This window comes from Schistocerca serialis, chromosome 1, assembly GCF_023864345.2.
Source record: "Schistocerca serialis cubense isolate TAMUIC-IGC-003099 chromosome 1, iqSchSeri2.2, whole genome shotgun sequence".
In the NCBI taxonomy this organism is placed as follows: Eukaryota; Metazoa; Arthropoda; class Insecta; order Orthoptera; family Acrididae; genus Schistocerca; species Schistocerca serialis.
Window position 1 is genome coordinate 731,546,939 of NC_064638.1, and position 144,179 is coordinate 731,691,117.

General features: G+C 40.4%; 1 protein-coding gene and 1 non-coding gene across 2 annotated transcripts; one reads left to right on the forward strand and one right to left on the reverse strand.

Annotated features, from left to right (window-relative positions):
- Nucleotides 1–40,169: 40,169 nt before the first annotated feature.
- LOC126481641 (probable peptidyl-tRNA hydrolase 2) lies at nucleotides 40,170–94,393 on the forward strand. Its single transcript, XM_050105546.1, has 4 exons — nucleotides 40,170–40,430; nucleotides 49,190–49,363; nucleotides 82,953–83,038; nucleotides 93,002–94,393. The coding sequence occupies exons 1-4, from the start codon at nucleotides 40,350–40,352 to the stop codon at nucleotides 93,204–93,206; spliced, it is 546 nt and encodes a 181-aa protein (XP_049961503.1). The 5' UTR covers nucleotides 40,170–40,349; the 3' UTR covers nucleotides 93,207–94,393.
- On the reverse strand, nucleotides 73,411–73,485 carry Trnaw-cca (transfer RNA tryptophan (anticodon CCA)). The gene has a single exon. It is a non-coding gene; the product is annotated as a tRNA-Trp (tRNA).
- Nucleotides 94,394–144,179: the final 49,786 nt, after the last annotated feature.

The window sequence follows — 144,179 nt, forward strand, 5'->3', positions numbered from 1 at the left end:
TAGCTCAACAATACATACATATACATCCTCCTTCTTTCACGGCTAATCGGCAAGATCTCCTTCATTCTTTTTATAAGAGAAAACATAGATAGCAGAGAAGCTATTCCATGGAGCAAATGGACGCTCCAAGGAATAATAGGGCTTGAAATTACTTTGCATTGATTATCATGGTATATTAGAGTTTAGGAATCAGTAAGGTAAGAAGAGATATTTCGAGATATGTACTGAGTTATATAATTTATAAAATTTCTGAAAATATCGCGGAGAGACCGCTGCAAGAGATATTACATCGCCCCTCGTAGCGAGCAAAGTTGATATGTATCCACTTTGCGAGCTAACTATTGGCTTAGTTAACTCATTAGAATTTGTGGAACATACGTTCCTATAAATTTTAAGAAGTTAGTCAGATTTTTTTGATTACAAGAACTGAAAGAGATTTGGTATAGGTAACACCGATCTTCGTTACCTAGATACCTAGTTGTTGCTTTCACATCTACTGGGGCATACCCGCATCCCACGTACACAACCAGGGAAGATGTACTTATGTAGTTGTTAATCAGGTCTACCTATTCAGGAACTGTCCTTCACAGGGAAACCCTGGAAAACCTGGAGGCTTAGACCCCAACTAGGTATCACAGATGATAGGAAAGACGGAATAATTTAGAAATTTGAGAGATATTCTAGAATTCATAGGAAAGATAAAATCTGCCTCATAGCCAAAAAAAAAAAAAAAAAATCTTTACACATGCAAATTTTTGCAATCTTCTGAAAAATTTTCTTCATTGATGTCTTGCTGAACTGTGGTGTAACTGATCGAATAGGAACATGGGACATGGCATGGAGGACAGGCGTCATATTGGCGTACGAGACAGGAGATGTAACGGATTTGAGAGACCAGAAGGAACCACAGGAACAGGTACTCAGGATTGTGGCATGAAACAATCGAAATTCGTCTAAGGAATGGTCAACTACTAAAGATTCCTGGAAGAGAAGGGTTAGTCGAATTTCTCCAGATTCATTTTGAACTCAAATATGGACCTGATCCATCCAATCTTCCATCTGAAGAATGGGAAAATCCATTCGTCTTATACTTTTCACACCTAGGTGTCTTAATTGATACTGTAGTTGCACAATATCACAACTCCAGATCCGAAAACAATTTTGAAAACATGGATAATTTCATCCATCTTCTTGAGTAAGTAGAAAGGTTCTAATCCTGGTTTTAAATTTTTTTGTGTGTGTGTTTCGTTGGCTTTTCCAGGTGGAAGTAGATCTGAATCTTTCCTAATTTGGTCTCAAGTATGAATGTGGATAGCATGTCAGAATATTAAAAACTTTATTATTTGAGAAAATTTCAAAAAAAAAATTATATCTTATTCATACATGATTACAATGAAATTTTGCTGAAAGAGAAAGTTTAATTAAGTCTTGCAGCATGACCTCTCCAGCTGAAATTAATCTTTGTTAGTAGTGACTGACAATCAAATTTTTCTCTTTTATACTCCGATTGCCGCATTTTCTCATTAACATATATGAATGCAATATAACAATAAACAAATCCAATTGGAAAATGACACATTATTATAATTTCAATAAAGAACTTTCTCATTAACTCTAATTTTATAAATGCACACTAAGCTAGTTAATTAAATTCTCTTGAATAGAATTTAGCTCGCGCCAAAAAAAACCAGTGAGTCTTTATGTCTGTGGACAGTTGCAATCGATTCTAATTTTCTAACATGGTTCATTTGTTCTCCTGTGAACTGTCAGTTTACAAACACTAATTTCACACGCAAGCGCCGTATTCGATCATACAGTTTCAGTAAACGTATTATCACTGGAGATTAACACTCCCTGAATGCGTATTATTTCACATGCTCATGCTTCTTTGGTGATCATCACATAGACAGATGACCCGTAAGACTTCACAGCAGCAATAGCTAGAGTTCCACTTACTTTTCTAAATATTCCTATACTATCACAGAAGCAATCGCTTACTGTTCATTAAACTTTCACAGATGCTTGGCATGCTGTCATTTAACCTATCACAGTAGCTGAGGCATACTGTCCTTCACACTTCAATTTTTTTCTTTCAACACCCAAATACTTCATACAGACTTTTCATTTAATTTGAAACACTTTCCTTAAAAGTACCTCTTTAGGTCTACATGGGGAAATAATCCTTTTATTCTTCCAGAATCCGAATATGCTAATAAATACGCACCAGGATTCTGTATATCAACTATTATATATGGACCTGTATAAAATAGATTCCATTTTCTGATGGTCTTCTTCAACCTTGATGACTTGATGTGTCTTCTTAAAAGAATTTTCTGTCCAATACTGAAAGTCTGAATCCGTTTGATGTTTCTATCATGGATTTCCTTTCGCTGTCTTGCTTTCTCCGTAATATTAATGAGAGCATTCCGAATTTTTTCTTCCCATGAGATTTTGGTGTCCTCGAGTTTAGGCAAGTTATCTACCCAAAAGTTTCTTTCGTTATCTCTGAACATCAGTTCAATCGGGGTAAAGTTTGTAGAACTATGTGGTAAATTATTATAAATCTGCTCAAACTAGGTCAAATAGTTTATCCAGGTAGTTTGTTTATCATGACAGTACAGTCTCATGAATCTGTTTAGTTCTCGAAAAACCCGTTCAATTAAATTCCCTTGTGGATGATAGCAAGATGTAAAAATCTGTTTTATTCCTAGTTGTGATACTAATTTTCTCCATAAATATCCAGTAAATATCTTCGCATTGTCAGAGATTATAGATTTTTGAATCCCTGCATGAGGAATGTAGTCACTTACAAAACTTTACTGCGGCAGCTCTTGCAGTTGCTGATTTTATAGGATATAGTTTAACATATTTTGTAAACACATCACAGAATCCAATAATGTACTTAACACCACCTCTGGCTCTAGGAAGTGGTCCACAAATATCACATGATGTAAGTGATCTTGGTGCTTCAGGTATTATTGCGTGAAGCGCAATTTTATTTCCCTTGTTGTCCGGCTTAGCCTTTTGACAGAGAACACATTTCTGTATGACTTTGTGCACTTTTCGCCTTATATTTGGTAAGTAACAATAATATCTAATCTTATTAGCACACTTTACAACACCATGACCCCAGGTCAAATTTGTAAACCAAATTAATCGTTCTTCATATTCTTCAGGTATGCAGACACACCACTTTGGATTCTCAGCCTACCCAGATTTAAAAAATAAAATATTATTCACAAGCTGGTAGTATTCCAAATTGACCGTAGGATTTTGTTGATTGAATTGTCTTATTATAGCATTCCATCGGCGATCCTTCTTCTGAAGCTGAGCCATTGTCTTACATAAATGAATATAATATAACTTGTAATTATTTTCTTGAAGAAGAAGCACTGGAAATTCTGCCTTATTATTTACATCCATTTCAGGTGTTATTCCTTCTGGAGATCTTGACAACGCATCAGCTATAATAATTTCTTTTCCAGCTACATGAATAATTTGAAACTGATATTCTTGCAGCGCCAGCGTCCACCTTGACAAGCGAGGATGCAGCAACTTACAAGTTTGTAAAAAGGCTAGTGATTGGTGGTCACAATAAACGGTTATCCTTGAGCCATATACATAATAATTAAACCTTTTCAAAGACCAAATAACTGCTAAAGCTTCCAATTCCGTAGTGGTATATGCTCTTTCACAGGTGGATAAAACTCTGCTAGCAAATGCAATTGGACAAAAGGTTTTTACACCATCGATGTACCTAATTTGAAATAAACAAGATCCTAATCCCACATCTGATGAATCAGTGGCTAAACAGAATTCGACATTCATATCAGGGTGGTATAATAATGGAGCTTTTATCAGTTGATCCTTAATTTCACGCACTAATCTTCGCTTCTGTGGGAAGAATGCCTTTTGCATTAATCATATGTCCTAAGAATTTAATTCTCTGTAGAGAAAATTGGGATTCTTTTAGATTTGCAGTTATACCTGTTTCTTTGAACACAGCAAAAATCCTCATAATAAGTTGTAGATGTTCCTCCCAAGTTTTAGAGGCAATTAATAGATTGTCCACAAAAATTGTTATTCGACTACGTAGTTCTGGTCAAAGGGCATAGTCCAACGCAGAAATAAAAACTCCAGAGCTGATATTGAGACGAAACGGAACGACCTTGAACTGATAGCTTCTCCCTCCATATATAAAAGCAGTATATTTTCTTGAGTCCTTGACTAACTGGACTTGCCAGAACGAACTTCTCAAATCAATACTGGTTAAATAGGATACATCTTGAAATTTCTGTATTAACTCATAGATCTTGCGTTGATTAAAATGGACATAGCAGATCTAGTACGTTCTAGGGGAGCTAAGAAGTTCACAGGAGAGGATAGTCCAGCAGATACAGCAGATTTCGGTGCAGAATATTCCGAGGGCGAACCAGCAGTAACTGCTACTTTGTCTGGGACCCAGGAATACACATAAATAGCTGTGCAGAGTGGTAATAGAACTGCTTGCGAAACAGAACTGCACGAAATGCAGAACAGCTAAAGTGTAGGAATTATAAGGGACTTTCCTCTCTGGGTAAAACAAATATTAATACAACACAAACAAATTGGCGAAAAGGTGAGGAAAGAGACAGGAAAACTGAACAAGATAGGAAAGAATTGGAGAAAAGAGACAGAGAAGCTGAAGAGGATAGGAAAGAAGCGAGGAAGGAAAGAAAGAGATTCTGATAAAAATGGCGGATTTACAAAGATAGATTGAAAATTCAAATCGATTGACGAGAAGTTAGGTGAAGTTTTGGAAATGATGAAGGATGGCATAGGACGAAGCTAATCTGGAGAAGGTAGAAAAAGGAATACCTCTCTTTCAAAAGGGCGCAGAAGACTGAAGGCTTTAACAAATCTCTTTCGCTATGAGTACGGAATCTGGAGGAACGACCAGTATCAGACAGCACTCAAGCTGTGCAATTTTCAGTGACAGAAGAGTATGTCTCGCTCAAAAGCGAAGTAGACGGATCAAGGAAAGAATTGGAGCAACTGCATATATCGGAGCCACTATTGTTAGTATCCGATAATAGGATGAGAAACGAAAATTAAAGTAATGTAGGCGAAATTCTGTGGTCTAATGGCACGTCCACTTCCATATCAGAAACATTTGTGGTTAGAGAAGTGGGTGCAACGTCGGAATCCATGAGTAGGACAACAAGGAGAGTTGAAGTGCAGTGTGTGTCACCACTGACGTCATCGATGACTAATGGGATTTTTTCACACATCCCTACCACCCATTCTCAATCACCAACCCCACCATGTCTGACAAAGGTCAATTGCCCTATGTACAAAATAGCGAGAAATTAAAAATTTTCGGAGTGGCTGTGCGGTTTTAGGCGCTAGTCTGTAACCGAGCGCCCGCTACAGTCGCAGGTTCGAATCCTGCCTCGGGCATGGATGTGTGTGATGTCCTTAGGTTAGTTAGGTTTAATTAGTTCTAAGTTCTAGGCGACTGATGACCTCGGAAGTTAAGTCGCATAGTGTTCAGAGCCATTTGAACCATTTTTACAAAAAAATTTAGTGTGAAATTAAAAAACAGCACAATTGTGCTAATGTGTTCCCTGTGATACGAGAGGTGTTCTCCTAAGTTTAAATCGATGGGAAGTCCAAGATGATGCATTGCCTTGTTGGCTGACTTGGAACACTGGAATAGGCTCTATGACATAAGAATCCAATACATGAAATACATGCACTGTCCTAGCTGATGTTAGAATTTAATATGGCTGACCTCGAATACAAGATGGCGACTGGGGCATACTGGTACAGCTCTATGGCATCACAGACCAGCTATTTTTAACAATATGTTGTTGTGACATATTGGCCCACAGCTGGAAAACTTGAGAGATTGCAGGTCACTGTCACTTTTGATACTGTGTCATGCTGCATAATGTTCATAGGGAAGGTGATCTTTATTACTCGGTTTCTACTTTTGATATGATCTGATTTCATTCATATGATGAAATGGCTGGCAGTAGTTGACACTCTTGCTTGTGTGCTCTAGAGAAGCCATAGTGGTAAGCTTTACCTGTGTTTGAAGGAAGAGGGTGCCAAGTTAATTCACAGCAGTAAATGTACACAGTGGATGAGAGCTGAGGAGAGCTTTTTTTCTGTGGAATGGACGGGCATACCAGGGTGAAAACGTTTGCCAACAGCCAAGTCCCTCGGTCTCATTGCGCAGACACAGGGAGTGACGCTGGTCGGTCGGCGGCCGCATCCATGTAGGCTGACTAGGGCCGAGGAGTCGCTGCAGCTTTGACCTGCACATTGTATGATCCAATGGCAGGCAATAAAGCAGAGTATGGGCCCTTGTTAGGTAGAAAGCAGATGAGACGGCTGAGAGTTTTGCGAATTCCGTGGGAGAGGGCAGTGCTGTCCAGGCATCCAGACTCTGCTTCAAAATATAATTGTGAATGCACGAGGCTTTTAGTGGGTTTATGGTCGTTCTTTAGAAAGTTCGAAATGGATGCAACAGCGGAGATAGCGATCTTTTTATAGTGGGCTGTGGTTCCACGCAAGGGATGCTTTTAGCAGAGACATGGCATAAATGCGTGAGAAAGAGGGCACAAAGCTGAGTCTTTTTTCCTTTTTTCCCCAATTAATTTTTAAAGTTGCTGGTTGGTCAAATCGGTGTATGCAGAGCAGGGAGGTGGTCTCCCAGCTTCGAATGCCGAGCTCTAGCTCATGATTGGCTTGTGCTAAAGTGGGTGTGGTCCAAGCATGCAAATGTGCTATGCTACCGAGCCACAGCGGAAAGCTCTAGAGAATACAGAAGATCTGTCTTGTACCAGCGCTTTGCTTGTAAAGAATGGCAGGTCTTTACATACACGGTGAAACTTGGGTCTTTTGCGAGTGTACCATTTAGAACCTGTGCCACTCGCCATCCAAACCATCATGAGCACAACGAGTTGTGCATGCTTGTACTTATTTGTTTTGAGTCAGCTGTCTAAGCATTTGACATATTCCGTCACACATATTGTAACCTCCCCACAAAAAATATTATAATAAATATTATGGATAATGATACTAATTAGTGTAACCTCCCCACAAAATAAATAATAAATAATAATAATATGAATATGATTCTGATTTTAGTGTAACCTCTGAACAAAACTGGTTCCCATTTAATGTACCCACAAAATTCTTTTCTCGTTTAATATAAGCTCGAAACAGAAAAATTCCTAAACCTCGTAATAAAAAATAAATTCAGTAACCTGGTAAAATTTGGACGACAGCAGTGCTGCGTCATGGCCCTGTAAGATCATTCTGAATAAAAAGCAAAACTTCTCACCTTGATAAAGTCGGCAACTATCTGCTCTTACAATAGCTCTTTTCCGGCACAGCTCTGTGCAATGCTGGCCTATACATTTGTTATTTATGAAAGGAAGCAAATGATTTTTTCTTTTGCAACAAACGGAATGATCATGCATTTAAAAAAATTAAATTCTTTAAATTGAAATGAATGCTTGTTAGAAATTAGACAAAGATTATTATTAGGACATTTTTAAAAGATTTACCTGTGAGTTTACATAATATTACTAGATATGCGCGAGGCTGCTTTTTACCTTATACAATAATACTCAGGCTCCGGCATCCCTGCACCGTGACCGGCCCAGCCAACATGATACACCAGACAGGACTGACAAGCACAGACAGGCGACTGCTCGCTAGCAACAACTTACTGCTACTGCTACACAGTTTGTACTGCAGTCAACACTGCTCTTTGGTCTCAGATTCTCTTATAGCTTACATATCGCAGGCAGCACATACCTCTTACAATATTCGTGCCACAGAGTCAAATTCATTTGGCACACAAGCAAATGAGTCCCCCTGCACACTAGAATCCAGCGAGGTTTCAGAGGCTCTTAGGAAATTATCTGCATTCTGAATCAGCTGAACTCTAGACTGTGCACTTGTGTATTTCTGGGCACGCACCATCAATAACAGATTGCTATTGTCCATGACTGGACTCAGCGAGCGCGTCGTGCTGTGCTGCCCTCACCTGCAGAATGGTAAAGTATTTGCTGCTGTGGCATAGGGCTCCCTGCCCCCGTTGGATAAGCAGCTGAGCAGCAAGTCGTATACTCCTAGCTCACTCGTTTGTTACATAGTTTAATTCTTAATTTCTTTGTGTGTTTTTGGTACTTGCATTGTTTAATTCATAAATTTCGGGCGTATTATAGTATTTGAGAGTTGTAACATCGCGTTTTAGTACCTGAATAGTGTAAATTCGCGTAGTCGTTTGTCTACTGTTTTTGTTTTGAACGGCCAGTGTCGGTTGGTCACAGTCAGTGTGCTCCCTGCCGCCGTTGGATAAGCAGCTGAGCAGCAAGTCGTATACTCCTAGCTCACTCATTTGTTACATAGTTTAATTCTTAATTTCTTTGCGTGTTTTTGGTACTTGCATTGTTTAATTCATAAATTTCGGGCGTATTATAGTATTTGAGAGTGTAGCATCGCGTTTTAGTACCTGAATAGTGTAATTTCGCTTAGTCTCCTTCCGCCGCCGAGCAGTGTCAGCAGTGCGCAAGTAGCAGCATTACTGCATTTACTAGGCAATCTTGTATTTTAATAACCGTTTAAATTTTGTCGATTTGTTTGCGCTCTCTGTAGATTAGTTCAGACGTTCTTTGTAAAACAGTTTTTAGCATGGATAGGGACTGCAACTGCTGTGTTCGGATGCAGGCTGAGTTGGCATCCCTTCGCTCCCAGCTTCAGGCAGTGTTGGCTTCGGTCACACAGCTTGAGGCTGTTGCCAATGGGCATCACTGTGGGGGTCCGGATGGGGGTTTGTTGGGGACGGCCAGCTCGTCCCACGCATCCCCTGATCGGACTACGACTGTGGTTGCCCGGGATACTGCCCGCATTGAGGCTGATCCCTCACCTGTGGTAGAGTGGGAGGTCGTTTCAAGGTGTGGCAGGGGGCGAAAGACATTCCGGAGGGCTGAACGGAAAGCCTCTCCAGTTTGTCTGACGAACCGGTTTCAGGCTCTGTCTCAGGCTGATACTGATCTTCGGCCTGACATGGCTGCTTGTCCTGTTCCAGAGGTTGCCCCTCAGTCTGCAAGATCCGGGCAGTTGCAGAGGGTGGGCTTACTGGTAGTTGGGGGCTCCAACGTCAGGCGCGTAATGGGGCCCCTTAGGGAAATGGCAGCAAGAGAGGGGAAGAAAACCAATGTGCACTCCGTGTGCATACCGGGGGGAGTAATTCCAGATGTGGAAAGGGTCCTTCCGGATGCCATGAAGGGTACAGGGTGCACCCATCTGCAGGTGGTCGCTCATGTCGGCACCAATGATGTGTGTCGCTATGGATCGGAGGAAATCCTCTCTGGCTTCCGGCGGCTATCTGATTTAGTGAAGACTGCCAGTCTCGCTAGCGGGATGAAAGCAGAGCTCACCATCTGCAGCATCGTCGACAGGACTGACTGCGGACCTTTGGTACAGAGCCGAGTGGAGGGTCTGAATCAGAGGCTGAGACGGTTCTGCGACCATGTTGGCTGCAGATTCCTCGACTTGCGCCATAGGGTGGTGGGGTTTCGGGTTCCGCTGGATAGGTCAGGAGTCCACTACACGCAACAAGCGGCTACACGGGTAGCAGGGGTTGTGTGGCGTGGGCTGGGCGGTTTTTTAGGTTAGATGGCTTTGGGCAAGTACAGAAAGGGCAACAGCCTCAACGGGTGCGGGGCAAAGTCAGGACATGCGGGGACCAAGCAGCAATCGGTATTGTAATTGTCAACTGTCGAAGCTGCGTTGGTAAAGTACCGGAACTTCAAGCGCTGATAGAAAGCACTGAAGCTGAAATCGTTATAGGTACAGAAAGCTGGCTTAAGCCAGAGATAAATTCTGCCGAAATTTTTACAAAGGTACAGACGGTGTTTAGAAAGGATAGATTGCATGCAACTGGTGGTGGAGTGTTCGTCGCTGTTAGTAGTAGTTTATCCTGTAGTGAAGTAGAAGTGGATAGTTCCTGTGAATTATTATGGGTGGAGGTTACACTAAACAACCGAACTAGGTTAATAATTGGCTCCTTTTACCGACCTCCCGACTCAGCAGCATTAGTGGCAGAGCAACTGAGAGAAAATTTGGAATACATTTCACATAAATTTTCTCAGCATGTTATAGTCTTAGGTGGAGATTTCAATTTACCAGATATAGACTGGGACACTCAGATGTTTAGGACGGGTGGTAGGGACAGAGCATCGAGTGACATTATACTGAGTGCACTATCCGAAAATTACCTCGAGCAATTAAACAGAGAACCGACTCGTGGAGATAACACCTTGGACCTACTGATAACAAACAGACCCGAACTTTTCGACTCTGTATGTACAGAACAGGGAATCAGTGATCATAAGGCCGTTGCAGCATCCCTGAATATGGAAGTTAATAGGAATATAAAAAAAGGGAGGAAGGTTTATCTGTTTAGCAAGAGTAATAGAAGGCAGATTTCAGACTACCTAACAGATCAAAACGAAAATTTGTGTTCCGACACTGACAATGTTGAGTGTTTATGGAAAAAGTTCAAGGCAATCGTAAAATGCGTTTTAGACAGGTACGTGCCGAGTAAAACTGTGAGGGACGGGAAAAACCCACCGTGGTACAACAACAAAGTTAGGAAACTACTGCGAAAGCAAAGAGAGCTCCACTCCAAGTTTAAACGCAGCCAAAACCTCTCAGACAAACAGAAGCTAAACGATGTCAAAGTTAGCGTAAGGAGGGCTATGCGTGAAGCGTTCATTGAATTCGAAAGTAAAATTCTATGTACCGACTTGACAGAAAATCCTAGGAAGTTCTGGTCTTACGTTAAATCAGTAAGTGGCTCGAAACAGCATATGCAGACACTACGGGATGATGATGGCATTGAAACAGAGGATGACACGCGTAAAGCTGAAATACTAAACACCTTTTTCCAAAGCTGTTTCACAGAGGAAGACCGCACTGCAGTTCCTTATCTACATCCTCGCACAAACGAAAAAATGGCTGACATCGAAATAAGTGTCCAAGGAATAGAAAAGCAACTGGAATCACTCAATAGAGGAAAGTCCACTGGACCTGACGGGATTCCAATTCGATTCTACACAGAGTACGCGAAAGAACTTGCCCCCCTTCTAACAGCCGTGTACCGCAAGTCTCTAGAGGAACGGAGGGTTCCAAATGATTGGAAAAGAGCACAGATAGTCCCAGTCTTCAAGAAGGGTCGTCGAGCAGATGCGCAAAACTATAGACCTATATCTCTTACGTCGATCTCTTGTAGAATTTTAGAACATGTTTTTTGCTCGCGTATCATGTCATTTCTGGAAACCCAGAATCTACTATGTAGGAATCAACATGGATTCCGGAAACAGCGATCGTGAGAGACCCAACTCGCCTTATTTGTTCATGAGACCCAGAAAATATTAGATACAGGCTCCCAGGTAGATGCTATTTTTCTTGACTTCCGGAAGGCGTTCGATACAGTTCCGCACTGTCGCCTGATAAACAAAGTAAGAGCCTACGGAATATCAGACCAGCTGTGTGGCTGGATTGAAGAGTTTTTAGCAAACAGAACACAGCATGTTGTTATCAATGGAGAGACGTCTACAGACGTTAAAGTAACCTCTGGCGTGCCACAGGGGAGTGTTATGGGACCATTGCTTTTCACAATATATATAAATGACTTAGTAGATAGTGTCGGAAGTTCCATGCGGCTTTTCGCAGATGATGCTGTAGTATACAGAGAAGTTGCAGCATTAGAAAATTGTAGCGAAATGCAGGAAGATCTGCAGCGGATAGGCACTTGGTGCAGGGAGTGGCAACTGACCCTTAACATAGACAAATGTAATGTATTGCGAATACATAGAAAGAAGGATCCTTTATTGTATGATTATATGATAGCGGAACAAACACTGGTAGCAGTTACGTCTGTAAAATACACTCCTGGAAATGGAAAAAAGAACACATTGACACCGGTGTGTCAGACCCACCATACTTGCTCCGGACACTGCGAGAGGGCTGTACAAGCAATGATCACACGCACGGCACAGCGGACACACCAGGAACCGCGGTGTTGGCCGTCGAATGGCGCTAGCTGCGCAGCATTTGTGCACCGCCGCCGTCAGTGTCAGCCAGTTTGCCGTGGAATACGGAGCTCCATCGCAGTCTTTAACACTGGTAGAGTGCCGCGACAGCGTGGACGTGAACCGTATGTGCAGTTGACGGACTTTGAGCGAGGGCGTATAGTGGGCATGCGGGAGGCCGGGTGGACGTACTGCCGAATTGCTCAACACGTGGGGCGTGAGGTCTCCACAGTACATCGATGTTGTCGCCAGTGGTCGGCGGAAGGTGCACGTGCCCGTCGACCTGGGACCGGACCGCAGCGACGCACGGATGCACGCCAAGACCGTAGGATCCTACGCAGTGCCGTAGGGGACCGCACCGCCACTTCCCAGCAAATTAGGGACACTGTTGCTCCTGGGGTATCGGCGAGGACCATTCGCAACCGTCTACATGAAGCTGGGCTACGGTCCCGCACACCGTTAGGCCGTCTTCCGCTCACACCCCAACATCGTGCAGCCCGCCTCCAGTGGTGTCGCGACAGGCGTGAATGGAGGGACGAATGGAGACGTGTCGTCTTCAGCGATGAGAGTCGCTTCTGCCTTGGTGCCAATGATGGTCGTATGCGTGTTTGGCGCCGTGCAGGTGAGCGCCACAATCAGGACTGCATACGACCGAGGCACACAGGGCCAACACCTGGCATCATGGTGTGGGGAGCGATCTCCTACACTGGCCGTACACCACTGGTGATCGTCGAGGGGACACTGAATAGTGCACGGTACATCCAAACCGTCATCGAACCCACCGTTCTACCATTCCTAGACCGGCAAGGGAACTTACTGTTCCAACAGGACAATGCACGTCCGCATGTATCCCGTGCCACCCAACGTGCTCTAGAAGGTGTAAGTCAACTACCCTGGCCAGCAAGATCTCCGGATCTGTCCCCCATTGAGCATGTTTGCGACTGGATGAAGCGTCGTCTCACGCGGTCTGCACGTCCAGCACGAACGCTGGTCCAACTGATGCGCCAGGTGGAAATGGCATGGCAAGCCGTTCCACAGGACTACATCCAGCATCTCAACGATCGTCTCCATGGGAGAATAGCAGTCTGCATTGCTGCGAAAGGTGGATATACACTGTACTAGTGCTGACATTGTGCATGCTCTGTTGCCTGTGTCTATGTGCCTGTGGTTCTGTCAGTGTGATCATATGATGTATCTGACCCCAGGAATGTGTCAATAAAGTTTCCCCTTCCTGGGACAATGAATTCACGGTGTTCTTATTTCAATTTCCAGGAGTGTATCTGGGAGTATGCTTGCGGAATGATTTAAAGTGGAATGATCATATAAAATTAATTGTTGGTAAGGCGGGTACCAGGTTGAGATTCATTGGGAGAGTGCTTAGAAAATGTAGTCCATCAACAAAGGAGGTGGCTTACAAAACACTCGTTCGACCTATACTTGAGTATTGCTCATCAGTGTGGGATCCGTACCAGGTCGGGTTGACGGAAGAGATAGAGAAGATCCAAAGAAGAGCGGCGCGTTTCGTTACCGGGTTATTTGGTAACCGTGATAGCGTTACGGAGATGTTTAATAAACTCAAGTGGCAGACTCTGCAAGAGAGGCGCTCTGCATTGCGGTGTAACTTGCTCGCCAGGTTTCGAGAGGGTGCGTTTCTGGATGAGGTATCGAATATATTGCTTCCCCCTACTTATACCTCCCGAGGAGATCACGAATGTAAAATTAGAGAGATTAGAGCGCGCACGGAGGCTTTCAGACAGTCGTTCTTCTCGCGAACCATACGCGACTGGAACAGGAAAGGGAGGTAATGACAGTGGCACGTAAAGTGCCCTCCGCCACACACCATTGGGTGGCTTGCGGAGTATCAATGTAGATGTAGATGTAGATGTACATGCTTCTCAGCACCCTGTTATTTGGAATCATGTTTTTGTTTGTGCGATAGTTGAGTACAGATGCTTGATAGTAGTGTAGTTTTCGGCCATACCACAGATTCACATTTATGAAGTCAGATAAAGCGATTAGTTTTAGTTAGTGTGAGTGCATTGATCCCCATATGATCACTTTGTTAACCATAGACTGCATATTATTGAAAGCAATTATCAGATCAAATGTTTGTGTGCCATTTCGTTAGCCCTCATTTGTCAATTGATATTAAGAAAGAAAAAATCAGTTGTTTAAATAACTCCTCCCAGTGTTCTAATTTACATTACCTTTTCTATTTTATTAAAGTCAAGGGTTGTCAAAAATCAAGGTTCAATCGTAATGAACTTGAATATACTCATTAACATTTTTGATATTTTGAGTAATATGCAAGAATATTATTTTTACTCAAGGTATTAATTTTCAATGACACCCTGTCAGTCAGATCCCTTTCCTTTACACACCGAGCAAAAGCTTGCAATTGTTGATGAAAACAACCATCATCTTACAATTGGCAACTACTGTCAGAATCTTACAATTAGCAACCACTGCCAGAATCTTCCATTTGGTAAACCTTGGAACCTTGCAAACTGACTTTGGCTCTTGACGCCATAATCTAACTAAGGCCTGCTGAAGTCATTTTGTTAGTGTGGATTTCTGACTCATACTTAAGATACTAGCTCAGGGCCAATTTAAGCTACTGTTCACTCAAATGTATGGTCACTGCTTACTCTGTTGTGTCTAGGAATCCTACACACTCGGTTCACTAGACAAACAATCAAACAACTCATATTAATGAGTATTATTAGAACAAGACAATACAATACTTAATTTTGATAGATGTGCCACAAGCAAAAGGCAACATACAAAATAAGCAGTCTTCTTCAGAATGGACAAACACAAGTCTGTGCTATATAGAGAGTACCAATGATAGAGGCTCTGATGCATCGGCTAATAAAATGGCTAACGTTGAAGCTGCTATCGAAGTGGGCTGCCATCAGTCAGGTGCCGTGCTTACGTACTCTTCAACTAGGGGCCGCTGCTTTCATATTGACATCCTGGAAGATACTCGGTCAGCATGCAATGGCTGACTTCTTCTCACAGCCGTCTCTTCTTTGTCGTTCCCGACTGGCATTCCAGTGCTGACTTTAGGCTGTAACATACTCTAAGTTTGTATGCATGCTCTGTCCATGAAAGCTGCTTCCCCCCCCCCCCCTCTGTCGAGCCAACCTCGCTGTCCCCAAGCTTCGGCACTGTCCTGTTGTCCACGCTGCTCTGTAAAATGTGGAAAGCATGGCAGCTGCCCAGCCCAGACCACCACCATTGAAAGACGGCAGTCTTGACGTATTTGCCTAAGTTAAAGTCCAAATTGTATACTGTGAAGTAGGAACATTCGCATCATTATTTAAATAAATACCTTGCTAGGGGTAGCTCCCTATTCTGCCATTGCAAAGTTCACAGTCATCAAACCAGTCGAGAAGCATGCCACCACCCCATCCATGGTACCCTCACTAAGAGCCAAGTTAGGATAACAACAACTGCATCTTTGTTTAAACAAACACCACAGAGGCACAGGTCTCATCTGGTAATTTCACCACCTGGGAACCGTCCAAAATACTCAGGACTGCACGGTCGCACACAGACAGACAGCAAGCAGGGCCAGGCACACTGTTGCCACAGCCGATTCCCCAGTGCTGTACCACTCTTTTTGCTGCCGAAAGATGGAGTTCACTATAATAGATTGTAATGTCTCTTGCAGCGGTCTATCCGCGATATTTTCAGAAATTTTATAAATTATATAACTCAGTACATATCTCGAAATATCTCTTCTTACCTTACCGATTCCTAAACTTTAATATACTATGATAATCAATGCAAAGTAGTTTCAAGCCCTATTATACCTTGGAGCGTCCATTTGCTACTTGGAATAGCTTCTCTGCTATCTACGTTTTCTCTTATAAAAAGAATGAAGGAGATCTTGCCGGTTAGCCGTGAAAGAAGGAGGATGTATATGTATGTATTGTTGAGCTAGTCGCCATCTTGATGAGATTCTGTGTGAGAAGGAATTTAATACATGAACTAAACTAAAGTAAGTGTGTTCGCGTATTATTTAACTGATTATTATTGACACTGTCTGCTTACTATGCTGTGTTGCACGGGATCAGTGGGGAACGTCTGATTTACACTGGACGAACCTCCCGTTTTGTATGCTCAAGATATCCAGTTTATTACTTCAAATAAATAGGCTAACACGGTCTTACCAGCAGATCTCCGGTCTTCCCCATGTAATCACCGAAAGTTAATAATTATTACAAATGTTTTCAGGAGATCAACTGACAATTTTCGTCGCACCGAGACTTCGAAATTGCTTCACTGCCTTATGGAATTTAAGTTAAGCTCAATTTAATCAGGATAGAACAGTATTGAACTGTGTGAATGTGATAAGCCTGTTTCGTGAATGAAAATTCCCTTAATATACGCATGTTTTTATTATCCCGATCAGTAAAGCTAAATCATGCCGGTGTGAGAGAGGCTTTTGAAATTTTTAGATCCCACAAAAAAAAAATATTAAATTTGGCTTCACTGTGACGACCCATTTTTGAGCATTACTTAAACATTGTGTGAATTTACGCAAATAAAAGCCCTAAACTCAGAAGAAATATCACATCCACAATAAATACAACTACATACGCAACGCATCATATACAAAAACGTCCAAAAATGCAATAGACATACAACAATTCGCGCAAGCAAGGCTGTTGCTGTTGAGCAGTTCAGACCCAAAGTAGACTGGGACCTCAAACGGTCGCTACAACAAATTTTTGCACTCAAATCTGTATCTCACAGTGCCGCTCTCATTGCGAAATATCAGACAGTTCCAGTCGTAAGTATCCGGGATCCGGGTCGAGATGAAATTTTTCATCTCTTGTTGTGCTTGTTATCATCCTCCTGCTGAGATGTTAAGGTTAAATAGTACTGGGGTTCGGTAGTTATTTGTGCTATCTGCCTACCACACTTACGACTTCAATAACAAAATGCTATAGGAGTAAGTGTAATACTCGTTATATGTCATTTAAACAAATTAACAATAATATCTGAAGTGTGGGCACCTCTTTTGCATTGTGAACACTGTCACAGTGACACAACAAATTAGAACTGCAAATAACTGATTATATTTATTATTTGAGGGTCGCCTAGGCAGAATTTCTTATAACTGCAAAGCAAGAGAGCATTGGACAATACCGATTTATTTTAATCAATGTTCTATATTAATCAATGGACATGACTGTTAAGTAGTTACTATCGTATGAGCCTCAATTCTCTGACTACACAATTCTACAAAAAAAAAAAAAAAAAAATCTTGTTGCCAGGAATATTTGAACGTATGCTGAATCTGAATCTGAAAACGGATTTCCCCAACTGGCTCTTGTTTCTTAGATACAGGCAGCGTTTAATCGTCAAATTATCAGTAAATCGGTTGTGAATTCCATAATTCTGCATGCCTATTCATTTTATGTTTTGTGATTGCATATGTACAAATGTAGTGTTATATGTTGCACGTTATAGAGGAAAAGGTGAGATAGTGGGATGGGGTAGTAATTTGATATGCTCTCCTGTGTCTCACAATTTCAAGGAGAGTCAGTCAGTCACACGGCTGCATTGAAGGTCAGGGCATGTCAACTCCTTGTTTGTGCTCAGAACAGCAGTCGAGCGAGTGTGTGAAAGGATGCTATTTGTGTAATAGCTGTTAAAAGTTTTTGCTAGTGAAAATAGTATCAAGCAAAAGTAGTTATTACATTAATGTAGTTAAATTAAGTTATAGATCATATTGTAATATACATTGTCTTATTAGTTCCATCTTATCATACACTCCTGGAAATGGAAAAAAGAACACATTGACACCGGTGTGTCAGACCCACCATACTTGCTCCGGACACTGCGAGAGGGCTGTACAAGCAATGATCAAACGCACGGCACAGCGGACACACCAGGAACCGCGGTGTTGGCCGTCGAATGGCGCTAGCTGCGCAGCATTTGTGCGCCGCCGCCGTCAGTGTCAGCCAGTCTGCCGTGGCGTACGGAGCTCCATCGCAGTCTTTAACACTGGTAGCATGCCGCGACAGCGTGGACGTGAACCGTATGTGCAGTTGACGGACTTTGAGCGAGGGCGTATAGTGGGCATGCGGGAGGCCGGGTGGACGTACCGCCAAATTGCTCAACACGTGGGGCGTGAGGTCTCCACAGTACATCGATGTTGTCGCCAGTGGTCGGCGGAAGGTGCACGTGCCCGTCGACCTGGGACCGGACCGCAGCGACGCACGGATGCACGCCAAGACCGTAGGATCCTACGCAGTGCCGTAGGGGACCGCACCGCCACTTCCCAGCAAATTAGGGACACTGTTGCTCCTGGGGTATCGGCGAGGACCATTCGCAACCGTCTCCATGAAGCTGGGCTACGGTCCCACACACCGTTAGGCCGTCTTCCGCTCACGCCCATACATCGTGCAGCCCGCCTCCAGTGGTGTCGCGACAGGCGTGAATGGAGGGACGAATGGAGATGTGTCGTCTTCAGCGATGAGAGTCGCTTCTGCCTTGGTGGCAATGATGGTCGTATGCGTGTTTGGCGCCGTGCAGGTGAGCGCCACAATCAGGACTGCATACGACCGAGGCACACAGGGCCAACACCCGGCATCATGGTGTGGGGAGCGATCTCCTACACTGGCCGTACACCACTGGTGATCGTCGAGGGGACACTGAATAGTGCACAGTACATCCAAACCGTCATCGAACCCACCGTTCTACCATTCCTAGACCGCCAAGGGAACTTGCTGTTCCAACAGGACAATGCACGTCCGCATGTATCCCATGCCACCCAACGTGCTCTAGAAGGTGTAAGTCAACTACCCTGGCCAGCAAGATCTCCGGATCTGTCCCCCATTGAGCATGTTTGCGATTGGATGAAGCGTCGTCTCACGCGGTCTGCACGTCCAGCACGAACGCTGGTCCAACTGAGGCGCCAGGTGGAAATGGCATGGCAAGCCGTTCCACAGGACTACATCCAGCATCTCTACGATCGTCTCCATGGGAGAATAGCAGCCTGCATTGCTGCGAAAGGTGGATATACACTGTACTAGTGCCGACATTGTGCATGCTCTGTTGCCTGTGTCTATGTGCCTGTGGCTCTGTCAGTGTGATCATGTGATGTATCTGACCCCAGGAATGTGTCAATAAAGTTTCCCCTTCCTGGGACAATGAATTCACGGTGTTCTTATTTCAATTTCCAGGAGTGTATTTATAACAATATATTTCTGCAAATCTAATTTTTATTTTACATTATTCTTTTCATAGATAAACATAAGTGCTTTACGTAGTGATTGTTTCAATTCTTCTGATGTGTTCTGCTATATATATGGAGAACACACTCTGCAAGAACAACGGAAGAGCATCACTGACTTTATGAAACAGGCCTATCTTGGGTATTTTGGGATTAAACTGGGAGAAAGATAAACATTGTGCTACTCATAAAGTTTGCAAAAACTGTGTCAAGTCTTTATGACTGTGGACTAATGGTAAACGAAGGGGTGCCAATGGTGTGACGAGAGCCAAAAAACCACCATAATGAGTGGTATTTTTGCATTGTCAAAGTAACCAGTTTCAATCACTATAAGAAGCATAAGTGGGAATATCCCCATTTTGAATCAGCAAGGTGACCTGTGTCACATGGCGATGTCAGTCCTGTACCAGTGATCACTACTCTGCCAAAACTACTTCCTTCAACTGGAATCACTCAACAGAGGAAAGTCCACTGGCCCTGATGGGATACCAATTCGATTCTACACAGAGTACGCAAACGAACTTGCCCCCCTTCTAACAGCTGTGTACCGCAAGTCTCTAGAGGAATGGGAGGTTCCAAATGATTGGAAAAGAGCACAGGTAGTCCCAGTCTTCAAGAAGGGTCGTCGAGCAGATGCGCAAAACTATAGACCTATATCTCTGACGTCGATCTGTTGTAGAATTTTAGAACATGTTTTTTGCTCGCGTATCATGTCGTTTTTGGAAACCCAGAATCTACTCTGTAGGAATCAACATGGATTCCGGTTAACAGCGATCGTGTGAGACCCAGCTCGCTTTATTTGTTCATGAGACCCAGAAAATATTAGATACAGGCTCCCAGGTAGATGCTATTTTCCTTGACTTCCAGACGGCGTTCGATACAGTTCCGCACTGTCACCTGATAAACAAAGTAAGAGATTACGGAATACCAGACCAGCTGTGTGGCTGAATTGAAGAGTTTATAGCAAACAGAACACAGCATGTTGTTATCAATGGAGAGACGTCTACAGACATTAAGATAACCTCTGGCGAGCCACAGGGGAGTGTTATGGGACCATTGCTTTTCACAATATATATATAAATGACCTAGTACATAGTGTCGGAAGTTCCATGCGGCTTTTCGCGGATGATGCTGTAGTATACAGAGAAGATGCAGCATTAGAAAATTGTAGCGAAATGCAGGAAGATCTGCAGCGGATAGGCACTTGGTGCTGGGAGTGGCAACTGACCCTTAACATAGATAAATGTAATGTATTGCGAATACATAGAAAGAAGGATCCTTTATTGTATGATTATATGATAGCGGAACAAACACTGGTAGCAGCTACTTCTGTAAAATATCTGGGAGTATGTGTGCGGATGATTTGAAGTGGAATGATCACATAAAATTAATTATTGGTAAGGCGGGTACCAGGTTGAGATTCATTGGGAGAGTCCTTAGAAAATGTAGTCCATCAACAAAGGAGGTGGCTTACAAAACACTTGTTCGACCTGTTCTTGAGTATTGCTCATCAGTGTGGGATCCATACCAGATCGGGTTGACGGAGGAGATAGAGAGGATGCAAAGAAGAGCGGCACGTTTCGTCACAGGGTTATTTGGGAACCGTGGTAGCGTTACGGAGATGTTTAGCAAACTCAAGTGGCAGACTCTACAACAGAGGCGCTCTGCATCGCAGTGTAGCTTGCTCGCCAGGTTTCGAGAGGGTGCGTTTCTGGATGAGGTATCGAATATATTGCTTCCCCCTACTTATACCTCCCGAGGAGATCATGAATGTAAAATTAGAGAGATTCGAGCGCGCACAGAGGCTTTCGGACAGTCGTTCTTCCCGCGAACCATACGCGACTGGAACAGGAAAGGGAGGTAATGACAGTGGCACGTAAAGAGCCTTCCGCCACACACCGTTGGGTGGCTTGCAGAGTATAAATGTAGATGTAGATGATGATTTACAGGACTTTAACACTAGTAGCAGTGAATCTGAATACGATGGAAGTTCCACAAGACATCAGCTCTGCAGTCAGGAAGAGCTCAACGATTTGATAAGAGACCTCGGTATTTCTAAACAGTCTTCTGAACTCTTGGCATCTAGACTAAATGAAAAGAACTGTCTACAACCAGGAACTAAAATCACAGCTTACTGGACAAGTGAAGAAGATGTACTTCCATGCTTCAGTCAAGATGATGCACTTGTTTACTGCAGTGACATCCCTGGTTTACTACTAAAAGTGGGACTACCAAAATATCAACCTCAGGACTGGGGGTTTTTTATCGATTGCTCAACCAGAAGTCTAAAATGTGTGTTACAGCATGATGGTAACTGCTATGTGTCCATTCCAATTGGCCACTCGACGAAACTTTATGAGAAATACGAAAATAATCAGATGATTCTCCAAAAACTTCATTATAGTCAACACTGCGTTGATTTGAAAATGGTTAACTTTTTGCTTGGACAGCAAAGTGGATAAAAATTTCCTTGGTTTATTCGCATGTGGGACAGCAGAACAAAGCATGATCACTGGGAAAAGTTTCATGGCCATCAACAGATAGCTTTACTGTAGGAGCAGCTAATATCCTAAAAAACCATTAGTTGACAGGGACAAAATCATTCTTCCACCATTTCATATCAAGCTTGGTCTAATGAAGCAATTTTTGTAAGCATTGGGCAAAAATAGTGACTGTTTTAAATATACGTGCAAATCATTCCCTGAACTCAGCAATGAAAAGTTAAAAGCTGGTATATTTGATGGTTCCCAAATTCAGAAGCTTATACATGATTTGGAATTCATTAAACTTATGAATCGCATTGAAGCATCTGCCTGGAGATGTTTCATCTCTGTTGTCAAGAATGTGTTGGGTAATAACAAGGCACATAATGATGAGGAACTGGAGCAAAACACGCTCAAAAACTTCAAAAGCTTGGGGGCTAATATGGGCATTAAGATTCACTACCTCCACAGCAATCTTGATAACTTCTGGACAATCTTGGTGACTACAGTGAGGAACAAAGTGAAAGATTCCACCAAGATTTTCAGGTGATGGAAGAACGATATCAAGGTAGATGGGACAAGCAAATGATGACACACTACTGTTGAACTCTTCAGCGTGACTGTCCTGACGATCAACACAAGAGAAAATCATACGGGCAGAGTTTTTCCATCTGTTAATAGTAATGTTTTTAAAAGACTGTGTGTTTTTTCCTTTCTTCTTCTGTTACATGCTGAATCAACAATGAAACTGTATTTTTGTGATCAGTTTCATCTGTTTTTCTCATTTTCATTTGACTGTGTAGACAATGTATTTCAATTAATATATTGAATTTTTTGTTTGTTTATCTACATATAGTATGTTACCACAATAAATAGAACCAATCTAGCAAAACGAGTGACATATTCGAATTTAGGGCCATAAAGTTACCCTAAATTCACTGTCAATTAATTGGCAACAAAATCACTGTTGACCACTGCTATTAATAATGGCTCACTACAAGGTTAATTTCATCAGAATGTACCGCTGATAAATTAAAGGATACCTCAAATCTAACTGGAAGACTGCTTAGGAAGCGTTACAGGCTTTTGTTATTTGCACAGACTCCAAATGCAAAGCAAACAAGTGCGAGGCATATGAATTAACACAATTAATCAAGCAGCCCAAATCTGGCAGCAAATCCTGCAAACTGTGTTCTGGTAACAGGTGGAGCTAACTGCGAAATTAATACACCAATCAGCACTGAATGAAACTGCATATGTGGTGGCACAGGAAGGCTGCCACTGTTGTATCTTGATCAGGACGGACCCACAGCAAGTTCCTAAATACTCCACTTTGAACCTAACTCTCTACTTTCTGAAAAATTCAGCGTGGTGACAAGGACCTCCAGCCATTGCCAGAGTGACAGTGAGAATTCGTTTTCTAGAATACAGGGGTACCCTTCACGAATTTCCCATTCTTGGCACATTGAATGCATTTTAACATGCAGAGGTTGGTGTTGGCTCCAGACGAGGGTCCATTCATTGGTCGAGCACTTCACACAAAATCATGGTGTCAGTAAAGATTCATATGCTACAATAATAAGTTTATCTCATAGTACACCATTATTCCCTCGTGAAGGTTGCTCAGGTATGGCATCTACCAGTTCCTCTATTCTTGACGTCTATAACAATTTTCAGCTTTGTGGGCCTTTTTTTATATTTGGGACAGCATGAGTTAAGGTTTTCTACTAATTGTACTAAAAATTGCTGTGTTGATTCGTTGGAAGACAAGTCATTAATGAGTAATGTATCCCAGTTTATCTGATTAAAATTGGGTTTTAATTGATTCAGTTTGTGTTCATTGATTAGTCTGATTACACTTCCTAGTTCAGTTCAAGAACTGTCTATTTTGTTAGTTTGGAGGGTTCTTAAGACACAACTCTGCATCATCTGATATCCAAGAATGCATTAAGTTTATGGGTTTGTGGTTTAGACAGTAGAAGTTTAGTGATTTGAATATGTCTAATAGATGTTTCACCTGATTGGTCTTATACTTAATGTCTATGTTAATATTGTCAAATAACAGAACTCTGCAGTTTTTATATTTTAAGAGTGCTATTATCAATTTTTCAAGATTTTCTATAAATAAGCCTTTGTTATTACAAAGACAGTTGTATACTGATAGATATTAGTTGCTCACTCTGTATCAATGTTGCTGAAGCTTTGAAAACCGCTTCTATACATAAAAAACTAATATCTGTCGCTTCATGTTATAAATTACTTCTTTCTTTGATGAAGATTGAAACACCATCATGTCCCAGATTTGTTCTACAATAACATGTTACTAACTGGTATCGACAAGGTTCACTTAATTCAGGTTCATTATGAATTAGCCAGATTTCATTTACAAGAAACATCACAATTTAATTCTTCCAACCAGTATCTCATTTCTGTAGGTTTATTTTTTAGCGACTGTACATTAATATGCAATAAAAATACATGATGTTGTTGTTGTTTTAAACAGTTATTGATTTTACAGTGCTGGAGGAGAATAATAATATGGATGTAATTCAACATTAAATTGCAAATTTTGCTGCGAAAATAAGAAGAGGACAAGCATTTGGGTAAGTTCATCTTCATTGAAATTTATAAGGCTTCACAGTGCCTTAAAATTACATTTGAATTAAGCTTGTGATTGTAAATGCATTATATCATGAGTTTTTTCTTTCTTTAGCGGTTACAGATCTCACAGAGGAATAGGGTGGTGGTGAAGATGATTTTACTGAAAAAATTACATGACAAGTAAATGAATATTGGAAGGAATAAAAAATCCATTCACAGTCTCAGAAATTATATACAGTAGTTCAATGAAAGATTTCACACAATTACTAACTCTGTACAATTTTAATTCTAAATATCTTCCATCATAGCTGCAGTGTATTTAATATACTATAATGAATTATACATGAATATCTACTTGATTGCAATGTGAACTACATTTACTGCTATGAGTGCAAGTAACAATTGGTTCTAGCATACATTCTGCATCAGCATAGATTATAAAGGATAGCTCCACCTTAATGCTAAACTTGGTAAATTGTATTTTCTTATTCCTGCAGTTATGCATGATACTGTTGATTGGCTTAAACTGTGTGCAATCAACCACAAATGCGTCTGACGTTTCTTTGGAATAAAATATAACACAGACTTTGGTTCACGATGTTCAAAACATAATCTATTTTATAATTAAATATATATCTAGTGAATTTTTGTTTGTTTTTTTTCCATTCCCTCTTAAATATATTGCACAGAAAATACTTTATTGATAATGTGTCATCTTGCTCTTGTTGCTGACTTCACAGTAATCAACATGTAAGTTGAAATAGCTGAAGAACAGAGAGAGATGAAATTTCCTTTTGAGGCAGCACAATATTTGACATAAATAGTTTTTTGGTGAAGTGAAAAGTGGAGATAGATGAAATTTAGTGAATGAGACATTAACGTTTTTTTTAATGAGGTATAAATCTGAGAAGGATGAAATTCAGTGGTGTGGCAGTGCAGACTAGCAAAAAGAATTTTAATTATAATGCATGTTATTCCCTAGATGAGTTCTTTATTTTTATGAAAAGTGCTTTGTATGTATATGGAACTCAGTTTTAAGTAATTCACAGAAAATCTAATGATAACAAAAAATGTTTGTAACATATAAAATCTCTTGTTGCTCACAAGTCTTTAGTTTGTAAGTCATAAATTGATGTATTCAGAAGAATAGTATTTTATTGTCTGGAATCTGTATTATTTCTAAGGATTATCTGATTATTCGATATTGAATAATAATAATAATAATAATATCATTAGTTGCTCATAGATAACTAGTTTCAGTATATTAAACTGCCATCTTCAGATCACTTAGAATGAAGTAATAGAGTCTACATTGACCTTTGAGGTTAGACACATTGTCATAACCATCTTTTACCATTTTATTTGCGGTAAAGATGTTATTAAAATTATAAAACACAGTTATGACAAAGTGTCTAATCTCAAAGACCAATGCAGACACTACTACTTTGTACTAAGTGATCTGATGATGGCAGCTTATTTTACTGAAACTAGCTATTAATACACAGATATTTGCAGTCTTGGCTAACAGAGTTTTCCCACAAAAGACTGCAGCATTAACAATTATAGATAGTTACCAACAGAACTGACAATCTTGGGTAATTGTTACACGCTGGCTGATCATCTTCTTTAATGACCAGTAAAATATTCCACTTTGCACTGTGAGTGCCTGTTTCATAGGCATTTTGAAATATTCTCCAACCTGACCCCATGATTATTATGCTATAGAAATAAAGGGGGGATAGCTTGTCACATCATGATAAGGATATTGTAGATTAGGAGGGGAGGGGTATCGCTTGTGAAATCATGGATAGGTCACTGACCTGTGTACATGATATCATGAGACTTCAAATCAATCAAAGTCCCCTAGAGGCCCCAGACCCATTCTGCTACGAATGTTGTAAACATTCTGAGAGCTATTTCTTGTAAGCTATAAGACAGAATAGTAGATTTTCAAATAATTCCTTACAATTAAAAATGCAAGCTATGTATAGGCTCTTGAACCAGAGGAACATGATTTAAACATATTTTGTCATGTTTGTAAATTTACTGTTCACATGACAGTGTCAGTTCAGAATCAAACTGTGGAAAGTCATTGAGCTGCACTACAGAATGAGTACAGTACACAACTTAAAATGTGTAGCATGTTGTGTACCATAAATTAAATTTTACAACCTTGGCTCTTCCTTTCTATAACGCCCACTGTATGCTAACGATACTGATGGAACTGAAGTTTGACTGCAAATTTTCCTCCCCAATATTTCAAAACTTAATGTTATTATCTAAACAAACAACAGTCATGTCCATATTTATTCAAGAGTTCACTATGGGCTTTATTCATCATAGTTAACACAAAATGAGAGTTTCTTAGGCTTGGATGTAGTCTCTAACTATACCTTGGGGGTTACAAAATAGTAGACAATGAATTCAGACAATGATTTCATGCACCCAGGCCTGTACACCTACTGCATTGTTCTGTTGCCTTACTGATGAGCACAACTTGTATCGAAGTTTAGTATTTGCTAGATCCTGTCACACCAGGAGATGAATCCTTTTTTGTTCAAAACCAGAATTGAATTTCAGATTTTGTCCAGTACAGCCTGAAAATAAATTTTATTCTCTAAATCTGCAGCTATGTTGGGTCTCTCTCTTTCAGTTAATTCAGTGTGAAGTAAGTTGTTGGCCTGACCAACATACATTGAAACAAATATCGCCTGGCATGAGTCACATGCAGTCTGAGAATCTAATACCTAATCTACACAGGGCACACTCCACCTTTTTTCTTTTTCTTTCTTTCTTTCTTTTTTTTTTTTTTTTTTTTTTTTTTTTTTTTTTTTTTTTTTTTTGCAATTTCAATGGTCTAATAGTCTGACTTTTCGAAACAGAATGATCTGAGCAATGCTAACTATAATATATCACAGTACCATCAGCAGCTTCATTTAAGACCCTTTTTTTAACAAAGACTGCCCATTTTGTCTTCTCTGTATTTCCTTTCCACTGTTCAAAATAAGATAAGATGAGAACAGCAAATTTTCTATGTTATTCTGAAGATGATGCATGATGCCTAGATGGTGTAAATAGCACTTTCCTGACGATGCTTCTAACTTACATGCACAGCTCTTCATTGTCTTCCTCCAAATTGAGTTAGCTGCAGTTCTACCATGAAAATCTTGCAAGTCCTTTCGATGTAGATTTTTCTGACCAATGGCAAATTTAATAACATCTCACAGTACCATCAGCAGCCACTCTGGAGGCACTTTTTGTCTTCTCAGTATTTTATTTCCATTGCTCAAAATAACATAAAACGAGAACTGCAAATTTTCAGTATTAATCTGAAGATCATGCATAATGCTTGAATAGTGTAAATAGTACTTTCCTGACGATGATTCAACATCACTCAGACAACACTTTATTCTTCTAAATTGAGGTACTTTAGGTTTGACCTCGAAAATCTCGCTGGTGATGCTTGGAGTTGAATTGATAACACATTTTTATCATAGTTCTTATTTTGATGAATGTGAGACCGGTGACATTCCTGGATAGGTGCAATTAGATTCAGTTTCTCATGGTGAATTTTCGACGTATCGTCTCTCAGACGTTTGTTAAATTTATACTGCTTCCCATATTCTGAACTGCTTTCACCTGTTCACATCAACAGAGAAACAAAAGTTTGTTATACTGATGCCAAACATCCAAAGAATAGCTTATGTGCCTCGAGTTGTCGAGGTTTCATGACCAAGACCGTATTGGTGAGAGAGACATCTATTGGCATCACTTGGTACTTGATGCCTGATGTTACAAGCCGCAACCCCAGAAGCCTCAGAGTGTAACATGAGTAGTTAAAGTCACATACAAATACTAAACTCATAATACGCAATAGTATGTGCTATTAGATGCAGATCCAGTTTCACTTACAGTCTGTTTCTCATTTACAAGACAGGAAGGACTTTGGCAACCAAATTCCGACTATAAATTCTGATTCAATCCATTCTTCATAATAACTGCACCAACGTTTCACTTTATTATCCTTTTTCATTCTGACAAATAATACTGTAAGAAAAATCTCATTATTAACATCGAATTCTATAGTCATTTCTGACTTCGCCTCAATCTTATTCAACAGATGACCTCGTTAATCTAACTAGAACTCGTCAGATAACTTGAATTTATTCTTAAGTTGGACGCTGTACAGAGCGTTTCGCGCGGTTTCTGAGAACAGAGGTTAAATGACAGCTAACCAGAGATTGTACAATAGCCCATAGTGTGCCTAGGTCTCATGATCTCTCACTTGTCCCCTTAATGATTAATTCTTTCATTAGAAACAATAAATGATGACTGCATTTGTGACTGGGCAAAGCAGTTTCTTGCAGTTACAATGTTTTTACTTAGTTATAATTTCACAGTCTTAACAAGTTAAGTAATAACATAATGCTGTAGAACATTCACAGTTTTGTGCATTTCATGCATGATTTGGAACTTGTTCTGCCAAGGAGCACAGGACATAGCCAGGATTTTGCCAAAGGGGAGATCCAATTCGTTAAGAAAACCTCAAAAAGTCTCGTGTTTTTCATTTATTCCAAAAACATGTTTATTTATTTTAATTGCATGTGCATACTTTGCTTTGGATGGCCTTTGTAGAAATAGAATCTGGGCTAAAAAATTAAGTGAGATAAGATTTCTTAAAGATATATAACATGTATTCTCAACAGTATCTATAACTTCGCTTTATTGACACATGAATTAAAATTCTAAAATAATGAATTTCCTCTGTGAGAAAAAACACAGCTGAGTATTCTAATGTGAGATTCACTAGCCCAAAACAGAAGAATATTAACGTTGGGTTGAATAACTTATTAAGGTAAATGGGCTCTTTTGACAACAGCTATCTTTCTCCTCCTACAGTCTGGTGTTTAAATTTATGACTTACCTGAAACCAAGTCAAATTCATTCAGCATATCAAAGCATCCCAGGTTTCTCAAATCAATCTCGAATTTTTATTAAGATATCTCTCATTTGATTCAAATTCTTCAGTTTCCTTAAGTAATCAAGAACTTATTTTTGAGTGATCATTTCAACTGTCAACTTGAAACTATGGAAATGAAATTTATTTATAAAGTAAAAGGAAACCCATGATCAAGTCCTGAAGACTATGTGATAGTCAACCCACTGCCATGAAATCCTCAGTCATTCATCATAAAAAGCACAATGGATGGGCATAGCGTCAGCACACTGCGATACTGGCCATTGTTAATGTCCCAACTTTGGAACCACTACCACTCAGAATGAGATTTTCACTCTGCAGTGGAGTGTGCGCTAATATGAAACTTCCTGGCAGATTAAAACTGTGTGACGGACCCAGACTCGAACTCGGGACCTCTGCCTTTGGCGGGCAAGTGCTGACCATCGGAGCTACCCAAGCACGACTCACGCCCCGTCGTCACAGCTTCACTTCTGCCAGTACCTCGTCTCCTACCTTCCAAACTTTACAGAAGCTCCCCTGTGAACCTTGCAGAACTAGCACTCCTGAAAGAAAGGATATTGTAGAGACATGGCTTAGCCACAGCCTGGGGGATGTTTCCAGAATGAGATTTTCACTCTGCAGCGGAGTGTGCACTGAAATGAAACTTCCTGGCAGATTAAAACTGTGTGCCGGAGCGAAACTCGAACTCGGGACCTTTGTCTTTCGAGGGCAAGTGTTCACCATCTGAGCTGCATGACAAAATATGTTTAAATCATGTTCCTCAGGTTCAAGAGCCTATACATAGCTTGCATTTTTAATTGTAAGGAATTATTCGAAAATCTACTATTCTGTCTTATAGCTTACAAGAAATAGCACTCAGAATGTTTACAACATTCGGGACCTTTGTCTTTCGAGGGCAAGTGCTCACCATCTGAGCTACCCAAGCACGACTCACGCCCCGTCGTCACAGCTTCACTTCTGCCAGTACCTCGTCTCCTATCTCCCAAATTTTACAGAAGCTCTCCTGCGAACCTTGCAGAACTATCACTCCTGAAAGAAAGGCTATCGCGGAGACATGGCTGATTCTGGAAACATCTCCCAGGCTGTGGCTAAGCCATGTCTCCGCAATATCCTTTCTTTCAGGAGTGCTAGTTCTGCAAGGTTCGCAGGGGGGCTTCTGTAAAGTTTGGAAGGTAGGAGACACGGTACTGGCAGAAGTGAAGCTGTGAGGACAGGGAATGAGTCATGCTTGGGTAGCTCTGTTGGTGAGCACTTGCCAGTGAAAGGCAAAGATCCCGAGTTCGAGTCTTCGTCCGGCACAAAGTTTTAATCTGCCAGGAAGTTTCATATCAGCGCACACTCCACTGCAGAGTGAAATTCTCATTCTGGAAACATCCCGTGGCTGTGGCTAAACCATGTCTCCACAATATCCTTTCTTTCAGGAGTGCTATTTCTGCAAGGTTCGCAGGAGAGCTTCTGTAAAGTTTGGAAGGTAGGAGACGAGGTACTGGCATAAGTGAAGCTGTGAGGACAGGGCGTGTGTTGTGCTTGGGTAGCTCCGTTGATGAGCACTTGCCCGCGAAAGGCAAAGGTCCCGAGTTCGAGTCTCGGTCCGGCACACAGTTTTAATCTGCCAGGAAGTTTTCTTCCACTCAATCAGGTGGCTCCTCAACTGAAATCACAAGACTGAGTGCAACCTGGTTCAGTCCTCAAACCAAGAAAAATCTCTGGCAGTACCAGAAATCGGAGCTGGTTTCTTCACAAGAGGTTCTGTCACACTTATCATATGGCTGCGGAGGCACAAAACAAAGGGGAATACACAAATACTATGAGCTACAGTTTTGGAACCTCGGTGCTGAGTCAAGCATTGATAACAACTAGACTTCTAGTCTATGTGACATCATAAATGATTTAGTATTTATACATGGTAATACACAGTAATTGATGCTAATAAACTCCTCTATGATGTACAACATGCTTTGTCATCTGTATGAAGTTTATTTACAAGTACGTTGCAGTTGTAGCGGTCAGACCTATTGTTCCAAGGATATTACGAATAAGACATTCAGCAGTAGAGCATCGTTGTTGTAGTGAAACTTGAAAATATGATATATTGCTGTTACACAAGTGAGTCATGTTTATGCACAGATACATAGTAAAAAGTAAAGATCGCTAGCCACCTTCCAATGCAAATATTGCTGAACTACGCATATTGTCGAAATCCTAGGCAAACCAACATTAAAATTAAATACTGTCTGCACAAGAAAGAAATGACTGATCCCCAAATCAAAATAAATGTTGTTACAAAAGGGGCAAACAGTTATTTTTGTGTCATTGTTTTACAACTTAAATAACATTACAGTTCGAAGGTATTCATAGAACGTTTAAAAAACTGCAATTGTCATAGTAACAACAACAGAAATAGATTCTGGATGGAAACGACTGTGGGTGGGTAGGATGTAGAGTGCAGTAGGCTCACACGAATTCAAGCAACCCCCAGAAGAAATATTTTAGAACCTAAAGAACTATACACCTTTCCACTCTCCACAACGCTTCCTCCTCTTCTCTCCCCATCTATCCACATCAGAACTGGTTTCCATACCACCTGGATGACCAATTTGGGCGATATTTTCTCATCTGAGGTTCTAATGAGAAAATTTTAAGCAAATTGCTTAAGGAAATGCAACTGTCGCCGTTTAGGTGGTATTTTTATTGATCAATGCGATTTTTGCATGACATAAAAGGAATCAAGTGTATTTTTATGCGCTGGTTTTAATATTTTGATAATGATGTATACCATTCACCTGATAAACAAAGTAAGAGCCTACAGACTATATGACGAGCTGTGTGGCTGGATTGAAGAATTTTTAGCAAACAGAGCACAGCACGTTGTTCTCAATGGAGAGACGGCTACAGACGTTAAGGTAACCTCTGGCGTGCCACAGGGGAGTGTTATGGGACCATTGCTTTTCACAATATATATAAATGACCTTGTAGATGGTGTCGGATGTTCCATGCGGCTTTTCACAGGTGATGCTGTAGTACACAGAGAAGTTGAAGCATTAGAAAATTATAGCGGAATGCAGGAAGATCAGCAGCGGATAGGCACTTTGTGCTGGGAGTGGCAACTGACCCTTAACATAGACAAATGTAATGCATTGCGAATATATAGAAAGAAGGATCCTTTATTGTATGATTATATGATAGCGGAACAAACTCTGGTAGCGGTTACTTCTGTAAAATATCTAGGAGTATTCGTACAGAACGATTTGAAGTGGAATGATAATAAAAAATTAATTGTTGGTAAGGCGGGTGCCAGGTTGGGATTAATTGGGAGAGTCCTTAGAAAATGTAGTCCATCAACAAAGGAGGTGGCTTACAAAACACTCGTTCGACCTATACTTGAGTATTGCTCATCAGTGTGCGATCCATATGAGGTCGGGTTGACAGAGGAGATAGAGAAGATCCAAAGAAGAGCGGCGCGTTTCATTACAGTGTTATTTGGTAAGCATGATAGCGTTACGGAGATGTTTAGCAAACTCAAGTGGCAGACTCTGCAAGAGAGGCGCTCTGCATCGCGGTGTAGCTTGCTGTCCAGGTTTCGAGAGGGTACGTTTCTGGATGAGGTATCTAATATATTGCTTCCCCCTACTTACACTTCCTGAGGAGATCACGAATGTAAAATTAGAGAGATTCGAGCGCGCACGGAGGCATTCTGGCAGTCGTTCATCCCGCGAACCATACGCGACTCGAGCAGGAAAGGGTGATAATGACTGGCACATAAAGTGCCCTCCGCCACACACCGTTGGGTGGCTTGCGGAATGTAAGTGTAGATGTAGATGTAGATTCCGCTGCCTTGTGAAATACTGAAATATTGCAACCCTAAAATTCTACCAGTCTCCAAATAACGACTCCAGTACTAAAATTAAAATGCTTAGATAGGTAATTAGGCTGTTTAGTAGTGGATACAGATTTCTAACATTCCATAACGCTAGTAGACGAATCAAAATAGGTTTTCCTCTTAGCTTCTTGTTACAAATTTATCCATAATTAAAAACTATCACAACAGTGCATGGTACCAAACAATAAACGATGGCACTTACACTACATTCAACTGCAAGGAAAAACTGGCCTGCTTACCAAAACAACACCTGAGCACAAGTAAGGTCAACAACAATGCACAGCAGTTGCTCTTGGCTTAAATACAGATGGGCGATAGGTGATAGTGTTATTGGAATATCGGTAGCTTAAATCTCTCTATGGCATGGTTGACTTGATAGCACATATCCCTTTTTCGTCTTATGACTAAAAATCAAACTACCTTTCAGTTTCACTTTATAGCAATTAGATCATGTGTAATTTCATTTAGATGATATGAGAGTTCCAGACCCCCTTCACCCTTCCCCCCTTTGGCTAAGCCTTTGCAGGAGTGATAGGGTACTCAATTAACATTTTTGAGAACCATCTTATCGAAATATACCGACGATGAGATTAATTGTACTATTCTTTCCACAGAACCAATAGTGAGGGTATAATCAATGCTGTGGAGTGTCTCATGTCAGTAAAACAATTGGCTGCACTGACGTTTCAGACCGGAATTTGGCCTCAAATGACTAGCTGCTGAACCCGCCTGGCTGCAACGTCAGATGAACAGCTGATGCGTAATTCTGTGTTCAAGTGAATAAGATTTATATTCGAAGCTATAAAATTCTTGTACTTTTCCTCATTTTGATCGCTCATTTCTCCATAAACAAGTTAGCGAGTATACTCAAATGACTGACTGTTAATAATGGGAAGGATATGGCGCTCTAATTACATTTCAGTTGTGGTTAAGAACTTTCACATGACAGAAAGAGTGTGCTTGCTTTTTTCGTAACAAATTGTACTCCTTTGTAGACGTAGACACAAACAGTAGTCAACATTTGTTGTAACATATGTGGTCAAATTAATCATCATTGTTCATTAATTACTGAGAAATGTGTTACTGTATTGAAGCTATCCTTCAGGCCGGCCGGAGTGACCGTGCGGCTCTAGGCGCTACAGTCTGGAGCTGAGCGACCGCTATGGTTGCAGGTTCGAATCCTGCCTCGGGCATGAATGTGTGTGATGTCCTTAGGTTAGTTAGGTTTAAGTAGTTCTAAGTTCTAGGGGACTGATGACCTCAGAAGTTAAGTCCCATAGTGCTCAGAGCCATTTGAACCATTTTTTCCTAGCAGAATTAATACAAAAGGACCATACAATACACTAATGGCACTATGCAGATTATTTTAAATACCTTTATACAGGTATTTAAAATGTAACTACTATTATATGCCCACAAATTTCTTTAATGTTGTACAACTTTCTCTAAACCAAATAAAAAACCTTCAACTTTCTTAATCACTTCTCTGTCTGTGTGGCGTGTGACACAAAACTCCCATATTTTTCTAGGTGTCTGTATCACTGGTAAGGGTAGTATACTGACATCTTCATGCTGACAAAGTTAAAACTATTAAGATTCATTCTGTCTAAAAGCGAAATCTAAATTACTATCATATTTAGGGTAATGTGTGCGTATATCAAGTCTTTGTGATGATACTCACGCAACTTTTGTTTGCGTTTAGAATAAGGTATTCTTTTAGTGAACAATTGTAATACAGCTAATATAAATCACTGAGAAGGGTGGCCTATATGACTCAGTCACATATTCGGTATTCCTTCGATAGTCGTGATTTCTTTTGCCTCAGGAATACTACTAGTGTGTGGTATGCTTTACACAGAGACTAATACAAAAAAGAAAATTTTAATAGAAAGAAGTGTAGCAAGTAAGCAACTGTTTTTCACTTACAGTGATCCTTATTTAGTGAAGGATGAAAGCACTTTTAAGAGCTTGCTGTATATCTTTTGTGTGTGTGCGTACCCTGTCAATCTGAGATACAGTTGTATGACTAGTGGTCTGACTGAGCATACTTATTAACTCCATCCATTGTGATACAAAATGTAAACAGCATCTGCTTCAGTGTTATTTAAAATATGGACTCCCTACGAAAACACAATTAAGATTATTTACTTTTCCACTTCAAATATGGAGTCAGATTATGGTTTGAAATGAAATGAGAGTATGGCATTATCGTCCGGAGGGCCACAGCTGGAGAGTTTCGGGCGCAAGTGCAAATCTTATTTCAGTCGACGCCACATTGGGCGACTTGCGCGTCGGTGATGAGGATGAAATGATGATGACAATACAACGCCCAGTCCACGAGCGGAGAAAATCTCCAACCCAGCTGGGAAGCGAACCTGGGCCCACTGCAAGCACGTTACCGCCTAGCTAAACAGGCGGACATATTATGGGATAATTTGGCAGCAACTAAGCAAGTTTTCAGAATACGAAAAGGACGATTAAAATCACAAAGGATGTAAACCTAGAAAGTCCTGCAAGCACCTGTTTAAGAGTTTAAGTATTCTACCTTTAACGTTTATTTACATTATGGAGGCTTTCATTTTTTTAAACTAATGCAATGGAATAGCAGACTACTTAAATAGTGACAATCATCACAATAACAATGTTGTTGTTATTGTCGTTATCTTCAGCTCGTGACTGGTTTGATGCCGTTCCCCATACTACTCTATTCCATGCAAGCCTCTTCATCTCCAAAGAAATACAGCGACCAACATCATCTTGAACCTGCTTGCTGTATTCATCTCTCTAGTAGCATAAAGTATATAAATGTCAGTGCAGCCACGGGGTTTACTGCCACCAGACACTCCCATCAAAGATCTGTTAGGCCACATGTCACATAACAAGAATATAACAACCAATTTATGAACCAGTTGACAGATCCTCTCTTATGTTACTGGAATTATTTCACCAGCAATGCTTTCCATAATGAACTATGCATTTAGCTTTTTATGTTCTAAATTGATTAAGTAATCAAAATGTGTTGATTGACTTCTTTGTGGTATTGCACCAATAGCATCAACAGTATGTGGGACCATCGATTCTCATTAGTGATATACTGGCTGTTCTGTGAGTCGTTCGACTGCGTGTTTCATTCAGAAGTATTCAGAATGTCAAAAGTTCGTGAATATCAGCAATTTATCACGATACTATACAGTACAAGGTGCATTCAAGTTATAAGGCCTCCGATTTTTTTTCTAATTAACTACTCACCCGAAATCGATGAAACTGGCGTTACTTCTCGACGTAATCGCCCTGCAGACGTACACATTTTTCACAACGCTGACGCCATGGTTCCATGGCAGCGGCGAAGGCTTCTTTAGGAGTCTGTTTTGACCACTGGAAAATCGCTGAGGCAATAGCAGCACAGCTGGTGAATGTGCGGCCACGGAGAGTGTCTTTCATTGTTGGAAAAAGCCAAAAGTCACTAGGAGCCCGGTCAGGTGAGTAGGGAGCATGAGGAATCATTTCAAAGTTGTTATTACGAAGAATCTGTTGCGTAACGTTAGCTCGATGTGCGGGTGTGTTGTCTTGGTGAAACAGCACACGCGCAGCCCTTCCCGCACGTTTTTGTTGCAGTGCAGGAAGGAATTTGTTCTTCAAAACATTTTCGTAGGATGCACCTGTTACCGTAGTGCCCTTTGGAACGCAATGGGTAAGGATTACGCCCTCGCTGTCCCAGAACATGGACACCATCATTTTTTCAGCACTGGCGGTTACCCGAAATTTTCTTGGTGGCGGTGAGTCTGTGTGCTTCCATTGAGCTGACTGGCGCTTTGTTTCTGGATTGAAAAATGGCATCCACGTCTCATCCATTGTCACAACCGACGAAAAGAAAGTCCCATTCATGCTGTCGTTGCACGTCAACATTGCTTGGCAACATGCCACACGGGCAGCCATGTGGTCGTCTGTCAGCATTCGTGGCACCCACCTGGATGACACTTTTCGCATTTTCAGGTCATCATGCAGGATTGTATGCACATAACCCACAGAAATGCCAACTCTGGAGGCGATCTGTTCAATAGTCATTCGGCGATCCCCCAAAACAATTCTCTCCACTTTCTCGATCATGTCGTCAGACCGGCTTGTGCAAGCCCGAGGTTGTTTCGGTTTGTTGTCACACGATGTTCTGCCTTCATTAAACTGTCACACCCATGAACGCACTTTCGACACATCCATAACTCCATCACCACATGTCTCCTTCAACTGTCAATGAATTTCAATTGGTTTCACACTACGCAAACTCAGAAAACGAATGATTGCACGCTGTTCAAGTAAGGAAAACGTCGCCATTTTAAGTATTTGAAACAGTTCTCATTATCGCCGCTGGCGGTAAAATTCCTTCTGCCGTACGGTGCTGGCATCCCTGGGACGTATTGACAATGAACGGGGCCTCATTTTAAAACAATGCACATGTTTCTATCTCTTTCCAGTCCGGAGAAAAAAAATTGGAGGCCTTAGAACTTGAATGCACCTCGTAATGTTAACAGTGATCCACTATTTTCCTCGATTACATCACTAACTTTTAAGGAACAACTGCAATACAAATAAATTATTGAGCAGTGAGTAGCGTACTTTGAAGGATGAAAAAAGTTTGGCTTTAATTCAGAACAATCCCATATTGTGCCAACCATTTTGAAAAACAAATGCACATTATCGCTTTGAAATTATTCATTAAGCCCCATCCATACATAACGATCTGTCTAAGCAAATGTCTGTACTTGCAAAAAGTCACTGCAAATGTACCATGTTCAAAGGCACAAGCTCCAGTCTTTGTTCTCACATCATCTGTCGGTATAGAAAATTAATTTCAGTGGCATGTGAATAGCCTCTCGTAACAACTACGTTTATTTCATTTATTTAGGAATTTCTATCATGGTCTGTGTTCACAAATATGTAGCAAGAAAAATGCGAGAAACTGCAAGAAACAGAAAGAGCGATCAAAATGGACTAGGTATTGGCAGTTTAAGCAAAGGCAGTTTTCGCACTTAAATTTACTTCTCGAGTTGTATGGTGAGCCTGTCAGTTGGTGTAATTATTGGCAGAAGGATTTGGAAACATATAGTTATATTTTGACGCCTAAAACCTCTTGTATAATACGCAAGAGGAGATCAGTTTCTCTGCATGAGCCGGTGATGCTGACGTTAAAATTCCTGAAGAAGCTAGAAGAAGTAGAATTCTCTACCGCAATTTCGAAATAAGCGTAAGTGAAATCATATATGATACAAGTGATGCTAATTATGCTGTCCTGAAGAAGGATTCCACGAAGGCAAATAAAATATCTCTATTCTGTATTACATCAATTCTGAGAAGTTACAGGTAATGTTTTGGTAGTCAGACGTGTTCGAATCTTAGTATATTCTTAGAAATTACAGATGTGGCTACTGAGCTATAATTTAGTTTGTTTCTGAGTCACGATTTTCAATTCAGTTTTTTGAACTCTAGCAACAAACGGGTATAGACTTTTGTGCCAGCGTATAAAACTCTATTCTGAACTCCAGACAGGGATTCATAATTTATCTGGAAAGTTTTACTTCTAATTTTGTGATAGCGGATTCTACACTTCACCTCCCATTCACTTTTGTTTTGAAAAACGTATTATGTTAGAAAGAAAAACAAGTGTATGAATCCCTATGACCCTGAAGGCACTGCTGCAGGATCTGTCATTATCAGCTGAACATAATATCCCGCCTACACCTCCTTTGGAATAAATAGGGCCTAACACTAAAAGCTTCACTGTCATGTAAGATTATGTCATAAGGCAGTACTGATTAAACGTATGCTAACAATCCCTTTGTCGGCAATGTAATGTGAGAGATTTCTAAGTTCAAAGCAAGCAGAACCGCAAATTTTGGTTAAGTTATCCACTTGCTACTGTCACCTCAGTTTTACGAAATGGTTTCCACCTGCAGCGTCTTGGAACTGGGTACAGCTTTTTGTTAGTATCTGCAGTCATGTCCGTCAGTTGTAACTTCTCTGTTTTTTATCGCATAGGTAATTAAATGACGTTGTGAAAGACGTGTAATATTTATTGTTATCCATAACATAAACCTTAAAATGTATTTCATGCGATTCAGCTTCATTGGAATCACTTATAAAGCAGAGTGGCTTAAAATACCACAAACTTGGCTTACATATTCATTCATTCCCAGCGTCTGATAGAATAGATTTCGTTACTTTGCTTAGCTATTTGCGGTAAACAATTCGTAACTTTTTTGCCATTTCTCTGTTTGCAGAATGGTCAACTGCTCGTAATTTCTGTATTAAAGAGTTTTAAAATTCACTGTGCACATACAGTAGAGACACACTCGACTGAACCAACAAGCTGACTCAAACACGTTTCGCGCTCCGGTTTTGAGGCTATCTACTGTTTATAAGCTACGATTTGTGTGTACAGATGTGGTTGGTGGCCACAGAGTTGAGCAGTTTTATTCAAACCTCCATTTCCAGGTTCTGCGCACGTCTGGTATCTGTGCGAACCTTCAGTCCACTTGCGACGATCTGTCCTGCAGATGTTTCGTGCAGAGACATTTGCATACATAGATCGTTGCATTTGGACAGGCTTAAACTACGTTTTTTTTCAGTACGCACTCTTTAATCGCTATGGAACTATTACATCAATACAGTTAAAGTACAGTGTGCAGATTCTCAAGTAACGTGAACACTCAAAGGGACGTTAGTTTTCATGCGGTCTGTGCGCAGTCTGAGAAGGGATTTTGTTTGCAGTTTGTTAATGGCTGAAACAGAAATTCGTTCTCAAACTCATAATGATGTTAAATAAAAACTAAGTTTAAAAACGACTGTAGTTTTGTTTTTACTAATCGCGTCTACGAAAGTATCTCTGAGTGTTTCATTTACAATAATGTCTTTGGAAGAACTAGCAGTGGGGAAATTGGCAGAGTTTTGAATCTGTTGTTTGTGGTTTCTAACTTCCTGGTAATTTGAAGAATAGCGTAATATTGAATAATCTGCAGTAAGTGAAATTTGTACGCGTTTTTGTGTCGTATAACACCTGGTATCAATGGATGGTGAGTGGAAACCAAATGAAGAGAGCTTGCAACAACTGTTGGAAATGGGAATATCGAAGGAAGATGCAGAAGAAGTATGTGCAGCAGTATTTTTTTGTTGAATGTTTTCTATAAAGTTTCATTTCTCTTAGTGACACTTTCAGTTAGCATTATTCTCGATTTATTTTAATGCTGCGCTGGAAAAAAAAACCAATAAACCATTGTTGGCATTCCCAGGCTGCGCATTTAGCTACGCCTCATTTTATGACAATTTATTCCTGTCGAATTTAATGAACGACGAATTGATATTTAGCTCTACATATTTATCAACAGTAAGAGTATTCAGAATAATTTAATTGTATGTATATGCCGTACTATGCACCGTTCAGTATTTTCATTGCAGTTGTCAAATTTGTATATATTATTCATAGAATTCATGTGCGTAGTGTTAGAAAAACGGCATTGTTGGCTATAATCATGGACATGACCTGAGCTCTAAAGTATCGAAACGAAAGATTATGTGGAGCCAGATTCGTGACTTAAAATATTGTTCCACTGTGTACTGTTTTCCCACATTTTGCGTTTTAATCATTTTCATGTACTCATTGAGTCTTGTTTTCAATCAGTATGGTGCTAGCTTACATTTTGTACTTTTGTTTACATATCGTAAGAATACGAGTAAAATATTTTTTGTGCTTGGGTTACGCTAAACCTCAACCTTTTGCTAATACCAGATTTAAAGTGATAGAAACTTTTAGTGGTTGTAGGAGCATAAGATGTAGTGGTGGTTGTGGTCTTATTCATTAGAGGATCACTTTTACCAGGGTATGGTAACAACATATTTCATTTTATACAGACATTTACATACAGTTCTACTTTACCATGAAGGAGACTTATCAACCATAAGCTTATAGAAAAGCCATCCAGAATTTGCTTGATTCAGTTTAGGGAAACTAAGTGAACACCACTCAGGACGGCTGCATGAGGATTATAGCTTCAAACCTTTTTGTTATAAGACCATTATATTAGGTGGCATGCAGACCATGCTGATTGTAGGCTTCAATTTTGTTTACAACAGATTGCCATTAGTTTCCTGGAAACTTTTGAGAACGTCGATGTAAAATTTTGCTACACAGGAAAAATTATAGGTTGGCACCTACTGTGGATGTTTTGTGAAATAATAGGTGTGTTTTATTGTTATTTACTTGTGTTACAATTTTTTCCACAGACACATACTCACTGTTGTCTCAGTAATTCTTCACTGCACAAAAAATGTTACTCATAACATATTTTTAACTGCTTATAAATAAGTGTATTTAGAAATTTTTTATTGCCCTTTGGTAATTTATAGTGCAGTTTTACTCCTTGGCAAAGAATGACACATGTGGTTTTCTTGGTACACACCATTCAGTCTAGATTTAGGTGAGTGTTTATGGGCAGAGCTGTTGATGTAGTAGATTCCAAGGCTTTTTATATGTGTAATTAGTTGGTTGGTGTAGGTCTGCTGGTATGTTTTAGTTGAAATCACATATAAAAAGGTTTTGAACAGATCTTTAAACTGAGCTTGACTACAATTTTTGATTATTGTTCTTGTAGCCCTTTTACAAGATTGAAATGTCTGTTCATAATTGTACTACTGCTCCTTTTACTGTCTTGTAGACAGCAGTGGGAACAACCCAAGACATTATCTGTGAGTGATGTTTACGTTTTACCAGAAATAATTCCACAGTTAATAATTGAGTATGCTTGCGAATAGAATGTAACTTACAGGTGTTGGCCGTTAGGCACTGAAGATAGGGCTATGGAACGTAACATAGTGCTGACATTCTGTTTGGAAAAAAGATAGAAGCTCCAGTCCTTTATAGTGCTCGATTCATTGACAATTACCTCACTTTTGTTAAACAATAATAAAGCTCTTCTCTTTGCTGTGTATAAGGGAAATTTTATGTCTCACGTTATGGTAACATCGCAGGTTAAGCAATCCAAACACCAAGTTGTTTTGGAGGGAAAATAAATCGTGAGGTGATTGATGATGATCTGACAGCTATTTTTACTGGTTTTTACAAGGTCAGCCTTATTCAGTGTATAATTTGTAACACTTACAAGTTAAATTTACTGATACCTAATAATATATGTGAGTAGCCCATGATATTGTAGTAAGTGAAGTGACTTATTGTAAATAAGATCAGTCCTAGCTGCTAATTGTAAGAAGGGCTGTATAAGACTGGTACATCATTTTCTATGATTTTCCGGTCTTTGACACTTCCTGTGCAATGGTTTTGTTGTTACACTGAGTTCAAGACATAAATGACAAAAAAATAATAATATCTGCTGGACAGTGTATAACGAACAATAAATAAAATGAAAAGACTTCACCCACACACTCGTCTAAGAATATATTACAATTTTTGTTCTGTCTTGGGTATCTGAACAAGAAATCTATTGACCTATGATATTTTACATTGAAAAGTAGTCAACTTTGAGTTAAATCTATCCTACACAAACGTCCTTAGAGTCGGTACCAAGTTCTCCTTATGATACTGTTAGATTCATAGTTTAATTTCAAAAGTCAATTATTTACAAATTAATTCTGAAAACCATATGGCAACACATAGTGTAGATGACAGCATTTTTGTGCAACCCATATCATAGCGATGGCATCAGTACGTAACAGTGAAACTGATATTTTGTGCAATGATTGTGGCAAAATGTGTATCTTAAGAGGGAGGCAATATTAATTGCTCTAATTCCTCACTAACCAGCTGTAATTAAATAATGTGTGCACTGGTGGTGTGTCGTGTCAGCACCAGTTCCTGTGTTTCTGTTCTAACAATCCCTAGAACTGATTAATATATACTTATATGTAGCATGTTGCTGCTGTGTTACTTGGGGCTGGGTTGTGAGTTTTGCAAATCAAGGATATTGAACTATAGGAAGAGGAACACTGGGGAACCATTATCATCACTAACTTATTCTCTGTTTATATTGGCTTGCCCGTTTGTTATCTGCTTGGATGTGATGTTTTCTCCTTACTGTGTACCTGGAATTACGGAAGTGTCCGATCCCGCCTGTCTGCTTTGACCCATGACGTCACAAATATGGGGGAAACGACCATAAACCATGGTTCCAATATGGCGCATATAAAGTCGGTACGTACACATTATGAGGACTAAAATGCATCGAAAAACACACACACTTTCCACAAAAAGCCTAATGACACTAACGGGACAAGTGCGGGAAATGGGGTGTTTTTGGGTGGAGGCAAACTAAATATAAACAGATTTAGGTACCCACCCCCCAAAAAAAAAAAAGACATCACAAAACTCCCCAAATACCACTAAACACAATATCATCTGGAATTGGACACTTCCCTTGACCTATATAGCTCAACAGCAGCTCCCGATCCAATAAATTAGGATCAAACACTTCCCTTGGCCTATATAGCTCAAAAACATCTCCCGATACCAATATCAACATACACAGCCACACATTGAGATCTAACACTTCCCTTGATCTGCGCATTGTTGATTTTATCCGTCATATCCATTCCTGAACAAAAACAACAACCGATTAATTTTACTAAAATTACCACATTATGTACAGCGAACAACACTAAATTAACCTTCACACAAAATCGTTAATTCACTGAAACGAATTCCACTACAAACACAGCAGACATTCGAACAATTCGGGTTAATGAGCAAAAGCAAACTAAGCCCATTACACCACACAAATGAAAACCCTGAACATACCACCAGAGAGCACAACAAACCACAACATCTACAAACACGCCACACTCACAAACCAAACTCCACGCCATCATGACTTCACGCGCGACAACACTCTTAACGTCACGGGTCAAAGCCGACGCGTGGGGTTGGACTCTTCTGTCGACCCGTGTACCTTGGTTGTTTGATTAACTCAGTAAGGAGTGCACTTTGAATGGTCTTTTATATAAGTGTGAAGTGTCACTGATGCAAAGAAAACTGGAGAGAAAGATTGTCCATATTCAACTACCAATGGCTGGAAGACTTACTGTGTCTTAGAAATTGATAAATGAGCCTTATAATGGGATACCTGTTTTGAAACAACATTTCAAAAAGAGCAAACCCAAGGGACTATCCAGTTACTACACAACTCCAGTAATGGTCTTTTCCTAAGAGTGTGTACACGTGCGCATCCCATACACGTTATGACAGTAGTTCTGCACAAAGAATGTCAAAACGATGTGTGTGTATTGTGCAAAACCCAATAAAGCATTTATACTTCCATTCAGTTTCGTTGGCTATATTTACATGGTGTTAAAGAATTTTTCATAAATATTTAAATGCAGAGATAAAGATCTCCGCATAAAAATTGGTTTGAACACCGTAGTGCTTTACTAGGTAAGGTCCTATTGGAGATGGTATCGGCATGCTGGGGCCAACTCAGAACTGAAACCTAATCCTTGAGATTTTTAGTCTGACACTTAGCCATAGAGCCACACCCGTGCAGTTATATTAATAAATTTGGCTTACAAATGTCATTAAAACATAGGAAAAATTTCTGATGATTGGTGTTAAAGCTACTTAAAATTTACAAATTAAGGTCCGACTCCTAAAGATTAATCTGAAACATCTGAATAGATATCATTGCTTTGTATCTGAATCAGACAAGGCTCCAGTTTCAAGCTGATAGATTGCATTAATGCAAACATTTAGAAACCTTGTGCCGAAGGATTATAGCATCAACAAAAGCAATTACCTTGGTGGAAGGAAAGCTAAAGGTGAATGATCCCTGTTGCTGAATTATACGTACTACCCTTGTACTTCTCCCTCGTCACTAACTGAAAAGCAGCATACTTTCAACGTCCAAAACCTGCTTCTAACAAAGCTGGAGTGTCTCATACCAAACTTGTCAGACAGTTGACAAGTTGTATTCATTTCACCTTTGTGGATATGATGCATTAAGGAGCTCTGCCTCCATATATCCCAGTGGTAAAGTGGTTCAGATCCTCATTTTACTGGAAATATGTCTTCAGTACTCAGGGAAAGGCAGTCACTTTGGCAGTGCTAACAAGATTTTTACCAGTACTTTTAATTGTACTATTCTATGCTTAAAGTAACTGCTTAATTGATGTGTGCCCACGATAAAAATCATTTGACCTTTTCTTAGTTTGGGGCACCATGTCACATTTAGCTGTGATCTTAAGTCTGAATTAATACTCAGCAAGTCAATATTGATTATAAATAGGTCATTTAACTTACACTGAGCCAAGCTTGTGAAATGCATTGATCATATTATGAATCCATTCCAAGCAGTATTAGTACAAGCACAGTTATTTTGTGGATTTACTGCATATTTAATTTGACTAGTGTTCACTGTATATCTCCTCCTTCCCCTCCGTCTCCCTCTCCCCATCTGCCACTTGGGGTGCCAGAGGTGACAAAACTTGACTATACTGGATGTATAATGACTAGTTGCAAAATTGACATTGGTGAAAGTATGCGGTAATAGAAGCCAAAACGTTCCACCAAACAAATAATTGTTTATGTATGTTGGGAGACACCACTGCCTCGGATATCAATATTGCCCTTGTTAGTATAAAAGCACTTGAAATGTAAACTTTTCAATTACGGCCTCATCCAGTTGCATTCAAGTGTCTCCCAAAACCTACCTTAACAATAAATAAAATGCTATTTCAGCGCATATATTTTACTATTTAGGTTTCATATGTTGTCCTCACATAAATATGTTAATAGCATATTTCTCTTTTGTGTTGCGTACCAAAAAAATTTGACTATCTTTACCCATTTTCAACTACTCTCAGGGCAGTTATTAATTTGATTACATGCTGATAAGGTTTCATCATGTGAAACAACATACACAGTGAACTGTGTCTTATGTTTAATACATAAGTAGAAGATAAGATTATCTGTTTTGTATTTCTGTCCCTATTTTTTTGAACTAAATTGGAATAATTTGCTAATTATGTAATTCTATTATCAAACTAATAGAATAAGAGAAATTTTATATCATCATTTTTATTGAAGCTAGGGCAGTGCAGTAGGTCTAGTTCTTTCTGCTTACTGTCAAAGCTTTTTAAAGATTACGGGAATGAAAGGGAGATGAACTGTTTCTTCTTGTAATATTTAACACTGAAATAATAATTAGAAGTTTATTTCTGTTACAGAGGAATTACTTTGCAGCACTTAATTTAAGAGAACAGACAATCTGTTTTCATGGTCACTAGATTTATATTTATTTTTAAGGTCTTGTCAAGAGCTCAGAGATAAGCAACTGATGTCTGGGGAAGGCAGGGGGAGGGGGAATACCATATGATACATCATTTGTGTGGAAATGTTAGACTTAGATGAAGCTTTTGACAGTGTTGACTGGAATACACTCCTTGAAATTCTGAAAGTAGCAGGGATAAAACACAGGCAGCAAAAGGTTATTTACAACTTGTACAGAAACCAAATGGCAGTTATGAGTCAGTGGGCATGAAAGGAAAGCAGTGGTTGAGAAGGGAGTGAGACAGGGTTGAAGCATTTCCCTAATGTCATTCAATCCATACGTTGAGCAAGCAGTAAAGGAACCAAAGAAAAATAATCTGGGGACGGAATTAAAGTTCAGGTAGAAGAAATAAAGCCCTTCAGATTTCCTGATGACATAGTAATCCTGACAGAGACAGCGAAGGACTTGGAAGATCAGTTAAAAGGAATTGACAGTATCTTGAAAGGAGGACATTAACAAAAGCAAAACAAGGATAACAGGAAATAGTCAAACTGAATCAGCTGATGCTGAGGAATTTTTATTAAGAAAAGAGACACTACCAAATTGAATCAGGTGATGCTGAGGATATTTTATTAAGAAAAGAGACACTACAAGTTGTAGATGAGTTTGCTATTTGGGCACCAAAGTAACTGATTGTGGTTGAAGGAGAGAGGATGTGAAAAGTGAACTGGCAATGCAAGAAAGTTTTTCAGAAGAAGAGAAATTTATTAATGGGGAATTTACACTGAAGTAACAAGTCTAGGGATAGCAATATGCACAAATGCAGATGGCAGTAGTATCAGATACACAAGGTACAAAAGGACAGTGCATTGGTGGAGCTGTCATTTGTATTTCAATTATTCATGTGAAAATGCTTCCGAAGTGATTATGGTCGCACAACGGGAATTACCAGACTTTGAATATGGAACGGTGGTTGAAGATAAATGCATGGGACATTCCATTTTGGAAATCGTTAGGGAATTCAGGAATCCAAGAGCCGCAGCATCAAGAGTGTGCCGAGAATACAATTTCAAGCATTACCTCTCACCATGGACAATGCAGGCTGGCGGCGTTTGCTTAGCGACCGAGAGCAGCGGCCTGTGGGTAATTGTCAGTGCTAACAAACAAGCCTGAAATAACCACACAAATCAATGTTGAACATACAACAAATGTACCTGTTGGGACAGTGCGGAAAAATTTGGCGTTAATGGGCTATGGCAGGAAACGACCAGCAAGAGTCTGCAGTGCTTCTCCTGGGCTCGTGACCATATCGGTTGGACCCTAGACGACTTGAAGACTTTGGCCTGGTTAGATGAATTGTGATTTTAGTTGGTAAGAACTGCTAGCAGGGTTTGAGTATGGTGCAGACCCCATGAAGCAGTGGACCCATACTGTCAACCAGATACTGTGCAAGCTGCTGGTTACTCCCTAATGATGTTGGCTTTGTTTACATGGTATTGGCTGGGTCTTCTGGTCCAACTGAACCAATCACTGACTGGAAATGGTTATTTTCGGCTTCTTGGAGACCATTTGGAGCCATTCATGGACTTCACATCCACAAACAAGGATGATTGAATTTTTATGGATGGCAGTGCACCATGTCACCAGCCCATCGTTGTTTGTAGTTGGTTAGAACAACTTTCTGGACAATTCGAATGAATGATTTGGCTATCCAGGTCACCTTACATGAATCCCATCAAACATTTATTGGACATAAATTATAGATCAGTTCGTGCGCAAAATCCTGCACCAGCAACACTTAACGCAGTTATGGACGACTGTAGAGGCAGTATGGCTCAATATTTCTGTAAGGCACTTCCAGTGACATGTTAAGCCCATTCCATGTCAAGTTGCTGCACTACACTGGCCAAAAGGAGGTCTGACACAATATTAGGATGTATCCCATGACTTTTGTCACCTCATCGTATATTTAAGTGTTGGGAAGACTTTTCTGAAGGTATTTGTGTGAAGTGTAGCCTTATATGGAATGCAACATGGATGGTAAACAGTTGAGACAAGAAGAGAATAGAAGCTTTTGAAGTGTGGTGCTACAGAAGAAAGCTGAATATTAGGTTGGTAGATCACATAACTAATGGGTAGGTATTGAGTAGAATTGGGGAGAAAAAAAAATTCTGGCATTAACTTGATTAACAGAAAGGTTCAGCTGATAAGGCTTGAACGGGATAGAGTAGTGTGAAGAGCTGCTTCAAACCAGTTGTCGGACTGAAGACAACAACATCAGCATTAACAACAACAGCCCTTAATGATGCCTGCTTATGTTTGTGTGTAGTTTAATTGATAGCTCTTTCTTATTTTCCTGGGTGAAAATCTAGTGTTGATTTAATGGCTGAATAACTCGTTTTAATGTTTTTTATTTCTCTTTCGAAAATGCAAGTTTTGAATCTTTTCAGAAACTGATATTCAATGAGATGGGTCTGTAAACCATTTTAAGAAAATTTGAAAAGGGTTGTCTGTTTCTATAGAAAATAAATGAATAAGTATATGAGGATAATCTTAGGCCTTACTAAAATATAAAGTGATTGTCATTGTTTAATATTAGCATTTTTTCTAAAATAATGTGTTAACTATGTTAATGCAGGCACTGAGGAACACTGGAAACTCATCAGTTGTTTTTGCTGCTGATTATGCATTTGCAAAGCAAGATAAGATTGACCCATTTCTGTCTAGAGTATACCATATACCAGAAGGCTGTAAAATGGTATTTGTTGTAAACACTGATCTTGGCATGAGCATAGGGAAAACTGCGGCACAGGTATGTGGCTCACATTATGTGTTTTATTTGTGTGTGTGTGTGTGTGTGTGTGTGTGTGTGTGTGTGTGTATCCCAACTTTTGCTAAGAATACAATCATTTTAAAACTTATTTATGTAAAATTGATGCACATGCCAAATGAGTGTATTGCTTGGGATTGGGCAACAGGTTTCGGGGAGAAAGAGAAATAGTCAGTTGGTGTTAAGTCTTGAACTGACTGTGTTGATAAAATTCCATTATTACAAAAACTAAGGATTGGAATTTGCACTGAATGGTAAACACAGTGAGTGCTTTACAACTTGTGACTTTATTCAGAGAATTCTCTCGACCTAGTATACGTTTGCACTAATTGAGTTGTGTCCACTAAAGACCAAGACATTACATAGAGACATTGACTAACTAGCACTGATCCTTCAATTAAAAGAACCTGTCTGTACTAACAGAATCTGCACCCACAACACAGCTCGCAGATGTCCTCAGCTACCCAGCTAGAACTCCATCTACTGTTCTGTGCTACTGCAGATAACTGTGCTCAGTCCTGCTCACCAAAAACTTCAGCTGTTTGTGCCAGTACTGCCATCTCTCCACTTCCACTAGGACCTGCCTGTCTTATCTATTCTCTACTCCATTCTTCTGTAACTGCTGTGACTCTTCCTTTGGAGCATCCAAGTTTTAATCAACTTCCCCATTGCTACCACCAGTCCCTGACGTGGCATAATGTTGAAGGTTCTTAGCCATCTCATTGGCTCTGATTATGTATTGTTTTTCAGAAGCTGATTGGAGGGAAGGAGGGAGGGAGGGAGGGATCTGATGTAAATTTGTCCTGTAGGTTCTTAATGATGTATATGTGTCCCTTCCAGAGACTCTCCTCTATATCTCTCTTACTCCTACTCTGAAATGATATTCATGGCTTACAGCATTATTTCAGAAGTGCAGCTGGCATTCTCTGTGCCACCACTGACAGAAAAAGATTTTCTTCTACATGACTTGAAGCATCTGACACTCCATGTAAGCCTGTTGTGATCTGGTGCTCAATACTGCCTTCATGCCTTGCCTGCCTTGTAACTTTTCCCTTGATGTGCTGTTGAAGTTTTCCTGTTATTAACTGTTAAGACTTGGCTGTCATTTCTGTGGATACAAGACATATCCCCTGCCAATGTAATTGACATTATGCCTCAGAGTAGCATCAATGAAAACCTTTATTCATCCTTACAATGTTTCTTTTACAGTAATATCTTGCATACATAGTCAGATATATTCTAACTCCTCATTTATTCTTTTAGAATAAGCAATTTTCATTTACAATAACACAATATAAATTCTTGTTTCCTGAAACAAATACTTCATGATTAGGATAACTGCATTTTATACTTTACAATTATGTTTGTTGTCTGTTTCTGACATGTACCTTGTCTTCTTGCTCATTTGGAATTCTTTTCTTATGTTACTATTTCCGAGGAGTACTAGTAACAGGTCTTCATACCATTGGATTTTCCGCACACAGTTTGCGAGTTTTGAGATAGCAGAGTTAGAGGAGCAACGCGCCTGCATTAAATTTTGTGTGAAACTCGAAAAACCTTTACAGAGATACACCAAACGGTGCAGAAGCCTTTGGTGATGAGAGTTTAAGCCATACTTAGTGTTATGAATGTTTCACACAGTTTTAAAATGGCCAGACAGAAGTTAGATGCCCCTCGTTCAGGATGCCCTTTGACGTCTACCGATAATGCTAATGTCAGGAGTGTCAACAAAATTGTGCATGCCAATTGAAGACTGACTGTCCAAGAGATTGCAGAAGACTGTAATATTTCAGTTTGATCATGTAATAAAATCCTGACACAGCATCTTGGAATGCATCATGTTGCTGCCGGCTTCATCCAACAGCTCGAGTCAAGATCAGAAATACATCTGCCTCGCAATCTGTGAGGAGCTTTTGCATATCACAACTGAGAACGAAATGTTCCTTATGAGAATTGTAACTGGTGACGAAGTGTGGGTCTATTGTTATGGTGTTGAGACCAAGGTTCAGTCTTCAAAGTGGGTCGGGAAAGGTTCTCGAAGACCCAAAAAAGCTTGTCAGGTCAGGTCAGGTCAAATATCAAAGCCATGCTGATAGTTTCCTTGGACTTGGAGTATTAGTTCATTATGTATTCTTGCCACAGGGGCTAACTGTTAGTCAGTGGTACTATCGGAACATGTTCCTATGCCTGTGAGAAGAAACGGCCTGAAATGTGGCGAGACAATTCGTGGGTCTTGCATCACGATAACATACCTGCACATTCATCCCTGTTGGTTAGTGACTATTGCACAAAAAGAGAAATCACCATGCTGCCTCATCTTCCCTACTCTCCAGACCTGATCCCTTTGGACTTATCTTTATTTTTAAAGTTGAAAACTCCATTGAAAGGATGAAGATTTGCAACGATAGACAAAATAAAAGGAAATTCACAGATGGCACTTCATGCGATTCAGTAAGAGGCATGCAAAGACTACTTCCAGAAGTGGAAACGGCTTTGGGAGCCATGTATCAATTGTGGAGGAGAGTATTTCAAAAGAGACCATGCACAATAAGTAAGAGATAAGTGTAAAAAATTTGTGGACGAAGTTCCAGAATTTTTTTAATAGACCTCAAATGATAGTTGTTCTTAAGAATATTTTACCGCAACAATTGTTGTCATCAAAGTAATTCCATGTTAGTCGAAAACGTTCTGTACAACATTTACAGTGTCGACAGGTTAATATAACGAGTATAATTAAGGTTACGATCAAAAATGTAGTGACAAAATAGCATATCAGATACTTCGTGTGTCATTCTTTCGTGCTGTTCATTAATCATTTGATGTAAATCATTTAGATGTTTTCCAGCAATTTGTAATTGATTTAGCTGTGTGACCACATGATCTGTAGGTAACTCTAATTTTAGCAAAGAAATGTTTGTGTTTTCCTTAATAACTATTCAACAACCAAGCTCCAATTATATTTGTGGTGTTACATTGTTTTTAGTTGTGTTGATGCACGTTGTTCAGTTTGTCTGTATGAAGGCTCTTGCACCATTTATTGTAGAAACTTGTTTTTCCAACTCCTCTCAGTACTACATCTCATGCTGCTTGTTTCCCACACAAAACTATCAGACCTCCTTCCTTAGCAACTATGTATAACCACTAACTGTTATTTAAAGGTGTCCAGATACTTTGCTACAATACTATAATTCTGTTTTTCACAGTCCTCTGACATTATACTTGTTTGCTGAAGCAACTTTCCCCCCACACACATTCGTGATCAAAACTAGATAATAGAGCAAAAGTTTTCTTACAAATTCACTGTTCTTATTTAGATTCTTACCATCTAATTGCTCTGTCATTAATTTGGTGCCTTTTAGGTTTGTCTGTGAGTAGGTACACCTTTTCTGTCTGAAGGAAAATATACTTTCTTTCTGACTGAGGGATTTCTTGTGGCACAGGGAACATTCTGTATAGGGTAAACATGTTATTAGCTACTGAGGTGACATGAGTCACATAATCTGATTAACTTTAATAAGAGGTAGCCCAAAGATTGGGCTAGAGACACAGGGAACCTTACATCTCTCATTTCATCACTTATTAGACTGAGGAATTCCACAATTTGTATTGGGTTTATGATGTGAGTCTACAGTGTGAAGTGACTATAGCATTTATCATTTGTTCATACTCTGATTCTATATTGTTGAACACATCTGCTAGTTATAGTACTTTCACATACAGTTACAAACATGGCACCCATTTAAATCCTATGTCTGCCTCTTTAACATATACCTTGATAAACCTTTCTAATATTTCCATCACAAATTTTAATGTGTACTTGTTTTCTTTTATCATGCTTACTGTTCTGTTTATCCCAGATAATGTGGCTCTTACTGCTGCCACTTGTTCTTTAGTTAACCTCAAGAGATCTGTGAAATTCTTCTCCATCTTCCTTGTCATACATAGCGTCAGCCTCATCTAGTGTTCCCAAATTGTGTTTTGCTTAACTCACCAGTGAAGTTCCTTCTTGTGCCATGTCTTGCTAACTGACTCACCATCCTTCCTAACTCTTATTATCTATTCCAAGGATGTGCACCTGTTGGCCTAGCAAACAACATTATGTTAAGCCCCATAGAGTTCTTTTGATGTGTCCCTACATTTCTGTACTGCTAGCCTGTCACATCATTCAGCCTTCTGAAAATGTTCAGTTATAGCATCTAAATTTATGTATCTTACAACCATCCATGTGGTACTGTATATTTTCACTTCTTCTATATTATCATAATACAATCCTGAAGACACCTATTTTTCAAACTTTCTAATCCATTGTCAGTGGTTTAGTTCTTGGTTCGGTTAGATTAGTACTTGTTCCATAGATCATGAATACGACACTTCGTAATGATGTGGAACGTGTCGGTTAATAAAAGATTTCTATACAAGATATTACATTACACAAAATATTACATGACACTCTTTTTTAGGGAAATTACCCACTTACTATATCCAAAAATTCATCTAATGAGTAGAAGGAGTTGCCATTAAGAAATTCTTTTAATTTCCTTTTAAATGCTATATGGCTATCTGTCAGACTTTTGATGTTATTAGGTAAGTGACCAAAGACTTTTGTGGCAGCATGATTTACCCCCGTCTGAGCTTAAGTTAGATTTAACCTTGAGTAGTGCAGATCATCCTTTCTCCTAGTGTTGTAGCCATGTACACTGCTATTACTGTTGAATTCGTTTGGATTGTTAACAACAAATTTCATTAGTGAATATATATATATTGTGAGGCTACAGCGAAGATTTCTAGCTACTTAAATAAGTGTCTGCAGGATGATCTTGGATGAGCTCCAGCAATTATTCTGATTACACGCTTTTGTGCAATGAACACTCTTTTACTCAATGATGAGTTACCCCAGAATATGATGCCATACGAAAGCAGAGAATGAAAATAGGCGTGGTAAGCTAATTTACTCAGATGTATAGCACTAAAATTTGCAATGACCCTAATAGCATAAGTAGCTGAACTCAAACGTTTCAGCAGATCCTCAATGTGTTTTTTCCAGTTCAACCCCTCATCAATGCATACACCTAGAAATTTTGAATATTCTACCTTAGCTACCGATTTCTGATTGAAGTCTATATTTATTAATGGTGTCATTCCAATTACTGTGTGGAACTGTATATACCATGTTTTGTCAAAGTTTAATGATAGCCCATTTGCAGAGAACCACTTAATGATTTTCTGAAAAACATTTACAATTTCACCAGTTAATTCTTGACTGTTGGCTGTGATAGCTATACTTGTATCATCAGCAAGAAGTACCAGCTTTGCATCTTCGTGAATATAGAATGGCAAGTCATTAATATATATTAAGAACAGCAGAGGACCCAAGATCGAACCTTGCGGCACTCCATTCTTGATTGTTCCCCAGTTTGAGAAATCACCATTTTTTTGCATGTTTTTTGCTTGTAGTAGTAGGGTCATTCCACGTCAAATCACCCAATAAAGAATAAATTTTACACCCACCTCTTTAGATTTTAATGAAATTTTGCTCAAATGGTTCTAATACTATCCTGACAACACCTGCAAAATTTTTTTGCTGTATCTCTTACAGTTTTTTTTTTTTTTATAAATTTTTTAAGTTTTTATGTTTTGCGTTTTCCGAACCTTCTGAAATGGTAAATTTAATTTGTATTCAAAACCTTAAAATTGCTTATCTTAAAAACTCTTCTAGATAACATCATGAATTTTTGCAGCAAGTTTATTTATTATACATATTTGAAGATAAAAATGATACTATTAAAATATATTAATATTTTCCATGAAAAAATATATATATGTAATTTTTTTTCTTTTCTTTTTTTAACGGATGTTTTGTTTTATAAGAATTGCAATATCTAGAGTCTCAGACCTGATAGAATGCTCAAATTTGTTTTAATTTACTCTTAAACATATAGGCTACTTGATAAAACAAAAATAATGACGGCTTTTTAACATGTTTATTAATTATAGTGGATTACATTAGAATTATGTACAAAGATAGTGTACTTATGACACTTATGTATAACCCAACTGATTGCTTGAAACATTGAATTTTTTGAGTAATTTTGTCTTTTTAATAAACATTAATGCTGATTCAACTTGCTTTTCCACTTCATCCAAGAGCTTTCAGTTCTTTTGATACAGTCTTTATTGAAGTAATACATTCTTCCAGTGCCTCTTGATTGAGGTGCGTCTACTACACAGACTATGTGCTCCAAAGGCACTATGCAAGAATCTTCTTTTTCAGGCCAATAAAATGATGCAGCTGGTCCTGAAGGATGTAGAAATAGAATTTCTACATCTTCTTCATCATTGAATATTGTTTTTACCAGTCCAAAGTACCAGTTACCATCATAATTTTCAGCCACATAGCTATTTATGGATGGTTCAACACGTACCCAATCAGAAGATGAATGGAAAGAAAAGAGTAAGGAGGGTTTCACACTATCTGCAGTCCTTCTAATTTCAAGGTTTTTTGTTGGAAGTGGTTTGAAGTTATGAAAACTTTGTTGTTCCAGGAATGGTTCGAGTTGCTGAAAAACGGTTTTCTAGTTTTAACCGTAGCAAATCAGCTTCTTTTTTGTCAATAAAGTGAAAATGAACACACATTGATAACTGTCATTATTTGTTCTTTGTCTGAAAGCTGTAGACTAGCTTTCCTTAAAATTCTTTTAATAGTTCCTCCTAGGCCATCACAAATTGACTTCCCATGACTTGTTGCAAAAAAAGTGTGTTGGGCCTTCAAATTAAAGTCTCTCAAGTGTTCAGTCAAATTTTTAAAACTGTTTCTATTTTTGTACTGCCCAGCACAACCATCTGTAAAGTAGTGAACTGAGTCAATGTCAGTGTGATGTGATGACAGCCACTTTGTAATTTCTTTTTGTACAAAGTTAACAAAACCAGTATCACGTTCTTGGTCATCACTAATAAAACATTGGTTGGAAACAAAAACATTGTTTTCCTCATTTCTTAGAAAACCTCCAACTGGGTGTAGAGTACAACCACCTCTATTCCAGTGGTAACTTTGGATCTCATTTTGTATAACAAAGGAATAATTTTCACTGAAACCCATCACAGTAATTGCTGTTTTGGGTGGTGGGTCTTCTTTCAATCTTTTAAAGGCTGCTGATTGGGATTTTGCTATAAACGAGTGCGGGGTGAGCTTTTCCAATGACCTAACCAATAAAGAAATGTAGTCTTCAACACTGATAGAGTGTTTGATCATTTCTGCCCTGTCTGTGTTAACCCACTGACTGATTACAATTTCTTCTTCTAAATCATAATCTTCACTTAGTTTTTCAGATAAGTACTCAGTTAGTGCAGTATTTGCAGTACAGCTGTCGCAATGATGTAGCATGCAGTTTTGGTTTTCCGTGTTGCACACAAGCATCTTAATTAGGTCTTTATAAGATTCTTCAATTTTCACAGCATCCAGTAATAGTTTAACATTCTGGTAGATACTGCATACACATACAGTGTGTGTGCCTGCAGCACCAGCAAGGACACACCATTTAGGTCTCAAGAAACAAAATTTTGAAAATCCTACTTCTACCTCGGGATTCTCCCATTAGAAAGAATAATAGAGCTCTCTCAAGTTACACAAAATGAGTCTTTTTTGCATGTACACATTTTTTTTGAACACTTACTTTGTCTTTTGTTCCAGGTAGCACTCTGGAACTTTCATCCTTTTCATAAAAATCTGTTACAAGTCTTACTGTATTTTCAGAAAGAGTTTTACCTTTTTTTGGACCAGGAGTTTCCAAAATACCCTTTTCAGATTTTAGCTTTCTAGCTTGTCGCACCATGTACTCACTCACATTAAATTCTTTCATCACTTTATTTTGACTCCGAGAATCTGGAGCCAAGGTCAGAATCTGGATTTTTCTAGACCTCCCAACAGATGAAATCTTCTCTTTCATAAGAGAAATCATTACATCAAAATCCTTTGCTTTCTCAACCACACTTGTATCTTCTTCGACATCATCAGAACTTGGTGCATCATATTTTAATGCTTTTGAAACCGCCTTTTTTGCAGTCTTTTCAATACTGCTAACCTTCCTTTTAAAATAAGACCCTTTACTTTGTTCTGACAAGCCATGAAGCTCTATCGGTGTTAAACCTAAATTATCAAGAGCAATGTTTGTTTGTACGAGGGATTCATTTCTGGATTCCTGTGATTCTAATTCAACCATGACTTCATCTGTTTCACTTTCATTGACTTCAACTCTTAATTTTTCCTCACAAAAGTTACGGCATGTTGAGCAAAACTTTTGTCCAGGTTTTATGCTAATATTTTTTGTCAGTAATTGTTTAGGAAGATCCAAGCCTACACTTCTCAATGATTTTTTGATGGCCTTTTTGTGTTTTTTTAGTGGGTCTACACATGTTGTTTGATGCTTTTCAAAAACGTTTAAAAAGTAGTAGCTGTGGTATGAACATATATTCTTAAATTCACACAGATTAATTCCAGATCGTAAGTGGATCAAATCTTTTTCTTCCTCGCTCAATTCAGATACCGGCTGTAACTTTTTTGAAGGTGTGTAGGTTGTTTGGAAACAGTCAGATTTTTTAAATAACCCTATGCTACAGGTTTGAATATCTGACATACTGATTTCACTTTTGGTCTGATTACTGTTCTGGTTACTTTTATAGGATATTGGAAAAGTACTTACTGAAAGTTCGAATAAACTTAATAAAATACTATCCAAGCACTATTTAACACTGTAATAATTTTTTACTTCAAAACACAGGAGTAACAAAACAAAATCCAAGCGTACATTGTTACTTGAAGACGACAAAAACTTATTTTCGGTGTCTAAGTCACTTGGTACTTTTTATTTTTAAAATATAATTAATATTATTTTAAAAATTAGATAACTATTAAACAGGTTAAAAAGCCAACATAATTTTTCTTTTATCTAATAGCCTATACAATTAAGAGTATTTTAAAACAAATTTGAGCTTTCTATCAGGTCTGAGACTCTTGATATTGCAGTTTTTGTAAAACTGAACATCCGTTAGCTAAAAAAAAAAAAAAAAAAAAAAAAAAAAAAAAAAAAAACCTTGTAAATTTTTATTCATTTGAAAGGTTTTAATATATCTTTATGGTAATTTTTTTAACATTTAGATATAATACACAAACTTATTCCAAAATTTCATACTGATATCTTGAGTATTCTTTAATATACAAATTTTTTTAGTTGTGAGGACACGTTTAAGTTAAGATTTCCAACTGCTGAAACAACGCCAAATCTAAAAACTTTAAAAATTTATTAAAAAAACTATCAGAGAAAGAGCAAAAAAATTTTACAAGTGCTTTCAGGATGATAAAAGAAGTAATTGTACCAAGTTTCATCAAAATCTGACATGGTTGGTGTCAAGGCCTGGGTGACTTGACATGGAATGACCCAGTAGTATTATTCCTGCTTGTTGTGTCATACCTGAAATTGCAAGTATTGTTTTAATCTGGTTACACACCTTGGTTTCTTTATTTCTTCTGAATTTTGTGGCATTCGGCGTGTCTGTTCCAACTACTTCATATTTTCCTCGCAACTGAATCTAGTGTTGTATGTCTTCCACCTCTAACTGTTTCATCGTACAGCAATGCTTTATCACCTACCTTGAATTCTTTTGGGTTTTGTTAACTATCATACTGTTTCTTCTTAGCCCTTTTATTGTGTATTATTTATTGTCTACTCTAGCTTTGCCTACTCATATATGGCTCAAATTCGTAACTTATATTTGCGCATTCTTGTTGCAATGTTCCTGGGATATTTACCTTTCTGCCATATCCCAGTTCAAATGTCGTGTAGTCTGTACGGCTATGTGGTGTTGTTGTATACGAAAATTGCATATGAGACCCACTTGACCCATGTATTTTGCTCTCTTGTCACAAAGTGTCTCAGATATGTTATCAGTGTATGGCGACTCCTCTCCAATGCACCGTTTGACTCTGGGTTGCAAGCCTTAGCAGCATCCTACTAATATGCAACAATTTACAAACACTCTTGAAGATCGCTTAAATAGAAGCACAGACAAAATGTCATATCTTAAAATTGTGTGTCCTGCAGACACTTCTGCCACTATCTCAGTGTCTTGACATTCTGTTGTTATGACTAATGTAAACTTACTTCCCTTGGAATTTCAACATGTATCTCTTACCAGTGCTTCACGCATTTAAGTGACCTACAGTGTCCATTGAAAACTTTCAAATACACTTCTCTACCACATCCGTTATTTCTAGCGGCATTTTGCCTGTGTGACGTTCATCTGCTTTATTTCATCATTGAATAACCTTGGTGTCGACGTACTGTGTTGTTATACTGGCTACAAAATGGGGGGGGGGGGGGGGTGAAGTTCAAAACTGACTTCTTTATATGATGTATCCAACAGGTGCACAGTTGCATTTCACTGTTCACAACCACCCAATAATACACAGTTATATGGCCAGTGCACTATTGTTTAACTTTCGATAGGCCTCATTAATAGTTTGCAGCCAAATATCCACACATTGCTACAGTAGTTCACTGTTGAACATCTACGAGCAGTCAAAACCTAACCACACATTTCACAGTCTTTCGTATAAATTGAACAGACACTGTCATTGCTTTAACACACAGCCTGCTGGTGTAACACTTATTTCACAGGTAAATTGATGCATTGTTGTTGTTCTAACCAACACAGGTTTCTTGTCTGAAACTTGACCATTGACTGACTGTGTCGGGGCCAAAAATCGGACCCTTATATATCCTCACAATAATAGGCACTGAAACTACACATTGTTCAATGTTTAATTTACAGAAATTACAATTAAAACTTAACTCCTTCAATTAACTGTGACATTGTAAATTTGTGCCTTTTTAACAGTTTCTTCTACTACAAGAGTTAAGCCGTATTATTTGTTTGAATCATAAAATTAACAAATATAGTTACGCAAACCGTACTTGTGGCAAAACTGTTAATTACTGTGGAATTAATGAAGAGCTGGCTTTGCTAACATAATTTCAAATAGAGCCAAATAGATCCTTTAAGAATAGTATTAGTTGTTCCTCCAAATGTTTATAATCCGTACAGAATTTATATTTGTTTATACGTCAACAACAGACAATCACTGATTTCACCCTACAATGAAAGTATTAACCAGGAATAGTCAAAATAAATTAGATAATCAATAACATACATAAACTAAGCACAAAATTAGATCTGGTGCTTTTTGTTTAAACTGAGGGCTAACCTTTCTCTTTTATGAAAATACTATTTCAGTGCTCGCTTGGGTTTGTTGCATGTTCACCTGATTACCCTTGTTCTTTCCTTCCAGCTGACCTCATTCATTACAGATACTCATACTGGGCTATATTCTTCTAAGAGCATCTACATTCAGCCTACCCATTTGTAAATTACTTCATAGGCATTATCCTAAAGTTTAAGCCTCCACTTTAGGAGTTTTGTGCTAGGATCCTTTACACTGAATGTCCATGTTAATGGCTTATGGTTTATTACCTCTGATGTCCAAGATGGGTGAAGTCATTACTGATGAAGGCAAACAAATGGAACGCTTTGTTGAACACTATCACGAGTTTTATGCAGCCGAGAATGAAGTTAGCGAGGATGCATGTGACGCCATCAAACAAATGCCAGTTATGGAAGAACTAGATGCAATGCCTACTATGGAAGAACTTAGTAGAGAAATAGATTCTCTTGCTAACAGAAAGGCCACAGGTGAAGATGGGATCCCTGCAGAGGTTATTAAATATAGCAAGTCTGTTCTTCTGAAACATTTATATTCATTTATCACAACCAGCTGGGAAGAAGGTTATGTCCCGATCAGTATGCAGAATTCGAGGATAGTTACTCTATATAAACAGAAAGGGAACAGAAGTGACTGTAACAATTACCGAGGCATCTCATTACTAAGTGTAGCCGGGAAAGCTCATGTAAGAGTCATCCTAATGCGATTACAAATCTTAGCTTCCAGAATCTACCCAGAATCTCAGTGTGGCTTCAGGCCCGGCCGATCAACCGTAGATATGATCTTCTCCTTAAGACAGCTACAAGAGAAATGTCGTGAGCAGCAGAGGCCACTTTATATTGCTTTCATTGACCTTGTTAAATCGTTCGATTTAGTGAGCAGAAATGGGCTTTTCAAACTGTTGCAGAAGATTGGATGCCCACCTAAACTACTACAGATAATTGTATCTTTCCATGAGAAAACACAAGCAACAATCTGCTTCAATGGTAAAACATCAGAAGCATTCTCTGTTAATAGTGGTGTGAAACGGGTGTGTGTTAGCTCCTACATTATTTAGGATTTTCTTTTCCCTTCTGCTCAGATTTGCCTTTGAAGACTGTGAGGAGGGAGTGTATCTACATACTAGGTCTGATGGAAATCTTTTCAACATTGCTCGCCTCAAGGCCAAGACCAAAGTAAATACAGTTGTTATCCGTGAGTTGTTATATGCGGATGATGCAGCTCTAGTAGCAAACACAGAAGATGAGCTGCAGTTTATAATCAACAAATTATCAAATGCCTGTGAAAAATTTGGCCTACTCATCAGCCTTCAAAAGACTAAGATCATGTCGCAGAGCACTACCAGCCTTCCATCCATCAGCATTGATGGCAATCCTCTCCAGGTAGTTGATGACTTTACCTACTTGGGATCCACAATATGTAGCAACTTGTCCATGGACACTGAAATTACTAACAGAATTGCAAAGGCATCATCTGTCATGGCTAGATTGAAAAACAGAGTATGGAACAACGGACTGCTTACCATTTAATGTCTACAACGCTTGTGTTATAAGCACCCTCCTCTATAGCTGTGAGACGTGGACAACTCTTTCTAGGTATGAATCTCGACTCAACAGCTTCCATCTCCGCTGTCTCCGGAAGATCCTTCAGATCTCTTGGAGAGATAGTACCCAACACCGAAGTGTTTCATCGTGCAAGCACAACCAGCACTTTTGCACTCCTGAGTCATCAACGTCTAAGATGGTTGGGACATGCCAGGCACATGGATACTGAACGGATACCAAAACAACTGCTGTACGGAGAACTTCAGGAGGGTGTGAGGCCAGTGGGATGACCGCATCTTCGTTTCAAGGATGTCTGCAAGAGAGACCTGACCAAGACCAGAATCAATCCAAGTTGCTGGGAAAGCATTGCAGATGACCGTGTCAAGTGGCGAGTAACTGTGCGCAACGGTGTCAAGCTCTCAGAGGACGAACGCACACAGGAGCAAATCAGGAAGAGGACAAAGCGAAGAGACAGAGCGGCTTCTGTTCGAAGTCCCTCAAATTTCAAATGTCCAAACTGCAGTAGGGACTGCCACTCTCGAGTGGGACTTTTTAGCCACAGCAGACGCTGCGGACTCTGAACTAAGCATGTTACACCATCATCCCTCAAGGATGGACGGATGCCATTATTATTATAAACTGTCGTCCATGTATATATGGTTGGAATCACTTTGCTACAAATACTTATGGTTTGTTATTATTGTTAACTGTTGTCCATGTATGTATGGTTGTAATTGCTTTGCTGCAAATACCAACAGTTCTTTCTCTGTCGTACTATAATTTAATTCTGCCTTGTTCAGTGACTTAGATGGGTACACAGTGAGTAAATATGCACCATACCACCACCTCCTCCTCCTCCTCCTCCTTCTTCTTCTTCTTCTTCTTCTTCTTCTATATGAGAAGACTGCCTCCTATAGCTTAATTGCTCACTGCCATATAAACGGTTTTGTGAAATCTGGGTACTGAAGTAGTGGTGGGTTAACCAATTTCTTGTTTAGTTATTCAAAAGCATTGTTTTGTCTTTCACCCCTTTCCTATTTTACATCTTTCTTTAGCAGTATGTCTAGAGGATTCGCAATTCTGCTATAATTTGCAAGAAACTGATGGTAGTACCCAACACTTTTTCGCCTTTGCCATGTTCACTGTGATCCTCTTATCTGTGGTACAAAGACGCAAGAAAATAACTTCTTTTCTAAAAAAACTCACACTCTCCTGGTTGCAGATTTAAATCGCAACCTGTCAAAGATTGAACAGAGCTACTTATGTGCTTCTACAGGTTTCTTCCATAACACGTGGTATCATCTAGATACATGAAACATTTAATGCTTGGCAGACCTGCCAAAACTGTGTTCATTTATCACTGGAGACATTCTGGGGCTCCTATCAGTCTCACTGTTATTCATTTTTACTCATAATGTTGATGCTTTCATTTGAATGTAGTCTACTCTCTGTCCTTTTCACCCATCAATATGTGATGGTATCTCTTTACAAGGTCAAGTGTTGAGAAGCAGTTTGCTTACTCTAATCGGTCCAAGATACTGAAGATATTTGGTTAGCGGAAATGCGTCACCTACAGTAATGTTATTCAGTTGCAAGTAGTCCACTACAATTGTCCACTTCTGTTTACCACTGACTAACAATAAAGGTGTGTTCCAGGCACTCTTGTTTTAGACAATTATATCATCATTTAACATCTAATCTCTCTGCTCTTTCAAAACCTCTTTCTGTGTGTCGGGTATTCTGTATGGTCTAGCATTTATCACTTCCCTGCATGTTATGGTCATTTTGGGATTATGTGCATCACTGTGGAGGAATGTGACAAATTGTCACCTGGTAGATGGAATACATCTACATACTCTAATGCCCTTCCTTTCTTTGGCATTTAAATGATCCGCTCTCCACTGTTTCTGCAAAATGCTACCACGATTTCCTGTTTTCCCTATGCTTCCTCACTTCTTTTTACTTTCCGTACCTTTGTTATGCTAATTATTCTGTCACCTACTTGATGTTCTTTAATTGTACTTTGCCTTCTGACAGATTTATTGCACTTACTATGCACCTATTGTTTCGCACTTTCACTAGTGATTCCTGAACATTTGAAATTTCCTGTTGGGGATATCTTTCCTCTTATCACCCGGCACCTTGCCATCTGCTTTCAACCACAATATCTTTTCCACATGTCACCCAATTTCTTCTTGGACTCCTGATCGGACTGGAACTTACATCCTTTCGATTCCTTTTCCACTATTAAGGGTACCCCTTTCCCTTGTAAACTTTTCCCGCATAGTCTAATTTAACTTCCTGCTGTGCTAGAAAATCCCTGCCCATCAGTCCGTCATATGGGATGTCTAACCCCGAACTGTACACATGAAATGTGTGTTCAACATCTCCAACACTTTTCACACTGCTCATAATGCACTTACTGCTTCGCTGGTAACACCCTTTAATCGAAGCCTGTCTGCTTCTGTATTCTGACTGTACAGTCTACGGGGATACCTCTTCTCTTTAACAAACATAGCCATGCACCTGTATTTGTTAACAGTTTTAATTTCTTCCTTAACTCTACACAATATAACACTAACACATCATTTTCTAACTATTGGCTTATTTACTGTGATAATGCTCACCCTTTAGTTTTCTTAAACTACTTTCCCTGTTTTGCTTGACACTGTAACTCTTCTTTTTTCTCCATGCATGCCAAGGCCCTTCATGATAGTCATTAGTGTACTGACCTGGTCATTGACACTTAATGTCTTGTATCTTGATGCACGGTACACCACAGTTCCTGACAGATTACACAGTTGGCCTCCCCCTTCTCACAATGAATGCAATCTGTTAACTTTTCTGCAATTTCCTTTAAACATGCTGTGGTCTGTTTTCATCATTTTCCTTACGCATGCCATGCATGGGCCTGTGTGACCTGGTTTATCACAATCATAGCTGAAATTTGTGAATTTTTGTCCCTGCATAGTGCAAATCCTTTTTTCTAGCGTTTTTCCTACACTTACTTGCTATGTGCCCTTGTAAACTACACATAAGAAATCTTAACTCCTATTTGACTTAAATGCTCCATGTGCACGCTCTTTCCTTATTTGCAGGGCTGTTCTGTGTTCTTTCATTGACAACGGAGCACTTTTCTTCCTGTAATACTAATTCTACTGCAGGAGCTAATCCAGTTTCAACTCAACTTCTGACTTTTATTTGTATTTAATCATTACTTAGCCCTTGTATAAAGCATTCTCTACCTAAAATGTCTGCCACCTCTATGGCACCTTTTTTGTTTTCTCAACTTGTGACCCTAATCAAGGCTTCCATAAAACTTCTCTATTTTGGTGGTCCATTGGCCTAGAAGAAATTGGTTCCCAATGGCCTTGCCTTAACTGGAAAATGCTGAATAAAAATTTTTCAGTGAATTCCCTCAGGTCTCCTTTGTTACCGTCAAAAGATTTCCCTAACATACACAACAATTCCTTAGGAGTTACTTTGCTGTTTACTGATGATCAAATTCTCTTGATGCTCAGCTATGAATCGGTGCCGTTTGCACTGACCTTGTGGCTCTACTCAGTGGAACGGTCTAATTCCTCTTGGAGCAGGATGTGGCCATGCATCAGGCCACCACTGATTTTGCTTGATGCACTGCTCCTTGCAGCTCACCCTGTGATAGTGTTGCCCAAATGCTGCATGTCCTCTTGTTTTTCTATCCCACACCTATCTGTCCGCTACTCCTATCTGCTTCAACTGCCGTGACTCTCCCTTCAGAATGTTTTCATCAGAGTTTTAATCAATTCCCCCATCCCCCTTACCAGTCCCTGACTTGTTGTAGTATTGAAGAGCCCTCACCATCTCACTGACTCTAATTACGTACTATTTTTCAGAAGCAGACTGGAGGGAGGTAGGCAACTGTGGTAAATTCCTTGCTATAGGTTCTTCATGACATATATATGTCTCTTCCAGAGACTCTCCCTGATCTGTCTCTTACAATGGCTCTGAAATGATATTTATGGCTGACAGTGTTATTTCTTAAACACAGCTGATGTGTCTATGGCACCACCGGCTGAAGAGATTTCCTTGTGGTGACTTGAAGCATCTGACATTTTATGTAAGCCTGTTGTCATGTTCTGGTGCTCTGCCTGCCTTGTAACTATTTGTTCATTGTGCTTGTGATGCTTTCCCTCGGTATTAATTCTTAGGACTTGGCTGTCATTTCCATGGATAAACGACATAACGTCTTTTATAATGAAAACAATTTGAAGTTATCACATTGCTCTGTTACCTATCAGGAAACTCGTTATCAGTTGCAGCTTTTTAAACGTGTTACGCAGTGAAGTATCGAAATAATTATTTTTTTCCATATACTTTGCAATATACGAGGGCCTATTGAAAAGTAATAACTGTGAATTTTTTGTGTGAGGACTCTTAAAGCTTTTTTTTTTTTTTTTTTTTTTTTTTTTTTTTTTTTTTTTTTTTTTTTTAAAGTTATTAACATTCTACATCTTTATTGTTCATATTTACATATTTGTTTCTCAACATAGTCACCCTGGCAATGAACACATTTCTCCCAATGAGAGACCACTTTGTTGACACCATCACTTTAGAATGCTTGTCTTTGTTGGCGGAGCCACAACTTGACCTCTGCTTGCACCACTTCATTACTATCAAAATGAAGTCCTTGATGTTCTTTAAGTTTTGAAAACAGATGGGTCCAAGTTGAGACCATACGGAGGATGATCGTTGACAGTGAACCCAACACATCGGATTGTTGCAGATGTCGCAGCCCTCGTGTGTGGTCTGGCATTGTCTTGCTGAAGGAGAGGGCACTCCATCTGTGGACGAACTCTTCGAATTCGAAACTTGATTACAGCATGCTGTTTGTCATGCACCAACATAGTTACATTACACACAGCCATGTTACACGCTACAATTGGGAGTCCTCTAGCGGCAGAGGGCTGCAAGTAAGTAAACATGAGGAATAAAGATGTAGAATGTTAATAACATGTGTTTTGTTTGAAAAGCTTTAAGAGTTTTCGTATAAAAAATTTGGAGGCATTATTTTCCGGCATGCCCTCGTACAATCACAATTGTGATTTTATTAGTACACACGTGAGGCGATTTTGACGGCTCCTTTGCTTCCATTTCCCTCGTGGCACGTGTAACAAGTTTACTTTGTTTTGTAGTCAAATATTGTCAGATTTAGTAGAGTGTTCACTATTGTAATAGAAAACTTAAGTGTGGAAGCGCTGCTTGTAATTCATATGCACAAACTATTATGTTAATCTCTGGATTATGTTTAACTTCTTTTACTCTTGCGAGGTTTTTGTGTAATTGTTGCCATACATGACACTCTTTTGCTGCTTCCTTACATATTGGGGATTAAAGGCACAACAAACATAAAACTGAGCATGTAGTACCCTAACAACATGAGTTCTCATCTTTATTTCCCACTTTCCATTATTGAAGAAATTAAGTGAAAAGTTGAAGCTTTTGTAAAAAGGATAAAAATGCAATATTTTCGACCTGGTTTTGCAAAAATCTTTGTCCTATAAAATTTTCCAGTCTGGGCTCATTAGAGAGACCATGCGTGTAACCACAAGAAAAGGTGTATTGAATTATTCAATGCAGGCAAACAATTTGAATCAAGTTGTGTGCAAAAATTGCGGCACAAAAGATGTAAGCTTCGCATTCTTGACTCATAGAGTAAATGCGTGCTGAATGTGAAACTTGATACCCAGTAGTTCAGTAGCACAAGGTTGTGGACTACGAAATTCCTTTCACCTGTTATTTTCCAGTAGTCTGTAGCTGGGTTAATGTTTGAATTCATGCAGAATGTAATGTTTCCTGTAACCCCAGTGCAAGAAACCTTCTGTCTATGCCAACTGACAGTGAATGTTTATAATCAATTGCCTCAAAATTGACATTGCCAGATTCTACCTTTACCACAAAGGTACTGCAAAGAAAGGATCTAATGAGGTTTGCTCATTTCTTCTTGATTGTATTGAGGAGAAAGCCAGCCACAAAATGAAATTTCTGTATGTCTTCCCAGGTGGGTGTGGTAGACAGAACAAAAACCACAGTCCTGTTCATGTCTTACATTGGTGGATGAAAAGGGATGTGAAACAGTAACGCATTGTTTCCCAATTAGGGGCAACTCATACCTACTGTTTGATACTATAATGCAATGGGATAGGTAACAAAATCTACTGATCAAGCAGCAGCAGGAGAACACACTTATCGAAATGGTTTTACATATGCAAGCTTTCGGAGCCAGTGGCTCCTTCTTCCAGCAGAATGGTTGAAGGGGGAGGAACAGGGATGAAAGAAAAGGACTGGAGAGGTTTAGGAAATGGATTAGAGTTCAGAAAAGTAATCCAGAACCCCGCATCAGGGGAGACTTACCAGATGACTGAGAAGGAAGGTCTGATGTTGTAGGCTTGATAGTCATAACTCATTCTTTGATATGATTGGTACTATAGCAGTGTGATGTTTGTGTTGTCAATGGAATTGAATTTAAAGCCAGGGTAACAGTTCTTCCGTGTGAATCTTAAGTGTCAACACGCTTTGCTCTGCAAATTCTTTGTTCCACCTCGTTCACTTGTAGTGATTGAACCCATGTTCTGTGACCACATATGGACTAATTATGTTCATTCCACAAGTATGTGTTTTTTACCATGTGCATGTTCTTTGTTCACGAGGTGGTGGTGTGTTCATTTAATGAATTAAGACTGTGTGTGTTTTTACATGTTTCAGTGAAGTGTTTGACTGCCTTGAGTTGTTTATGTTAAACATGATGTTCAGTGACCCAGGTTCCTTTCAATGTTTCAGTACATATCGAGACATCCGTGCACACTAAAATCAAGAAAGGAAAAAAAAAATTGTCTTTTGCATGCTATGCGGGTGTGATATTAATATTGTGCATAGTGGAAGAAACAATTTAAGTAATCCTGTGAAGTGCAGTAAACATGCCAGTCATGTTAAATCGGAGGACTAGAAAATCAACACTTTTTTTCCTTTCTTTTTTTTTTTTTTTTTTTTTTTTTTGCCAAACCTGGAAATATTGACAGTGACATAATTAGGGCTATATAGCTGTGGCTGCACGAAAACGACATACATTGTAAATAAAATAGCAAAAAATGAATTATCTGAAGTAGTTAGTACTTTCAGAATGGACCATTTTCTTTGGCAATGGATGGAAGAAATGACACAAATGCTAAATTGTATCCTGTTGTTACATTCTATGATATTTCACAGGAAAAAGTAGTGAACACTGTGCTATCCATACCAGCTTTAGATGGATGCTCAATAGGGCGAAACATAGGTAACATGACGTTACGACAGCTGAATTCTCATTACATACCAGTTGAAAACTGTGTGGCTTTCTGTTCTGACAATGCTCCTGTTAATGACAGGACACAAAAATGGAGTTTCAGCAGTTCTGAAGGAAGTTCAACCAGATATCGTCGTCCTAGGTTGCATTAGCCACCTGTGTGGCTTTCTGCTCTGACAATGCTCCTGTCAATGACAGGGCACAAAAATGGAGTTTCAGCAGTTCTGAAAGAAGTTCAACCAGATATCGTCGTCGGAGGTTGCATTAGTCACCTGATTAATCTAGCAGCTGAAAAACATGCTGCAAGATTACCACTTAAAGTGGATCATATCCTTGTTGATATATTTTATTTCTGAGAGAAGAGTGTCAAAAGAAAAAATGCCATCAGAAATTTCTGAAGTAGCACAATAAAGAGGCAAAGAAAATTCTGAAGCATGTATGTACTGGATGGTTATCTTTTAGTAAAATGGTTCAAATGGCTCTGAGCACTATGGGACTTAACATCTGTGGTCATCAGTCCCCTAGAACTTAGAACTACTTAAACCGAACTAACCTAAGGACATCACACACATCCATGCCCGAGGCAGGGTTGGAACCTGCGACCGTAGCAGCCGCGCGGTTCCGGACTGCACGCCTAGAACCGCTAGACCACCATGGCCGGCTATCTTTTAGTAGATGTTTGGATAGGCTACTGGACCATTGGGATCTGCTTCACTCTCTCTTCAAGGAGGAAGTAATATTATGTACCCAAAACATTTCCATGAGCTTGCCACCTTTGAGAATACCTAGAGTTGAACAAAGTGGATCCAATGAGCATTAGAAGAGGAGAATTCTTGATTCTGCTACTACACATGCCAGTAAAAGCATAGCATATTCTTCCAAATGTGACCAACCCATCCTAAAAAGTAAGACTTCTGCTACAAAATATGAGGAAAAATTGTTTACGTTCATATCCTCAAACTTGAACAAGGCCTTTTGCACTTCCCTTCATCTTCATGTGACTATTCTTGTATTTCACAAATTGAATGTTGCCCTTCAGTCTTCTTGCCCATAAGTTCTGTTTTTATTAGAACTTCTAATGGATTTGCTAAAGCAATTATCAAAAGTTCCTCATTGCTTGAAATTGTGTACAACTTGATTCAGAATCAAAGAAGTGATGACAAGTTAATTATTGGCATTCAGACTTCAGACATAGTGAATGATCTTCAGGATACAGATAAATCCCTTTTCTTTTCATCAGTGAGAAACTATATTTTACTGCCTGTGACTACATCATCAAGTTTCCATTCAAGGATGATATGATAAAGCATGCTCAAGTTGCTAGGGTAGACAAAATTGAAGATGCAAAGGTTTCTTCTGTTTGTTGTTTCTTGGGATATCATGTTATGCTAGGAAGAGAGTGAAACTACAGCCGAGGTGGTGAATGAGGTTCAGAGGCAGTTCACAGCTCTTCAGGTAGATGACACTTTGGCTGCTAATCGAGATGCTGCAAGTGATTTCAGTTGGGCACAGATATCAAGAATTTGCGGAGCCAATGGACCTCTAAACCATAACTGAATTTCTAGAGTAATGCTCTGTTCTCACCATACCAGACAGCGGTGCAGAATGTGAATGTGTTTTCAGTCTTGTGAAGAAAAATAGAACAGAGTTCAGATCATCCATGTTGAATGAATCTCTGGAGTCTATTTTTATTTTAAAAATCAGGAGTTCTGGTCCGTGTTATGATACAACATTTTCTCAAGACTTTTTGTAGAAAGCTAAGCGGCCAAAACTATGACTTTAAAGTCTAACTAGCATGTGATTTGCAATGTGTAGCCGGCCGGAGTGGCCGAGCGGTTCTAGGCGCTACAGTTTGAAACCGCGCGACCGCTACGGTCGCAGGTTCGAATCCTGCCTCTGGCATGGATGTGTGTGATGTCCTTAGGTTGGTTAGGTTTAAGTAGTTCTAAGTTCTAGGGGACTGATGACCTCAGAAGTTAAGTCCCATAGTGCTCAGAGCCATTTGAACCATTTTTGCAATGTATATTATATTATTTCTTGGAGTATCCTGTGTAGAGCATGGATTATTGTTATTTTGTAGCCCAGAAGTATTACTACTTTCATCAAGCCGGGGTATTTTGGAAAACATTCGATTTTTTTGTTGCACTTGAGTTTTACTGATACTCCTTTTCAAAAGTTGGCAGGTATGTAATATGCAAGACAGAGAGTACTGATAAAACATTGTGCATGAGTAAATAAGAATGAAAAGCTAACTGCATTGTATATATCAGAGGTGGGAGGGGGATGGCAAAAAACAGACAGGTCAGAAAATGAAAGACGTAGAAAACTAAAACAGAGCAAACGCAGAGTAATTACTGTGAAGAAATACTGAGACAGAAGAAGTTAACGTAAATTAAGGCCAGGAGTTGAGAGAAACTGTTGTCTGGGGGAAGAATCCAGATAGTGTGCGTAGTGAAACAGCCACTGAGGTCACAACTGCCACGTTGTAGAGCATGCTCTGCTACAGGAACTCGTGTGTTGACAGTACACACCCTCTGTCTGTGGCCATTCATCCTAACTGATAACTTGGTGGTAGTCATGCCGATGTAAAAGACCAAACAGTGTTTACAAAGCAACTGGTATATGATACGTCGTTTCACAGGTGTCTCTCCTTTTCGCCAGTTACAGGGCTGGTATAGGTGGTGGTAGGAGGGTACATAGGGCAAGTCTTGTACATAGGGCAAGTTGTGCAGGAGGGATGGTCACAGAGGTTGGAGCCATAGCTTAGATAGAAGGGTGCATGAGGAGTATAGGGCATGACAAGGATATTGTGAAGGTTGGGAGGGCAACAAATAGCTATTCTAGGTGTGGTGGGCAAAATCTCAGACAGAACGGATCTCACTTCAGGGCACGATTTTAGGAAGTCATAGCCTTGTCGAAATAGCTGATTAATGCATTCGAAACCAGGATAATGCTGAGTGACAAGTGGTGTGCTCGGAAGTTGTATTTTGGGACCAACAGTACCAGGATTGGATGTGATTGCCCAGGAAATTTGCTTTTGAACTAGGCCAGTGGAGTAATTACCACCAGTGAAGGCTGAGGTGAGATTGGTGGTGTGCTGCTGTAAATAGTCAGCATCTGAGCAGATAAGTTTGCTTGATTTCCAGTGCTGTCTGGGAGGGAATGTTTGAGATGAAAAGGATGACAACAGTCAAAATGTAAGTACTGATGTTTGTTGGGTGTAATGTGGACAGAAGAGTATTGCTGGCCTTCAGTGAGGATGAAATCAACATCAAGGAAAATGGCATGGGATTCGGAATAAGCCCATGTGAAAATTTAATTGGGAGAAGGTTTTAGAGATTCCAGGAGTTTTAACCGGTCAACCTTACCATGAGTCCATATGGGAAAGATGTTATCAATGTATCTAACTCAAAGCAGAGATTGAGGCCTATGGATCCCAGGAGAGCCCTCTTCAAGTGACCCATGAGAAGGTCGGCATAGGAAGGAGCCATCCCAGTTCCTATGGCCGTACCCCTGATCTGTTTGTAAGTCTGCCCCCTCCTCAGAGGTGAAGTAGTTATTGGTGAGTATAAAATTGATTAATGTGAGTAGGAGGAATGTCATAGGTTTTTTATTATTTTGTTATATCTACCTTTTGATGGGGACTTCAGCATGGACGAGAGGGGGGGGGGAGGGGGGGGGGACTGTATCTACATTCTTAAAGAGTATACAGAACTTTTTCTACAGTCAAATGTTCGGGGTATTTTTTAGGTGAAAATGGTTGAAACCTCAGATATTAGTAACATACCTGACTAGTGGCCTTAGTACGACAAAGAGATTGTTTCCAGAATGAGATTTTCACTCTGCAGCGGAGTGTGCGCTGATATGAAACTTCCTGGCAGATTAAAACTGTGTGCCGGACCGAGACTCGAACTCGGGACCTTTGCCTTTGGCGGGCAAGTGCTCTACCAACTGAGCCACCCAAGCACAACTCACGCCCCGTCCTCACAGCTTTACTTCTGCCAGTACCTTGTCTCCTACCTTCCAAATTTTACAGAAGCTCTCCTGCGAAGAGCACCTTTTTTGGCTTTTGAAGTAATGGTCCCCATTTTGAGTTTGACCTCCACTTGCCAAATTTTGCAGAAGTGCGGCTCATATGGGGAAGGACGCCATACTGTGGTACATTAATTTTCCACTATGTCCTGTTATCTTTCCCACCTACCAATCAAGTGGATCTACGTCTACACACAAAACCCATTGTGGCAACCAGTCCATTGTGATGGATTTGTCATGTACCCTCTCGCCCCCTGACAACGCAGGGATTGCTCTGTTGATGCCTGGGCAGTAACCCTCCTGTGTCAGCCAAGAAGTAGGTGCCTGTCAACTTCGGAGTACCATGACTCGAGGCAATGGCTACTGTGCCAAGTGGCATTTGCCTTGGTGGAGTGGTGCCCGCAGGGAGAGCCTCCATTCAGAGTGGCATCGGGCCAGATGTTCCCCAGTGAAATGGATCAAACTTAACTGGCTGTGCCAACACAGCCATCTTAGCATTTAAGAACAGTGACTTTAATGCAGAGGTTTACAATCCTGCAGCATTTCTGTCTTTGTCCAGGTCTCAAGACAGGAGCCATGTAAGAAGAAATGGAAGCTGCATACTAATCTGGTGCGACATGGAGTCCATTTTTCTTGCCGCATCCAGAAGGGACCCAAAGATAAAAGAGTGTATACTGGAGCTTTTATCCTGGTTAATGTCTACCTGTCAGTTCGGGCAACAACCTGTAATGTTTATCTCCCACCAGATGGACCTTTCCATTATCACGAGCTGTAGAGTCAGTGGAACAGCTGTCTTCCCCCTTCCGGGTACTGGGGGTCTTTAATGCCCATAATCCTCTGTGGGGCCGCGACACTGTGTCTCGAAAAGGCCGTTTACTGCCTGCTCAGCAAGAGCTGCAACACATTTCAGTGCAGCGCACGGAACATAGTCAACTATTGATCTCACAGTTTGCAGCCCAAGTATCTTACCCATGATCCAGTGATGTGTCCATCACAATCTCTGGACAGTGACCATTTTCCTATTGTTTTCTCCTCTCCACTCATGGACGTCTGGAACACGATCCACATTAGTCACTTAGGAAAGCTGACGGTTAGGCTTCCTCCTCCACGACCATTTTAGCTGCCGGTCGTGCGATGGATATCAACAAACTGGTACAGGATACTGTTGATACTATCATTCATGTTGCCGTAGCAACAAAAACCTCCTTCTTGGTCTCATTTTAAGCAATTCTTTGACAAATGGGCTGTGTAAGCTATATGGTTAGTCACCTTTTATGTTGGTGCCTTGAAGCTGGAGGCACCACAGATTATGTGGTTCGTCTGGAATCTGCAGTGTGCAATACTTTTGTGCATCACCAATATCTGATTGTTGTGTTCTTTGATCTGCAGAAGACATACAATACCACCTGACAACATCACGTACTATGTACACTCATGAGTGGGGTTTACAGGGCAATTTACCCATTTTTATCCAGAATTTTCTATCTCTGACTTTTTGGGTCCAAATACACTCCTGGAAATGGAAAAAAAAACACATTGACACCGGTGTGTCAGACCCACCATACTTGGTCCGGACACTGCGAGAGGGCTGTACAAGCAATGATCACACGCACGGCACAGCGGACACACCAGGAACCGCTGTGTTGGCCGTCGAATGGCGCTAGCTGCGCAGCATTTGTGCACCGCCGCCGTCAGTGTCAGCCAGTTTGCCGTGGCATACGGAGCTCCATCGCAGTCTTTAACACTGGTAGCATGCCGCGACAGCGTGGACGTGAACCGTACGTGCAGTTGACGGACTTTGAGCGAGGGCGTATAGTGGGTATGCGGGAGGCCGGGTGGGCGTACCGCCGAATTGCTCAACACGTGGGGCGTGAGGTCTCCACAGTACATCGATGTTGTCGCCAGTGGTCGGCGGAAGGTGCACGTGCCCGTCGACCTGGGACCGGACCGCAGCGACGCACGGATGCACGCCAAGACCGTAGGATCCTACGCAGTGCCGTAGGGGACCGCACCGCCACTTCCCAGCAAATTAGGGACACTGTTGCTCCTGGGGTATCGGCGAGGACCATTCGCAACCTTCTCCATAAAGCTGGGCTACGGTCCCGCACACCGTTAGGCCGTCTTCCGCTCACGCCCCAACATCGTGCAGCCCGCCTCCAGTGGTGTCGCGACAGGCGTGAATGGAGGGACGAATGGCGACGTGTCGTCTTCAGCGATGAGAGTCGCTTCTGCCTTGGTGCCAATGATGGTCGTATGCGTGTTTGGCGCCGTGCAGGTGAGCGCCACAATCAGGACTGCATACGACCGAGGCACACAGGGCCAACACCCGGCATCATGGTGTGGGGAGCGATCTCCTACACTGGCTGTACACCACTGGTGATCGTCGAGGGGACACTGAATAGTGCACGGTACATCCAAACCGTCATCGAACCCATCGTTCTACCATTCCTAGACCGCCAAGGGAACTTGCTGTTCCAACAGGACAATGCACGTCCGCATGTATCCCGTGCCACCCAACGTGCTCTAGAAGGTGTAAGTCAACTACCCTGGCCAGCAAGATCTCCGGATCTGTCCCCCATTGAGCATGTTTGGGACTGGATGAAGCGTCGTCTCACGCGGTCTGCACGTCCAGCACGAACGCTGGTCCAACTGAGGCGCCAGGTGGAAATGGCATGGCAAGCCGTTCCACAGGACTACATCCAGCATCTCTACAATCGTCTCCATGGGAGAATAGCAGCCTGCATTGCTGCGAAAGGTGGATATACACTGTACTAGTGCCGACATTGTGCATGCTCTGTTGCCTGTGTCTATGTGCCTGTGGTTCTGTCAGTGTGATCATGTGATGTATCTGACCCCAGGAATGTGTCAATAAAGTTTCCCCTTCCTGGGACAATGAATTCACGGTGTTCTTATTTCAATTTCCAGGAGTGTAGGTTCAACTCTCAGTAACCAATATATACAGGAAACTGGAGTCCCTCAGAGACGGTTCAGAGTGTAATGCGGTTCACCATCCCCATCAATGGTATCGTAAATGCAGTATACCCCACAGTCTCTGTGTCACTGTGTATGAATGATTTTTGCCTGTACTATGCCTCTGCATCACTGCCAACCACTGAGTACCAACTTCAGGGGGCTGTCTGGAGAGTATCTACATCCACATTTACATCATACTCCGCAAGCCACCTAATGGTGTGTGGCGGAGGGTACTTTCGGTACCACTATCTGATCCTCCAATCCTGTTCCATTTGCGATAGTGTGTGGGAAGAAGGATTGTCAGTAAGCCCCTGTATTAACTCTAATTTCTCGAATTTTCTCCTCGTGGTCAATCCGCAAGATGTATGTGGGGAGGAAGTAATATGTCGTCAGACTCCTCCTGAAAAGTACTGTCCTCTGAAACGTGCTGTCCCAAAATTTCGATATTAACTCTCTCCGTGATGCACAACACCTCTCTTGTAATGTCTGCCAGTGGAGTTTGTTTCTGTAATGCTCTCTCGCCAGCTAAATGATCCCGTGACGAAACACACTGCTCTTCGTTGGATCTTTTCTATTTGCTCTATCGGTCCTACCTGATAGGGATCCCAGATATAGGAACAGTACTCAAGAATTGGTCAAATAAGCGTCTTACAAGCCACTTCTGTTGTGGATGAGTTTCATTTCCTTAAGATTCTTCCGATGAATCTGAGTCTGGTGCCTACTTTCCCCACTATCTGTTTTATATGGTCATTACACTTAAGGTCGCCCTGGATGGTTAGGCCCAGATATTATATGGCAAACACTGTCTCCAGCTGTTTGTCATCAATAGCGTAGCTGTACAGTAGCGGATTTCTTTTCCTATGTATGTGCAATATGTTACATTTTTTTACATTCAGGGTCAACTGCCAGAGCTCGCACCCATCATCAATTCTCTGCAGGTCGTTCTGCAAATTCTTATTATCTTCTGGCATTGCTACTTTGGTATAGACAACTGCATCATCTGCGAAGAACCTCTGACACTTTCTACTAGATCATTTATATATATTGTAAACAGCAACGGTCATATCACACTTCCTTATGGTACTCCAGATATTACCTTTAAATCTGTTAATTTTGTTCTATTAAGAGCGACATGTTGATTTGTATCTGCAAGAAAGTCTTGAATCCAATCGCAAGTCTGCTCCGATACTCCATAAGCTCGTATTTTTTTCATTAAACGGCAGTATGGGACGGTGTCAAATGCCTTACTGAAATCAAGGAACAAGGCATCAACCTGAGTGCCGTTGTCCACTATGCTGTGGATTTCGTGGTGGAACAGAGCGAGCTGAGTTTCTCAGGATCTCTGTTTGTGGAGTCCATTTTGATTTTTATAGAGGAGATGCTCATTTTCCAAAAAAGTCATAATTCTTGAGCATAAAACATGTTTCACAATTCTACAACAGTTTGACGTCAGTGATATAGGTCTGCAATTGTCAGGATCTGTCCTGCGGCCTATCTTAAAAACGAGAATGACCTGCACTTTTTTCCAGTTGTTAGGTACCTTTCTTTGCTCAAGCAATCTACAATAAATTACTGCTAGAAGGGGATCAAGTTCTTTCGCATAATCTTATAGGTGAAACTTCCTGGCAGATTAAAACTGTGTGCCAGACTGAGACTCGAACTTGGGACCTTTGCCTGTAACAGAGTTTCTAGTATTAGACAACGACATTTCGTTTTTCCGTGTAGCAAAATGTTGACGAACTTTGATGAGGTAATAGATTCTTTCCTAGAAACGAAAGTACGCCATATAAAGCTGTGGCAAGATTAGAGAGAAAAAAAATGCTAGGACTTAAGGATTGAAGAAATGTGTACTGTCTTGCTTGTCTCTTGTTTTTACTCGTTTTATGTATCCTATATTTAATTTTATGTCACAAAACAGCAAGTTGTTAGCTAACAGGCAGCAAAGACTGCAAATTTTCTGAAGAGTTCTTGTTCTTCCAGTTACAAATAATACAATCCAGTATTAATTGCGAGATTTTTTTTTAAGAGGGACAGGATGTCAAACCGGCCGACTGGGAGCAGGAGAGGCACCACAGGACATTTAAATTTCCACTTGCCTGAATATAGTTTGATGGCCCCTTTACAAAATTTTGCACGTTTGAATTCCACAGAGCGAAATACAGAGACGTGCGATGGAAGAACGCTGTGTGAAGAGGTGTGGCACTGCACTTCGGCACACTTAAGACCAAATAATGTGTATTACGTTCCCTCGAACATATATGTTTTATGTATCAGACTCTTCAGAAAGATGTGAGCTACAAAATGAAGATATTTTTGAAAAGTTGATTTTTTTTTTTAATTTTTGGCTTCCTACCTCAAACGCTCGAGGGAGGGGAGTGCCACTATCTAATATTGCCGCGGTTCGAAAATATTGTAGATATGGACCTGATGCACAGAGCAATCTGAGTTGTAGGGGGGAGGTGGTAGTCTCCACATGACCCGTGTTTACGTTAAGTGATTTTGCTGTTTCCTCTTCGTTTATTGCTCTCAGATCAAATGAAAACAAAACGGATTTCTGTGGGTGGGAGCTATCAAGTGAATTAAAATACATTCACATAATTACTGAAAGGGCTTGCAGAACAGTGAAGTTATTTTTGTCGGTTTGTTAAAGAAATTTGACTTTTATTAATCTTTCCTGCTGAGGCAGTCAATTTATTTGAAACGAAGTGTTTAATTCAGCACTATTGGCTAGTTTCAACTGTTCGCTGCATTTCAAGTTCACCTTTTCATCTTCTAGCACGTGTGGCGTTATGCCATAATAAAGAACTAAACATGAGATAATACAGTACTGGTACTCCAAGAAAATTTACATCTGAATCTGGACATACGAATGTGAGCTTTAAGCCGAATTATGCATTTTAGTATGGTTCACAAAATTCCCATGTCTTGTTTATTTTATGACATAATGTAAGATCTTTTAATGTTTTATACGTACGAATGTACGGACTTCCTGCATCATCGTAGCTGCGCAAGCGTGGCGACGCCTGTTATCTGGCGCTCTCTGTTAGCTGCTGAAACGAATCGATTTCTAACAGGTTGCAGGAAAATGTTCCAAATAGTTGTTTGAAGAATGTTACTTTCAAAGTAAATTTCCTATTTCACAAGATGGACTCTGTGCTCAAATGTCCGATGAATTTCTAAAATCACAGAGCGTTTGACTCTCATTCAAAAATCAGATCTTTGAGGATAACCATTTAGAATATTTTCGAGCCCAAAAGATCAGACATTTATGTCATTGTTAAAAATTTTACTGGCACATTTGTGTGATCCATCTTAAGGTGTAACTCGCGCAAAAAAGATCAACTTTATGTGTGACAGCATAGCTTCTCTTGCAGCTTATTAATGTTACAGACCAATATTATACGTGAAAGCTTTTCTTTTCTAGTAGCAACGCTATGTATATTAATTTAAACCATTACCTTTTCCTATTTGTGTATTCGTGGTTCTTAACAGTGATGTTGCTATTGGCTCACTACATCACATGTCCTGTGCTCTGAATATCCGCTGTCATCAGCTGGCGAGATCGCTTGACATGAGCTACTACTGGCTTACAAAATCGCATCGCAATGTCCATTTCAATGCCTCGGAAAGTAACATATGGTGTTTCTTGGAATTCGAATTTATACTTTTGCAATACGAAAACATGCATTGTACATCTTTCCAAAACGTATTTTTCCCCTGAGTTTCGTTTTTTAAAGTGCCAGGAAATTCTACGCCGGTGTATAAAACCACTACCATTGAAAGGACTGATAAGTTTAACAGTTCCAACACGGAAAAAAATGTGTTTTCATCCGGGAGAAAGTGTATTTTTAACCAGGAAATCCGGGAATTTTTTTTCCTCGGCCACGTATACACCCTGTCCCAACTGTATGTACGAGAAAAAAAATAAAATCTTCTACCTTGTTTTTTGCAAGCAAAAAGTACCCCGTTACTAGACTTATTACAGGGCAGTGTGCAAATAACTTTAAACTTATCCTGCTGAATATCTTTTAATCTTTTGAGGTAAAAATTACTAATTCCCTATAAGATTTCAAGCAAATACACATAACGAGATTGCTATTAAGGCAGTAGGAAAAGGAAATCTTTTGGTAAAAATTACTAGTTTCTTAAAACTTTTTGCAGTTAATCTACAGTAAATGTAAATATATTCTCCATACTCTTCTATATGGGAAAATTAGATGTAACACAATATGTTAGTTATAATATCTGCTACAGTAACTAAATTCCAAACATTAATTTACTACGAAATTATATTGTGCACAGGACAAAGGTAACTTTCGAAAATTCTCTAAAACACACATTTATTCTCGTTGATATACAATGAAATTTGGGGTGATCTATTCCTTGGCAGTAACAGTGATTCAGTGATTCACAAATGCTGATTTGCATCTAAATAAGTTATCCAAAATACATGCATCGTTAACTTGCAAAAATAATAAGCATTCAAAAATTCTTAAAAATCTGTTTCTCAAGTAATTATACAATGAAGTTAAAGAATGATGTCTTTGAATGAGGATAGGACTACCGTTCTCAAAAATTTTAGATGAGCACAAATAAGTTTAAGCCTTCAGTCAATGATAACAGCATGAGTTTATTGCAGCATGCACAAATGTTCAAAATTTCGCAGTACATCACAATACAAACAGGAATTGATACAATCAATGAAAGGTGATGCAGAAGCAACAGAAGCAGTAAAATATGTGAATATTACAAACTTGGTCTTGACATAAAGGAACATTTCGGAAGTTGACTGTTATGTGTAAATAAACGTGTGAAGTGCATGGATTTTTTTTACTTAGCTGTTTCTGTGTCAACTCTTACACTGCAGCATGAGTTTCTCAGTCAAAATCATGAAAATGTACAGTACCAACAAAGCAAGACTTCTGCCTGTTGCAGCTAACAGTGCACATCAATTTGTAGTATATGTAAGATTTAAGGAAATACCAGAAGAGCCCACGTTTTGAAGAAGACAGCTTGGCCGTAAAGTACATATTGTTTTCCCACATATGTTTCTCTGATTTTCATTTAAATTAGGACAGAGTTTTTCGTTGGCCTTCAGAACAAGCTCTGTACAGTGAATACTTTGCTCAGATATTATTGATTTGTGGGTTAGAAACAGTAATGAAGGTCGAACCAGCCAAAATGAATAGGGGGTTCTTTCATCCCCCCCCCCCCCTTCCCCCCTCACACACACACACACACACACACACACACACACACACACACACACACACACACACACACACTCTTGCCTTCAGAAAAAATTGTTATGGTAAAAATAAAAATTGATGAGTACAAACAGCATTCCATACCACAAAAATGTAACTCTAAAGACCGCAATATTATGTTCATATGAACAAACAAGTTTGAGTACAGGAGTATTTGGGAAGAGTGAACAAAAAATCTACAGGAAATACACAATTTTGGGAACATGCAGTCAAAACCCTCTCCCAGAGAGTTTCGAATCTGAGAAATATAATGAATCAAGGACTTTCGCTCAATACGGTTAGCTGGCAGTCATTTATAGACCTATTCCTGACTTGGTGTACCAACAAGCCATGATGGTGATAAGCACATGAGTACCTACACTCTATCCGCAGTAAAGCTCACCTTATCCTTCGTATAGCAATTATTTACATTAATATTTTAATTCAAATTTCAGTACACTGCGTAATAATTAAGAAGGATTCAGAAATTCGTGAGAAGCAAGTAGTAGGATCGTAGCTTTATACTAGCAAGCTTCCACTTAGATTATAATACTTTCTCGAGAAACCAGTGTTATGATTCCAGGCACTCCTTATATTCCCATCAAATGACTGTTTACTACAGTCAGCAACCATTAGCTATCAGTGATTGTCTCCATCATCCATTTATTTGGCTACTGGTTATTAATAAGGTAACTCCTGTAGTTGCTCTATGTAGTTGCATTTATTATCAAATGGTATGAGCGTACATTATTACATACATCCTGACCAGAAATGTTTGCTGACACATTGTTTTAAAAGGGTTGTACACTGAATTTGGTACTTCCTGTGTTATTTGTACAATCAGTGAAGTAAATGGTGTAGATTTACTGATAACTTCTGGAGTTGTGAAAGCTGTACTATTACTTTCCCGTCTAGGTTCCATATTTTTAAATGAGTACTCGTTCCTAGGTTTTAAGAAATATTGAAGGCCAAGGCAAAATCATTTGCACAAGTTACGGATGTGTGAAATATACTTTACCAGTTCACTGCTGATTGAGACTCCTGAGAATAAAAAAAATTCTTCATATATTATACCTAGTCTTCAGTTCGCTTGTTTCTATTGTCAGATAATCTGACAACTGTTTCCATTGTTAAATTTGGAAGTAAACTATGTAATTATTGACAGTGTTGATGTTTGTTACAGGTTGGGCATGCAACATTGGGCCTTTACCAGAAATTAACAGCTTCACCACAGTATGCTGAAGATTTGATTAATTGGGAAGATAACGGGTAATGTCATTTGGCTTGTTCATAAGTGGTATTAGTTTATGTCATTACACTTGTAATACTTGACAGTCAAGTAGTTGTTGCATTTTGGTACTATTTCATTTTATTGACAAATGGTTATCAGCCAGTTAAAAAAATGCTATATATAATTTATTAAAAACTATCAATGTTTATTTTGAAGTGGAAGTGATGTTTCTATTTTTTTTATTTTTTTATTTATTAATTTTCAAATTAATAGAATAACATGCGTTTCAGTTGTGATAGTGATTTATTCAATCCATGCCAGTTTCGGGACGTTAAAATTCAATCTTCAGAAGAACAAAAAAAATTTTGTATATGGTCATGCATAACATACATTCAGTCCAGTCAGTGCAAAGGCTCCGAGTCACTGCATCTTAGGTGGAAACTGCCCACTGTCTGGCAGCTGCACATGCTATGGACACCAACAAGGACTCTTGTCATAGCTGGTGTCAATAACATGCGGCTGCCCAACAGTAGACAGTTTGTGCCTAAGCTGCAGCGACATAGAACCTTTGCACTGACAGGCCTGGCTGTATGTTATGCATGAACAAATACAAAAATCTTTTATATACCTGAAAATGGGATTTAACATCCCAAAATTGGCTGCAGATGGAAAAATCATTATCACAATTGAAGCAAATAATATTCTATTCATCGTACCTCTCAGTCGTTGATGTCATACAAATCAAATTTTTTCCCTAGTTGTTCTCTTTTTTTTATAATTCATCGCTGTGCACCCACTCACGTGCCTGTCTCCCAATTATGACTCTTGCAGTTACATTTAACTGTCCCACAGTAGCAAAGTAAATTAAAATTGAGGAACTGCGTACCATCTATTTTTAAAAAAACATCCCAACACGGGAGAGACTTAGGAAAATCTAAATCAGTATGTTCAGACTGATATCTAGTCCCAGAAAATGAGATGTATTGAGTACCATGTAGAGCTGCATCAAACCAGTCTCTGGACTGAAGACCACAACAACAACAACATGTTGAAACCAGTGAAGACACAAAATGTCAATGTTGTCACCTTACCCACATGTGTGGTGCTTCTTTTTCTCTTTGTCATACTACTACTTGTAGCTGTTTTTCACTAACTAATTGTCTGTTGTGTATGAATTTGTGTTATTGTTAATATTCCCACACTATCCAGAATTTTGAGTAGCTATTGCTGTTTGTGTTGTTGCCCCCTATGCTTTCCATAGTCAGTAGAAGTTGTTTATCATCCTCTTTTCATCTTTACACACCTTTCTTGTCATCCAACTCTGCTCAGCTGCAAGTCTGCATCAAATGGTAGTCTCAGCTCATTACAGTACTTCTGCTACTTGTGCATGTGGCCATGTCAGTAAACACTGCTAATAAGAGTACAGTTTCACTAAGACTTTATGGTATGAGAACTTGGTGTATAGTTTTAATTATCACTTGAAACAAAATCAAGCTGCCGCCATGAAGCTTGGTGATGCTGTTAGATCTTCTCCACATTTTCACCCTACAGTACAACACATTTTCCCCAGTGATAGATGACTTGGCAGTGACCTTGGCTGTATAAATCTGCATTTTGGCTGACCAGAAAATGGTCTGCCTTGAAACTCACCTCATCATTAATCTGCAAGTATCACTGAAAAGATAACATAGTATTAATGAGTTTATGTATGGTTCCCATCAGTTTCATTACATGGTTTTTGTTAATAAGCTGCCATCCTACTTTAAATCATTTTAAATATTGATATGTCTGTCATGATTTTTTTCCTTGTATTTAATAGATTGGTAGATATTGTCACCCATTTGTTTCACTTCTTTATCTGAATTGTTCTCAGAATTCTGAACCTCATAATGCACATCGTAGAAGACTTCCCCAAAGGATGGCGTGAGGGTATTCCAGTTCTTTATTCTTGCCTCCATCACTAAGCATAGGGTCAAAATTTCTACACTGGTACCTTTGTGTTTGAAGGCTAATGTTTCTCTAGTATCTCCTCAGATGTTTTGTTCCTCTGCATATTATTCTAGCAGAGCCTGTGCATTTTTTATGTCCTACTGATCATTCACTTAGTGTCTCATTTATCTGCTCCTGTCTTCATTAGTGGTATTATGGCAACATGGTGCTAGAAAGCTGGTGATAGATCTTCTGTTTCGTAGATTTTGATTATTATAGAGATATTTTATGTACCGTTGCTGATTTGTCGTAACTAAAATCCTTCAAATCCCGATAGTATTGGGCCAATTTAAAGGTAGATTTCATTTCTCTTTTGTGAAAAGGTTTTTCAGAGACCACTACCAATTACAGTAGTTTCAGAAGAACCTTTTCTCATTTTCTTAAACAGTAACACGTCATTAACACTTAGTATGGCATTAAAATCTGTTCTGTAAGCTTTCCATTGCATTCTTTTGTCAATAAGGTATAATATTTCATGTAATATCTGTGGATTCTGCATCTGCCTTTCGCGCTCCTGTGATTGGATTAGTTGGTATGTTATTTTCTTCATTATTGGATCCTTCCTCTCCTCTTTTTACATAATCACACTCATATTTTTTCCTTAAATCAGTGATTATTATATCAAGCAATGGAAACTCCACATTCGAATACCAACAATGTAGAAAAAGATATATTGCTACTTACCATAAAGAAGACGCAGTAAGTTGCAGATGGGCACCATTAAAAGATACTTGCACAAAGCTGTCATCCACAGCCTTCAACAGCAAAAATAGAAACACATAATTCATACATGCAAGCACTCACACCTCACACGCCTTTGACAGCCATTCTGGCAGCTCGGGTCAGAATGCATTTATCACATGGGATGTAAGCAGCAATCTGGAGGGGGCGGAGAAGAGAATGGGATAGTAGTGTATGGATGGGTGGAGGGGGGGGAGGGCAAGAGAGGGACACTTTTTGGCAGTGTGTGCAGGGACTAGAATGGCAACAGGTGCAGCGTCCAGAGGTTATGGGGCGGGGGGGGGGGGGGGGGGGGGGGGAGTGGGGAAAGATGGACAGCTGCATTGGCAGAGAGTGGCAGATAAAGAGAGAGAGAGATGACAATGTGGCAATGGAGAGGAGATGATAGGACAGAGGGTGGAAATTGTTGGGTGAAGGGTGTGCGGACAGCATGTTACCATTATGGATAATTACAGGAGTGGAAAATGCATAGTAAAGATAGCTCCCATCTGCACAGTTCAGAAAAGCCGGAGGTGGAAGGGAGGATCCACATGGCTTGAGTAGTTAGGCAGCTACTGAAATCAAGTATGTTATGTTCAGCTGTGTGATGTGCCACAGGGTGGTCTACTTTGCTCTTTTCCATAGTTTGGCAGTGGCCGTTAATTCTGTTGGACAGCTGGTTGGTAGTCATTCCGATATAAACAGCTGTGCAGTGATTGCAGCAGAGCTGGTAAATGTTATGGCTGCTTTCACAGGTGGCCTGACTCCTAATGGGGTAGAATGAAACTGTCATAATGCAGGAACTGTTGATGGTTGGTGGGTTTAATGTGGACAAAGGTGTAGACGGAGCCATCAGATAGAAGGTGGTCAACATCTAGGAAGGTGGCAAGCTGAGTTGAGGAGGACCAGGTGAAGCGGATGGGAGAGATGGTGTTGAGGTTGTGAAGGAATTAAGATAGGGTGTCTTGGTCCTGAGTCCAGATGATGAAAATCATCAATGAACCTGAACCAGACCAGGACCCTTGCCACAAGGCTCATGTCCCTGTGGAAGATCCAGGTGCAAGACTTGTCCAATCCACCCACCCAACACTTCCTATTGTAGTCCTGTCACAGGTTTATCCTACCCCTTCAGGAATCAGGCCACCTGTGAAAGCAGCCATAACATTTACCAGCTCTGCTGCAATCATTGCACAGTTGTTTATATTGGTATGACTGTATGACTACCAACCAGCTGTCCACCAGAATTAACGGCCACTGCGAAACTATGGCCAAGAGCAAAGTAGACCACCCTGTGGCACATCACACAGCTGAACATAACATGCTTGATTTCAGTGGCTGCATCACTACTCATGCCATGTGGATCCACCCGTCCACTTCTGGCTTTCTAAACTGCACAGTTGGGAGTTATCTTTACAATACTTTCTCCACTCCTGTAATTATCCAGCTCGACCTTTGGTAACATACCATCCACACACCCTTCACCCAACAGTTTCCACCCTATCTGTCCTATCATCTTGCCATTCTTGTCTCCCAATCTCTTTGTTGGTTGCCCTCTGCCAATACACCCACCCGTCTTTCCCCGCTCCTCTCCTTTTTTGCTCCATTTTTCTCCACCACCTTGCCCACAACCTTCTGACGCTGCACCTGTTGTCATTCTAGTTCCTGCGCACTCAGACAGCGTTCCTCTCTCTCCCTCCACCTGTACACTACTATCCCTTTCCCACCCCCTCCAGATTGCCGCTTCCATCCCACGTGACAGTTGCATTCTGGCACGAGTTGCCAGAGTTGACAGTCATATGTGCATGAGGTGTGCTTGCCTGTGTATATGAATGGTGTGTGTTTCTCTTTTGCTGATGAAGGTTGTGGCTTTGAAGTGTGTCTGTTCACAACTTAAATGTGCCTTCTTCATGTGAATAGCAATGTATCTTTTCCTACATAGTTGATTATTATGTTAGGTATTTTATTTCTGTTTACCTCTTACAGCATTTTACCAGGTATCAAACGCATGCAGATAGCTATTATTATTATTATTATCAGTAGTAGTAGTAGTAGTAATATACTTTTTGCAGTTTCCCTAGAAACATTTATTTCTGTAATACTAATAGAGAGTTCTCAAACAGAGTGTATTTAACCCTTATGTTTATTAAATGGGAAAAAAGTTACGGGAAATGAGATTGAAGACACATTCAGTTTTTCAGTACAAGTCGTGACATGGATTTTTTTCTTAAAATAGTTTAACTTGAGTTAAAGTGGTTGAAGTTTCCTTTATTCAAGCTCAGGAAGGTGAGGTACCTGCATATTAGTTAATGACTGCTATACAAATAACACAACTTACACACAGCTTAGTTCTATGACTGGTTGCACCCTCAGGTGCAAGTGTTACCAGATGATCATTGCCCTGGGGACAGCATGTTAGGGGCTTAAAAGTACTGCCCATTTTCACAATCAAACACAAAGTAGTGTGGAATCATAATTGTATTGTAACATTGTCAGATGTTATTATTTATTGTAGAAGATAAAGGCTAAAAATTGAGAACTTTCCAGATTACTTTGTTTTTATTAACCCTTTTGGTTTCTTCTCTCTTCCTCATTCCAAAAATATATAGCAGTTTGCTTGGCATAACACACACTCTCTTACATCCAAGTTGTGTGCTTCCTGCCGCCGTTGGATAAGCAGCTGCAGCAGCAAGTTGTATACCCCTAGCTTACTTATTTGTTACATAGTTTAATTCTTAATTTCTTTGCGTGTTTTTGGGTACTTGCATTGTTTAAGTCATAAATTTCAGGCGTATTATAGTATTTGAGAGTTGTAGCATCGCGCTGTAGTGTTTACTTCGTAGATTCTTACTTAAATTGCGTGTGAGTTTCGTATAGGAGGTGTAATGTCGAGTTTTAGCTACTGTAATCGTAAATTCATGCAGATTGTAGCACAGTCGTTAGGCATTTGTACAGGTTAGTTAATACATTCTTTGCGTGTTTCCCTTGTGTTATCTAGGCACGGACTCGTGTTTCAGTAACTGTTGTTCAACGTCGATTAGAATGGACAGGGACTGTGATTGCTGTGTTCGGATGAGGGCTGAGTTGGCATCCCTTCGCTCACAGCTGCAAGCGGCGCTGACTACGGTCGCGCAGCTTGAGGCTGTTGCCAATGGGCACCACTGTGGGGAGCCGGACTTAGGTATCACGGGGATTTCAACCTCATCCCGTCTGTCCCCAGATCGGTCTGCCGCTGTGGTTGCCCCGGTTGCTGCCTGCAGTGGGGCTGAGCCCTCGCCTGTGATTGATTGGGAGGTCGTTCCAAGGCATGGCAGGCAGCGAAAGACGTCTCCAGAGGCTGACCAGGAAGCCTCCCCGGTGCGTCTGACAAACAGGTTTCGGGCACTGTCTCTGGCTGAGCCAGATGCAGCTGCCTGCCCTGTTTCAGAGGATGATTCTAAGTCTTCAAGGTCTAGGCAATCACAGAGGATGGGCTTATTGGTAGTTGGGAGCTCCAATGTTAGGCACGTAATGGGGCCCCTTAGGGATATGGCGGCTAAGGAGGGGAAGAAATCCAGTGTGCACTCCGTGTGCATTCTGAGTGGAGTCATTCCTGATGTGGAAAGGGTCCTTCCGGATGCCATGAAGAGCACAGGGTGCAGCCAGCTGCAGGTGGTGGCACATGTCAGTAGTGTGTCGCTTTGGATCTGAGAAAATTCTCTCTGGATTTCAGCGGCTATCTGATTTGGTGAAGGCTGCGGGTCTTGCTTACGAGATGAAGGCAGAGCTCACCATCTGCAGCATCATTGACAGAACCAACTGCGGACCTTTGGTGCAGAGCCGGGTGGAGGGTCTGAATCAGAGGCTCAGACGGTTTTGCGACCATGTTGGCTGCAAATTCCTTGACTTGCGCCATAGGGTGGTGGGGCTTTGGGTTCCACTGAATAGGTCAGGAGTTCACTATACTCAGCTGGCGGCTACACGGGTACCGAAGACTGTGTGGCGTGGACTGGGCGGTTTTTTAGGTTAGAAGGCCTCGGGAAAGTACGGGGTGGGCTGCAATCTCAAAGGGTGCCTGGCAAATACAGGACGTGCTTGGATCAAGGAACAGTCGGAATTGTAGTTGTAAATTGTTGTAGTTGTGCTGGGAAAGTCCCTGAGCTTCAAGCGCTAATAGAAAGCACAGAAGCTGAAATCGTTATAGGTACAGAAAGCTGGCTAAAGCCTGAAATAAGTTCTGCAGAAATTTTTACGAAGTCTCGGACGGTGTTCAGGAAAGATAGATTAGGCAGAATTGGTGGTGAAGTGTTTGTGTCTGTCAGTAGTGGTTTATCTTGTAGTGAAGTCGAAGTAGATACTCCGTGCGAGTTGGTATGGGTGGAGGTTATACTTGACAGCCGAACTAAGTTAATAATTGGCTCCTTCTACCGACCCCCAGACTCCGATGATACAGTTGCTGAACAGTTCAGAGAAAATTTGAGTCTCGTAACAAATAAATACCCCACTCATACGGTTATAGTTAGTGGGGTCTTCAACCTTCCCTCGATATGTTGGCAAAAATACTTGTTCAAAACCGGTGGTAGGCAGAAAACATCTTCCGAGATTGTCCTAAATGCTTTCTCCGAAAATTATTTCGAGCAGTTAGTCCACGAACCCACGCGAATTGTAAATGGTTGGGAAAACACACTTGACCTCTTAGCCACAAACAATCCAGAGCTGATAGAAAGCATCAAAACTGATACAGGGATTAGTGATCACAAGGTCGTAGCTAGGCTCAATACCGTTTCTTCCAAATCCACTAGAAACAAACGCAAAATAATTTTATTTAAAAAAGTGGATAAAGTGTCACTAGAAGCCTTCCTAAGAGACAATCTCCATTCCTTCCGAACTGACTATGCAAATGTAGACGAGATGTGGCTCAAATTCAAAGATATAGTAGCAACAGCAATTGAAAGATTCATACCTCATAAATTGGTAAGAGATGGAACTGATCCCCCATGGTACACAAAACAGGTCCGAACGCTGTTGCAGAGGCAACAGAAAAAGCATGCGAAGTTCAGAAGAACACAAAATCCCAAAGATTGGCTAAAATTTACAGATGCGCAAAATTTGGCATGGACTTCAATGCGAGATGCCTTTAATAGGTTCCACAACGAAACATTGTCTCGAAATTTGGTAGAAAATCCGAAGAAATTCTGGTCGTATGTAAAGTACACAAGCGGCAAGTCGCAGTCAATACCTTTGCTGCGCAGTGCCGACGACTGTGCCGCTAAAGCGGAGTTATTGAATGCAGTTTTCCGAAATTCCTTCACCAGGGAAGACGAATGGAATATTACAGAATTTGAAACACGAACAGCTGCTGGCATGAGTTTCTTAGAAGTAGATACCTTAGGGGTTGAGAAGCAACTCAAATCGCTTGATACGGGCAAGTCTTCAGGTCCAGATTGTATACCGATTAGGTTCCTTTCAGATTACGCAGATACAATAGCTCCCTATTTAGCAATCATATACAACCACTCGCTCACCGATAGATCTGTACCTACAGATTGGAAAATTGCGCAGGTCACACCAGTGTTTAAGAAGGGTAGTAGGAGTAATCCATCGAACTACAGACCTATATCATTGACGTCGGTTTGCAGTAGGTTTTGGAGCATATACTGTATTGAAACATTATGAATCACCTCGAAGGGAACGATCTATTGATACGTAATCAGCATGGTTTCAGAAAACATCGTACTTGTGCAATGCAGCTAGTTCTTTATTCGCACGAAGTAATGGCCGCTATCGACAGGGGGATCTCAAGTTGATTCCGTATTTCTAGATTTTCGGAAAGCTTTTGACATCGTTCCTCACAAGCGACTTCTAATCAAGCTGCGGGCCTATGGGGTATCGTCTCAGTTGTGCGACTGGATTCGTGATTTTCTGTCAGGAAGGTCGCAGTTCGTAGTAATAGACGGCAAATCATCAAGTAAAACTGAAGTGATATCAAGTGTTCCCCAGGGAAGCATTTTGGGACCTCTGCTGTTCCTGATCTATATAAATGACCTGGGTGACAATCTGAGCAGTTCTCTTGGGTTGTTCGCATATGATGCTGTAATTTACCGTCTAGTAAGGTCATCCGAAGACCAGTATCAGTTGCAAAGCGGTTTAGAAAAGATTGCTGTATGGTGTGGCAGGTGGCAGTTGACGCTAAATAACGAAAAGTGTGAGGTGATCCACATGAGTTCCAAAAGAAATCCGTTGGAATTCGATTAACGATAAATAGTACAATTATCAAGGCTGTCAATTCAACTAAGTACCTGGGTGTTAAAATTACGAACAACTTCAGTTGGAAAGACCACATAGATAATATTGTGAGGAAGGCGAGCCAAAGGTTGCGTTTCGTTGGCAGGACACTTAGAAGATGCAACAAGTCCACTAAAGAGACAGCTTACACTACACTCGTTCGTCCTCTGTTAGAATACTGCTGCGCGGTGTGGGATCCTTACCAGGTGGGATTGACGGAGGACATCGAGGGGGTGCAGAGAAGGGCAGCTCGTTTTGTGTTATCACGTAATAGGGGAGAGAGTGTGGCGGATATTATACGTGAGTTGGGATGGAAGTAATTAAAGCAGAGACGTTTTTCGGCGCGGCGATATCTGTTTACGAAGTTTCAGTCATCAACTTTCTCTTCTGAATGCGAAAATATTTTGTTGAGCCCAACCTACATAGGTAGGAATGATAATCAAAATAAAATAAGAGAAATCAGAGCTTGAACAGAAAGGTTTAGGTGTTCGTTTTTCCCGCGCGCTGTTCGGGAGTGGAATGGTCGAGAGATAGTATGATTGTGGTTCGATGAACCCTCTGCCAAGCAGTTAAATGTGAATTGCAGAGTAGTCATGTAGATGTAGATGTGTAGTGTTAAACTACTTTGGCTTTGACTGTAGTAGTGAATGGTACTTTCACTCGCCTACTAAGGTAATGATTATCTGATGGTGCTAGTGTGTGACAGACGAAACTGGTTGTAAAATCAAATTTTGTGTGACTTAAGCTTGTTTTACCTGTATGTTATTTACAATGGTCACTGTGTCCCTGGCAGGCCAAGTCTACGTCTGCTAAGACAACTGATGCTTCATGCACTTAATATTGGTGTGTTTTTAAAATTGTGTTTAAGTACTTTGCAGGTGAAGCTTACTCCAATGCGATGAGAAGCTCTTCACACTTAATACTAGTTGTCTGCAGATTTTCTTTTAAGCATAGTTCTATAAATAGTCTTTTTGTTTCACGCTTACAGCGTTATATCACAGTCTCTGTTTTATCTTTCTATTTTTTTCCAGTGGAAAAATGGTCGTCCTTAAGGGTCTTAACTACCAGCACCTGAAGTTGCTAGAAAAAGAGGCTGAGGTGAACAAACTTCCAGCACACTGTATTACAGATGCTGGTCTTACTGAAGTACAGTCTGGTTCAACAACTGTATTAGCAATTTTTGGCAAAGAAACTCAAGTTAATAATGTTACCGGAGAACTAGCCCTGTTGCAATAGGGGAAAAAATGCTACCATATTGGCGAAAAACACTTTAAAACAGCTTTGTTATTGCAGTGCTTGTGTCCATAGAAATTGTATACATAAATTATGTACTAACAATTTTTTTTTTTTTAAATGAGATCTTTTTTCTCTCTGCTTGTTTTACAGATAGTGTAATACATGCCAAGAAATGCACAACGAAATTGCTTATTGCAGTGAGTAGTTACAACATACTGTAGGTTTATTGCAAAACAGTTCTTGATTTTGCGTATTTGTTTCAAATTATTTCAGTGACAAGATTTTATGTACACTCAAGTGTTTAAAATGTACATTGTTTCTCTTGAACTGTTGTCAGGTTGCTTCAGTTGATAAGCATTTCAGCATGACCAAATGAAGTATAGGCGTAACCTATTACTTGTGCAATATTATATTTTGATATTGAACTGCCAAATGTCATTGTCCATACAGACCTGAGAGAATTTGGTTGAAGTAGCTGTTTAATACTTGTATATAAACTTGTAACTTAATATTTAATCCATAATGTTGGTTCTACAAAGACTATGTTATGTGTTAAGCTCTGTGATTACAAGACAAAGAAATGAAGCACAGGGAGGAAAAACAAAAGCTAAAAGTTAAATGCGAGGACTTCTGTTGCTTTGTTATCTTATTTGTGCTTATAGAGGTAGTTTTCCATGACTGATGTTGAGTGGTTTGTGTTTGTTACACTATGAATTCAAGAATAAGCAAACACAGATCCTCACTGTTATTTGTATTTGTCTATACTGAATTGTATATGAAAAAGATGCTGCCAAGGTGCTATCAGATAGTGTTGAATGTTAAGTATTTAATGCCAGTGATATAGTAACAGAGTGGTATAAAAGGCAGCACAAGCATATCATGTAGTACTCTGTTGTTAAAGCAAGAAGACATTAGCCATATTTTATGAAACCTGTATCAGTGATGTGAGATGGTCATATTTATGTATAAAAGGTTTTCCCTCATTTAGTGAAGTTAATGGATACTACAGTTTCGATCATGGCATTTGAACAGTTTTATTTTTACAAGGTTTTACTGTTGTTTTATGTTGTTTAGGCAAGTCTTATAAAGCATTAGCATGCTGACTTTGTACCTCAGTAAACTCTTTGCACAGATGTGTAGGAGTTAATTACATTAATTAACAATAAACACCTACTTCTTTAGCAGAATTTTGAGTTTTTATACTGTGTCTCTCCTGTCATGCAAGAATGTAAGTCTTACTAGTGGACTCACAAACATACAGAAAATTGGGTGATTTTTACTACTTCGTGTCACTGGAAATTTCTGTTGTAGATTGAGAATGACATTCAATAAAAATTAGAATAACACAAAATAAATATGTAGCTTATTGTTCATATCCAGTATAAATCCACACAGAGAATAAATCTGTGCCTATAGTTTTACTCATTTCTTATCTGCTACTTAAAATGATGCGGACTGGAAAGGCAAAAGTTATGCATACAACTATTGTTTCCTCTGTATACTTGTGTGAGTATTATGTCATTCCCTGTCAAGTGGTCCACAGATTCCCACATAACTCTCATGGATTTTGATAAAAGTGTATGCGAACATTCACTCATGTTCCCAGTAAACATTGGTAAAGTGTCAAAAGCATCTATTCTGGTACTTGAAGATATTGTCATTTGTTTAATCCCATAGCGCAGCCGTCGGAAGTGAGTGCGCCCGCTGAGTATTCGGAGACTTTGAGGCGTATCATCTCTGGCTACATTTTCCTCAAAAACAACTCCGCCATCTTGCACAATGTTTTGCATTCTCTTAATTGAAATAATAAGATTTCATAAGCAGTTTCAATAGGGATAATTTGAGGCAAAGTTGGGTGAAAAAATAGATGCTTGAGAAAAATGTCAAGTTTAGATTTTTATATCTGTGGAAGTAATTGTGGGATAAACTTCGCATGTCATAAATTACCGATACAAGTTCTTTGAATATATAATTCCATTCAATTCGAAGTTGACAGTTTTTGTAAAAACTCCCTCCCCCTCCCCAAGCGCTTTTAAACGTTTTAATTCTAAAGACCCACCATATGAACCACCAAGAAAAGTAGATTTGGTTTTGCAGCACAAGAGTATGTAAGGCTCTAAAAACAATGACATTGTGTGAAGGTGCTTTGACAATATGCTCATATTCTGCAGGTAGTCAAACTAAATCTGACATATTATTATTATGTTCTACAGTTATTTAGTACTCATTGGGGAAGGTAATGAAAAGTGCTTCTAAGTAGGAAGGGAGGTTGAGACAGATGAATTCAAAAACTATAACAAAAGTGGGTTTAATTTTTTTATATTTTTTAATTTTTTTCGAGGCTTATTCAATTTCTTCTTTGCGATTGAAAACATATTTAATGCCATTAATGCTCTCAGTGCAGCAGCAAAACACATACCTAGCCAGCTGAATCTGCCTATTACTTTGCTGTTGCAAGCATGTTCTCATTGCTAATCACTTTGCTTTACCTCCACTTCCATCGCAAAGTGACTTTGCATGACTTTTAACCCAAAAAAATTAAATAAATAAATAAATCCATTCTGCCATCATTCAGAAGTTTCTTTTGTGACAGCACAAAATGAGAAAATTTTTGTATTGTGTACTGCAGACATCACTGAAACAAGGGGTGTGGGATACCTGAGCAAACTGTGTTTTTACATACGTAATCAACTTCTTAGTGAAAACATGCACAGTACTTGTCATGTCGCAGACAGTCACTGACAATGCAAAAATTCATTGACTCCATCTTCTGATTTCAGAGAAAATAAACAACAAATGGATGGATTGTTGCTTGACTAATTTTCTCAGTGCTAACCTTGTACTGAGTCATGAATAGTGAATGAGTAATTTTCAGCAAAATCCAGTTGGATAATAAGCTTGTGTTCCTTTAAGATGTCACATTGATGTTTGATGATGATAGGCTCAAAAATTTTGTTGCTACTTCTTCAGTAAATTCATCTACTGTCATTTGCTTCATGTCGCGAATGTCCGAATCAGTATGGATCCATTGCTTATGCACAATAATTTCCTGTGCATCATGCTCTATGAAATAGCTGGCGACTGCAGATGCTACAGCTTGTGGCCCAGTACATTTTTCACAGCTATGTAGCATGCATTCTTTAGATTCCTGCTGCAAAAGTTTTCCACATTGTTTACTTTTACTGACTTTTTCAGTTTGCCGATTTACACTTAGAGCATTTACAGTTTGATTTTCAATAACATGATGTGCCATTTGAATTTTTTGCTTCACATACTGATCCTTTTCTCTGGTGCTTACTGTTTGTTTCATGGGTGAAATACCAATTGATGACAAGCTTGTGTGTAACTCTTCGCTTGGTGTGAGGTCCTCATCTGACTGTGGTGATGAGGCTGATATAACTTCTTCCAGATATTTATTTAGTGCAGTCTTGCAAGATGGACAGAATTTCTGACTTTGCTGTATATTACGAACAGGCTTCTTCTTCTTCTTCTTCTTCTTCTTCAGAGCACAAGCCTCATCTGCTCTTCAGTATCAGCTTCCTGAATTCCTGTCTTCACATTATGGAATTAGACCATGTATATGTAATTTTTATGGTACCTCAATTGGTAAAAATGGAACCCTTCTAGGATCACTTTGTTGTCTGTCTGTCTGACTGTTAAAAATCCTTTTTCTCCAAAACGTGTAGCCATATGAAGTTGAAATTTATGTCACTGTGGTCTTGGTCCCTTGGCAGTGTAAAAAATTGAAGCTTCTGTGTCAATGCGGTCAGAAGATATAGCCATTTATGTCACATATTTTGATACTCGCAAACTCAATCATCAAAACCTATAGGCTACTTTTCATTGACCTACAATCATGAAATTTGGCAAGACGCCACAGTACAGTTAAATGAAAAATTCTGAAAATTGTTAATTTATAATGATACCACATGAAAAAATTATTTCTTCTTCGTTTGTTATCGGAAATCGAACTAAAAGTAAAACCTTCACAAAAATCTGGGAATCCCTGTGATAGATACCTTGCCAGTATCAGTGTTGATTATAGGTAAAAATGGTAGAGATTCTCGATTTTTTTTTAACTCTAGCACCGAGTCAGCAATAGAGCTTAATGGTGCAGACTTGATATGTACTGTACGGTGTTGCTTCAGGGCATTGGACTAGCAACGCACATTCGCATTCTCTAAAATTGGCAAACCATTTTAAACAGCTGTTCTTGCATAGAAAATTACACGACAATTGGAAGCTCCAGCTCCCTGCCCAATTGGGTTCCCTTCTCTGTCGTTTTCTACTCAAACCACAAAAGTATTACTGGCGAATCTCATTGGTTCAGATTGCAGTTGAATGAAATCATTGTAAAAAATTCAACAAAAATATGTAACTGCACAAAAAATAATCAGAAGCAGTATTGTTACAAATATAGATCAGATCATGAATGTTGCATGGTATTATGAAGCATATAAAAGCTACACTCAGCCAAAAGAACCCACTCAGTATCCTGCAAACACAGGAATAAAATGCAGATAGTTTGAACAAGGCTTCACAAGAACAAAACAAACAGAAGTATAGCTGATTGTTTGAGTTATTGCTGATATGACATTTTCTAAAGTGTACCATGTGGTATTTTTCATGTGAAATTTGTCGCTTAAATATTTAGGGGTAGTATATTTATACAAAGTTCTGAAATACAAACTTACTTCTAAACCAATAGTTATTCAACAGACTAATGTCACCAAAAAAAAAAAAAAAAAAAAAAAAAAAAAAAAAAAAAAAAAAAAAAAAAACCACGGGTACACATTTTAGAGAGAATTAAATAGTGTCCAATATTGATTATAAACATTTTTATCATGCAAAGCACGATTCAACACACAGGGCTGATTGGAAAGAATTTTTGGTAGGGTGGAACACTATTCTTTTTATTGAATTCTTTATTCCCCTTTGTTATTTATAAAAAGAATATTGTAGAGCTAAATGCTTTAGCGAGGTTAAAAAACTATTTTTGCGGCTTTTGTGACTCAAGCTCATTCAATAGTCATTAGGACTTCTCATGTTAACTTCCTCACACACTATTTGACTACTGTAAAACAAAATATGTTGGATTTAATCTGAGTACCAGCAGAGTATGGGTATATTTTCAATGCACCTCCATCTTGTCATTATTTTGTCAGGGCCTTATTCACTTCCATTTTAAAGCCAAATTCAGTTTTTTAGGTGGTATGGAACATGGTTTTGTAATTAAAACAGTTTAAAAGAGTTGGCAGGAAATACTTTCTTGTAAAAGTGGGCTAAAAATGTCCATTTTTGGTGTGTTTACAAAAATCGTCAAAGCCCTCAGTTTGTAAACCATTGTAAAGGAGTAGGAGCATGAAGTGTTATGCTTTAAGACCTTGTGTTGGTGAGTTATTGCATACAAAGTTTGAGGTTTATTCCACAATTACTTCCAGAGATATAAAAAGCTGAACTTTACTTTTTTTCCAAGTGTCTATTTTTGACTGGCTTACCCCAAAAAGTTGTACAAGATGGCATAGTTTTGTTTCTTTGAGGAAAATATTGCCAGAGATTTGTCTCAAAGTTGCCGAATATTCAGGGGTGCGTTGTAGATAGTTTTACTATGAGGTCAAACAAATGACTATATTCCTGCAAGTACCAAAATGGTGAAAGTAAAACTTTACCAATGTTCATTGGGAATGTGTCTGAATGTTCACACAAAATTGCAACAAAGTCTGTGATGGTCATGCGGGAACTTCTTCCAAAATTAAGAGCACTTGGCTCATTTTCTTAGTGTAGCTTTGAGTTACAGGACTGACTGGTATCCTTAACCGTATAGCCATTTAGTTCTTTTTATAGATAGGTGCTTAGTTTTGTTACAGTTTGAATGACAAACAGCAGCAACAGACCTTCAGTATTGTTACTACACTGCTTTCTTTCTTTCGTCCTTAAGTGGAATTTGAAATGAAGTGTTGCATAGTGGATTTCTGAGTGTCTGCATCTGTGTTATGTAAGTGGAATGGTTCTGTCAGACTCAGTATACCTACTTTGGCATCTTCTGGTTAGCAGGTCGGAGGTGCACTTGTCACCTGTGGTTAAAACACCTTGCAGCAGTTACAGTTTTTTTTCTTTTCTTTTCTCTCTCTCTCTCTCTCTCTCTCTCTCTCTCTCTCTCTCTCTCTCTCTCTCTCTCTCTCCTCCCTGCTCTCCCTGAACATTGCATTCGAGTCTTTTTCTGAACATTGCGTTCCACAGTTACTTTCTTAATTTCCATATTGGAAATGAGACATAACTGTATCTTACATCTGTGTGTAGCCATAAGGTAATATAAGGGGCGTTCAAAAAGAAACAAGCTGGAGGCATAATTACAGAAACCGGTACCTGTATGTTAGAAGCATTGACACTGGCTGTTGAGACACTTACCTCACTGTGTCACAGTGGTGAATGGCTGTCTCATAAAATTCCCGGGACTGCAATGTTAATGAGTTCTGCACGTACAGCTGGACGTCGTCGTCAGAGGTGAATTGTTTGCCCCTCAGAGCCATTTTAAGGGGACCAAAAGTGGCGTAATCTGAGGGAGAGAGGTCTGGACTGTGTAGGGGGTGGCCGAGAACCTCCCCTTTGAATTTCTGCAGGAGTTCCATGACTGTGTTGGCTGTATGAGGCTTTGCATTGTCGTGGAGCAGAATGACCCCATGGGTCAGATTGCCTGGTCATTTTGATTGCTTGGTGAGGAAGGGTCATCAGGGTTTGCGAGTAACACTGGGCATTCACTGTTGTCCCGTGCTGCAGGAAGTGAATCAGAAGGGGGCCATACTGGTCAAAGAACAACATCAGCATAGCCTTTCCTGCACTCGTGTGGATGACGACATTGAACAGTGATGGTTCATGGTATGTTAACTTAAAATTTGTTCCTTCAATTTTCCAGTTTAATGATCAAAAAATTCCTCCAAGACTGCTGAAAATAGTGTTACAATACAGAAGTAGGTACAATGGATTTTTTTCATTCAAAGAGCCAGTGTAGAGTGTTACAGTTTGTTCAGCTTTCCTAGAATCAGAATTTTACTATCTCACTAGCTGTTACCCACAGCTATGCTCACATATCAGTAGTTTTGTTCTGATGAGTAATGGTGAGTAAGTAAGCTACGGTATGTACAATAATATCAGCTGCCCTCAGGTGTCTGCCTGGTCAGGTAAGCACAGCTAGTGAAGTACACCCCGCTCTCCCCAGTCCCAAGCTGTCCCAACACATGATGCGTCGACATGTGTGGCAGTGTTGCCGAGCGGTGTATATGAAGGGGCATGTGCAGGAGGGTGCATCTATGCATCGTGCTGTTGAAGTAACTGCTCATTGCACAATGTGTAAAGTATGAAACAAATAGTGTTGAAGTATGGATTAAAGACATTGAAGATTGTATAAGTGTTGTATTCAGTACTTGTAATTGTATCATATAGTGCATATCACCCAAAAAAAGCATTTTTACAAATATGATAAAGATCAAAAGTCTTCATGTCATATTCTTCAAATCAATAAGTACTTTTGTACTATCCATTTCCTAAAGTAGTCTGTGTTCTTCCTCGGGCTTCAGATTTCATTGAAATCCCTTCAGCAAGTTAGTCATGAAAACATAACAGACAGAGATAATTTCACATTTTTACATTAGTATGGGTAAAACTTTAAATTATAATATCTTTTCTTCCTCTCTGATCCAATTTTGAGGAAGTAAGGTCTATGTGGTGCCCCAAGCTAAGCTTGAGTTGCCTGCTAAAACTCCGTTTAAATTGGTCTAGTAGTTTTGGAGAAGTATATTCAGAGAGACAGCCAAGCAGTTTCGCAAATTTGTTGTTATTATTATAGATTATATTACATATAATAATTATTGATTTAATGTGTAGGAGGCTTGTCAATATTGCTAATATATTTTGGAAACACACCTAAAACTAATCTTAATTTACAACCAACAGTACAAGTTTATTACATTATTGTACATCATTCATAATGCCATGACTGTTAATAACATTTTGGAAAATGACAGAATGTAAGCTTCTCTTCATCAATCCTAGTACTACACACTAAGTTTTTCTCCTGTAATTTACTATACATTTTCACAATCGTGTAGTGAGGAGTTTTGGAGTAGAGTTTTAATTTGTGAGATGGTAATATGCAGTTACGTTTGTAGAGAGGGGGGGGGGGGGGGCACTTGCATGGTCTACCAAGGAATTATTCCAAAAGTTAAGAAGTTTTCTTTCTCTTTTGTGTGTGCCTGTCAATCACTCAATACTTGTGTTATTCAGTGAGTGGGAATATAAATACATGAAACAGAATGTTAATAGAACCTTAAATAGTGGTCGCTGTGATCCCTAAGCTTAATATTACAAATATTTCTAATAACAGCTTTCTGTACATTTGTGTTTACAACCTGCTTCCCCACCCACCCACCTAAAAAAAAAAAGTATCCATGTTGATTTGTTAGGACAGTATTGTTATTGCAAATCCGTGACTTCTAACTGGTTTGTCAAGTAACTTACGTGAGAAGACCATGATAAATTATTTTCTAGAAATATCCCTATGAAACTGACAGAATCTTCTTTCCTAAGTTCCTAATTTTTTGTGTAATTTGTTTTGGATTGTTTAGTTTTAAACTGTGTTAGTTGGTGAAGCACACTGTTAATATGTTAATTCAGTCTTTATCATGTTTCATTTTGTCCATTCCAATCAAACCAGTGTTCCAAACTGTTTGGGAAATATGTTCTGTGGTCTCACTTCGAATGAAAACGTGTGTTGTTTGCAAATAAAATTGAGTGGGATGTTGATTTGGAGGTAAATCATTTATATAAAAAAACATAAATAAAAAAGCAGATTTGGGCCTAAAAGAGAACCTTTCAGTAAATTTGTGAAATACTTTTCCAGTCTGAGAAGCAAAATCCTGTACCTGACATTGCAACTATCCAGTATTGAGTTGAGCCATTTCAGAGCATTACTTGTGATTCACATCTTTCTTATTTAGGGAGCAGCAGTATTCACCGTCAAAAGCCTTTATAAGATCATGGAAAATTCCTGTGACCGTGTAAGGCCTGTCCAAAAATAAGCAAATTTGTTGATGCCACTTGTTGCCCTGTTGTGTTTTTGGAAGCCAAACTATTTTGATGTGGTGTTGTTGGATTTAACTCTTAAATTTTGGATCTGACTTGCAACAGTGTTGTTTTTTTTGGGGGGGGGGGGGGGGGGGAGATACGCTGGTCCGTAATTCCCCACATCCCCCTTTGAGTCTTTCTTGAATGGATGGTTTACTGCTCCATACTGAGCATCCAGGAAGCAGCCTTCTTGCGACTGATTAATAATACAAATAGGGGCCCTGATAGTGCACCAAAAAATGTTTTAAGTTTCTAATGGGCGTTTCAGTCCATCCAGCCAAATTTTTATTCTTTGAGGACAAAACTACTTTCCTACTCTCATAAGTCTTTCAGATTTTGGTGGAACTTCCGTGTTATTCTGATGGAAACTGAAAGGATCGACATTATCTAGGTAACCACTGACATTAGCTGACCTAAGTTGACTTTGGAGATTCAGCTATAACACGAAGTTCAGATTTTATGACTGACCACATTATCTTTCACTTACCTGTGTGGTTCAGAATGTATTTATTGTGTGCCATTTCTTTTACTGCTTTTACTAAGCTATTAAATACAGTTTTTACCACTTTATATAATTCAAGAAATCTGTGTTTGTATTACGTTCAGATTGTTGTGAACCGTCTCTCTTCAGCACTTCACACTTTTGTAGCAGCTGTTATACATTTGTAGACTATTGAGGATATAATTTGTTAAGAGCATACAAAAAAGTTTCAAGAAGTCCATCATAATTTTTAGAACTTGTAATATAATGATTCACTGGCCACGTTACTTCAAGTGTACAATAGAATAACTTTGTATTTTCTGTACTGAAGTCTTGCTTGACGAACTAGACATTAAGAAAACGTTCACTTATTTTTGGTAGCTACAAAAAAAGTGTAGAATGATAAGAAATTTCCAGATCAATGCAGAAATTTCTCGTGTCGTCAAATATGCACCTTGCAATTTTAAATCTTAATTAAAAATCGAACTATCAGGTGCATTCTGAATGTATTCATTTCGGTTTGAATGAATTCCTATCATCTTCACCCTTCTCTCTCTCTCTCTCTCTCTCTCTCTCTCTCTCTCTCTCTCAATTAAAAATGCCCATTAGGCATGTGTTGCTTTACACAGCACTTGCTAGATTAACTGCACCCTCATATCGCTTAGCTATATTACAAATTTATATTCCTGGCAAGTGATCAGTGCATCACATTATTAAGTAGTTCAAATGTTTTGCTAGTGGAGAAGATAATGAGATTTCTGTTATCCCGCGAAAACCAACAAATGCATTATTTCTCATTTGCATGTGTGCACTACCTGCTTGGCTGACGTATGTGTCCTTAACTCCTCCAACAAAATCACATTTTTATCTCTAAGAGAACAAAAAGGAACTAAGAAAGTTCAATTTGTTAAAGGATTGGGGGGATAAGTATGCAGGTTTCAAAACTCTGTCAAGCACAGGACTTTCCGTACTACACTACTGTCTACTGTATGCTCTATAAGAACCCTGAAAACAAAAATCTTACCACATTCTCAACCAGCAGCCTTTATCTTTCACAAAATTAAGAGTGGAAATGGACAACAATCTGTGATTTTTCACAAAATGTGTTTTCAGTGCCACTGTGTTCTTCGTACTCTGTTGCATGTCCCTAGACTTTGAGGGGTCAAAGTCTTTCAAACATAGATAGTACAAGGTCTTCGTGCCAAGCTGTGCTTCCGCTGGAGTTCCAAAATTTAAAAGCTATGAGAAGTAATTTTTGTTGACTACATACAATTCTACTAGTTAAGAGTCTAATGCTGCATTTCATCATTATATTATCACAGATAAACTGTAATGCCTCTGTACTAATGGCACCTGAAACTTTTATTTTGTCAAAACTGATGTTTTTGAGACTGTGCTTTACAAAGCACAAGTTCATTCATGCAAAGAAGAAAACAGCAGCCAACAAATGTAATGGAAACATGAACAACCATCTGAATATGAACGTGTCAGTTCGAAACCGGTGACGGCACTATTTGTGTAAATAAATACCATTATTAACAGTTACTACTAGCTGTTTTCATCTTTGCAAGAATGAACTAGCAAAAACTTTCTTATTGGCACGTAGAAACAATCAGCTTCCAAGTATGGCTTTTAAGATGCTCGTTAATTTTTGTGATGATGTTAGCAACATAATTCTGTAGTATCAGAGTACCTTCTCAATTCTTTTTTTTTATCTAGAACAGCTATGTACAAACAGATATCCACTGTTTCTTCACCCTCCTCACAAATATCAGATTTGTCACTTAGAACATTTTCCATCTCAGCTCTTCAAATGTTGAATTACTAAGCTTCATATTTCCTTTGGTTTGTAACTGGTTTTTCTCTATTTAGATACAACTCATGTTTAGTCCAGTGGCGTTAACTGAAAAAGCACACTTGCTGTGTATAAAATTTTTTTAAAAAAATTTAGCATTAACTGTCAATTTAGCTTACATTTTAGCCATTATAGCAAACCATTTGAACTTGATTCCCCTCCTCCAATCACTAATCACTCTTCAGCCTAGTTTGCTGTGACCCATTACAGACTCCTCTCTTATGCCAATCCCTTCATCTTGGAGTAGCACCTGCATCTAACTTCCTCAATTATTTGCTGCATATATTCCAAGCCTTGTTTTACCCTGCAGTTTTTACCATCCACAGATCCCTCTAGTACCATAGATGTTATTCCTTGATGGTATTTTATCACACATCCTATCATTATCTCCTTTCTTCTTGTCAATGTTTTCCATGTTTCTCTCCTCATCAATTCTGTAGAGAACCTTCTCATTTCGTATCTTATCAGTCCACCTAATTTTCAACATATTTCTATAGCATCACATCTCAAACGGCTTGATTCTCTTCTTTTCTGTTTTTCCCGCAGTCCATGATTCAATATTGTGCTCCGGACAATCAATCTCAGAAAGTTCTTCCTCAAATTAAGGTCATTCTTTGATAATAGCAGATTTCTTATGATTAGAAGATTCAGCATGTGTTATTTTGCTTCCAAGGTAACACAGTTCATTTACTTCAGCTATTTTGTGGTTCTCAATGTTGATGTTAAGTCTCTCACTAATCTCATCATTAATGTTTTTATTTACTCTCAGTTCACAGTGAGTACCAACTAGACTGTTCATTTTATTCAACAGTTCCTTTAATTCTTCATCACTTTAACTGAAGATAGCAATGTTATCAACAGATCTTATAATTGATATCCTTTCTCCCTGAATTTCAGTTCCACTCCTGAACCTTTCTTTTATTTTCATAATTGCTTAATTGCTTCTTCAATCTATAGACTGAGCATAGGAGTGAAAGACTACATCCATATCTTACAGCCTTTTTAATCGTAGCTCTTCATTCTTAATCTCATTCTTACTAAATCAGTAATGATTCTTGTACATACTGCATAATACCCGTCTTTCCCTATAGCTTACACCTATTTTCCCAAGAATTTCAAACGTCTTGTAGCACTTCACCTAGTTGAAGGCTTTTTCTAGATCTACAACCCTATGGAGGTGTCTTGCTCCATTACACACGCAATGTCAGAACTACTTCCCTGGTACCTTTATATTTCCTAAAGCTGAGGTGATCCTCATGTAACAGATCCTCAAAATTTTCCTTCTCCGTCTTATGTATGTTATTGTCAGCAACTTGGATGCCTGGTTTTTTTGGAAGTATGAAAGCCCGGATGTAAGAAATTTAAATGATGCAAACATGTTGGAATTACTAAATGTCACTGAAAATGTGAAATTGGTTTAATTTGGAATAATTTTCTTAAATTTTGTTTTTTTGGCAGACCAGATAATTTCCTAGCAACTGGGAAATAACATATACAACTAACGCACTGCAAAAACACATGGTAATGATGCAATACAAAAATGTAAGATATTGTATTTGTTGGAAGATTTGATCTCTACACTGCTATCTGTTAGTGGTTTTTGCTCTATTTATTACCTTTCATCATTATGTAGTGTGGGTATCTTGAAAATTAAGACACAGCATGCACTTGCAGTTGTTTCTTCGCTTTAGGTTTGGGAACAAGAGGTGTAGCTTCTCTGAACACAAGGTGTAGCTTCTCTTTGATACTAAACTTGAAAAGTACTTATGAAAATCTTCTGTGTGCATGTTTGTGGTATATATAACTTGTAGGCCTCAGGAACATCCACACACTTGAGAAGAAGAAACAGGTTTTTAATTTTGGAATATACAGGCCGATTCGATGATGATGATGACGACGACGGCGATGACGACGACTTTCAGGGATGGCGGAGAAGGGCAAATCTATCAATTCGTGGTGAGGGACTGTGGTCCAAAGAGAACAAAGTTGAAAAGTACAAGCAAAGGTCATTGTGATACCTCTACAATTGACCTCTTTTACTGCAAGCTCTTTGCTTTCCATATTTTGGGAGGAGATAATACAGACCAAAACAAGAAAATATTGTGTAGTAAACATGAGCTCTAAAATGCGTACTTTAAGAGATATGAGCACTTTTTCAGTAGGAGAAATATATTTCACACTGGCATTAGCTCCTAAGATATACATTTTAGAGCACATGTTTTCTGGATACCTTCTTCTTGTTTTGGTCCATATTATCTCCTCCAAAAATATGGAAAGCAAAGGCTTGCAATTGAAGAGGTCTCCTCTGCAATTTTTACCCCCCATGATTTTTGCTTATAACTTTTGACTTTTTTGTTTCCAGACCAGGGTCCCATACATCAGATTGATACATTTACCCTTCTGTATCATTCCTGAAAGTTTGTATCATCATCACGGTATGAAGCTGTATAAGCAACACAAACTCTTCCATACTTGGAGCCAATTTGATACATCCAAAGTAGAAAATATTCCACACTCTAGTGGCATGTTAATGATTTAATAGTTTGTGTCAACACTGCATTGATGTTCTGTAAAAGAGTGAATAACCCACTAACGTTGCCAAAGCACATGTTTGAGCAAATAAGAAACAAAACCATGCTTAGCAGAAACTGCACCCAATCTGTAAAAATGTTTTATGGAAATTACAGTTACTGACAATGATTGTGAACATACTACAGCGTAAACGAGTTCTCAGGTATATTTATCTATAGTTGTTTTTTAAATGGCCAGCCAGTGACAAATTTCCTGTGGCATCCTTGCTCCTTTCTCGTTTTCCTTTCTTATGCAGCATTTAGCATCTTTTCCCACTTTCTTTGTGTGTATGCTTCCATTTTACTTTCGTTTCTTTTAACGTGTGTCAGGGCGCTGATGACCTCGATGTTGAGCGCCCGGAAGCCCCAAAAAACACACACATACCAATTTTCTTTTCATAGATATAAGCCATCTTATGCTCGATCATTCAAAAAATTGCAAATTTCCGAAATACTTTATACTCAACTCATGGAAAAAGTGAAGTTGTTCCGTGGTTAACATATCATGTTCAAATACAGGACCATCAGCACTCCTGTCTTTATCTGTTCACAAATCCAAGGCAGGCAAGGGCATGACACCTTAGTAAGACACCCATATGTTGAAAACAACCTTCACTTGTGGCAGGTTAACTCTGTGAAATATTTGGCCACTTCTTGTAACTCTATACGTTTACTAATTGAAGAAAGGGGGATTGAGGTCCTCATGTTAGAAGTTAATGAACTTTTTATAAGGTGTGAACTACATTTTCTTTTCTGTCCTAATAGCAAAAATTGGAACTGCCTGTATTGACTGTGTGTGTAAATGCCATATTACCACATATTGGTGAATATGTGCAATACACATTAAGATTGGTGAAGAAAAGTTCAGGTGCTGACAACAATTTTCACAAAATTTGGATATTAAGTAACTGCAGTAGTACTTTCAAGTTGAATATAATTATTATTTTCTCAAGCTTCAAAAATGGACTGAAAAGCGTTTAAAATTAAAGTGAATCACAATCTCCAGTAGAAAATTTGGACAACTCCATTGCAGCTCTGCTTCATATTTGGACAACTCTGGTAGCAGCCAATAAGTTGACAGAAATGCCTCTCTGGCATTCCCATAATGCAGCGGCACATCCAATATGCCAAAATCTTTTCTGTTGGAAGACATATTTTTTGTCATATTCAGTGTTACTAATTTAACATAATGGAGTGCAACCATGGGAGAGAATGAGCAAGAAATCCACACTAAAGAAACAAGTTTGAGGTGGGTTGCATATAACTGGAGAGAAGAAGCATGAGTAGTAGAAAAATCATCCAAAAGCTTAATTTTCAAAGGTTGGTCAAAAATTAGGAAAAAAAACATTCTTGTCAAAGGAGAGCTGAATTATAACACTGATGCAGGAACTCCTCTTTTTGTAACTAAGAAGTTTATATTGTTGCTTTATATTAACCCAACACTGATTCCTGCTGGCTGCAAAATCATCCCTGAGAAAGAAAATTGTGTCAAAAACAGTTGACTTTGCACCGTGTAGCAAAGTGATATGACATGTTGCAGTGGTTTTTGTTTAACTCTGCACTCTCAGTGTTAAAGTGTGTTGTCTGTAGCGAAATTTGTGAATGTTAACATTTTAAACTGTGATTGGCAGTATCATGTATTTCATCAGCATCACAAAAATATTGTTTGCAAACTCACATGATGATTGAGTGAAACTTAAATAAGGAAAGAAGATTAAGAACATACCACAATGTGTTTTTGATTGACATAACAAGCTATTTATTTATACTGATTCAGTTCTATCACTATCAAAAAGGCTACAAACTAATTTTTTCATAAAGTGCCAAGCACACGGATTTAAAAATTGTACAGATATGTTTAATAGTCTGCCTTCATTTCAAACTTGGTAAACAGATCCTCACATGTGCAACAAAACTTGATAACTCCTAAATTCATTCACATATATCGACCATATTGTTCACTCTGCATTAAAACATGAAGTGATATTTACTTTTAAGGTATGAAAAACCACTAGAAAAATATTTAGTATTCTGCACCAATACCTCCCTACATACTATTAGAGTTTTGTCCCTCTTGTAAAAAAATGGAAATATATAACGTACCCACTACAGTGCATTTATTTTGAAATAAAGGAATAATTTGGTAATTTCTAACTGGTTACTGCAACCTGTGATATCAAAAACAACTGCAACATATAGGCTGCGCGTATGAAAGACTTCATAAATGTTGGAAAAAAAGTGGAAACTGTTTTACCGGCCACGGAGTATAATTTGTTTGATTAGTGACAATCAAAGTGTAACATATTACTTGCTTTTTTTGAATCGTGTTGGGGTTTAGGCCGCACCCTTTGGTAGTTCTAGAGTCCATGAAAAACGCGAGTCACTTGTCAATAGAAGCTCGCTGCTGGTTTGCTTTCTGCTGCGCAAGCGTGTGCTTTGCCTCAGTACGTCTTCGGATGTTGTAACGAGTTGCTATAAATCTGGGAGTACAATAACGATCGTATTTCACGTGCTAGTGACTGATCTCGTGATTAAACGTCAGTGTCGTAGAAATCGCATTTTGTTGCAGTTTTTATAGGTTAGGTTTGCGCATTCGTTCCGTTTCGATCGCTTCGCTGTGACTGACGCGTTCGCGGTTGACAAGAGTTTGACTCGATGTAGGATTCGCGTCGTGACTTCGGTAGACGCCGTCGGACGTTAAAACCGGTACTATTTTCGCGTGTGTGGCCATGTTATGGCTGTAATCGGGACGGTAAGCGAAGCTACGCGAGCGAAAGTGAAGTTGTGAGGGGTGCTCGTTTAGCGCGTGAGTGGAAAATCAGACACGCCCCGTTGCTGAAATTCGACATCGAAACACCGGCGTTCGTGCGTGGTTTTTTTTCCGTGTCGCGTGTGTTCTGTGGTAGCAGTGATCTGTGTGTGCAGTTCCGGCCGGCGACCTGCAGTGCTTGCTGTTGGGCGTTGCTAGTCATCAAACAGCTACGGCTTGTTACAGGAGAAGCAGCTTTAATAACACAGAAGATAGTACTCATCGAATATGGCAGACGACGAAGTACTCTTCGACGATGTCTATGAGTTGTGCGAGATCATTGGAAAGTAAGTACTACGCCGAAATTCTGTGTCAGAATTTGCTAGACACCTTATCTAATCATCGGTCGTAACCATCTTAGGTGTCATAGTGCATACATTTTTCGCTGTGACAACGATCGAGAAGAACGAAGATATGATTTTTTGAGAAGTGGTGCTCTGCCCTACCTTGTTCGCCGACTTTCTTTAAGAGCGATAAATTTGCGTCTGAGTGATAGAAAACTATTACATTAAAATAATCAGTAACATAAATTCACGTGCATCTTTCTTAGTCTGAGTAGTTGCGCAACATAGGGCAGAATAAGCAGTCTTTCTTCTTGTTTATACTGTATGCTGAGGATGGCGTTTAAATGGACGTGACAGACAGTGTAGCCAACTATAAAACACAAATTCGTGCTTGTGCTAGTTCACAGGCTATGAAACCGTTACGGGGCACGGCTGTTTTCAGCTCTATAGTTCTTAGAATGTGGGCTATAATGTGCTATTTAAACATTTACCCGCGCGTTTGACGTCCCGAAAGTCGTGAGCATTTGCCGCCCGCTAGCAATAGATATGTTCACAAATGATTAGGAATAAATGTTTTAAACATAACGTGAAGAAGGCAGTAGATACATGGTCGTTACTTGTGTTGCATGGAGCATCTGTGTTTGCAACCCGAATGACTGTACTTGAAGGCGACATATATTTCGCGTAACCGTGAGTTATGGTGACCCAAGTGTAAGGGCGAAGTGTGAAGTCAAGAAATTGGTCCATGATCTGCTGCTTGCTGACAGAACAATGGTTTTCTAAGGTCCGCGAAGATAACTCTCAGGAAATATGCAATGAGGAACCTCTGAGACTTAGTCCCGAAGTAGTTAATGAGCGTAAGATCTCTTGCAGAGAGTAAATTCTTAAACGCCTTGATACTGTGGCAAACATGAGTTCCTCAAACCACGGATTTTAATTCCGTTTGGAGCTACACATGGCCCAGCACTAATACAGTTTACCAGATTTTACAGAAATTAGCTGAGGTAATAACATGATGCTTGTGCTATCTGACGACTCTATGGCACCTGTGACGACGACGACGACTACTACTACTACTACTACTACTACTACTACTACATGGGCATCTGGCTGAAAGACTGAGGGGGTTGGGTCTTCAGTTCTTGTAACACTGAACAGGTCTTCCAAAAGTCGTTTAGTAGACCTACGGTGTTCCGGTAGTAAACGCCTTTTTCATTAACATAATTCATGGTTGCTGGTTCGTACTCTTCGAATTCAACTAAAAGGCCCCTAATTGGTTTGGCTTGGTCGCCGGGCGACAACAGGTTGATAGTTTCAGCTCGGTCGTCTTCATTGTCAGGCTTTAGTTCCTTTTTGCACTTTATTGAGATTTCATATTGCTTATAATTACTTAATGCTTATAATTACTAGGTCCTACCCATACTATGCATTCCGCCAGCTTAAAATTTTCGTAAAATTTGTGAACATTTTTACAGAATTGTTGACTGGAAAGGTCTGTGTTATGAGCATTAGATAAGTCACTGTTACATACCGTAGACATCAAACATTGAGAAAATTCGGTTGGAGGTATTACGTCTAATTCGATTGATTTTTCTTATTTGGTTTTTAATTTTCCATACTGTTCAAACGCTTGTTGAGGTCTACAAGGCGTGCGACTGAAGGAAACCCATATTAAAATTAGTAATTTCTTTTGAAAAACGGCACGTTTCTTGTGTAGCAAAACCTGTGTTTGATAATAACTCGATATTTACATCATAAAGTATCTGTATAATTAGTCCTCCAATACTTCCGTGAACATTCAAACACAATAGGAAGGACCATTTTTGCTGCTAACTACAGTGAGTCCAAAAAGTATTCGTCTAGTTGTAATTTTTTTTAAACAAACTAAGTAGGCTACATGTAACGTGAAAGGAAGGGAACATAAAATGTGAACATCCAGTCATATGCAGCGAACCTTGGTAAGTCATTTTTATTGATTGACAAGGAAATAAATACCTCCAAAGCGATAACAAATTATACAAAATGGAGAATTTATTCAAGGGCTACTTCAAGAAGTATTTGTCCACTCATATTTTTTAATTTGAGCTGAAAATATTGCAGTTACAAAAAATAATTAGTGGGGATTTCCCTTTGCAGCTATTATTACTGTTTGTAGTCGTCTGGGCGTGGACTTAAAGTTTGCCGTCAGAGGGGCTGGAATTTTGTCCCATTCATCTTCAAGTACTTCTTTTAGGTCTCTCATGTCAGAAATGTCTTCTCCTGATGCTATCTTCCAGTACTTCGCAAAGGTGTTCAATAGGATTGTCTGGGCTCTGAGGAGGGGTGTTGTTTCGGGCTATTGTACAGGAGCGAAAGCCTTGTATTTAGAGCCGCATGCTTTGGGTCGTTACCTTGTTGAAAAATGTAATTTCCTTGCAGACCTAATTTTTCGGCGCTAGGATTCAGATTGTCGTTTAAAATGTTGATATACATACGGTGGATCCATTGTACATTCTATGAAATGTAATTTTCCAACACTTGCAGCACTCATACAGCCCCACACCGTCAGGGAGCCACCACTGTGTTTAACCGTTGGCACAAGATTGCGTGGCAACGTCTCCGCATTCTTCTTACGCCACACCATTTGCCTGCCATCCGACCCGGATAGTTATATTTACTCTGATCAGAAAATATTACTCTATTCCAGAAGTCTTCCATTTTGAATCTGTTCCGTTGCAAAATGAAGAAGCTTCTTTCGATTCTATTCACTGACTCAAAATTTCTTGCGCGCTACCTAGCCGTGCTACCCATGTGTTTTGAAGGTATTTTTGATTGTGTTGACACATACCCTGGACTCTTAACTCCCCAACCAACTTAGGAGCGCTGACTCTAGGTTTCTTAATCATTTCCCTCATGATAAATCTCACGTCTGCATCAAAGTGTGAGGGCGTCCGGTATGTGGTTGGTTTCTTAATGATTTTGTTGCGCAAAATCGATCTATTATCGACTGCACCGTCGATCGAGGTTTACCGACTACTTTAGCAATCTCGTAAGATGATCTGCACTCTTTATGTAAGGGCAGAATAAGTTTCCTTTCGATCAGCGTCGTCTCACTACACTTCCGGCCCATGGCGCTAATTGCACTGCATCGGCGCCGTTCAGAACCACAACAGGCGATAGAGTGGGGCCGCGCACAGTTGACTCAAGTGTGTGCCGTGGGTCAGAGTTATACTTCAATCACTGCGCGCGAAATTTCGGCATGTTCAGATGGTGGTCGAATATTTTATGAACTAGCTTTCGTATTACATTTTCTATTTTGTTAACCTTGCTGTTGATATGGATATATTTCTTTCCTTGCTTTTCAACAAAAATGACTTAACTGAGGTACTTCTTACATGACTGGCTCCTTAGATTATGTATACATTTCTTTTAATGTTAGACTTTTTTCTAAAAGATATGCAGATAGACGAATACTTTTTGGACTCACTTTATGTTGTTTCACACAGCATGATTATAGTATTTTCTGTTCGGCCATTCATAGTCATATTTATTTCCAACGTTAATTGTGTATAGAGGTTAAAAATTAATTCTAAAGATTCTCTCAGAAAAAAAGGGGAGGGAATAAGGCAGTAGTTCATTTTCTTCTAGTTTCTTATTTTTGTGGTGGTATCGTTCTGCCTTACTCAGGCTTGTGCCCTAGAATCCCGTGCCCTGTGTTTACACTGATGGACAATGAAATCAGCAATAGCTACTACGAACCCTACATGTTGATGGTGTTCGTATTTGATTCTATACAGAATTTTCAACTTAGTTCAAACCTCTGTTACCCATATTGTACTGTATACATATCTCCACAAATCAATTAGGCCTATCTCCAGTGCAATATCATCACACTTGCTGTCGGAGAATCGTAAAACATATTCTGAAATCAAAGATAATGAGATAGGTCCAACAGAATGATCCCCATGCCAACCAACATATATTTCTAAAACATCAGTTACACTAAATCCAATTCGCGCTTTCCTCACATGAAATCCGGAAAGTCATGGATTAAGTAGAGGCTGCATTTCTTGAGAGTCGAAAGCATCTGATTCACTCACTACTACACCAAAGCTTGTTAACGAAACTACAAGTATATGGGGTATCGAAAGAAATTCATAACTGTGCTGAAAAGTTCTTGTTAGGGAGAACGCAGCATGTTGTCCTGGATCAACAGTCACTGACGAAAGTGGAAGTAACTTCAGGGGCGCCTCTAGTAAAATGTGTTGGACGTTTGCTGTTCATGTCGTATATTAAAGTTCGTGTAGACAATAGTAGCTAACACCAGGCATTTCGCAGATGACGCAGTTATCTACAGGGTGACCCAAAAGTTCGTTAACATTTGAAAAAGCAGTACTTCACGGAATACTGTAGGTAGGGAGGTAAATATCGACACACATTTGAAATGTCATGGGGTTTTATAGAAACAAAAAGTCGCACAAGCTTAGGCTTCACAGAATCCACCGTCTACCGTAACTAAATATAGGGTAAAACTGGTGTCGCCAGGCTCGGCCACTGTGCATAACTCTGGTCCCAGAAGACTAGTTTGGATTGTGACCTAGGATGGAGAGGTAATTAGCGAATTCAATGCTAAACGATGACCGCCCTATAACTAAAGAACTATTTCCTCAATCGAGGGCACCAAAGCCATCTTCCCATGAAAGTTCAGTTCCAAATTGCCCATCACATGACATGGAGATGAGTAGGCGTGCAGATGAAAGAACATCCTCGCTAGGCTGATGAGTCGCAACATGTGTTGGGACATATCAGTCGAAAATCACACATGATATAAGATTGCTTCTGCGCAGATAGTGGTATTCTCGTAATGTAAATGTTGAAATGGGAAGAAACCTAACGTTCGATATACAAATGACCCTGATCATAGGACACGTGTTTTCCGTACGTAGTCCCACTGGGGACGTGTACATCAGGCTGTTAATATCCCCGTCCATCCAGTTTTCTGTGCTTTGCTTCTAGCTATTGTGACAAATGCCAGTGTGGCTCTCCTTTAGAAAGGGTACGACAGATTTTTCCCCGTGCGTCCCTTGATACGAGCAAGAGCAGACACCACCCCCCCCCCCCCCCCCCCCCGGCCTCTAATAATCTCGTCCTTTCAAACTCTCCAATGAACACGTCGCACATATGTTTATATATATGTATTATTCCATATTGAAATCAGTTAATGTTGTAAAATCGTAAATTGTTGTGCTTCAGATTCTATCGGATTATATCTTTTTTGCAATATTGTTAGTTTTCAGGCATTAAGGACTTGGGTATCGTCAGCTTCATCTAGGGACTGATTACCGTTCTATTTAGTCCCTTAAGTGCCAAAAACAAATCTTAATGTCATTTTATTTTTGAATATTAACATTTTGCACGTTGCGCTTTCCGTAAGTTTTCTCATATCTGTGAATGATTATGGGTAAGACATTGGGGTTGTACATTTAGATCCTCGTAGTTTCTCTTGTAATGCTTGTACTTAGTTTTCTAGTGTCCCGGACTGTTCTCCTTGAAACCGACGTAAACCGTTAATCACACAGTGAGAAGGTAGGGAGAGGTAACGCTCTAGACTCGGTGTGCGGGAGAAGTAGTGCTTGACTCTCCATCCTGCCACTGTGATTTGCTACCACGAATTCCCTAAACCGGCTTAGAAAGACCACAGCAGATTTAATTCATTTCTGTCCAACTGGTTTGTTATGAACGCACTGTGGACATACCTCCCATCTGACTGTCTCTCATGTGCGTAGAGCTTTGTTTTAGATGTTGGAAAGTGAAATTCAGGCAGGAATAGTTATCAAAGCGATTAAGTATTTATCCGAAGCCGCTGAAAAACAGCCTAAACCCGAAGTGCATGAGATCGCTGCGGCAGACAGGCGGTCATTAACGTGATGGGCGGATTCGATCCAGGTCTGACTCACTTCCTCACTTGCGAGAAAGGGAGTGTAACCCCACGTTCTGCGTCAGCAAATTTACCACGCTAACACAGAGGTGTCGCAGGCGGAGGGGAAAGCGAAATTAGTATTCGCGAGGGGCAGAGACCAGGCTGTCGTCCATTTACCACAGTTCAGTCACTATAGCATCCGTAAATTGTTTCAGACCGGTGCTGAGATGGCGCCTTGTCAAAGCCCAAACCGCATTCATTCACATTACCTGTATTCCAAAAACAGCTAAGTTTTTGTAGCGGTCTTGTTGGCGGGACATGGAACACTTGCAATAAGGACGTCTTCAGAAATAAAAGAATAATTCAGTACGTTCCGCTGTTCCTCTCACGAAGAATAGTTTTTATAGAGTGGAGAGGATTATGAGACAAACTAAAATAACTATAAAGCATTTTGTGTAAACATTTTGTCCGTCAGCGTGTAATGAAACAGCTTTCGATTACCATGTACCAGATTAAAAGACTGATTTAAGAGAATAATTATCGTGACAATAAAAGCCAGTCTTTCTTGCCGCTACCAACAGAGCGTAAAGGCGGCGGACTAATCAGAATAATGAAAGGTGCGCATGCCGTGTTAACGATTTTGTCATTAATAATAATAATAATAATACTAATAATAATAACAATAATAATAAAAATAAAAATAATAATAATAATAAATCACATCCAATACAGATTAAGCGTGGAATATACCAAGGAGACTCATTAAGTCCTTTCTGGTTCTGCCTTGCTCTGAACCCACTATCAAACATGCTAAATAATACAAATTATGGATACAATATTACTGGAACATACCCACACAAAATCACACATCTGCTATACATAGATGATCTAAAACTACTGGCAGCAACAAATCAACAACTCAACCAATTACTAAAGATAAAAGAAGTATTCAGCAATGATATGAATATGGCTTTTGGAACAGACAAATGTAAGAAAAATAGCATAGTCAAGGGAAAACACACTAAACAAGAAGATTACATATTGGATAACCACAGCGACTGCATAGAAGCGATGGAAAAAACAGATGCCTACAAATATCTAGGATACAGACAAAAAATAGGAACAGATAATACAAATATTAAAGAAGAACTAAAAGAAAAATATAGACAAAGACTAACAAAATACTGAAAACAGAATTGACAGCAAGAAACAAGACAAAAGTTATAAATACTTAAGCTATACCAATATTGACCTACTCATTTGGAGTAGTGAAATGGAGTAACACAGACCTAGAAGCACTCAATACACTTACACGATCACAATGCCACAAATATAGAATACATCACATACATTCAGCAACTGAAAGATTCACATTAAGCAGAAAGGAAGGAGGAAGGGGATTTATCGACATAAAAAACCTACATTATGGACAGGTAGACAATTTAAGAAAATTCTTTATAGAACGAGCAGAAACTAGCAAAATACACCAAGCAATCACTCATATAAATACATCCGCTACACCACTGCAATTTCATAACCACTTCTACAACCCTTTAGATCACATAACATCAACAGATACGAAGAAAGTAAATTGGCAAAAGAAAACACTTCATGGCAAGCACCCGTATCATCTAACACAGCCACACATCGATCAAGACGCATCCAACACATGGCTAAGAAAAGGCAATATATACAGTGAGACGGAAGGATTCATGATTGCAATACAGGATCAAACAATAAACACCAGATATTACAGCAAGCATATTATTAAAGATCCCAATACCACAACAGATAAATGCAGACTTTGTAAACAATAAATAGAAACAGTAGATCACATCACAAGCGGATGTACAATACTAGCAAATACAGAATACCCCAGAAGACATGACAATGTAGCAAAAATAATACATCAACAACTTGCCATACAACATAAACTAATAAAACAACACGTTCCCACATACAAGTATGCACCACAAAATGTACTGGAGAATGATGAATACAAATTATACTGGAACAGAACCATTATAACAGATAAAACAACACCACACAACAAACCTGACATCATGACCGATCAGCAGCTGTTGTTGCGCCGTAAGGTGCTTGGGATGTGGTCTGCTGAGTGGCGAGGCTTGACAATGCGGTCTTCTCGCAGGGACTCTGTTATCCTGTGTCGGCTCCGCATCGGCCATACATACCTGACGCACGGCCATCTTTTGCGTCAGGAGGATCCTCCCCCCCCCCCACCCCCCCCCCACCCCCTGTGTCGGTGTGGGTCCCGGCTGACGGTCGCCCACGTTTTATTGGAGTGTCCCCGACTGCGCACCCTTCGGCAGTCTTTTAATTTCCCGGGCACCTTGCCCTTGATTTTATGCGATGATGCCTCCATGGCTGACAGTGTTTTACATTTTATCCGTGGTAGTCCTTTTTATGGATCCATTTAGGGGGGTCCTGCACTTCTCCGTTTCTGTGTCTTTTGTCCTCGCGTCTCTCCATATTTGTTGCTGTTTTGGTGTCTCATCGGATGGTTGACTCTTTCCCTTCTTTGTTGTCGTGGTCAGTCAACCAGTCTCCGGCCATCTTCATTTCTTCTATTTCTTTCTGTCTGGTGTTCGTCTGTACTCTTCTTTTCTGTAGTGTTCGTTGCCTAATTTGTGTTCTTTAGCACCTGGGGGGGGGGGGGGGGGCAGTCTCCTTCCCCTTGGGGTTTTATCTGCTCTGCGACTTTGTCTCGCTTGTTTTTGGAATGGGGGACTGATGACCTTAGCTGTTTAGTCCCCCTTAAACATCCCAACAACCACCACCACCACATAACAAACCTGACATCATACTCACCAATAAAAAGAAGAAATTAACACAACTAATCGAAATATCCATACCCAATACAACAAATATACAAAAGAAAACAGGAGAAAAAATTGAAAAATAAATCCAACTGGCTGTGGAAGTCAAGGACATGTGGCATCAGGATAAAGTTGATATTATACAAATTGCCCGCATCTCGTGGTCGTGCGGTAGCGTTCTCGCTTCCCACGCCCGGGTTCCCGGGTTCGATTCCCGGCGGGGTCAGGGATTTTCTCTGCCTCGTGATGGCTGGGTGTTGTGTGATGTCCTGAGGTTAGTTAGGTTGAAGTAGTTCTAAGTTCTAGGGGACTGATGACCATAGATGTTAAGTCCCATAGTGCTCAGAGCCATTTGAACCATTTAATACCAATTATACTATCAACCACAGGAGTCATACCACACAATATCCACCAGTTCATCAATGCAATACAGCTACATCCAAACTTATATATACAACTACAGAAATCTGTAATTATTGACACTTGTTCAATTACCCGAAAGTTCCTAAATGCAATGTAACATAAATCGTACAGTTAAAAGGAAGTCCACGCATGATCAAGGTCCGCGTCACCTTCCATTTTTAACCAGACATAACGTCTGAGACAAGAAAGAAATAATAATAATTTGTTTGCAAACGACCCTTCTACATAAGCGCAAAAAGCTACAAACACGCCGTGATTTTCAGATTGCTCAAAGCACATTGTTGTGTAGAAAAGTCCTTCAGTACAACGTGACCCCTTAGTGAAAGATAGACGAACTGACAACAAACAGTTCATTTGCAAGACACATCACACTGTCACGTCTGTCTGTCCAAAATTTGCAGGAAGTAAAACCTGTCGATATGCCAGGTTTCAGTAGTGATGAACATGGTCGTCGGCAGAAATTTATCCAGAGGGGGGGCTGAGGCAAGACTCTAAAATTGCCTTTTTCTGTATATAAATGAGTTGCGCAATTTAGAGACATGTCACGAGAAATAAATGTTACAGATGTCTCAAACAACATATATCTCAGAGAATTGATGGTTTTATTTTATTCATTGTGGTTGGAAAACACCGCAGCTGTTACCGAAATTACACTGTAGGAAACTCTGCAACCAGCAGCAAGTTTCTTTTAAACGATTTTATTAAACTTGTTGCTGGTTGCAATACTGTATTTTCTACAACGGAATTGATGATTATCCACTCAACAAAATTTTTAAATCAGATACACAGAGGTATAAAATGTCTGACAGATAGCAAAGTAAAATTTCCAAGCAGATTGTAAAAGATTCCCTGGTTCGGAAACGACCAAACTGAAAATAACCAGCGATAATGATTGATACCTCTGACAGTTGAATATATGTACCGGTACTGTTGTTGTTATAAATGTTGACTATGCAACTTTGAGGTGGTAGTATCGACCATAAAAAGAAAGTGTCCACTAAACATGGGCTCTAAAATGCATACCTGAGAAGCTATGAGCACTTGTTTATCTTCGCTAGTGTGAAACACATCTCTTTTGAACAAGTGCTCATCCCTTTTGAACTATGCATTTTAGAGTCCATGTTCACTGGACATTTTTTCTTGTTTACGTCCACACTACCACCTCTGAAAGTTGCCTATAGTACAGTCTCAGCAACAACATGTATTCGACTGTCACAGGTATCAGAACAGTTTTCGCTTATAACTTTCGATCGTTCCTTCCCGGTACCGGGACTTACCTCAAATTGATATTAATATATCCCTCCCCATCATCCTTGGTTTGTGGCAATCATCACGGAATTACCCTGTATATACATAAATTTACAGGCGCCGGCGCAAAAATTCGATGCTCTTCAAGCATCGTTGGATGACGTTTCTGGGCATAGGTTCATGTTCAAAATATGATGTACTCAATCTCCTCTACAAGTCCCAGAATTTTGTAACAGGAATCTCCGAGCACACTGTATATCATCAGTTTTTTCACGTATTGAAATATATTGTTAGAAACCTTACATATATGACAAAAACAAGTCGGCGACTGTCATATGTCAGACATTATTAGTACTGACATTAAATGAGTCGATGGTACGCAACTAAGAGCGCAAATAATGTTGCATTCTTCGTAGTCTCAGTTCGCTAATTATTGGCTTCACGCGGAGTCGCTTAAAAGGAGAGGCGCCGCTGCAGACTTCCACGTGAACAGCGTATTCGCCTAGAATGCCATTCAGCGCATTGCGCACTGATGTGCGTTGTCTTTTCCCCCCTTTCGCAATGAACAGCAAAGAAATGGAAGGTGAAATGACCAGAGGAACCTGCACAGCCAAGAGTGAACCTTGCGGAGAGCATAAAAGAGCCGTTAGAGCGAAAGTTTTGGGTTGTACGGACGAACAAACTTACAGTGCCGCATAATCGTACGCTTTCCTATTGGATTGTTCCCCATTTTTTATTCTAGACATGTCTTTGAAATTAAACTTTCTGCCAGACTTCCGAACTATAAGATCAAACATGGGATCTGTTTCTCTATTTGGGAGGCTGAAATTACTGTTAATGGGTATTACTTGTAGCGATGTTTAATTACATTGGAATATGTAATACCATGTTCTTGTTGCGAACTGCAGAATGTGAGAATAAATATGCTGCAAAATAAGACTTATCGATATGTTTGTATAGCTCCATGTGCTCTTGACATTTTCCAACTTCTAGTTTTATGACATTATGGAAACAATAATTAATTGAAACCCTCAGCTGCCGACAGGTGTTCTTGATATACCTCGATGGGGACAGCTGAAAATGTGTGCCCCGACCGGGACTCTAATCCGGGATCTCCTGCTTACATGGCAGACGCTCTATCCGCTTTTTATTCCTTTTTTTCATTTTGTTCGTTGTTGATCGTTGTTTGGTCGTTGCTGACGTCACAACGACATCCGTTAAAGTTCGTTTGTTGATCCTTCCACTCAGTTTTTTTAATTTTTTTTTATTACAGAGGCTAAACGGCTCTGACCGAACACGCTGAGCTACCGTGCCGGCGAACCATCTGAGTCGCCGAGAACACAAATGAATAGCGCGACAGCAAGGACTTAACCCTTGCACGCCTCCCGGAAGACCCACGTTCCCAGCTGTCAACAATCTACATATGTAATGTTCGTAATAGATATTTTGCCCATCCACTCCTTACTCGCGCACATTAAGGTGACGATACCCGTAAGAGTTCGGGCAACCCGTGCGCATTCGCACAGACGAAGGTCAATTGCCGGGTAGCCTTTAACTATATGTGAAGATAGAGCGTCTACCATGTAAGCAGGACATCCCGGGTTCGAGTCCCGGTCGGGGCCCACATCTTCAGCTGCCCTATCGAGGTATATCAACACCACCTGTCGGCATCTGAGGGTTTCAATTAATTATCATTTATTCTAGAGAAGCTGCACGGTCATCAATGGTATCTGTTCTTTCGAGAACAGTTACTATCTTCACATTATGGAAACAGCTTTAGAATCAATCTGATTTTTTCCCTATCTTGCAACTTACGATTAAATCGGATGACGCACAAGGTACGTATAAAAGTACTGTACCTCAGTCCAGAAAAATGTTTCGTAATTTATGTAGGAGCAGCACATGGTTTAGAGAACAGTTAAGGCGATAGTTGATCACTGCCATTGAAAATTTAGCAAAGAATACGAGGGTAAGTCCAAAAGTAAGGTTTCCTATTTTTAAGTACATAGGCCTGTTTATTTCTACAGTGGTTTACGTGAGTTTACAGCTTGAACATTTAGCTATTCTTCGACATAATCACCATTTCTGTCGATGCATTTTTGTAAACGCTGTGACAGTTTTTGTATGCCCATGTCACCCCAGTTCGCCGACATGCTGTCCAGAAAGTTATGATCATCGTCGGAGCTGAATTGCTTTCCGGCCAAACGTTCTTTTAACCTAGGGAACTCTGCGCCAAGTCAGGACTATAGGGTGGGTGATTGTTCCACTGAAACTGTTGCAGGAGAGCAACGGTTTGCCGATCGATGTTTGGGCGAGCGTTGTCATGGAGAATGTGTACGCCCTTGCTCAACATTCCTCTTCTCCGGTTCTGAATTGTCCGAGTTTTTTTTAGAGTCTCACAGTACCTGTCAGCGTTGATTGTGGTCCCTGCGATTCAGCTCCGACGACGAGGTGATAGAAGAGGTTCATAACTTTCTGAACAGCATGGCGGCGAGCTGGTATGACATGGGCATACAAAAATTGCCACAGCGTATACAAAAATGCATCGACTGAAATGATTGTCGATAAATAGCTAAATGGTAAAGCTGTAAACTGATGTAAACCATTGTAGAAATAAACAGGTTAATGTACTTACAAAAAAAATAGGAGACATTACTTTTGGGATTATCCTCGTAAGTTTAATCCTACTTCTCACAGTAGTTTCACAGGCCTAAATTAGGCCAGAGTTTTAAAGTTGGGCATCGTTCAGTAATTTCACGGCGGTTGGCACAAAACATATATTATAATCTTATAATGTATTCTTAATAGTACTTATTCGTCCGAAGCTACACGAATCGTTTATGCTTCATCATTTTAACTAAGGACAGGATTCCTCAGATTGGCTTCAAAACATATTTATTCTGAAATTAATATGTTATTCAGTTCGGTCTTCTTGTTTATACATCATGACCCGTTCAAGCTCATTGTTCAGCCTGCCGTTGATGTAAGTTTCAAAATAGTGTGAAATGTGATGGCACTGTCAGGCAGAAGCCAAGAATAACTGTTTACACTACGTCCAAATTGAAAGTGTAAGAGTGGGTGAATCAGAACGAGATACACATCCATCTGATACCTTGGGCTACCAGTAGTTCTGCTTTTAGCATGAGTTCTCTCGTCGTAATCTACATCTAAGAGTACATAGATTCTGTGAAGACCTGTGAAGTGCATGGCAGAGGGTACTTAGCACCAGATTTTAGAGTTTCGTCTCTTTCAAATCGTGTATGGTGCTTAAATGCCTTTGTATGCGGTGTAAATACACTCATGTTCAGAAAAAAAGACGGAACACCTTGAATACTAGAGACAGGCCGTTAATATTCATAGGACATGTGCATTATGTTTTGCAGAAAAGTTAGCATTTCAGTCGCCGCGGTTCAGAATGTTTCCTGTTGTCTGTTAGGCACAAGGTCCTTCATGAGCCCTGTTAAATTGTTCCATACGTGATGGGATCGATGCGTTTGGCGTGAATGGCGTTCGCAGTATGGCCATCCATGCTGCATTCACCTGGTTTCAAAGTTTATCTGTGGTTGCTACTGGGTGACAGCGCTGGATCCGTCGTTTCACCATATCGTATGCATTTTCGATTGGTGAAAGTCTCGTGATCTGGCGGGCCAGGGCAAAAGGCTGACATCCTGTGACACCAACAAGGCAAGTACCATGAGAAAAAGCACAACCACAGCTTTATCTTGAGAATGTCTTTATTCTCCCCAATTGCAGACAACACGGTGTCGATTATAGACGCCTGATGAAAGGATCCCAAGGTAATGCCCCAAGGAAATAACTCTTCAGACAGTGGTCGGGACTGAGGATGGCGGTAACGTGCCGCCGAAACTAGGCGTATGATACAATAAAGATATTGTCAAATACAGCTGTGGCGGTTCTTCTTTTCATATATATCATCAGCTGAAGTCCCTCGTCCATGTAGTAAAATGAACATCGATCAACTGAACAAGGCACGTGTTCGTGCAGCAACATGTGATGGTGCATTGTCTTCCTGAAAAATGGTGTATGGGATGTTGTGCAGAAAGTGTATGGCTACGGTTTGCAGGATCTCATTCACGTAGGTCAGAGTGCCATAGATACGGTTATACCCAATAGCACCCCACACCATAAGGCCTTACGTTGGCGCTGTATGTCTTCTGTGCGAATGCAGTCACTGTGATGACGCTCCCCTTGCCTGCGGCGAACGAAAGTCGGCCATCATTTTCAAACAAACAGAACCTGGATTCGTCCAAAAACACTATCTGATGTCTTTCCTGTCCCCAGTAACATCGTTACATACACAACAGCCGTCTAGCATGTTTCCGCCCACTCGTCAAAAGTAGGCGGAGGACGCGCACGTAACCAATGCCCTAGTAAACTGCGACGGACTTGGCACACCACAGTCGATGAGAACGCACATCTGTCCTGCAATGCCATTCGGGTGAGGTGTCGATCTTCTCGGAGGGGTGGTCTGGGTGGTGCGACCTGACCCATCTCGTCGTGTTCTACGGCCTCCCATGAACCATTCTGCACACAAACGTTGCACTGCCGAAACACGTCGTCCCGCACGAGCTTCAATTTCCCGGCTGGATGCATCACCTTCTCCAATGCCAATAATGCGCCATGTTTAAGACTCACTGATTTTACGGTACGGTTCGCGCATACGTCTGCGAGGCATCCTGCACGTCTGTTCAAGTCACACTGATCCATTACATTCGGTTTATAGCGACAACGAGAGACGCAAGCACATTTTACTGGTAGGTGGTGTTGGGCCGTGATATTAACGCAGAACAGGGAATCAGCGATCATAAAGCGGTTACTGCATCGATGATTTCAGCCGTAAATAGAAATATTAAAAAAGGTAGGAAGATTTTTCTGTTTAGCAAAAGTGACAAAAAGCAGATTGCAGAGTACCTGACGGCTCAACACAGTTTCGTCTCAAGTACAGGTAGTGTTGAGGATCAGTGGACAAAGTTCAAAACCATCGTACAATATGCGTTAGATGAGTATGTGCCAAGCAAGATCGTAAGAGATAGAAAAGAGCCACCGTGGTACAACAACAGAGTTAGAAAACTGCTGCGGAAGCAAAGGGAACTTCACAGCAAACATAAACATAGCCAAAGCCCTGCAGACAAACAAAAATTACGCGAAGCGAAATGTAGTGTGAGGAGGGCTATGCGAGAGGCGTTCAATGAATTCGAAAGTAAAGTTCTATGTACTGACTTGGCTGAAAATCCTAAGAAATTTTGGTCTGATGTCAAAGCGGTAGGCGGATCAAAACAAAATGTCCAGACACTCTGTGACCAAAACGATACTGAAACAGAGGATGACAGACTAAGGGCCGAAATACTAAATGTCTTTTTCCGAAGCTGTTTCACAGAGGAAGACTGCACTGCAGTTCCTTCTCTAGATTGTCGGACAGATGACAAAATGGTAGATACCGAAATAGACGACAGAGGGATAAACAAACAATTAAAATCGCTCAAAAGAGGAAAGGCCGCTGGACCTGATGGGATACCAGTTCGATTTTACACAGAGTACGCGAAGGAACTTGCGGCCCCCCCGCCCCCTTGTTGCAGCGGTGTACCGTAGGTCTCTAGAAAAGCGTAGCTTTCCAAAGGATTGGAAAAGGGCACAGGTCATCCTCGTTTTCAAGAGGGGACGTCGAACAATGTGCAGAACTAAAGACCTATATCTCTAACGTCGATCAGTTGTAGAATTTTGGAACACGTATTATGCTCCAGTGTAATGACTTTTCTGGATACTAGAAATCTACTCTGTAGGAATCAGCATGGGTTTCGAAAAAGACGGTCGTGTGAAACCCAGCTCGCGCTATTCGTCCACGAGACTCAGAGGGCCATACACACGGGTTTCCAGGGAGATGCCGTGTTTCTTGACTTCCGCAAGGCGTTCGATACAGTTCCCCGCAGTCGTTTAATGAACAAAGAGCATATGGACTATCAGACCAATTGTGTGATTGGATTGAAGAGTTCCTAGATAACGGAACGGAGCATGTCATTCTCAATGGAGAGAAGTCTTCGGAAGTAAGACTGATTTCAGGTGTGCCGCAGGGGAGTGTCGTAGGACCGTTGCTATTCACAATATACATAAATGACCTTGTGGATGACATCAGAAGTTCACTGGGGCATTTTGCGGATGATGCTGTGGTATATCGTGAGGTTGTAACAATGGAAAATTGTACTGTAATGCAGGAGGATCCGCAACAAATTGAGGCATGGTGCAGGGAATGGCAATTGAATCTCAATGTAGACAAGTGTAATGTGCTGCGAATACATAGAAAGATAGAGCCTTTATCATTTAGCTACAAAATAGCAGAAGTGGGTTACAGTACGCTTGTTCGCCCAGTGCTTGAATACTGCTCATCAGTGTGGGATCCGTACCAGATAGGGTTCATAGAAGAGATAGAGAAGATCCAACGGAGAGCAGCGCGCTACGTTACAGGATCATTTAGTAATCGCGAAAGCGTTACGGAGATGATAAACTTCAGTGGAAGATTCTGCAGGAGAGACGCTCAGTAGCTCGGTACGGGCTTTTGTTGAAGTTTCGAGAACATATCTTCACCGAAGAGTCAAGCAGTATATTGGTCCCTCCTACGTGTATCTCGCGAAGAGACCATGAGGATAAAATCAGAGAGATTAGAGCCCACACAGAAGCATACCGACAATCCTTCTTTCCATGAACAATACGAGACTGGAATAGAAGGGAGAACCGATATAGGTACTCAAGGTACCCTCCGCCACACACCGTCATTTTTTTTTTTCCCCTCTCTGAACGTGAGTATAGTTCAGTCGTCTTCAAGGTCGCTGCGGAAGCGACAGGCAAGGGGTGTCAAATATGTCTCGATCCATAACTCATAACTGGTTGTTGGAACTTGGTGGTAGGTTTTCGTGGGATTATCTGCGGCTATCTTTAAGTGACAGCCAGTTAAGGTTTTTCGACATTTCCGGGACGCTCTCCCGTGAGTCAAATCTGTAATCATTCGTGCCGTCCCTTCTATCTATACATTAAAATCACCTGTTGTTCCGTTTCAGTGTGGGATCCTAAATGTAAAATTCCATTTTAGTCAGATGTATGTCTGCTAATGATTCCGACAGATCCTTCATACGTCGCTCAACTTATTTGAAGATACACAGACCAATCACATTAATGTGACAACAGCCTATGTTCGACGCCAACGTGCAATAACCACTCGCAGACGCCAGACAGAAGCACAAGCAGTGGAGGGTAACATAAATCCTGTTGGGGGGGGGGGGGGAGGCGGACAACAGTGCAGTCGTTGTCATAATCCGGAAACAGAGTGATTTGTCTGACGTCCAGAAGGGCATGGTCATTGGCTTTCGGGCTAAGGATGAAAGCATTTCCGAAATGGCTAAGTTTGTAAATTGTTCGCATGCCTCCTTGGTCAAAGTTCACCGCGCATGGTAAAATGGCGCTATTCCAAACCGGCAACGAGGCAGCTGGCGTAGATAACAGGGGTGAACGACGTGTGGGGATGGGGGTACGGGCAAATACAGGTGCACCTGTCGAGCAGCTGACAGCCCAAATGAACGAGGGGCTACCAATAGTTGTTGCGTATGAGCCTCGGCAGCAGACGCCTGGTTCACGGAACCATGCAGACTGCTGTTCATCGGCGACGAAGGCGGAATTTGAACGCCAATACCGCAACTGGAATTTGTCTGAATGACAAGTGGCCTTTCTATATAATCACATTTTATGCTCTGTCAGACAGATGGCCATTGGCGTGCACTCGTGAAACTATTGAAAGCAAGCAAGGAGGAAGCGTTATCGTCTGGGAAATGTTCTCGTGGTATTCCTGGGTGATCTCGTCATTTTGGAAGGCACAGTAGACCAACGCACGTATGCAGCAGCTATCCTTGGGGGCCATCAGCACCGCTACGTGCAGTTTGTATTTCCTCGGCACGATGGCGTCTGCGCAGTGTATGCGCGTTTTCGAAAAGCATCAGAAAAAACGAGTTGACCGTACTCCCCTGGCCACCAAACTCTCCGGATTAAACCAATCGAGAGTCTGCGGTGCCATCTCGATCGGGCTGTTTGCGCCGTGAATCCTCAACCGAGAAACCTAGTGCAGGTGGCACGGCACTGGAGTCATGGCTTCGAATGCCTGTCGGTACGTTCCAGGAGGTCACTGACTGCTGCACGTCTGGCTGGGGTCGTTTAGTCGGAACAACTTTCGAAATGAGACGTTTCAGACGCCTCGCACGCCCACATTGAAAATACGTTACATGATTATGTAATCATACAATGGTTATACCAAATCATCTGAGAATTTCCTTTGCACTTTCCGAGGAGCGTATAACGAGCTGTAGTTTACAGTTCTTTCTGTAAGGTTTATTAAGCTCATGAGCAATTGAACTACAGATAGTTGCTATAACGGAGAAACAGCTATCCTGCCACGGCGAATGGAATAATTCAAGGTGTTGCACAGTTGAGGTTTCAGCCTTTGTACTGGCCGAATACGTGACAGGAAGGACAAGACGCGCGACATCAGCACATTTGATCGCTACCAGGTATGGGTCGTGCGGACACGCCTTGGAGTCAGGAACGTGCTGTGAGACCTGAATTCATGGGGAACCAGAACAAATGTTGTCGGCAACAGCTTGGCGACACTGTTAATCATCGCCACCTTTCGCCTGTAGTAAAAGCGGATAGAAGCGCTACACTACGATACACCATTCATCAGATCAATGGTGGGCTACAAATGAAGTTCTAATGTACCATCCAGAACTATCACATCCTTGATGTGGGGTAGAGGCCAATGTACGACATCTGTGGCTGTGTTCATCGCATGTTCATCACGAGCGCAGAAACAACACTGAGATAGTGAAGGAAGGAAAGAAGCAAAGAGGAAGCTTAGGATTTAACGCACCGTCGATGACATGTAAATGGAGATGAGTCACAGCTATGGTTTTGGTAGGTAAGGCGGAGGTAAGCGCTCTTGTAGTTTTCCAAAGTAACCGCCCTGGAATATGCCGTAAGCGATTTAGGAAAACATAAATTTGATGGCTGGGCAGTAGTTTGAACCTCACCAAAATGTAAGTACAGTGTCATTATGAAGCGCCATCACGCTCGGTATAGAAACAGGGAGAAAAATTACCTGGATAGATGGGTCGTGGTACGTTGGTACATTCTGATGTCTGGAGTCGTAACCACAAAAACAATGTGAGGCATTGCATCCCACGGGCCAACGCAGCAAGTTCTGGAGGTATGTTTATATGGTGTGAAATGAGGTCCAATTTACGTCTTTCATCGTTTCTCACGGGGCACCGACACAGGAACCTACTGTCATCATGGACATCAGTTTGTTCTTTAACTTCACCTCTCAAGCGAAGTGTAATTACAGCAAGACGATGCGCCACCCCATCATTCCCGAATGGTTTGAGGAATGCTCCACGGACACGATAGGGCTTACATGCATCCTCTGCTCCCTTCCCAAGGTCGCTAGACCTCAACCTTATTGAGTCCATCTGGAAAGCCGTCGAGGGAAATGAACGCCACTTGGACCCGCTTCGGCCAGTCTCCGTGAATTGAGGACGTTGGCTCCCCAAGCTTCTGGTTTCTCGTGGAATCTATGCCACTATGTATCGCTACTATCATGAGGGCGAATGTGGTTTCTTTAGTAGGAAGATCTCTCTGTTCAGCTACCATAACTGTGAATCTTCCATATGTAAGACGTTTGCTGTACAAATATGTACCGATTACTCAATCAAGTTGAGATGGATGGAAAATATTGCCGTCTGTAACTAGAGCCAAATCTTTCTGTCCTACCTAGAACGTGTAAACTGGTTTTGCTGGCAAACAATATTTGTACGCGAGCTGAGTAACACTGAGCATAGTGGCAATGCGTAGATTCGTCTTCATTCGGAGTTTGCTCCGCGTGTGCCAGTATCTGTTATTGACAGATAATGATATATCTAGGGTTTCGCAGTTATTATGGTTAGTGACCTAATGCCTTCTTGACTTAATAATATTAAGAATGCACTTGAATGTTGATTGCATTGTAAGATACATGTTTCCAGGACGAACTGATTTTGATCTTGGAAATGAACATTTGAATGCCTGGAAGGATGGAAGCTGGTTTGAAGAATGACTAAACAATGTAATAATAGGTATTCCTGCAATGAGGAGATATTTGGAAATTTCTAAGATAGGATAAACATAAAATATCGAAATGATGATAATGGGTTAGCAGGACGGTACCGAATCTGGACTTCAAACTATGCAGTGAGAATTAACAGATGTCGTACTAAGAGATACCGCTTCGCTTGCTCTCCACCTAAGCCTATCTCAATCGAACAACTACAAGTCCATCAGTGCAGTGGATTGTGAACGTGCGCATAACCTTTGCTGTAGTCTCTTCCACAGCATTAGTTACTTTCAAAGGCAATATTTCCATTCACCAGATGCTCTTTTCTAACGTTTACCCAGTCGTACGAAAGCCTGCAGATCGGCGCTTAAGGTTTCAACTCGCCGGCCTTCCTGATCTTGTAAAGCGGAGGTTACGGATTTTAGTAGCGTCTGAGGTAAGGCTGATACCTTGATGATGATGATGATGATGATGATGGTAGTAATAATAAGCAAGCACAATATTTATAAGGAGAGTGTCTTCAAGGATGAGCAAATTACAATGTTAGTATGATGGATGGAGAACTTGCGCAGTGTCAAGCCGAAACTTCTAAAAAAAAAAATCAATTTGTCGCTGTATAATACGTACACACTTCGAACTAAATTGGAGAAGAAACATTGACCTGATTGATAAAATAACGTGTGTGCAAGATAAGCAATCGGAAAATTAATTTTTGTGTCCAATCAAGATCGAGGTCACTAGGCAACGGAACACTAGTTCGAATTGCGCAAAGAATGGAGAAGAAATAGCCCCTGCTCACTTGTCAGCCATCCGTATGCATATGCTGCTTTTTATCATAAGGACCTACGAGAAGATTTTTGACAGGAGAATATCGCTTCAAAACACTCAAAGGAGATTTTCTTGGATAAGACGTGGATCTTGCATAGATCATAAGGACAAGAACAACAGAGATATAACATCAGATAATAACTTAAAGTATAACTGTTCAAAAATATACTAGGCACAATAAATAAATAAATAAATAAATATGTGACTAGTAGGAAAGTTACTCAGCGTGAAAACTCCAGACGGACAACAAGATTCTGTTGGTACTTAAACAATTCCATATGCTAATTAAAAACTTGAATCCACAGTATTGGTGTTCCACAGTAATATTTATTTAATAGTTCATTATAAAACAGCTTTCGCCTTCCTAGGCCATCGTCAGATAACTTAATACTAAATAGATAGTCGATTCAACATCAATAGGAATTCGTAGATGTACAGATTGCTTTTCAAAGATATGACATTTTACGACTATGCATTGATACAAAAGCGGAGCCATAATGTAACTCAGGAAGTAGTTTTGAACAAATAAATATAACATTACCTTATAGTCGAAGATTAAAGGTGTAGGAATTTATAAGCCAAAAAGTTTAGTTTAGCACAGACTACTACGTTACGTGGACAAACTGGTGAAAGTGATGAACAGGCCGAAAAAAAGCGGGCAGAGGGGAGAATACTTTAATGGAACATCAATATTGTTTCGAAATTCTTACTGAGTCGAGGTTCCTCAAAGTTCCATATGTGTACTGTAGGCAGTAGTTGGAGCTCGATTCATCAGTTTTTCATTGCTGTTACCCATCTTAAACGTAGAGCGATCGCGTGGAATAAGTGGTGCAGCACAGGTGTTTTGGATCACTAATATCGGAAATATTTCTTGTGCTTGCAGATGCCTGAACAAATAACATTCCCTTATACACACAGGGATCGCGACCAAGGCTCTAGGACGCTTCGCTCCCAGATCTACGTTCTTCACAGCCTCTGACATGAATGTTGCAGCAGCGCGGATATCGAAGGACGAAGGTAGACGTGCCTCACACGGCCATGTAGCATAATCATTCTAGGCAACCTGTAAATTTGATTCATAACATCCTGCAGTTCCATATTAACGCGAAGAAACCTAGTGTTTTGGTCATACCGCTTTACGAATAGTGGCTCTACTGATAAGGGAGGGAAAAATCTTCCTTGAGCGATTTCACAGGATGAATAGATATATTAAGTGTAGGAAAATAAAGTAGAATGAGTCTTTCACTGCAAAACTGTTTGCGCATTGCTTTGAATTTCTTCGGCAGATTAGAAACCTACGTGGAAGTTTCAAATAAGACTGTGTTAGAAACTTTCCGAGTATGTTTTCTTGAGTAACAATTACTTCAGTTATTTCTTTAATCAAGGTGAGTCGTAACTGAAAATAACACAAACTGAAATGTTGGTATCTAGCAATTGTACGTAACGATTGTGCAGGAGCACCCACCTGAGAGTTGAGGTCTGCCAGTGCGCGCCACAATCCTGGGCCGAAGTATTAGGCTCTGGCCGGCTTAATTGCAAGCTGCGCTCGGTGATCTACTTGGCTAATTACGGGAAGGAGCGGAGGCGTGCATCTTGAGCCGGCTGGTGATTTATTCGCAGCGTTCAGTGGTGTACGTGCGCCTACTCTGACAGCAAGTGCGCCGTGTGCCAGGTCTCTGGTCACAGAATGGCCCGTCAGCTTGTTCCGTGTCGATGGTTATTAGCAGTAGACACGTATTTTTTGCCAGCCTGTTTTGGTTCGAGTGGCTCCTCATGTATGGCTCGTGGTTACGTTAAGTTAGTGAAACACGGCGTGACAGAGAAGACACTATTTGATCACTGTGAACGATAGAAATTTTTTTTAAATTGTGAATTAGGCTGTAAGTTCGAATGGCATTTGAGCGTCGTTGGTACGCTGCTTTTGATTCGCCTCGAGAAACTGACAGGTTTACGTGTTCTACCTCCCCTTCGCCACTTTTCTTATTCTTGCGTAATCTCGCTTTGCGCGATTGGTACTTGACAGTTGTCAACTCTCTTGCGTTTCCTTATTCCTACATAATCGTCGTAATTGCAGGGGAATAATATTGCGTCTACATCCGTCTGTTAATATTGCGAAGTATGTTACCTCTTCGCGCGTTTAATTGCTTGTGTTTTGAGATACGTAAATGTTTGTAACCAGTCACTTTTAGTGTGTGTTTCTGCTATGCGCTTCAGAAAATAATATCGCCATCAGACCGATTAAGTTAATATGAAGGGAACATTGACTTGGTTCTTTCGTGTATGTTTTAGTAGGTGACATGCCATGGACTGGAAACAGAAGGCAGAAATAAAAGCATTTCAGTGGTCAGAGCCCCCTGTTCTGGATCGTAAGCTACACGCTTCGCTTTATCAAAACTGATACTGCAGAGATTTTATACTAGAAGCTGACATGGGTGTTTACTCATGCGACACAAGCATCCAAGTAACTGTGAATGTTCATATCCTACACATTGGTGGAATGTCCCCTTCTTTCGCCCATTCGTGTTAAGTAGGGTCTTCCCCATTCCTTAAATTGAATATTAGCAGACGATCCACGGATGGTTGAACTGGTCCTCAGTTTCCTCGGTGAAAGTGGTTTTTATTTCCAGATATAAGATTCTACTTCAGTCTTGGAGCAGGGGTAGGTTGATCGTGGTTGGGACTTCTTTTACAGTCTTCTTGGTCTGTGACCCCGCGACCCCCTCCTTTTTTTCCAGTTTTTGGATTTGGTCTCACCTTCTATGCCTTTACTTTGTGTGTTTCATGTTCATTATTTTATAATTTGACTCCCCTGCCGGCCGCTGTGGCCTAGCGGTTCTAGGCGCTTCAGTCCGGACCCGCGCTGCTGCTACGGTCGCAGGTTCGAATCCTACCTCGGGCATGGATGTGTGTGACGTCCTTAGGTTAGTTAGATTTAAGTAGTTCTAAGTTCTAGGGGACTAATGACCTCAGACGTTAAGTCCCATAGTGCTCAGAGCCATTTGAACCATTTTTAAACTCCCCTGACTAGATCCGCCCACTTTCAGCGGACACTCTTCTGTGACTAACTTTGGAATCGCGGGACTAATGACCTCGCCGTTTGGTCCCATAACCCCTGTCAATCAGTCAATCAGCTTGAAACTTTCAGGTCAGAAAGAACAGTTACGTCGTGCAGGAAAAATAAAAAAAGCTGTCAATGCTCAGAAACATACATTAAAAAGATTTTATTTTCGATTTCTGCTTTCATCTTTCCCAGGCTTACTATTTACCGTAAACTGGGTGAATCAGAATTGCACCGATAAAACTTCGGAGTTTGTTCAGGAATATTTTCTGACCACTTTGGTACGAGGACTAGTGGTCTTCAGTGACTCACTGCACTGTTGACGGCGGGACATGACAGGAATTAGTGTGATTCGGTTTAGTTACGAAGCCCACTTTCACTTGGATGGGTTCGTCAATAAGCAAAACTGGCGCATTTGGGGGACTGAGAACCCACATTTCGCAATCGAGAAGTCTCTTCACCCTCAACGGGTGACTGTGTGGTGTACAATGTCCAGTCGTGGAATAATCGATGCGGTATTCCTTGATGGCACATTGACTAGCGAGCAATACGTGAAGGTTTTGGAAGATGTCATCCTCATTATCCAAAATGACCCTGATTTCCACAGGAAGTGGTTCATGTAAGACGGAGCTCGACCCCATAGAAGCAGGAGAGTGTTTGATGTCCTAGAGGAGCACTTTGGAGACCGCGTTCTGGCTCTGGGGTACCCAGAGGCCGCTGGCATGGGCCTCCATTGGCCACAATATTCTCCGGATCTGAACACATGCGGCCACTTTTTTGTGGAGCTGTATTAAAGAGAAGGCGTACAGCAATAACCCCAAAACCGATGCTGAGCTTCAAACAGCCATTCAGGAGGCTATCGACGTTCCGACAGTTCAGCGGCTCATGCAGAATTTCGCTATTCGTCTGTGTCACATTATCGCCAACGATGGCACACACATCTAGCATGCTATAACCTAAATCCGAATATCGGTAGTGACGTTTACATGTTGAATAAAGTGTGTGTGCACGCCAAGGTTTGTAACTAATTTATGTTTCTTTTCATATAGTTAAAGAATTGTCACCCTGTCCCTACCGATTTCCGCCCCATTCTGATAATTCCTTCGTGATGCGGCTTCTATTTTATCTTGCATTTTATCTCTGCATTTTCGGTACTGAACAGCCTCAGAAAGTTTCCCGGTGATGTTCTGATTCAACATGTATGTAGAATGACAGTTGACTTACTTGAAATGAACCATGTCGAACATCGTAAGAAGTATCCTGTTGTTTAATTTTGTGGACGCCTGATACAACATGAAGAGTTCGCGTTTCAGATTCGGGAGGAGATTAACACGAGGTTCAACTGTAGCAATTTTGCAAGAAAGCTGATACTTTTCAGTGACAAAGACTTTTAACTGATGGGGATGGTTTAAACTGAGTTATCATTGAACTGGACAATAGTTGTTGAGTAGCACGAACTGTTTCCGTGAAGTCCAGATGACAGTGATGGACGACGAAAGTAGTGGTTGGGCGAGTGGTACTTGGGCAAACGAGAACATGGTAGGTTTTGTTTAAATGATGAAAGAGGGCCGTGAAGTAACTTCTCTGGCGATAGAAGAAACACTAAAACCAAAACCAATAGTACTGCCGATCTTCTATGAGATTTGAAGAAGGCACGATCGAACTAAGTCCTCTGAAAGCATGATAATTTGTGACGAAATATTTTGGGCGAAAACTGTTACCGTTGATACGGCTCACTGTTTTCCCTGAGATGTTAAAACAGAATGTCAGGTTTCCGACTGGTTCGATGAAAATCTCCAAGACAAAGTAAACTCCTTAAAAAAATTAAGGATGGAGACGATGTGTCAAGTGATTTTTGATAGCAAGGTATCTGTTATTAAAACTTTTCCCCTCCTGGTAGAAGAGTAAGGGTTCTTCTCTTTTTTAATTCTGAGACGCTTGCTAGAAAGAATCAGATGATGTCGGCCGGACTTACTAACTTCTCGTGATTTTATTCATATTGTCTGAGAATGTCACAGGTCATTCGGAAGCGGTGAATCATTGCTCGATGATAAAGCATGTCTTAGTTGGACCATTCTTGATCACTACATTTGTCACCTCAGCATTATATGCTCTCGCAAAAACTGAAAATGCATTTTGAAGCTTAAAGATCGAATCAACTGAGGAAATTCAGAAGGCTGCCTCGGAAAACTCGCGACGGTTTTGAAAGAAGACATTGCAGATTTTATGAAGAGATTGAAACCCCGTTTTTAGCAGTGTATCGCCTGATAAAACTGTCAGTCTGAGTAAATAAGCAGTCATAACTCACCCCCCCCCCCTCCCTCTCTGTGATCTTCCTTTTTGTGTTAGTCCGGAAACTATGGAGCGCAATGCGTACATTTCTTAGTGTAAAGTTTCAGGGTATCTGATATTCTAGATGCACTAAAGACCAGGAAGTCAGATTTCGTTACTACTATCCATAACTACTGGACTGTTTCGCATGCATATGTGTTAGGACATACGAGTTGAGAAAAACCCTACACATCAATCGTTTGATTTTCGATGTGAGGAAGCTGAGCATAGCCCATTGAACACACTACAGTGGAGAAAATCGTCTCGTCACATTTCATGTGCGCTGTGTATACACTAATTAGCCAGAACATCATGACCAGCGACCTACAATTGATATAAACTCGTCTAGGCGGTAGCAGCGTGACGTGGAGAGGAATGACTGTTAGTCACTGAGTTTGAACGAGGGCAGATTGTGATGGCCCCGGGGGCTCGGTACGAGCATTTCGTGTTTCAGAAGTGTTGGGGTGACTTCAGCACGTGGCGAAACCAAGGTGACACCACGACCAGACGTCGTAGGCTGGGCACACTGATAAAACAGGACAGGCAGCGTGCTGTGCGGAACTAACATCAGATTTTAATGCTGGGCAGAGCGCACATATGTCTGAAGACACAGTGCACCGAACACTCCCAACGATGGGCCTCCGCAGACGAAGACCCATGCATGTGCCAATGTCAACACGACGACATCGGCAACTACGACTGAAATGGGCACGTGACCATCGGCACTGAATATTGGCGCAGTGGCAAAACGTTGCATAGTCTGATGAATCCCGATACCTTCTCCATCATGCCGATGGGAGGGCGCGAATCCGTCGTCTTCCAGTGGAACAGCTTCTTGACACCCGTACTGCGGGATGGAGACAAGCTGATGGCGACTCCAGTATGCTCTGGGGGATGATAACGTGAGCATCCATGGGTTCAGTGGAGATCGTGCGAGGCACCATGACGGCCAAGGAGTATCGTACGCTGGTTGCAGACCACGGACACGCCTTCATGACGATCATGTTTCCCGACGGCAGTGGCATTTTTCAACAAGACAACGCGCTATGTTACTAGGCCAGGAGTGTGAGTGGTTTGAGGAACACGGTGGCCAGTTCAAAAAATTGATGTGCTGTCCCCCAACTCGCCAGATCTGAACCCAATCGAACACGTCTGGGATGTGAGTGGACGTGGCGTCAGAGCTCATCGCCCACCTCCCTGGAATTTACGGGAATTAGGTGACCTGCGTGTGCAGATCTGATGCCAAATCCCTCCAGCGACGTAACAAGGCCTCGTTGCTTCCATGCCACGAGGCGTAGTCGCTGTTATCCGTGCCAAAAATGGATATACTGGCTAATAGATAGGTGGTCACAATGTTCTGGCTGACCACTGTACATACGTAATGAAGAATCACGAAGACTGACGTTACACTGGTTTGACGTAGAAGACAACTCTCTCTGGGCATCGAAATACTGAGGCGTCGCAGTGTTCGAATCTCAATTGTGAAGTCTCGTCGAAAGAACTGCTTTTCTTTGTTCATATTTCTTCACGCGAGAGCTGGAAATCAAATTATCGTACGTCTCGGGGATACTGTTAACAAATATGATACTGTGTAGCTGTCTAGCTACCGTGAGGACTGGAAAATCCAAATACCGCTCAGTTTTTGTGCGGTGCACAGAAATGAAAGAAGCAAGCAAATTTTGTCTCCATTACGGCCGAAGTTCGTACTTCTGTGCCGTCAGTTCTGTGTAGCGAATGCTGCTGGTCGCTGTTCGTAACAGCACAAGGGGCGCGAGGGTGTGACAGGGTGTGTCCCACACCCCTCCCCCGGACTATCCTTTAGGATATTCTGGTTGATAGTTGATAATTCACTTCGAATAGATAATTCGTTAAATTACTGGGTTACACAGTAGAAGTAAAGATCATTGGTCACCTCCCATTTGACACTTATTTAAAACACTGAACATCATTATGAAAACATTTCCTTGGAAAGTCGGAGGTGTCCTGTTCAACTACAGCAGCTAATGTCTAACCATTGTGGCAGGCAGGGGACTCCATTGTTACAAATATCAGTGGCAGGTAAACCAATGCATTAAATCAACATGGTGCTGACCTGTGCACTGTCCTACACCGATGATTATTTAACGAATGGAACGTCTGTTTCGACTACATAACGCTCGGAGAACATGAAGATTCATTAGTGTTTTCTAACCAACTGTTGATGTTTTTCCAGCTTTGATAGACTAACCGTAGAAATACCGTAAACAAAAAAACGCCTGTACTATAAAAACAGAAGCTCTATAATTCTTAATAATTTCTGGTTGATGGGAGTAGTAGTTGAACTGAGTACGTGGCCAAGTCGCATAAGTTCGCAGTGGGCGTTATCCCATACAGCAAAAAGTAAAAAATAGTCTTCTGATGGTATTGTGGTAGTGTCGGAGGGTATTGATGTGATGACGGTAAATAAGAGTGGTACAGTGATGTAGCGTATAGAATCTGCTTTTCATTGCCAATAACGAATTGAGCTTTTACTTCGTTATCACGATACCGTCCGCCATCCTGGCTTGAAGTCTTCCTCTATCATGGTCTTAAAAGACCTCGGACGAATGCAGAATCTTTCCTTCTGTGTATTCACTCTACCATTCACTGTGTTAGTAGTGCATCTCTGGCTATACTTCTCTTTCGCCGCTTGTTTCTCTCCAAGTGTAAATTGAAACAAAATCACGAATGATTAACGAGGAAATTGTGCAGATGTTAAACGACAAACCAGTGCGGTGAAACCCGTTGTTCGGAGAGCTAGAAGTCCTGGAAGTGTCCACGGTGGCCGACTGGTCCGGAAAGCCACCAGCAGAACTTGGGTTAACGGCTCGCGGGTAATACCTGTAGTGCTCCCACTACCTGTTGATATCGCTCCGCGCCTCGTTGCACACATTCTGCGGCATGGAAACCTGATGTCGATTCCTGGAAACATTAGTGTTGCTGCTTACTTCGTTGGCATTGCGATTTTAGCTTAAACCTCCTAGTAAATCTTTTTTTATTATTTTATAGTAATAATGGTTAAATTTGTCTCTTAACGACAAGAGCACCAAAGCCCTGATTAGATTCATACTCAGATGATCCAACGTCTGAAGCTACTGAAAAACTCCATCTTCTCAGCGTCTTCAACTGTGTTTGCCTAGAAGATGTTTTTCCTTCACAATATCAGCGTCTCAATCCATAAACCAGAGAAAAACTCGAGAGCTACCAACCGATTGGCCATACCAAAGTAATCTGCGAACTGCTGGAAATGATGGTAACCGGACGATTATTATGAGCTCTCGAATCGGTATGTTTTTTGTCCCCCTATCAGTGTTGTTTCTGGGAGGGACCCTCCACAATCGACTCTCTGGCTACATAGGAATCGGCAATCGCTCAGGCTTTTTCAGACGCCAGCAGCTCATTGCGGTATTTTTGACCTTCATAAGGCGTACTAAACTGCTTCTAATCATCACATTTTACTTAGCCTCCCTGACAGGGGCTTTCGAGGACCCTCCAGACCTTTGTTCATCATTAACACACTGGCTTACTCTTCTTCGTCGCCATCAGAGGGCTAGTGATGTCCGTCGGACCACTGGTCACCCGCGCGTTGTATATCAACGGCTTTCACATCCGGTATAGGTCACGAGCTTGAAACCCACGTCACGGGTCTTCGACTGCTTAATAGCTGGGTAATCCTACATGGTAACAGCGTCCAATTCACCTACTTCTCTCACTGCGCGGCCAGCACGCTGTTCTTCAGCCACACATATTGAAAGATGACATAGGCTCTGTCAACTTCTCCGATCATTGTGTTTATGTTAGACCAACGCACAATCTGTCAGTTTCCAGCGGCTTCGGCTACTGCAAACTAAACACCAGTCTGCCAGAGGACTCTCAGCTCAAAACGGAAATAACGCACGGATGGGAGCAAATACTTTCGCACTGGCGTCTTGACTTGGGGGCTAAGTTACTCAAAACCCAGGCTTCAATCTGTTGTCAAACGGCATGCCAGACAGAAATGATTCTGACTCAAGCACAGCATTTAATTTTACCATCAAAATATCAAAGACTTAAACCGAAAGGCTACTTTCATCGGTGCTGTCGCGTAATCAAAAATTAAATTTTTTTCAAGGTCAGATTTGCTGAGCTCTGGTGACAACACCTCTGTGAAATCTCCCCGCAGTCCCAGCCCAAAGACTTAACAACAGAAGAACGTGCGTTCCGTCTCCATGCGATGCACCTCACGCATCATCGCAAAGGACAGCAAATCACTGAAATCTTGAGCGCTACCGGTCAGCGAACGAACTCCCAGCGAGAGATTCTGGACCACAACCACGACTACGCCCACTGTAGCGATCTACATGCCAGTCACGACACGAACGGTCAGGATTGTAACACATTCTTCGGCACTCTGCAAGGTCATTTGCAGGATGCGGACAGGGACGTCCTAGAAGACGTACAAGAAATTTGCGACGCCCTTTCCGTGTAGCTAGAGGGAAATCGCCAGGGCTTGGTTGGGGGTGGGGCAGAATTTTATCAGTTGTACTGAACATTCTTTAAGATGCCTTGCATGCTTCTGCTAATGATATACAGCGAGGTGCTACGGCTCCCAACACGTTGAAAGATGACGTCACAGTTCTCTTAAAGACTGTTGACTGAATTCAAGAGAGCAACCTATGTTCCGTCATGCTGCTCAATACAGATGTTAAATAGTTACGCGAGCAACTAAAAAGTGTTCGGAAACCGTCCTGGAAAAGACAGTGGGAACTTAACAATATAGTGCTGTTCCTTGCCGAAATAGTCTGTTCCTCAGTAGCACCTGGCACGATACGAGCACTAGTATTCCTAGAATAACCAAGTGCATTCGACCTCATCAGCCACGAGGTTGTGATAGGAGTGCTCAAGTTTATGAGATACGGGGACCACCTCGCTACTATTGTTCGTGGTCTTAGAACAGGAGCATCCTCCGGAATTTCAGTTAATGGACACGTGACAAAATCTTTTATCATTTTGGATTGGCCAAGGTCTGGACGCTTTCCATGGGCCTAACTCCATAACTGTTGAGCTACTGTTGCGTCTTACAGAACTCGGAACGCAAGGCAAATCGGTACTGGATACAAGGATTTGTCGCACAGTATCTGTTGATGGTTTATCTTTTGCTGTATCGTCTCCCAAGATTATTCACTTTATCTGGAAGGAGAAGTGAATATCTACGTGAGGGCGTAGGGAACGGAACTGAATAGGAGAAATACAACCTTACTTCTACTCGGTGGAGTGAATTGAGGTCAGTGCCAGAAATCGCATCAGGCTTACGGAATACACTGGAAGACAAGTCCTGAACATATAATTACCGAAAGTGGAGTAGTCATCTAAACAAAATCAGAGCTACGTTGCATCTACACTTAGCGAAATAACTGAATTTACTCCAGAAAATTCAAACCACCCGGATTTCGATTGTCAGCAAGATGTATTAATCTGCACAAATTCTTCCTGTGCCTTAGCCTTTGGCGGCAGACATTCAGCGTGCGTTTAGCTAGTTCTAGTATCCGTGGCTGGTTCATACTTCGAGGGCACGTTTTTTAAGATAAGTTTCTGTGCACTCAGGTTGCCTCCCTCGCTTTGTTGCCTCGTTCACACCTGTCTTAGTCATTAATAAGCGATGCTCTTGTTTAATCGATCGAGAAAGGAAATTCAACGACCAAGTCCCCGTCTTCTTCCAAATTTAATAGCCAGTACGGAACCAATTCTCAAGGGCCCCTGTTCATTTCGCATGTTTTCCCCCTGCATATCCGCGCATTCCAAAGTAAGATCTTGAATTAAGATTCGTGTGAATAACCGTGTCAGCAACAAAACATCTTTTGAATAGGATGATACATGACATTATAACTAGAACAGCCCTTGGCAACCGTATCAAGAAAAAGGAACCACAAATGGTCCGTCTTTCCTGCCCCGACAGTCGTGTGTGTTAAAGCGCCGCTTCTGAGACGGGGATGTGCGCCAACCCAGGATCGAATCCGCTTGGCGTGTTACCGACAAGGGCTGATGTGCTGGCCAGTCTGGATGTGGTTTTTAGGCGGTTTCCCACGTCTCACTGGTGAATACCGGTATGGTATCAAGTCCCACCCTAGTTCCTTAGTTACACGACGGGCACACAGTGAAAAAACAATCGCTCACTCTCACATGAATAACACTACACGCAGACAGTTAGGTGACACGTATTTCGTCCTTGGGGTGGGGGGGGGGGGGGGGGGAGGGGGGGGGGTTGGTGGTGGCAGGAGGGACTTCCGGCCAACCCTTAATCCAACTACACCAAATCTGTTAATAACAATGCCGACCCTACGCGGATGCGGGAAAAAGGCACTAGAAGAAAGTCAAATGATCAGTCTTACGGAGAAATAGACATCAAAATTTTTTGCCGACATCGGGGCCGTCCGATGTGATAATTAGGAATGACTAAATTCTCACGAATTTCGAACTATACAACATTCATCTAGTTGCCAATACCGCCTGTGAAATACACTATTTGATGAAAGTATCCGGACATACCTGTGTAATGCGGAACTGAACACTAGGCGCCATGAAAGGCGGACACGCTAGTATAAAAGGAGGCGGGGATATTCTTTTGTGAAAGCTCTAGGACTTCGAACGTGAATTAGTCTTTGGATGTTACCTGACTAAAAAAAATCTTTCAGGGACATTTCGACCCTTCTAAAGCTGCCGAAATCGAATCTTTGCGATGTGATCGTGAAATGGAAACGGGAAGGAACAGCAGTAGCTAAACAAAGACCAGACAACAGAACTCACGCACCGACAGATAGGGACTGTAGAACATCGCGGAGGGTAGTGGTAAGAGATGGCATGAAATCAGCGGATGGAATCACGCACGAGTTCCAAAGTAGTAGCAGCAGGCCAGCTAGCACAGTGACTGTGCGTAGAGTGTTAACAGGAATGGGATACAATAGTCACGCAGCATCTCAGGAGCTACACATTTCTGTAGTCAGTGCTAAGCGACGGCAATGGATGGTGGATGACTGGAAAGGAGTAATGTGGAGTGATGAATCAAGATACACCCTATTGAATTCCAGT

Bases quoted from the DNA above. Each gene is read 5' to 3' on its own strand.
- LOC126481641 (XM_050105546.1), top strand. From the start codon at position 40,350: ATGGATGGTGAGTGGAAACCAAATGAAGAGAGCTTGCAACAACTGTTG. The intron at 40,431-49,189 runs GTATGTGCAGCA...ATGTTAATGCAG, and splicing joins CGAAGGAAGATGCAGAAGAA to GCACTGAGGAACACTGGAAA. The intron at 49,364-82,952 runs GTATGTGGCTCA...TGTTTGTTACAG, and splicing joins TAGGGAAAACTGCGGCACAG to GTTGGGCATGCAACATTGGG.